This window comes from Taurulus bubalis, assembly GCF_910589615.1.
Source record: "Taurulus bubalis genome assembly, chromosome: 2".
Lineage (NCBI taxonomy): Eukaryota > Metazoa > Chordata > Actinopteri > Perciformes > Cottidae > Taurulus > Taurulus bubalis.
Window position 1 is genome coordinate 38,542,371 of NC_136590.1, and position 144,179 is coordinate 38,686,549.

The 144,179-nt window shown below is 43.2% G+C and overlaps 6 protein-coding genes across 7 annotated transcripts in view; 4 read left to right on the plus strand and 2 right to left on the minus strand.

Moving 5' to 3' along the window:
- Window positions 1-281: 281 nt before the first annotated feature.
- On the minus strand, window positions 282-61,132 carry LOC306733213 (unconventional myosin-XVIIIa-like; the record flags this gene model as incomplete). Its single annotated transcript, XM_079214419.1, has 41 exons — window positions 282-2,357; window positions 4,383-5,834; window positions 6,394-6,516; window positions 11,084-11,128; window positions 11,806-11,945; window positions 12,043-12,228; window positions 13,057-13,194; window positions 15,665-15,748; window positions 16,282-16,398; window positions 17,342-17,455; window positions 17,684-17,830; window positions 18,016-18,120; window positions 18,513-18,623; window positions 18,844-19,044; window positions 19,189-19,312; window positions 20,641-20,795; window positions 20,955-21,082; window positions 22,219-22,333; window positions 22,531-22,650; window positions 22,790-22,879; window positions 23,077-23,220; window positions 28,615-28,743; window positions 30,201-30,266; window positions 31,350-31,459; window positions 31,604-31,829; window positions 33,063-33,249; window positions 33,332-33,491; window positions 34,186-34,324; window positions 36,998-37,084; window positions 39,314-39,506; window positions 39,963-40,056; window positions 40,864-41,034; window positions 44,021-44,165; window positions 44,524-44,587; window positions 44,751-44,851; window positions 45,241-45,383; window positions 45,494-45,704; window positions 45,839-46,015; window positions 46,102-46,208; window positions 46,437-46,524; window positions 60,191-61,132. 40 exons carry the CDS (start codon window positions 61,130-61,132, stop codon window positions 4,397-4,399), a joined length of 7,365 nt encoding a protein of 2,454 aa, XP_079070545.1. The 3' UTR covers window positions 282-2,357; window positions 4,383-4,396.
- A 2,489-nt stretch (window positions 61,133-63,621) lies between these two features.
- LOC306751805 (gap junction delta-2 protein-like) lies at window positions 63,622-64,737 on the minus strand (the record flags this gene model as incomplete). The annotated part of the gene is made up of 1 exon (XM_079235446.1): window positions 63,622-64,737. The coding sequence occupies one exon, from the start codon at window positions 64,735-64,737 to the stop codon at window positions 63,622-63,624; it is 1,116 nt and encodes a 371-aa protein (XP_079091572.1).
- A 2,954-nt stretch (window positions 64,738-67,691) lies between these two features.
- Window positions 67,692-79,011, plus strand: LOC306733214 (vascular endothelial zinc finger 1-like; the record flags this gene model as incomplete). Its single annotated transcript, XM_079214420.1, has 5 exons — window positions 67,692-67,724; window positions 73,587-74,344; window positions 77,341-77,410; window positions 77,508-77,670; window positions 78,315-79,011. 5 exons carry the CDS (start codon window positions 67,692-67,694, stop codon window positions 78,623-78,625), a joined length of 1,335 nt encoding a protein of 444 aa, XP_079070546.1. The 3' UTR covers window positions 78,626-79,011.
- Window positions 79,012-87,477: 8,466 nt separating this feature from the next.
- Window positions 87,478-108,232, plus strand: ksr1a (kinase suppressor of ras 1a; the record flags this gene model as incomplete). 2 transcript variants are annotated; one of them, XM_079214090.1, is made up of 20 exons in its annotated part: window positions 87,478-87,696; window positions 96,985-97,125; window positions 100,534-100,681; window positions 100,772-101,261; window positions 102,711-102,892; window positions 103,486-103,555; window positions 103,658-103,741; window positions 103,945-104,006; window positions 104,093-104,202; window positions 104,483-104,651; window positions 104,920-104,961; window positions 105,248-105,296; window positions 105,387-105,456; window positions 106,000-106,281; window positions 106,367-106,563; window positions 106,671-106,767; window positions 106,971-107,104; window positions 107,495-107,626; window positions 107,769-107,904; window positions 108,095-108,232. In XM_079214090.1, 20 exons carry the CDS (start codon window positions 87,478-87,480, stop codon window positions 108,230-108,232), a joined length of 2,952 nt encoding a protein of 983 aa, XP_079070216.1. The 2 variants fall into 2 exon arrangements, with proteins under 2 accessions (XP_079070216.1, XP_079070217.1); XM_079214091.1 differs by having other exon boundaries at window positions 105,402-105,456.
- Window positions 108,233-119,394: 11,162 nt separating this feature from the next.
- On the plus strand, window positions 119,395-121,682 carry LOC306753996 (oligodendrocyte-myelin glycoprotein-like; the record flags this gene model as incomplete). Its single annotated transcript, XM_079237908.1, has 2 exons — window positions 119,395-119,512; window positions 120,317-121,682. Exons 1-2 carry the CDS (start codon window positions 119,505-119,507, stop codon window positions 121,680-121,682), a joined length of 1,374 nt encoding a protein of 457 aa, XP_079094034.1. The 5' UTR covers window positions 119,395-119,504.
- An 8,999-nt stretch (window positions 121,683-130,681) lies between these two features.
- The window catches only part of LOC306733177 (RNA-binding protein Musashi homolog 2-like), a gene marked incomplete at both ends in the record, with an annotated part of 216,215 nt that continues 202,717 nt past the window's right edge, over window positions 130,682-144,179 (plus strand). The window contains 5 exons of the mRNA XM_079214377.1: window positions 130,682-130,743; window positions 131,105-131,145; window positions 131,556-131,637; window positions 132,204-132,288; window positions 142,144-142,185. Of these exons, the coding sequence (XP_079070503.1) occupies window positions 130,682-130,743; window positions 131,105-131,145; window positions 131,556-131,637; window positions 132,204-132,288; window positions 142,144-142,185 (312 nt within the window). The remainder of the gene's footprint in view (window positions 130,744-131,104; window positions 131,146-131,555; window positions 131,638-132,203; window positions 132,289-142,143; window positions 142,186-144,179) is intronic.

The window sequence follows — 144,179 nt, forward strand, 5'->3', positions numbered from 1 at the left end:
GCAACTCAGCCTTCCAATGGCTCCGAATTAATCATTTCAATGAATTGTTTGTTTCCCTCTGTGGTCTCCTGGGAAAAGTGGATGGGTATGATGAGAAGTTACTCTGGGGCGGATGAGCTAAAATTAATCAAACACATCAATGGCTTGTTTTGATATAAAAAAAATTCAAATAAAACGTCCTGCCTCCTTTCTAACCTCATTTTCTCCCACGACGGTGAATTTGAAACCGAATCGCATCCAAATTATACCTCTATGCAATTACAGTGAGCCAACATTGATTCTGTAAACAAACGGACAAATTTATTTTCTAAAAAAAAACTCCCAAATCACTCCTATCACAAATGATCTGTTGAATAATGAAAGTAGGCAAGCCTTTTGATCGGTTGAATGATGACAATATGCAAGCCTTTTGAAAAGTGTACAAACTTATTCAACTTATGTCAACATTGTGTGTAATGCCAGCAACTCCAACTTGGAGGCAAGTTTCAGTTAACAAGTCTATTTTGAATCACTGACATCAAAGTTTCCTGTGTTCCACATTAATATTCATGTGAACCACAAAAAAAAGAGAAAATAAGACATGAAATGCAGATTAGCCTCCTCTGAGAAGATATGCAAATAGCAAGTCAGACACTTGAAGCTTTTCTTTTGCACACAGGCAGACAGTCTGCATGCACATATTCAGTGTATGCTTTCTTATTAAAATCTACCTACACATGATTTAAATAGTTTTAAAATTCACAAGCTCACAACCATCTGTAAGGCCAAATATAAAAATAACCAGCGCGTTTCATGTCTGTCTGGACAGCTACAATTATTTTTTTTTAAATATAGGAGCAGACTGGCTTTAGATTGAGGGATTTTTTTTGCGATATTCTAATACAGAGTACAGACGGCTAATAGAGTACAAATACATAAAGTCTGTGGATAACTCCATATAAGAATATGAGTGCTGCTTATTAGTAATCATGGACAGATAACTGCTAACGTCCCACATTTTCTCACCTGCACAATATCACCAGTTTAATAAACGTTGGTTTTGGCTCATTGAATTTGGAAGAACCATGTTGTGCTGAAAAGGGTGTCACTATTTTACTGCTTAACCCAATGTGGCCAACAACCAAAAAAATCCCTCAGTTCAAGACAATCTGCACCATACACATGTAACAGAAACATGCAACTGAAACATCGAAATAAACATAATTGTGCTGGCATATCATTCTACACGATTCAACATTCAAAGGAGCTTTTATTTATGATGTTTGTGCATTTAAAGAGAAGACAAAAACAATGCGTCTCTGTAGCTGCAAGGTCTCGAAAGCTCTAAAGAAAGCTCATTTATAATAGCCAACAAACACATTCCCTTTGAACCTTGAGGAAATCTGACACAAGTGGACAAAAGCACGGCAGAGCCTCAAAGGAGCCAAATCATTGCGGCATGAAATAGGACATAAGCCATATTTTAATCAAAATATTTATCTCACTAGCTTTAGAAAAATCTTAATTCCTTTTGAATATCATGGTCATGTAAAGGCGTTGATTCCACATATATTATTGTATATCTATGTATACTATATAAATACACTTTAAAATCCTTTTCAAAACATACGCATCGCATCTAACAGCTTGCTTCAAAATGAAATGTATTTTCCAAAATGATTGCACGTCGATGTCAGCCATCGTGACCTAACATCACTTGATGATGGACATCTCAGCTTGCAGCAAGAGCCACATGTAAACTTACAGCAAGATATTTCATTGAAAATAGGTTAACTCCTGCCAACGCTATAGTCCATATTAATGGGGAGGAGGGGGAGCAGTCTTAATGGCTGGTCAGACCTTCTTGCAGGAGCCAGAGCGGGCTTATCTAAATCCTCTTGGCAGAGCTATCTGAAAACTCAGGATAGTGCAGAGGAGGCCTCATTTTTGCCTGAAAAGCAGCTCTTATAAATTAAGTAGTGCCAGGAAGTTCTTCTGATATAACTTGCCTGTTCTGTATTAACAAACTTATTCAATATGCTGTGTTAAATTAAAACAGAAAAGCACTTCACGATGCGATTAAGTAAAACATGATTATTATTATTTTTTAAAGCCCAGACTAATCTACCTGAAAACAGTGTGCGTATCTCTGTCCATGCATCTGGAAGCAGCTGGATTTGAGGAAATAATTGTTCCCCTCCTGGTGTGTCTGATGCCACTGAAAGCACGAGACGACCAAAAGTCTGGGTTACGACGCGCTCTCTGCCAATGTGCCTTTGCTGCTGCTCTTCCCTGTCGAATGCCTGCCGGACTCTCTGTCCACCTCATCCTCTTCATCAGATCTGCCGAGGCTCAGGTGTCTGCGGCGCACAGGAGGGCTGCAGGGGTCAACACACACACACACACACACACACACACACACACACACACACACACACACACACACACACACACACACACACACGGCATTATATCACTACTTGGCTACTTACAGTAGAAATAAAACTGTAGGTGTACACAATGTGGAAGAGAAAATCATGGCATGAGGAAAACAAAGCAATTTAAGGTGTGAGATCACACTCCGCAGGCAGTAAACAACACATCCCATGAGGTGTGCTTAACATATGTGCATCGTTGTATTGTATATTCTGTTCATATTTTAAATGTATATGTCGGAAAAATGTATCACAAATATCCTTGGCCCATGATCAAACCTGAAACCGTGTAACTGGGATTAAACCAGCAGAGAACCTACAGGAAAGCCATGCACAAGCATTGTGACCGTGACACAACGTTTACATATTAGTAAATAGTGCGTGCGTGCAGTTAATTAGGTAAATGTCAGGCATCTGCATGACTATTTTGCGGTGCTTCTACCTACCGCACTCATTACAGGTCATTTCAAAGCAGGGCTTTACATCCTTAGATAATGTTGTCATGACAACACATGGCATGACAAGCGCTTAGTGCATTACTGTCGAGATTTTCTACATTCACACCGACATGCCTACTGCCCATTAATACGCACCAAAAGCAAAAACTAAAAAATGTCCTTTCAATGCAAAACATATACTATTGTATGTATTTCGAAGTATTGGATATCCTGCCATACCAAATGCTGCATGTCAGCAAGTTGTGTACGTTCGCCAAAACAAGTGCACCGGATCCCACAGTGAGACATTAGAACGCTGACTTACAGGCGTGTTTATCTGCTGTGAAAGTGACACTTAATTTGAAGGAGGTGTTTTCATCTGTTTTTGGGGGGTGTGGTTAGCTGTTGTTTCCTTGTAACTGGGTGCTAGCGAGCGTGGAAGCTCTCTAGTGGTGTTACAGAGTACACTTTTCAACACTGTGATTCCAAAGTGAAACACAGTTTTGAGCCGAAAACTGTCTGTTTAGTACGCTCATACAGACGTGGCCACATGTGTGTCGGCTCCACCTTCAGTCAACTCAAACCATCTTGATTCACTCCATAGTGATTAAAGACGGAGAGAGCCGGTGTTTAGCTAGGGAGGCAAACATGTTCAAGGACACTTGGGGGGGGGGGGGGGTGGAACAAGAAAAGAAAAAAACTCAAGCCCGCTGTCTTGCATTTTTTTTTTTTTAATCACACAGGAGGCTGAGATGCTCACACTATCAGTGAAAATACTCTCAGAACAAAAGCTTTTGAAGCTTAGAGCTAGCGTTTTAAGTGTGATGCAAAGTGTTCACTTCAAGTGATGTCAGCAGCCGTGTCACACCTCTTTGAACTCTGTCTCAGTCTCTCTCAGTTTAACATATTAAAGCAAAAAATTGCTGCCATTTAGTTTTTTCCCCTAATTGCCAACATCGGTTTGTGCCACGGCAACCCTCTCTCCACACTATGTAACAGCATCAAACACAACGTCGGGAGAAACACTGCAATCCATCTTTTCAAAATGGAAGCAGGCGACTAACACGGCTTCACACGTCTGACGACGAGTGTTTCAGTGCGCTGCCTCTGACAAACGTTGAAGCGAAGTAAACCGCCAATGGATTGCGGTATAAAATGCATCCGCAGCTGTTTATAATGACATTTAGAAATAAAACTGAAGTGATCGAAGCGTGTCAGTAGTGCATACGAGGATAACTGCAGTACTTTAAATTGGAGACTGTTTTTTTTTTTGATGAGGACAAATGTTGGCAGGAGCAAAGGGAAAACGATCGGTGGCATGCACTAATTGGCCAATGTGACCTCTAAAAAAAAATGTAGCGAGGGCTTCGCTAGCACTATACAAGACAGCATTAGTGCGTCTGAGTCAGAATTTAAAAAAAAACAAAAAAAAAAAACACACACAGCGAACTCAGTTAGTGCATTCAGTGAGGGATCCCGGCTCAGTCTCGGTTATGCCAGGCTCCTGGGTTATTATCACACCGAGCATCACCTTCCATGGCGGCATCAGTCACTGTCTGGCCTGTAGCGGTACTTCATCACCAGGCTATCCACCTTCTTCTTCTTCTTGGAATCCTTCTTGTTCGACGGCCTCCGACCTGCAGGCTCCTGCTCGTCATCGTCAGATGGTTCTTTCGGGGCCCTTTTGACACTGCTGGAGCTGCGGTAGGAGATGGTCGAGTTGGAGGAGGAGGAAGAGGAGGAGGAGGAAGAGGAGGAGGATGACTTTGAGGAGGAAGAAGAGTCCTCGGACTCACTTTGCTTCTTCTTAGATTTCTTCTTGGACTTCTTTCCCTTCTTCCCCTTTGAGCTCTTTCTGCTGTGACGGTCGTCTGAGGAGGAGGAGGAGGAGGAGTCGGAGTCGGACAGCGAGAGTTTGCTTTTTTTATCTTTCCGGCTGCGGGAGCTGCTGGTGCTCAGGGTGCTGGACGGCCGGTTGGTGTAGTCCAGAGCAGAGCCGGAAGCGGAGCGAGGCAAGCTGGCTGAGCTGCAGCCGAGCCCCTCGTCCTCTCCCCTCTTCCTACCGTCCTGGCTTCCTGGCCCCTTCTTCTCATCCTCTTCCTCTCCACTCGACTCGTCGAGTTTGCTGCGCTTGAACTTAATGGGCTTGAAGCTCAGCACCTCATTGATGGCAGCCTCCAAGTCGGGGTCCAAGTAGTTGCGGTGGGTGACCGTCTTGATGTCCGACGAGTCTGGCAGATTCCCGTCGGAGGAGCGCGGTTGGGCCGGGGTGGAGAAGCTGCGGCTGATGGAGCGGGGACTGAAAGATGAAGTCCTGCCTTCGGTGAACGCCGCACTGCGGCCATCATCGTCGTCATCGTCGTCCACGCGCAGGCCGAACTCACTGAGGCCACAGCTGCGGGCGACGGACAGGCGCGAGCTGCTGCGTTTGTCGTCTTTCCAGGAGCTGCTGCGATGCAGCGATCGCGGGCTGGAGCGGCTCACGCTGCTGATAGTGGACTTATTGTCATCCTCCATGTCCAGCATGGCCCTCCTGGTGGACAGCCGGCTGGGAGCCACCGAGGACACCACAGAGTCCTTATCAAATTCAGGGGTGCTGCGGGAGGTCCAGCGGGACTCCAGGCCCTTCCTGGCTCTGCTGGTGGCTTCAGAATAGGCCTGGGAGATGACGGAGCCTTTGTCGTCGAAGTCTTCCTGCGCCTGGCTCTTCTTCCAATCCTCCTGGAGCCCTCCAGACTTGGACTTAGCTTTGCGCATGGAGGCCTGGTCTGGTGCGTCAGGCTGTTCCTTGAGAGTGCTGAACAGGGAGCTGTCGTCGCCTGTCCCCCCTATGGAGTCTTTTAGGTTGGAGCGCTTCCTGTAGCTTAAGGAACTCATGACAGACACGGATCTGTTCTGCTCTACATCTCTCCCGTCTTTACCTCCATCATTCATCTTCTCCTTACCCTCTTTCAACTCCTTGGTATCGGCATTTGCTGAATATCTAAAAGGTTATGTAATAAATTGACACCAGAGACAACCAATAGAAGACAAAAAGGAGAAAAAAAATAAATAAAAAAATCAGATCTCCGCATACGGTACTTTAGAACATTAAAAATTGTTGCCATCTTTAGTTGCACGCAACACGTGGTCAACGTTTGGTACCTTGACAGAATATTACATTAGTTATTTTCATTTTGTCCTTGGGACCAGTCAAGACTCTATTGATGTTATGTACAGTATACACTGCAGAAAGTGAGGCAATCTCCCAGTGAGGAGATCTATCTAAATGTGGCAGGAGCGTCATTAAGCAGCCGTGCCAACTGGCCACGGGCCACTTCAATAAATTTGACAGCAGCCGCTTCCCCGTTCCGCCTCCTGTCATTAGACAGATTACAAGGAGAGAGAGACGACACCTAATCACATGAAATACCCATCCTTCTGTTACAAACTGCCCGAGGTAATCCTGGGCCTTTTTTTAAGGCTGGGCTACATTTATCACTGCGTCACTACGGGGACGTACATGGTTATTTGTCGTGATGCACAAGGATGTGGGCACTGACCTGGTGCTCTTCAGACTCCCCTCATCTGACAGGGTCTTGGTGGAGCTTTTGTTCTTCGAGAGCCAAGACTTAACACCGTCCACGCGGTCCTCCACCTCGGAATCAGTTTCTGTCTCATCCCCACTGCGGAGAAACAGAATCAGCTATTCATCTTAACAAGTCTTTTTTTATTTTTTTTTATTTTTTTATAAATACCTTCTTGATAATATTAAAATACACTGCCTCAAGTTGCCTTGTGCAACAATTCAGGACCAATTTAGGCAGATTTTCAGACAAGAAATTGTACAAACTTGTTATGCGAATATTCTATGCAGCTTAACATCACAGGAATTACACATGCACAATGTGATGGTTAGTTTTCACACATCACAAGCTTTTTGCTACTAATGTTAGTCGTATTCCTTCTCATATCGTATTAAAAAAGGTCAGTATGATGCAAGACAATCCAGAAAAGCGTGATGATGAGATACGATAACAACACAATTAAGATGGTTGTTTTCGACAGACGCAGATGAGTGATCTAGGCAGAATGTATGGAGCTGTTAGAGGCATAATTAACTTGTTTGGCTGGTTCTGGGCTGCAAGCATCTGTGTGGCATGTCACCTGCTCCTGGTGATTGTTATTGGAGCGAGCTGCGAGACGGCCCCGTGGGCCCTCCACTTGACATAACAATCAATATACAGAGACCTGTGGATCCTGATGAAAAAGCTCGCTAGATCCCACCTGGATAAGGTCAGGCCTCATTCATTTCAAATACAGGGTGAATTTTCTAAATTATGCGCCCTATTGTCCTCGGTGGTTAATGTGACAGGATGTGGCGAGGAAGAGGAGGGCAGAGTGGCGTAACCTCGAAGTCAATACTGCGGTCACGGTCGACATGTGTTTGTTTGAGGACACTCACTCTGCTTTAGACTTCAGTGCTGGATACACCGTCGTCCTTGGCTACATCATTTGTGAAAAATAATTTTCGCGTTCATAGAGACAGTGTAAAATTGCGCGTAGATGATGTTCACAAGGCCTAAACTACGTTCGTCTGGTGGGGAAATTACATTTTCCATTCTTTGGTTTTTGGATTCAGAGCAGGACAACGGAGTGTATATTAAAACATACTGTAGAAGGACAAACAGCAGCGATGGTGAAAGAGGGCTTCAGGAGAGGAGCTGCAATTTTCAATCCCACATCTTCTAACTCGGACAAGCTTATCTACCTGAGCCTCGGGACATGTTGCAGAATGTTTGGAAAAAGAAATGCTTCTAAGGAGCAAACACAATATTCAGAGAGCTGTGAGATGACAGCCAGATGGAAGAGCTCTCTCATTTGTCCACATATCCATCTATGTAGGTCTCTCAGTGAACAGCGTACCATTTCCTTTGTCACCCAGCTTTGTGCGACATATTCAGTCATGTTTCCTCAGAGAACAAAGTGTTCTCTCTGCTCTCTTCTTATTTTTTTTTGGTGGTCTGCCTAAAAGCTATTCTTTTTTTTTCTTACACAAGAAAGGATGTGGCGGTGCCAGTGGTGTTTGCGCACCGTGAGGGAGAGAGCAGAGTCGTAAAGAAGCCTCAGATTCTTGGACCAAATGGTATTCGGGCCTTCAAGTTTTCTAAGAGCATTAAGAAAATGTTCTCATCATCGAACTTAAGACCCGGCTTTCTGCTGGGCAGGATAATGCCGATTCCAGAGAGACTAAATGGACTGATCATACTATTTTCTATAAGAAAACCTGAGTGGGGATGGAGCTTCAAGTGGCAGCAAGAAAAGAGTCCAAGTTTAGCTATTACATCAAATGCAAGTGATAAACGCCCTCCACAACCAGATAATCGGTTAATTAATACTCGAAAGTTGATGACACCTGCTGCCAATTTATCATCTCTGTGACACTGTGACTTCTTTTAACGTGATGTATCACACAACAAAACACTGACTCCAGCCCAAAGCAAAATCATCTCCCTCTCCCCTCACACACACACACACACACACACACACAATAAAAAGGTGGCTTGCAATTGAGTGCTGTGCAAATGGTGTCACAAACGATTTGTCCGTGGCCCCACACTCCTAGCTAACCAGTCCTGAGGCTCGCAGATACAAACAAGCCCCAGGAATTTAGAAGTGAACATTGATAGCTTCTGACAATTGGCCTGCACTGGTTGTAAATCTTTGTCACAAATACTTACACTCAGCATCAAATCTCGTATGGCTTGGTTCTATCGGTTTAGCACGTGTGGTCCAAACACCATGTCTTTAAAGTGTCTGCCCAACATTAGCCAATTATGTCTGGATAGAAAAAGAGCGTAATGCATCAATTCATGTTAATGAAATAGTGTGCACACACTGATGTAATTCATCTCGTATTCAAGGAGAATTTGCACTAAAGGTGAAAAGAAAACGCACTGATGAAAGCCTAGTTCGCACGGCATAGTCCTATTATATGCAACTCCTGTACTTAAACACAGCCTGCTGCAGTCCGTACGGGGAACTGAAATTATCTTCTCCTACAATAATAATAATAATAATAATAATAATCCAGCTATTGTAACTTCTATTTTTTTTTAAGCATTGAGTACAAAAACATATTGAATATTAATGTAAATCATCTGGAAAATCCACTTCAAATTTATAAAGAAAAAAATTATTGTTCACCCATGCTGCTAATGCAATGATGTCGAAGGGGGGAAAAAGGCAATTAAATAACACGGAAAAGAGTCGCTCTTTTCCTCGAGTTGCACAAAATGAAAAGCAGAGCGTTGATACACACGAGTTGTCTGATGAAAAACAGATGACAAAAAAAGGATACAAAAAAAACAGCATATAAAAGAGCGTAATGCCATGTCACTGAAGAAGCAATCAGAGGTTAAAGCGGGAAATTATGGGCAGGTTTATCCACCACAAACTGAAGACTACATTTCTTCACTCCGCTCCGATGAAGGTTTAAATGATGTAACATGGCACAAAGATTTCTTTCACTGCATAAAAACTGAAAGAAAATGACATTCAGTCAGTCAAAAGAATTTAATTAGCGTTCACAATCAATGACTACACATGTTACAAGGAAGACAAGGTGAACATTTGTCTTTAAAGTTAAATGTTTCACAGCACTATGACATGAGATTGAATTAGTGGAGTATTTGAACGCCTGCATGGAAATCTACAGCCGTTTGGGCGTAATCTTTTCAGTGGCGCACTGTGCCATCACTGTCTTGCAACACTTGCTGACTGTGCAGCCGCGGACAGACAGCCGGGCTGCAATCATTTTACCGTCACGAGCGTCGCTCACACGGTCACGCTTCAGTTCTTCCTAGAGCACATGTAAGGTTCTCCCGCCACGTTAAGTTTGTGTCCAGGGCACAATACAGATAATCTCTTCGTGGCAGACTTTGAAAATGTACATAATGTGTTTTGTGAAAAAGGTTCCCTCTGTATATTTCCACATGCCCATATTCCCTACATGTCTTCCAGCAAACACTGTTGTCAGGCTGAGTCAGCCCACCTGTGCATCGTTGGCCATCTGCGTGCATGCGGTGGTTCAGTCCAATTAGAGTGGGGCCAGGAGGGGCAGATGAGTGAGCCGTTCTTCAATTAGACTATTCTTTTTTCTACTCTCATCCAGGGCCAGGCAGCCACAAACAAACAAACAAAAAAAACATGTATGTAGAACTGCTACCAGTCATCTATTTATTTCAATCTTTCTGCAGAAGCACAGAGTATGTCTAAGCTTATCCAAATGCATAATTCTTCTTTGATCTTGATTTCAAGCTGTACAGTAATGATTTCTACAGACAAATATCAGTCCACATTCATTTATTATCTGTAAACTGAAAGAAACAGCATGAAATCACTGTAGAGAAGTAGAAATGATTACAATACAGAGGCAATACTAAGGCCCCAAAAAAAGAAGAAAACACTTAAATGAAATCAATTCATCCTAATTTTAGAGACTTCTTGTCAAGCAACTGATATTGGAAATTTGTTCACATGTTCCATTTTTGATTTTTACATGGACGTACCATGAAATGAAGATAATGTGCAGTGCATTCCCCGCACAAACTCAGTGAGATGTGGGCTTGTCACATATACGCTTTGGAAAACGCACCTTGGAGCAGAAGACGGGTAAAAATCGAAACAAATGCATGATGAAGGCGTATGATGCGGCTGCAAACGTCTGATAGAAAACTATTCATGGAGACAATGATGCAGTATTACCACAGGTCTGTAACACTTTGTTGTTTTAAATATGTTCTACAGCCTTAGCAGGAGAGGAGAAGGATGTGTCGTTTATTTGCCATTCTTGCTCACGCTTCCTCTGACACTCAGCAAAGTGTTGTGTGTGCCGTCAAATGTTTTAAACATCTTTTGAAGGTAGAAAAACAAACCCTGAATTCTCCAACGAGGCCGTCTGTGTACAGACACCTCCGGACTCTAGGCACAAAATAAAATGAAACTAACTGAAACGCCAGGGCCATCCTTTAAGCGTAGCTTTTATCTGAGATGTATACCACAGACACAGCTTTCCATTCTATTTAAAGTGACTTCTCCTCGCAGTGTTGTTGTGAACAACACAAACTGAGATGCTACGGAATACTGCATTATTCTCTCTTGTGGTTGAACACGGGTGAGAAAAAAAAAAAAACACCACAACTTGCAAAAAACCATTATGACGGAAACAAAGGATGCATTTTCCATTCTCACGTTTTGTTTTTTCTTTTCTGATATTTTGTCACCATGTCTTGCAAACTGCCAGAAGTGTGGAAAACACCAAAGGGGGAAGAAGGGGGAAAAAAAGAGAAGGTGATTTACACAAACAACAGTGCAAAAAGACAACCAGCTGAGATAACAGCAAATAAATAGTTGTACACTTACACACGCACATGAAATAACTATCCATTGTAAAGCAGTGGATCGATAAACCTTGCCCTGTTGCCGGCCTCCTTCTCAAACAGAGCTAGCGTGTGTAATGTCTTCCTTTTCTTTAGAGGTCTGTATTACTGCAGTCAGTGTTTACCTTAGTGGGGTCAGAGCTAGCGTAACCCTCAACCTCTCTGCAAAGAGGGAAGGAGTAACCAAACAGGGAAAACCGCCGCCGAGACAAAAGATCAGAAGCAGGGAGCCGAATGAAACCGAGTGAGAGGTATTTGGAGAACAGACAGAGTGTAGTATGACTCACAGAGTACTAAAGAGGTGAGACAGGAACTGGTGTAGGAAGGTGTGGGAGATAGAGAAGGAACAGATACAAGTTGTGATTGACAGGCTATTCCAACAATAAAAAAATAAATAGCAGTTCACATTTTATAAGTTTCTTGCAGCAAGATAACTTGTGCTTATTATCTACTGTAGCTACAGCACCCTGATGTACCAAACATACATTACAGATCTACTGAAGCAACGGCAACTGTGTCTCTTTAGACACGTACCTGTTGATTACGTCGTCATTGTCATCACTCTCCATCTCGTCCTCGATGGCCGCCTGCAGGTCACCTATCCTCTTGAAGGCCAGCTTAAGGTCCACCTGTAAGCTCTGATTTGCCGCCTCTAGGCTCTCAATGTCCATTTCCTGGTGAATGGATCACAGCATAGAAGAAGCACGGTTACTTCCTCTAGTTTGAGCGCCGCTGTATGGGATCAGGTGTCCCAGCACCCGGGAGCCTTACCAGCTCGTGCTTCTTCCGGCTCGCTTCACCCTCCCTCTTGGACAGCTCTCCCATTTCTTCTTTCATGTCCCTTATCTGCCTCTGCATTCGCTTATTCTGGTCCTTCTCCCTGTTTTCCGCAGCAAGGCGTTGGTTTCTCTCCTCTGTCGACTTTTCCAGATTCTCCTTCAGACGACCCACCAGAATCTGGGGAGAATTCCAGGTGAACTGAGTGAACTTGTTCTTTACAAGCGAACAAAAAGGATCTCCTTTGTTCTGTATTTACCCTTAAATGTTATGTCCTAGCTCAGCATAGTTGGTCTCAACCCCCATTCTATCCACATATTTAACATACAACCACTATCAAATAAAGGATAGCAACAATGTTAACTTATTTCTTCTTCATCTATTATTTTAGTAAAGGTAGTTAATCTGTTTAGAAGTTGCAGGTTTTATCAATCCACATTAGTACTCAAAAGCTTGTGTACCATCCTTTTAATTTAGTCATTTCAAGAACTAAACATTATTTGTGTTATATTTATGGTGAATCTAACCAGGGTCATTTTGCCACCAACATAAAATAATTGAAAACCCACAATCATCCAAAAACCATTTAGGTTTATTTGTCTTTCGTAACAAAACCATGTCCTCGGTATGGCCACCTGTCAATATACAGGTTGAAAAAATGTGATTCAAATTTTGATTTGAAATTAGGACTCATGGCAAAAACAAACTGAAACAATAAATAGTTATCCCTATAAAGCTGCATTATACAAGATTGGGTGCTTGTGACCCCAATATATTGGTATTTCCAAAAAGCACTAATTCAATTAGAAACAGAAAATTAGAAACAGAAAACAATTATATGAAGTAGTTAAGATAATTAGGAGTTCAATTTTTTTTAACCAGCGACCCCAAGATATAGAGCTGTGAAAGGGATCATACCTCAATGTTCTATCATCTCTAGCTCTTGATTACTACAACAAAGATGTCAAACTTACGTTTCTAGGTTCACAAAGGGCGTCTTTGTCTCACCTCCAAGCGCTTGATCTGTGTCCTCTCGTACTCCAGCTTGGTCTCCAGCTCACGGATCTTGGCCTCCTGACGGCACACAAGAGACTTTTCCACCATGGACTGTTCTTGGAACTCTAGCTGGCTCTGCAGCGAAAGAAGCTGGAGGAGACACACACACACACACACGTAAACACACACAATTACTCCCTAGGGACTAGCGCTGACACACCTCCCTCTTGATCTCAGCATTTCCACTTCCTCTTAAGTAAGGTCTTGGGAATAATTTGCATACTGGAGCCATGTGTATGTATTAAAACTAAATGAATGTTCACTTTTTTGACCTTTTTTTTGTTGCACACATTTAATCCATCCTGGTACATGTAAATAAGGTGCATTCAGCCTGAATAATGAGCTTGAGATAAGCCCCCCCCAATCTTAGCACAAATGGTCAATAGAAGAGCTCGGGGTTCAGGGCTGAGTAGCACCGAGTCACAGTAATTTCACAGGCTTTGGGATAGAGCACAGCTTCATGCAAAGCACGTTTGTTCCATCTAAATCGTTTTCTCATGACTGATAAAAGGAGGAAAGATACGTCACAACAAAACCAGCTCAAAAGGCTGTACCTAATGGGGGACTTTGCATCTGAGACACGGAGGATTTGAAGTTTCCCTTTTGATATTACTAAAGACGCTAGATCCCCCTCCTACTGGGGATGAGATAACCTCTTCAAGGTCAAATGCTTTAGATGGCTATTGCCGCCTTTTCTGGCAGGTTTTTAACAATGCCTTACAGCCTGCTGTGTGTCTCTAATTTGGCCAAAAGTATTCTGATGGGTGGGCTTTGCATAGAACTAAGTGGACCAAAGCTTTGGCATGCGAATAGCTTAATCTAATAGAAGCGTGGTCTGCTGTTAGTCGGTGGCAAGAGCTCAATTGTGTCCTTTAGTGGAATTATATTTAAACACATTCTCTTCCAAGGCAGGTGGTTTAAATTGTTTAGAAACTGCATGTCAACACTTAAAAAGAAGACGCCTTCTGAGAGTGTTGTCAATCCGAGCCTGAGCGTGTGTAATGTGCAGGCAAACAAAGAGCTAGATTGCCATATTCTAGGTAAATTCAGCTATTCTAGGTAAATTCAGCAATGACGAAATTCATTTTGGAAACAAAAGCGTCAACATAGGAATTGAGCATTCATTAATGCGTGACACATATAACATGTTAGAGGTCATCCTCTGAAAAAACACTGTTATTATACAAGCACTATTATTATGAAAGCACTATTATCAACGTAGGCCGAATCAGGTGCATTAACCTTTTTACCACATGAGTACATATTTATGCTGAGCCTCAAATCATTTAGCTGACGACTCGAGCACAGAATACAACGACTAAACCAATCGGCCCAGAAACGTGCTGGCGAGGAGTATGACCGCCATGTTATTCAAATACTAAGCTTTTAAAGAGTGAGCTGTAAGCCAGTTGTGCAGTATGCTAACACGCTCACAAAGAACATGTCGTTTAGCAGGTTAAATGTTTACCAAAGGGCCGTGTTAGCATGCTAACAGTTGCATGTCAGCGCTAAACACAAAGTGAGGCAAATGGGAATGTTGCAGGATCACTATTTGACCTGATGATGTTGCTGAATGAGGAATTAATGGAGCTCTTGTAACCGTTATATGAAAGAATATGTCATGGCAATCCAACTATTAGATTCTTAAGACACATTTCACTCTGAACCACAAATGTCAACCTCAAATCTCGGGGTCGTGCGGGGACTGGTTAGCCTGCAGGTGGGATCACGCATGCTGATATCAGTTCTTTGTACGCAGGAGAACACTCTGCGCTCACCTCGATTCTGATAATATATATAAAAAGCACATAACTACAGCCTTTACTCATGCGAGAGCTTAAGTGATTTAGAGGCCAGTGCAGAAAACGTTGTACTGTGAGTACGTCATTGTACTAGGAATGACACACAAATGAATGTCTCAGGGCCACTCGTCTCTTCACGGTGGTGTTTGAGCGTGCAAGGCAGCGAGCAAATACAAAAGTCATAGGGCAGCAGCTTGACATTTCCGTGTATGACTCAGCTGTGTGCATCTGTTGTGAGGGACTGTTCTTGTGTTTTTCCATTCTATTGTATACAATAGAACAGTACAGTCGTAAGGTTTTGCTGGTTTTTCTGTCCAATTCCTTTATCATCAATAATAAAGACATCCGACGATGTTCCCTACTGCCACCGTGGCAGACCAAAAACACCAGCGATGAGAGATATCGCTGAGATAGAAGCTGCTGACCGAGTTGATAGAGAATCGTAGAAAGGAACCGGAATGAGTGCTTTCATTGTATCAATTGGTTAAACCATGGTGACAATCTGCCGACTTTATGTACATGACTCTTTCTTTAAGTATGAGGACCTAGAGGCAAAAAAGAACAATTTCTTTCCTTGACTTTAAATCGTTGCTGATTCCGACTATTTAAAGGCAAATTGCAATGCAATTTTTTTAGAAGAAAGCTGCCACAGAAACGTATCGTTTTTAGTTTTTTTTCACAATAATCAGAGACAGGTGTTGAGGCAGCGGGTGGGTTCCTGGCAGGCGGCTGTAGTGCTTTTGAATACTTCCTTGTACCTTTTCTTGGATCTCTTGCTTCTGCTTTGTGGCCTCTTCCAGCTGGGCATGCAGGTCACTGATCTGGTTCAAGTCCCTGGCAGACTAGTGCAAACACACACACACACACAAAGTTAATAGTCACAGAATTAGGATATTTGTGTGTGAGAGAGGGAGGTTTGTGTCAATGTACGTTTCAATTATAAAATAATAAAAGATTGCTTTTAACGTAAATGGTAAAGGAATAGTTCTTCTAAGGTTATACTTCTGTGCCAAATCATTTGTCATGTGATCTGCTGCAGAACAGCTTGCATCGCACTGACTGCAGAGTGCCCACTGTGTTTAGAGGGGAACATGTCCTCCAAACCGCAAAGCCACTCTACTTAAACAGGCAGAAAAGAACAGAATGTTAATGTCGAAGTCAAAGACGGTACACCACAACTTCTCAATTAAAATTGAGAAGTTTTACGCCGTTTGTGTAATTGTACTGAATAACTGCCTGTTATCTGTGCATATGACAATACAAATATATTGAATCTTGTTTTGGTCTGATTTTGGTTGGAGCATTGATAACAAAAGGAATTCATATTTTCATGGCTCTCAAACTGCTCACCGAGGTGTTAGGCATGTCGGGTTACCTGGGCAACTGCAGCTTTGTGTTTCTTCATCAGCTCATTCATGTCCTCCTGATCCTCCTCCATACGAGACTGCAGGTCATTCTTCTCTCTCTGCAGACGGCTGACCTGCTCCTCCAACTGCAAGACAAAATGAGGAGGAGGTAACGCGCACATTTTAGTCTAGAATGACAGGGCTTATTCATGAGCTATTGAATATGATAAATGGTCATTAGCTGGCCAGGCCGCGGCAGTCCTGAAATCTCAGCTGATGGGAGTGAAACGCAATCTGGACGGGCGTTCTTGGCTGAGGGATGAGACCAATTGGAGATAATCAATTGGCTCATTTAGGCAGGGAAAAGTGCAGCCAGTGCAGCATATTGGCGATGTCCTGTTTAGAGTTCATCCTCTGTGTTCGGGGGTGGTGGAGGGGGCGGACTCAGACCCTCAATATGCATTCTCTAATCTGAGACATTTACAAGACCTTGCCTTGCCATAAATGCAGCAATTAACAAGCAAAGCACCGGCACACAGCACTCCGTGTGTGCCATCCCCAGAGACACAAACATCCTGAGTCTACGAGTCTGACATGCAGCCAGTACTCTCATGAGACAGCCATTAATGAGCAGATGGAGCGAGGGAAAAAAGAAAAAAAAAATTCAACAAAGCTTATTTATCCATTAGAGCAAAAACGTTGAAATCAGATATAAGCCAAAGGGCATTTACTATTTGAATATCCCACCAAGGATTTATGATGCACGCATATTAATGTTCAGTGCATTTGGAAAGCTTGGGAGGCAAAGGCCCTCCATTAATTAAACATCATTGGTTGTTTTGCTCACCAAAAGAAGGGTATAGAAACATTAACATAAACTATTTTTTCTTTTTTTAAGTCAGGAAAAAAATCTGTTTCCGCATTGCGAGATGAAAAAGGGTGGGTCTATTACATTAAATATGTTAAAATATACACACTATTGATTATTCACACACACAAAAAAAAGCACATGCATAACTAATTAGCCTACTGGAGTGAATAATTGGACCTTAATGTGTGCAGTTCCACTCTACAGATGTGAAAACTCACCGACATCTTAGCTTTGACCACATCCTCCATTTGGATATGCAAGTCCTCCATTTCCAGCTCCATGCTCTTTCGAGCCTTCACTGCTGCCGCTGAAGTGAACTCTGACTCCTCCAGCTGTGAGAAACAGGAGGAAGGAAAAGGTACCCGCGAGGAGGTGAGGGACAAACATTAGAGGGCCAAGATCAAGGAGCTATCTCGGATATTGCAGAGGAATGAGGATTTATCAACCTGGGCGTAATTATACCCTGAGACCAGACCAATTTCAAAAAGTGTACGTGTGTGGTTTTTTTTGTTTTTTTTATCAATATGAGACACAATAAAGTGTTCAACAGGAAGACCTACTTGATTTTTAAGCTGGGCGATCTCCCTCTTGCTCGGGGCGTTACTCTTCAAGTGGTCCAGCATTATCTGCGCATCAGCCAGAAGGACTTTGGTTCTCTTCAGGTCTTTCTTCAGCCTCTTCTCTGTCTCCACATCTCTCTGGCTCACCTGAATCACAAAACACACCTTTCTAGCCAGTATTGTTAGGAACTCTCTGTTTTTCTATCCGCCCTCTAAGTCCCACAGCACCTCTCCAGACTCCAAAGCAGTTTTCTTTCCCATCAAAAAACTGAAGTGGCGCACACTAAATCGCGCACACTTATCAGAGACTAGAGGCGGAGTGATGGAGGTACCTGGTCCTGGGCGCTCAGCAGTTTGGACTCCAGCTCTCGTCTCTCACGCAAGACTTTCTGCTTGTCTTCATACTCCTCTTCCAGCTGCACCTCCATCTGTTTCAGCTGCAGGACACGGGAACAGAGTGTCAGGATGCACAAACAGATGATCAGAGATAAACAAAGTCAGACAGAACACACCATCGACCATCCTGTTCGACATGGCTGCTCTCGCACATCAAAGACAAATGGACCCCCAAATGTTGTCCTTCAAAATTATTATGTGTATACATTCTACTAATGAATACAGCATATTTGTAAGTAGGACAACCAACATAAACTTAAAATAACTTAAGTTGCATGGCTCTGTAAGTACAATGAATTTCAACACACGTTTGTGATTACAAATGTGTTCCTCAGTGCCGCTTCAGTGCCTTGGCCAGGCCTGATCAATTGTCAGTTCGAGGTAGAGAGGCTATGTATACTCATGTGTGTGAGTGAGAATGAGCAGCACCCACCTTCTTACTGCATGAATGTCTGATCTCCTCCACCTCTTCATCCTTACTCTCAATATCTTTAGAGTGGGTCTGCCGCTGCCGCTCCATCTCCATCTCAAGCCGCAGCTTAGCCTGAGTGCATGACGAGGAAAAGAAAGAAACAAAAAACAAAAGAAATGAAAAAGAACAAAATTGGATTTTTACCATCCGTCACAAATGAGAGGCTCTAACTAAATGATTTCTGAAATAAACATGTTGGTACTGTTGAAGCCAGTTTTTGGAGAATAGCATGATATAAGCAGCTTTTAACAATACAAACTCAAGTATTTCACCATACTGCATCCCCCTCTACCTGCTCCAGCATCTGGATGCTTCCAGCCTGTTCGTCCAGCTCCTCCTCCTGGTCTTTCACCTTGGCCTCAAGGTCACGAAGTTGCTTCTTGACCTTGGCCAGCGAGGCTTCATCCTTCAACTCCTGCGAGGAGAGATCCTGTAGCTCTGCCTCCAGCTGCTGCACCTTCATATTCGCTGCGCACAATTCAATGTCCTTGTCCTACAGGTGGAAGACATAGATTAAAATGCACATCTGGACCAGCCCAGTTATATCAAATAGAGAGCGGAGAGATCAGACATGTAGTCCCTGAGAGAGAACATCCGAACATGTTTGAAGTGTGTAGTGTAGTGTAAAGGGGCTTACCTGCAGCTGCTGGCGGAGGTTAAACATCTCACCAGTCATTAAGTCTTTCTCTCGAGCCAGCTTCTCCCTCTGGCTCCTTTCTCTTTGTACCTCAGCCTGAGCCTGGTTCTGCTCCAGGTCAAATCTGGAACACACACGCACGCACGAATATACCTCTGAGACTAGAAATCCAAAGGGCTATAAAGTTGAGCATAATAGTAAACTGTATATCTGTAATTACACAAAGTGCCAATTGGGCGGTAACCTCTGGTTCTAAAAAGTGACGGCAATACTTAAGTAGCTTAAACTTGCATTATTTCTAATAGCCAATAGGGGGCGTCTCTTTAGGTTGTAAAAGTAAGTCTGATCGTGTAAAAGTCCATGAGAAAATGACCCAACTTCTCACTTGTTTTGTAATCTCGGTAGACGTTGTAAACAGGCGTTTATGGTCTCCATTGCTAGTTCAAAAACATCTTTAATACAGCATGATGTTCATCTAGTAAATAATGGTCCCATTTAGAGTCAAATAGACGATAAAGTAGGGTATGCTTTAGGGCGTGGCTACCATGTGAATGACGATCTGGGAGTTGAACGTTTTTTCATCTTAAAACTTTACTCCCTTTCTCACTGGGTTTTCAGTTCATGAAAGTTAGTTGTAACAATTTGGTTGCCTCGAAATGTCTTGTTCAAAGCCCGATTGTCGTGTCACTTCTGGTTGCAAAAAGATGGCAACAGCCAAAATGCCAAAATCAAGGCTTCAAAACGGCAGTCCACAAACCAATCGGTGAAGTCACCTAATTCTAATATACATACAATATACGTTCGAACATACAGTCTATGTAACCAATTCGCAGATGGCTACAGGAGAGTAAAACTGGGACATCAAGTCATTTGTCATCATAAATTGTCGCTCAATATCAAACCCCTTTTGAGCCCATGAGGCTATCCTGAACAAAGAGCCCAACAACAGTTCAGCTCTACCTCTATTTCAGGCTCAACTGTTGTCCTCTTCCGTTAGCAATCAATTTACAATTGGCTTGTAATAATGTGCAAAATGTTTTCTTCAGTTGTCTGGGATAGAAACACTTATGGTTAGTGAACTTAACAGCTAAGTGTTTCATGCTGTCAGCTCGTTGTAATTCCCTGTTTTTCCTCTCTGAAGCGTAGCTGAAAATAATTTCACCCACAGAGCATCTTCAATTAGCCACAGGGGAGAGATCACATTCTGCCACAGCGGTAGCTTCTCAAGTGCTTAAAGTCTGAGTCATTTTCTCAGCTAATGCAATTCCACAGATTACAGAACATCTCAGTCAAATTAAAGAAAACGTTAGTGTTCTGCCGGGTGGGTCAGCGTGTCTGCGCCTGGCCTTTCAAGGAGAAAAGAGCAATATGTTCTCTGTAATTTATGTTTATGAAAGAAAAAGAAAGAAGGACAGACAGACAGACTAGCCAGACAGAGAAACTGTTACTGACTTCCTCTGTTTCTTCTCCAGATCATGGTTGCGACTATGCAGGCCCTCCAGGTGAAGTTTGGTGTCCTGCAGCTCTGCCGTCAGTTTCTGGCACTTCTTCTTCAGCTGCTGCACAGAGCGCTGCACATCCTCATTATCTGTCTGCAAATCAGCCAGCTGCAACACACACACACACACACACACACACTTATTATTTTGAGATAGTTAAATGCATATCACATTTATATAACTGGCAAGAAGTGTGTGGGAACCAAACATTCAAACTTCAATTGTTTAAGGATTTAGGATTATAAACTTATTATAAAAGTTTCTTGCCCTTCTCTCGAGATGTCTTTTGCTCTGCTGCTCTGTGTCCAACATCTCATCAAACTCCTGATGGAGTTTCTTTTTGGTGAAGTCCATTTCACGAATGGCTCGGTTGTATTTTATCCGCCACTCGCCTCCTGAGGGGAAGACATGCAATTCATAAAATGTCTGTGTGACATTTGGGTGTCTCCAGCCTTTGATGCAGGTCTAGCAGGGTATACAGACGGAAAAGGCTCAAAAGCTCAGTGATGATGGATGCTGTGGATTACGGAGTACACTGCACTGGCTGTGATGGTTATCAGATTCTAGAAAAGAAATAATATAATATTTCAGAAAAATAAAACGCCTTTCATCAAATCCCGACCTTTTAAGGTCAAAGAATTCGACAGGAAACTACAAAACAGCCTCTTTGTTTCAGCTCTAATCTTGGATAAACCTAGGGTAAGAATTCAGAGCACACCACACTAGTAGTTAGAGTAGGACATGTCTAAGTGGCACTTTCCACAGTTCTTAGCCGACCCTAATTCTGAAGCTGTCAGAGGCTATCAGAACCATAACAGCGGCCAGTCAGATATTCAGGTTCAGGTTCATTTCCAAGCCTTATCATTTTAGAGGCTGTCCATTTCTCCTTCACGTACCAACACCGGCTCCTCCATCAGTGCTGCTCATTAGCATATATATAGCATAATGACAACTTGCAGGGCCACCGGCTCTGATCCCAACGATTATTTTCTCATTCATCTAAGAATTCTGATGTGCTCTGTAATGGCTTGTCTGCCGAGGTGGGTTGAAGGGGGGTGGAAACGCAGAGCGAGGGGAAAAAAGTCTCATGGACAATATGCTCTCAGTGGGGACTCTCTTTCACAGCAGGTGCAGACCAATCAGCAACAGGCATTGGTTGTATGCCTGGGAGCGAACATCTTAATCCCCTAGCGGTAAATCCCAAATTTGGGAAATATACTTAATAGCATTATGCGAGATGTGACCAAGTCTCGCTGCCATGTCTCCCGCTGAAACAGACGAACAAAGCCGCTAATTCCCGCAGCTACAATTAGTATAAGGGAGATTTTTTTTAAGTGTGCACGTAACGCCTGTATGAGCGCACAGTAAATTATGCTTCTGCCCTGAGCGGACATGGCCATTAGGCAGGTCTTGGCAAGCTGCTGCCAATGTCACAAGGACCAATTAATTATGGAATTGAAAACGAATGTTTAAAAACGCTGATGACCAAGATTGTGATTCCAAAGAGAGAGAAAACGTGTTTCTTCCTCACCAGCATCGTCGTCGTCATCCATCTCGCCGTTGAGGTCTGACGTTTTCATGAGCCGAGCTTCCATCACCTCCATCTCTTGTGATTCTAATTGTTTCTTCATGCCGTCAAACTTGGCCTGGAATGCACACATTCGTACACCAATCAAAATAAATCACACTGACATTGGAATTTATTTGAAATATTACAATGTGTGTGTGTGTGTGTGTGTGTGTGTGTGTGTGTGTGTGTGTGTGTGTGTGTGTGTGTGTGTGTGTGTGTGTGTGTGTGTGTGTGTGTGTGTGTGTGTGTGTGTGTGTGTGTGTGTGTGTGTGCCTGCAGATCCTTCATGTCCTTCTCGAGGCGGAGTCTCTCTGAAGTCTCTGTCTCCAGCAACTGGGATGCTGACTCACTGGTGCTTCTCTCATCAGCCAGTTCTACCACCAAGTCTGAGATCTGGACAAAAAAAAACACACACACACAAAATGACAAAATACTCGCCACCATTCTTTGAGTAAGAAATGAAAAGAGTATAACACCGCCGATCTGAAACAAAGTCTTCCCAGCATGCATTGCCATAGGTAAAGAGACCCACCCTGCTCTCTAATCGATCTGTGTTCAGTCTCAGCTCATTCCGCTCTTTCTCCACTTTCTCCAGCTTCGATTTCTGCTGCTGTATCTCCTCCTGGGGAACAGAATGTATCCTGGTTACATGTAATGTTACGGGTAGAACTGTGAAATATTAAGTGTTACAAGAGACATCGAATAACAGAAAGTTCCATGCTGCAGTGGCAGGCAGTGAAACATTAAAGGGGACCATCGCCTGTCTGACTGGAAGGGATCTATCGGGTTGGGGTGCATCATACAGAAAGGCCTCCTCACGTCTTTGCCTCGCATCTGCTCCTCGGTGAGCTGGACCTTAATGAGGGGCTGGACTGTGGTGAAGAGCTTCCACCATGGCCAGTCCTTCACGCCGCGGTTCTTCTTGATGTTTTTCTGGAGGCAATGGATCGCTAGATCCTGAATCTAAAAACACACATACGGAGAAGCAGTCATCAAACAGGAGCACGGCTGGGGAAAACACGGCTGGGTTTTTGTAGTGCAGTGGTTCTAAACTAAAAAACATCTATTTTTCTTTTAAAAAACAATATGTTGTGTTACTTCATCCGAGGGAGCGTTAGCTAGCGGTGGAATGGTTGTCTCTACCTGATGTGTTGGGATTGGCGGCCCAGTGGTTGAGCATAGCTGGTGTAGTGTATATACACACACATAGAGATACACAGATTGAGTCGATGGTCGTGTAATATTAATGTAATTACTTGTAGGTCATCTGTAAATTGATCTTTCGATACAAACAAGTGCTTCGTAATTAAGACAAAAGAGATAGTACAAGCTTTACTGCTGCAATTTGTGCAGTACATGGTGTTAAATGCAGTGTATGGGAAGAGATAATGTAATGGACAGATATCACAGGGTGGCAGTGTCCAGGGGGCAATGAAACAGTGCCAGAAAATAAGGAAAATCTTAATTACCCAGTGGAATAAATGTCTTCCCGAGCTCATCTATTGTTGCCATATCATCCTTGCCACCGATGAACAATATTTTAAAAACATTTCACTCCTCATTCTTATGCTATATTGCCTGTGTATGGGCTCCCGCAGCTAACCCGGGACTTGCCAGCCTCCTCTGGAGAGTTTCTGCAGAGTGTGTTCCAAGGCTGGAAGCAAATTTTTTGATTAATTAAATCAAACATTTTGGCAGCTAATTCCAAGTATTACACGATTTCCATGCTGCTTATGCATGAGGCTCTCCAGCAGCAGCAGATTATGGGCAAACCCAATTAGAGCAACGCAATACTCAGCATCAGGTACATTTCGCCCTGAAGGTACTCGCTATGACCAATTAGGATTTGTCACACAGTGAAAGCCTTAACATGGAGCAAAATGCAGCTCATCTCTGACAGAAGATTTAAACAGGTCTCACTTGTCATATTTAGTCTAAACTGAATAGAAAACAAACAAACGGTTATACTACATGAACGCCGTGGATAAACGTGTTGCTATTCACATACCATTAAGAGGGTGTGACAGCTGTGAGACGTGAGGGATGTGAATTAGGCTCCTCAGCCAAGATTATGACTAAAGTGTGTTTCTGTTCTCCTCCTCAAAAAAAAAAAAAATCTGTTCCAGTGTGTGTGCATGCATGCACATATGTCAGACATCTGACTACTGCTATATATATATATATATATATATATATATATATATATATATATATATATATATATATATATATATATATATATATATATATATATATATATATATATATATATATATATATATATATATATATATATATATATATATATATATATATATATATATATATATATACACACACACACACACATATATATATACATATATATACACACACATACACATATATACACACACACACACATACTGCAGCACCATTTCTGAAGCAAACACTTATAGGCTGAGTTTGAGGATTTCTTCAACGTGAAACAATGCCTTGCTAACCCTTCCGAAACCCGACCCAATCCCGGCCGACATCCCTGTCTTTAAGAGACTGTAGCGGGCTCAGTTTTAAAGCTAGAGGGAGGATAATGGTATCATGTGAAACTAGACAACCTACATTTAATGAATCTATTGGTGCCAACCATGCCATGCCAGCTTGTCAGGAAAGGGGCTGAACAACGCTGCAAAATTTGGCTACATTTGTGACAACTGGCATGGCAATTTATGAAGGGGTCCCTTGACCTTTAACCTCAAGATATCTGATTGAAAATAGGTGCTGTGGGTTGCCACAAGTTTTCATACAGTATTCATGAGCATTTTTTGCATGCAGTCGTATTCTGGTGTATTTGAATAGTTTTGCATACTAGGGTCCCTGAACATTGGGTATGATTGGAGAAACTTCTTCTATAAAATGACCTGTTGTGCCCCAGCCTCATGAAACTGTACAACCACAAACTAGATACCTTGGCCGTTCAGAGGATGTATGGGCTTCCTAGGTATATTGACAATGAGGGGACTTACTAAAACATGTAATGGGCACACACACTATATATAGAAACGCACCTTACATCAATGCAGAGCCAATCCATGCCTTTACAGGGGGAGGTATTCATGTTTGTGATGGATCTATGGGTTTGCCTGTTTCAAAGAAATGAGATATTCTCTATCCCTGTCTGATGAAGGTTTATATAATTCAGTGTGCAATGTTGCAAGGAGTAGGTGTATGAGTGTAGCTTATGATTGCTGCTTTACACAGATTTCAAAGCAAAACAAATTATAATAAAAATTGTTTGTAGGGTCCCTGAAGGACAAAACCCCTAATGCGACAAGTGCCTGCTGAGGCAAAATAACAGACTTTTAAAATGTCAGGTTGTCCCCTTGAGGAACAGTTGATGGTTGAAAGGGGAGGGGGGAGTAAAAACACAAGAAAAATTATGGTTTTGTCATTTAAATGTCACATGGGCTTGGCACAGCTTCACAAGGTTAACATGCCAGGGACTATCAATCAAGGGAACTGGTGACCGTCTGTCACATCCATATACATCAGCCAGCAAGTGTCGAAGAGGCTTCACTAGAACACATCCGCACTGCTCCAGAGGCACTGTATCATCTACTGTACCTGCTACAACTGAACACTTCAATCAGTGCAAGAGGTAATGGAGCCCTATCAATATTCACAAAGGGATGAAAGGGTAACAGCAAAGGCGCAAATGGGCGTTATTATGTGATGATTATTTCAAGATTGAACAGCAACACACTCTAAAGCACGGAGAGAAGAAAATCCCTCCACAGTCCTGCTTCTGTTCCATTAATCTGGTGTTGACTAATTTAATCAGGAATAATAGAAGCAGAATGAGATTCAGCGGGAAATCTTAGCCTTTCGGGTAATCATTGCAAGAAGAGAGGGTCTACCACACATGTAATAAATCCAGCATACTGTGGTTGCTTGAGCAGTAGGTGGAAAAAAAGGGGAAATCAAAGGGAAAGCAAACTAGACTTGGCACTGTTCCTCCCTTCTGGTTTTTCGACAGCACACATTTGCACATCTCCGCCTGACTGCAGAAACCGACCTAATAATGTTATGTATACCTTTAGAAGGCTTCATATGATAGAGCATTCCATTATTGAAAAGACTGGAGTTCGATAATGTGCATAATTGGACTATTCCAATGCAGTGAATACTTGCACCAAGCTGTGCCTGACACTGAATCAGATTGGGTTGCATGTTTAGAATATAGACTATATATAAGAAGTGAACGTGGTCTCATCCTCTTATTTGTGAGTTGCCACTATGAAACCTCGACTTGATCATTTTGGCCGTCTCCATCTTGTTTTTTTTGCAACCAGAAGAAACAAATGCTGAATGAGACATTTTTAGGTGACCAAAATGTTTCAATTAAGTGAAAACACACTGCGAAAGGGGAAATGGTTGCAAGACAATGATGCATACGACTTTAAGACCCGACAACGCCGTGGTAACGACCTGTCAATCACAAGGTGGCCACAGCCTAAAGCGTACACTCTATTTTACTCTAGAGGAGATCATAATGTACGAAATAATTTACTCTAAATTAGACCATAATTTACTAAATGAACATTGTGCTGTATAGAAGAAGACCTGAAACCAGCGATCAACGCATGTTTACAATGTTCCCGAGGTAATAAATCAACTTAGAAGAAGGGCCCTTTTCTCATCGACTTTTAAACAACCAGACTTCTTTTTACAACCGAGGAGTCAGCCCCTGCTGGCCATTGAAGAAAATGCACTTAACAACAAAAAGGCACTTAAGAATTGCCTTTATTTTTCCAAACAGGAGGATGCCCCTTTGTTTAGAAGCAAGACACAGCTCAGCCTGAATAGTTTTACCCAAATGTCCTATAAGTGATCTGTCATATTCTGATGTCATTATTATTTTTTTAACACTGTGGAAATGACTTAAAGGCCTGAATAACAAATTCATACGAATCCAACAACTGTGAAAAGGTTTTTTCTTGCAAATTTGATTTTTTTTTTTTTTTAAAGCCATACAAAAAACTAAGTGTTACGATAAGGTTATGTGCTGGACTATGTCTGGGCCCGGTGCAGCCACGAGGCGGACTTTGCTACTTTTGGACAGGACCAGACCCTATAGCCCGGACTTGGTAGAATCTGCTGCCACATCCAATCACATAATTGTATGTGACATTGAGTTTAAGCGCAATGAAATTACAATATATTATGAACTTATTTCTCTATTAAGGGTGTATTTGTGAGCGATAAGGGGCACATGGGGGCAGAGGGAAAAAAACTGCCTCTTTGCTAATGACTTTTGTAATTGCACAGTTGCCTAGCAATTTTTGAATGTTTCCTCGCTGTTGATTTACTTCTCCTTCTCGCAGATTATGAAGCACCAGGCTCTTAGCCTGCTTCACTGTGTGAATAATGACCTATGAACCTATTAAAGAAAATACATTCGCCTCTCTCGGTTCCCCATTTTCAACCAACATCCATTACTCAGTCTCGACTTATGGTAGAAACGGTAACAACAGAAGGGAGCTGGAAGTCCAGTAATACAAAAGGTCATATTGATTTAGCTCAATGCAAAGATGACAGTTTCATAGTTTTACTGGCATTATATATACACGATTTCTACTCACTAACAGCACGTCATACTGATGGAGAGCAGCGATGTTGATTTTGTTTCTGCTGGTTCATCACTAGCCAGCTGAAGCGGCACATTCACTTAAATAGTAATCCCAGAGAGGGAGAAGCTCTGTGGGAGTCCATACATCACAGGGGACATGTATGAGGTCCAGAGAGATGAACCCATCCCATGCTGGGAGAGAGATGGAAGATGGGTGGAGCAGATGGGTGTGTGAGTCAGCACTATGTTTGATGAGGCTGCACTCAAGGGGAGCAGTTTGTTAAAACGCAACAGAAATGGACGTGTCTCTTTCAAATATCCCCCTGGGAGAGCTGATTGGATGGATTACGGAACAGGAGGGAAGGGGTGAGGGCAACAGATTTAGATAACGCATTTATAATTGGCTGAAGATTTACAGCAGAGCCGGTTGGATCCAAAGAGCAGAGCAAACATGCACCAAAATGAGCTGTGAACAATGAACTCTCAACTCCTGGTGGAGTCCTATGGAACAAGGCCTCTGGGGCTCACATTCTCCACCTACTTAATAAAATAGTATAGCTATATTGACCTTGATTGATGGACCTTACTTTGTTCCCTTTTGCAAGTATCAAATGTATTTTTGCATTTGAAACTTGTCTCGCCAGATAAACGTGTGCTAGTTCAGTTTAAATGTCTACATCCTTGGTGTTTTTGGCTTTGCACTCATTTTAATAGAAGACTAAGCCGTTCTTCCCATGTGACGTCTTTCCTACCTTCCTCTTCTTGAAGGCTTGCCGTGCCAGGTAGCCCCTACAGGTAGCTTGGAACAGGGTGAGATTACACTTGGTCTGCTCATCCCTCTGCTCCTCCAGCTTGGCCAAGGTGCCGGCTCTGAAGAACAACTGGAACAAAACACATAACGCCAAATGAATATATTAGCGATGGATACAATTGGTAGGAGATTATGGAACGCTAATTTTAGCCAAGGGAAAATTGGATTTAGAGGGAGGACTTAAAAGCAAAATATAAACAGGACTGAGTTTAAAAAAAAGTAAATAAGTGCACTGAAGCAGTTAATCAATAGGAGGCAGTGTAATCCACGGACAAGTGAGTCTTATCCAAGTGGGAAAGCTGTGATTAAGTTATTATCTCGGACAATCAGCCTTGTCTGTTTCTAATCTAGGCCAAAGGTAAAACTCAGGTAAACAGCCGATATAAAGCAGATCACCCTGCGGCCTGTCTATACCTCAGAGGGATTACGCACTGTGAATGCATTCCAGATATGATGGCAGCGAGCTATTAAAATAGATGGATGAAGGACTGCTTCCACCCAAGGTCTCTCTGCACAGATCCCAATGCTTTATAAATGACCAAATCCATATGTGATTTGTTAACAAAGTCGAAGCTGGAAATGATCAAGCAACTTCAGGAGGAGAATTTGCGAACCAGAAGGAGGGAGCGATGCATTCCTTGACATCAGTGAATATGACTTTTAAAATTTCTTAGTGGGGGCTAGAGCAGGAGCTATTTGTCATCATCAGGCACCTGTAGTACTTTGTAAAAATGTCTTTGGCTGTGCCGTTTTTAGACACGTGGCCTTCTCTAATGGCTGTCAAAAGCTGTGATTCCGCTGCCGTCAGGTTACATGGGGGCTGGTGTAATTGGCATGCAAGTGAGCCAGGTTGCTAGGATGCCACAGCAATGCTTTGCGAATGGCCAACTGTGCTTGTCTACTTCTGAGTCCATTTCACACTCCAAAGTGTGGCTCCATGCGATGCCGCCTCTGAACCATTCTCCACTTGTGTGTTTTAAAAAGGAGCTCGGTGCAGCGCACATATCTGGGAGCACAAGTTCCACTGTTTTCTACATGATTATTCTCTTTGATTTCCTTCTTGGCTGATGGCCACTTTCCGGCTGATAGGATTAAACCTCAGTGTGCCAGGCAGTGTTTACTGTGATTTCTTTACAACGGTCATGGGGAAAAACAAAGAGGGCCATCAGTTGTGAGAATTTGCTCTAATGACCTGAAAAGAAAGAGAGAATTGCGGTCGGGCGGGGTGGAGAAATGTCTTTCGGGTTGCCACTGGCTACACGACTGAAAGAAGGGGAACGGATTGGCAACTTTCCAAAAAAGGATGACAAACAAACCTCAAGGAGGGACAGGTGTAATGAAAGACACACTCCCCCCCAGACAGTGAATGTCGTTTTAAGTAAAAAAATAAAAAGATGAAGAGAGCCTTGTACTCAAACTATGCGCTTAGAGCTTTCAGAGCAGCGAAATTGGCAGCGATTTACAGAAAAGGTTTACTCAATCATTTAAAAGCTGTTCAGTTGTTTGACTTGTGGTGGCATGACTTACCCTACTGAGACCCATGTGGTAGCTGCTCTTCTCCAAATCCAAGGACTCCAGTAGCTCCTCCACAGCCTGGGCGAAGGCACACATGTACACAAACACACACACACACACACACACACACTTAGTCTTTCAACTGCTGCATCCAGTGGGAACTTCTACTGACACCGCAACACTTCAGTAGACCACAGCTCCCCTAAATTGCCATGCTGAACAAATGGTAGAGTGCAGCCCCCCCGCTCCCCTCCCCCTCTTCTCTCACATCCATTCCCGACTGGATTTCTGTTTTGAAAGTCAGTAAGCACAGGAAAAGTTTGACTCCTCAGAACCTCACAACCACAAAGCAATTACAACTTGTCACCCTCATAATCCACCTGCTCCTGGCATAATCCTCACAACCCCCCCACACCTATGGTCTGGGCCCTCTTGCAGCTTTGAACCCACAAAGCCGATGCAGAGGTACAGCATCAGCCAGCCTGGAGCCTGTCGTTGTCCATCTACATGCCTGTATACTTTAGGTGCATTGTTGTCTCAGCCGCCTCTCTACTCCAGCCTCCAGGCTGAAAGACCACATCTAGATTACACCACGAGAGGTTTGCCATGAGCACTGAGGAGCTTTTGTTTGCCAGCGTTTCCACAGAAACTCAGCCACAAAACAGGGACACAGGGGGAAAAGAGCTTTTCTCTCCCTTAACCCAATTCTTTCACTCTCTCTTATTTTTCACGAAAAACAAACTTGTATATTTATTTCCACTGCACTTCAACCAGGGTTTCTCTTGCAGATGTCCACTGCACAATCAGTATTCATACATTTAAACAAAAGCATTAATGATGGAAAGCACCTGCACTGTCAAAACAGGCAAAAAACCTTGGCAGCTACAAAAGAAGATAAGTACATCTTCTTGAATGGTGTTTTGTTGCTTTGAGCAGACTTTCTAAATATTAAGCCACTCTACACATCTGCTTCTTTAACAGGAGTGATCCTGCTAAGGTTAAGTTGATTAGATAATTCCAATGGCTCTGATGAATGAGGGTTTATTTATCTGTCAGTTGGACTGCTGACAAATCAGGGGCAGATGTAATGAAGCTGCCTCTTCACAACATTAATCTTCACTGGCGAAGCTGCACATTTTCCTCCCCAGTCGATTGACTCACTCTCTTCTCGTCCTTCACAATGTAATTCCTCCCATGCTTCTTGGTGAGGTGCGGTGCCAGCACGTCAAAGCGCCGCCGAAACTCCGAAAACACCATGTGATCGGGGTAACCTGTAAAGGTCGGCATGGAATAACAATGTTAGATTCTGGAATTGTTTAGAAATTTTGGGAGAGACAATATGAAAAAAGAAAGAAAGGAGAGGTCTGTATATCTGTGCCCGTCCCTGTAATATGTGAGTTAGGCAGCAATCTCACCTTGCCTGTAGATCCGGAGAGCATCCAGCAGCTTGGAGCCGCGCAGCTGTGCACGGAGCAAGGCTACATCTAGCTGCATTAAGCCGGGATCTCCAGTCTCCCCTTGAGCCTCACATTCCCCTGCTTTGAACAGGGATCCACACAGAGCCTTGAGGGCATCTGCCTTAGGCAATATGCAGTGAACAAAGTGAATCCTGGACCTCCGCACCATGTCAAGGAGAGCATCCTGAAAAACAAAGAGCAGTGGCAATACTTTCCACAGACGTATCTACATGGAATCAGTAGCTTAGCTGCTTCACCTTAAGCAACCAAATGGTACGCATATTGGTTTGGATATGTACACCTTACACTATCACATTAAGTAAGAACTTTGTGTTTCAAAAGGTCACATGGAGGTTACATCTACTGTCTTAATTCTGCAGAATGCTGTTTGCATTTAAGAACTCTGTAACTCTGACACTGAAAGAGAGAGATAATAAAACAATTATTATTTTAACATCTCAATTTGTAAAGCCTGACTTTAAGTGTATGTGTGTCTTTTTTTCTTTCAGTTTTTACCGATCTTTGTGGAGAAATACATATATATATATATATATATATATATATATATATATAAATAAATAAATAAATAAATAATAGTATAGTATTCATAGAAGCATTATAATGCGCCTTTGAGATTTTATTTATTTATATATATATATATATATATATATATATATATATATATATATATATATATATATATATATATATATATATATATATATATATATATATATATATATATATTATAAATAAAATCTCAAAGGCGCATTATAATGCTTCTATGAATACTATACAATGAGTGATTCTGGTATTGACTGATTTAAATTGTTTTTGCCACAAAATGTGTGACCTTTTCCTCTCATCTGGATTTTGCTGCTACAACGTAGTACAAGGTTGTATTGGTCCACACCTCACAACTTTCCTATCCTAACCATCTCTCAACCATCATTTATTTGTCATAATGACATGTTCAGATAATGTAGAGAGAAAAAAAACTCATAGTATTGGATTTATAAAATGCTATCTGTGAAAATAATCCAGGGTGCTGCAGACAGAGCTGTTCTCATCGCACACTAACACAAGGCCTAAAATCATTTTAAAATCCGTCTCCGGGTGCAGCCCAAATATTGGCCTTCATCCCATCCATTTCATTTAAAGCTGCGTAAGGCAATTTGTGTCGGCTATAGTGTCCAAAGGACACTACTATACAAATTCACAACGATGAGCCTTGATTTACTCATCACATCAACCCGTCAAGTTCCCACCACAAACAGGATTAATGAAAAAGGATGCAGACTGGGATGCTGACTGTCAGTGTCCTTGGCAGGACAAGGCACATGATGTTTTGAAACGCGACAGTGGACAAACCCGTAGATACAAAGTCTGACGGATTGGATCCATCCTCTCCTCTCACCACTTGAAGCTTTATCTGGATGCACAAGGACTTCTTTTTGATGGCAGCCATCCCTGTGGTGAAGGTCTTCCTCATGCTGGTGGCTCGTCGCAAGGACAGCTGGGAAACGCCTTCGAGGCCTGCAATGGACCCGGACAGCACAGTTGCTCCAGCCGCACGGCCCGTGAACAACGAGCTGATGAGCTTCCTGCAAGAGATGCACTACTTCAGCCTGAAGTATGGTCTCAAACTCCCCAGCGCCCACCTCCTCACACATGTGGGATGCTTACTTCTGGGAGTCCTGCAGCAGGCTTGCAGCGTTGGTAGACGCAGGGTTCTGCTTGGCGTAGTTCAGCCACCCGCAGGCATCGTACTCCACCCAGTCGGTCCCGTGACTGTGGCCTAGCAGGAAGTGATGATCCTTTTCACTCTTCAAGAGGAAAGTGTGACCTGTTGTAAATGCAGGAGGCAGTGTGAGGTTCCTCGACTCATTGTACGTAAGGCAGAGGGGCGAGCAGTATCCTTTAGGAGTTTAGGAAAGTGGTCATGCAGGGCTGATCAAAAAATGTGTCTTGTCTTGATTACTCTGGTATATGCAAGGGCTGTCACAAACCTACAGAAACATTGCTGATACAGTGATATTACAATACAATCTGTTCTCAACCTAATTGTTCATGTTTTAGACCTTTACAAAGATATAAGTGATAAACTAGAGAGAGAATCTCAAATCTGCTTTGGAAGTCTGAAACAAAACTTTTCTCGAACTCTATGGAGTTCTTTGAGGATATTTTCTATATATGATACAATACGGTTTACTATGACACAAAACAGTCTTCACTGGAGGACTGTAGTCTCAGATAGTGACAAAATGCATGGTGAAGTGTCTAAAATGACACCTTTTCCAAGAGTTGGCAAATAATGTGAAAGAGAGAGCAAAGAAAGATTCCGCGTCACATACGATCACAAATTGCACATAATATTTCATGCCAAAACAAACAGAGATGAGATTTGGATTAAATATTCACTTTTCATTTTGTATTTAAAAGATAAACTGGAATTCTTCAAATAAGAATTACCATTACTGTACACTAAAGGCTGTTGTATTCGCTTCAAGTGCGTCTGTGTGCGTATGTCCTCTCCTTGCCTTTGCTCTCGCCCTCAGCAGGTCCGTAGTAGCTAAAGAGACGTCCCAACAGGGTTTCCTCTGACCCTCCGGGCTGCAGCGCCTCCTCCTCCATCAGCCACAGCAGGCCCCGTGCCTCATCGGTTCGCACCGTCCGTACCTGTCGAATAAACACGTGTACGTTCAAAGATGCACACGCGCATAGGTCATAGCTCCTCGGCGCAATCATAGCAGGGACACAAAATGTGTCTGTCTGTGTCTGTTTTACCTTGGCACATGAGTAGAACAACCCTCGCACCAAAATTAGCTGAAGACTGGCATGATCACTGTAGCTTTTAGCTAACGTTCTATTTGACCTCTTTGACTAAAAAAAGATTGTTTTACCAACAGTCACTCACAAACCGCCTGAGTCACAAACCGCCTTGCCACAAGGACGTTTAGCTTGCTTTAGCTATTTACTGGGAATGAACCAGGAGTGTATTAGTGATTTCTTAGTTTATCCACTTTCTGGGTACATAAAAAAATGGAGGCGAAGACCGTTTGCCCGCCGTTGTTAAGCCGGTCTTCAGACCGCTTGCACCGGGGCTCGGTCTTCAGACGCTTGGCGCCGCCGTCTGACCACATCCAAACATCTTTACTGTAACAGTACGTTGTGTTTGACATATTACAACATTTCTCTATGACCAGTACAGTAAAGATGTTTGGATGTGGTCAGAAATGTTCTGAACACATTCATATCAGTTAGTATTTTGAAAACCAGATGTTGGGTCCCGTGACTCCTTCCGCTCCTTTGAATATTTTTTACATCAGATTCTGCACTTGATGTGACCACAGAGATCCGAGTGTCTGCTGATGATCGCAGTGGTTTGCTGCACTACATGGAGTTTATCGCACACTTTGGGCTGCATTCACGAACAACCCGACTCAGAGAAGACCGGAGCCGGCGCAAAGGAGGCTGTTACCGACGGCCTGACGGCGGCACCAAGCGTCTGAAGACCGAGCCCCGGTGCAAGCGGTCTGAAGACTGGCCTAACGGCGGGCAAACGGTCTTCGCCTCCCGGTGCGGCCGACTCTCTGGCTCCCGGTGCGGCCGGCTGTCACTGGCCGGCTGTCACTGGCCTCACCCCGCCCCTCTTTTCGTTTTTCTCCGCAGTTTAAAAATTAAAATATGCTTAAATAAAGCAAGAAAACAATAACACAAACACACGATTATAAACGTATTTGTAATACGTCAAACACAAACATAAAAACAATAAAACTAAAATATGTGTATAATCAACGTATACGTGTATAATCAACGTATGTGTAATACGTCAAACACAAACATAATCAGGGAGGAGATACGTTTCTGATCAAACGTAATTGGAAATGCGTATTAGTTCTGGGGGAACGTAATTTTTAGGAGACAGGGTTGGACCTCCTATAGCCAGTGTTTCCTTGAATACTCTTTTCTACTAAATGCCAGTGAAAGTGTTGAGCTGAATTTTTTTACGAGTGTGAGCCGGTTGTGACAGGCCTGATAGCACAGCTAGCATCCAAAATGAAGGTTTCAAAATAATTTGTGGTCTCTGCACCCTGCAGCAGTTGCTGCGATAATGGCATAATCAATTTAGCTTTTCCTTATAATCGAAACTGGAAACAAAAAAGAGCTCATGAATACAGAGAGTGGCGCAGGGGGGAGGGGGGGGGATTAAAAAGTAATACAATTAGTATTACAATTAGTGTGAGCACAGAGAAGGAAACAAACCCACTCCGGCACTGATGATCATGGAATAAGTGCATGGGAAAGGTGTTTTCATGCGCCCATGTACGATAAACAACAAGTACACGTGACCATATTGGACAGTGCAGCTTTACTTTAACATTTAAAAGCACACTGTGTTTGTTTCTATTTTTGTTCTTAAACTTTTGCTAGAATCCTGTGAGTGTAGATGATGAAATAAGCCACTGTAGTTTTGTAGATGACAATGAGCTCCAGGGAGATTGATCTCCACACTGTGGCAGCCAGCTCGGTTGGCATGGCTGACGCCTGAATCCAGCCTGGGAGCTTGGGAACCAAACTCACAAAATCAAATATGTTTTTTAGCAGCTATCAGGAAGTTACACTGGAGACATCCTTATCAGCAGTACACACTGCGCTGACTTCAAATACAACACAGAGTATCAGTTTGGAGGAGACATATGACAACTTTGAGGCAATGAATTGAGCGTTGGGGCCGTTTGCGATACTGGACATCTGAGCTCCAACAGGAGAAAAAAAAGAATATATGTGAGTTGAGAAAAAAGAGAAATCAAACTGTCTTTTTTTTATTCAAAAGCAGCAGATCTTTAAAGTTGACTTTAGAAATGACTTTGAAGGATCTGTGTTTCTTCCCCTTTGCGTTTCAGTTTGGTATACTACAGTTCAATGCTTTTGATGACATTCCCATTAGATTGTGGACCCTATAAAAAGCAAAGCACTCAATGCGAACATATTGGAATTATACCAAAGTGATCTATGACTCTCTAAACTCTGCCATTTCTGTTTCCATGGTGCAGATCACAAGCTGTAGAGGCCAAACATTGATTTTCTTTCTTAATGTCAAGTCTATAACCCTTCTGTTCCCGCTCCTACCCTCCCGTTTGAGCCTCTGCCAAACACCTTTCAATATTTCAAAACTCACAGGAGGAAAACTTCCAATGCTAAAAGATTGCATTTATTGTTGAATGAAAAAGGAAGATTCAGATAACCATGTGAAAATAGATCATCAAAGACTCCGGACTTATGCCGGAAAATATCCAGAAATTCGAGCCCGAGATGCAGACAATCGACACATGAAGACATAAAACTTACCAGCGCTTGGCTTGAGGCCTGGTCTACCACTGCTACCGACAGGGAGGTGCTGGGCTCCATGTCATCTAAAGCAAGCTCGATGTTCTCCTGAAGGAGGACAGGCAGAATGACAGACTCCTTAAAGACTTGTGAGGATGCAAAATCAAAGAAACAAGAGATTTAAATAGTGTTGGGTCTTCAGAAACTGAAAAAAAATTTATCTCCTAAGATTTTGGAATCAAATTTCATGACAGATGTCATCATTGCGGTTAGTTTAGAGGGCTGGCTTAATGTGTTTCTACGGACATAAACAAGCATGTATATTCAAGCAGGGCGCAACATTCATGAAATGGTAATATACTGTAGATGATGAGGAATGAGACCGTCCTTGGATGGGATGTTTTTCTGACCATTTTAATGCCAGGACTTTTTCCAGAAACGCATGACCTATGGAATCACAGTTTGACCGCCATTTGGTGGTCGTTCCAGCCCCGAAAAGCATCTATGGTGTTGCGGTCGTAGTTTCCGATTACCCAGAAATTGAGGAGTTTGCAGGATGTAACATTTCTGATGGTCCAACACAACCCTGATGTCCCCTAGAGCACTTAGAGACCTAGCCTCCATATGACGCCGACTCACATGAATGTGAATGTCGTTGGTAAACCGCTACAAGAGTTCAAAGATTAATCAATAAGTTGATCAACAGAATCAGCAATAATGTGTATCATTTGTAAACAGCAAATGTTTTGGCAAAAATGTCAAACATTTTCTGTTTCCAGCTTTCATTTATTCTATTTTTATGATATATGATAGCAAACTGAACATCTGTGTTTTGGAGCATTGGTGTAACAAAAGAACACCTCACCTTGAACTGTGGGAAATTATAATTGCCATTTATTCTAATTTTGTTCTGATATTTATTCATCCAACAATTAAACAAAAACATTATTGTCAGATCATTTGGTCATAAAAGAAAATAATCGCTAGCCTGGCCCCAGATCCTGGACGTTCTCCACATGAGACAATCGAGGCCAGCGCTGCTCCTACGACAGTATGCACACAGGTGCCAGTCATGCAACTAATTTAAAAATCCTAATTCCCTGTCATCATGTTGGGGTGGCTGAGCCCATGCACCCCATGAATGTGCAGGCATCCATAATAATTCACAAGATTTTCATGGATATTGAAATGTAAAAAACAATGGCATTTTAGATGTAAAAAAAAAAAAAAAAGCCACAACAAATCTATTATAATAACAAGAACATTTGGTATTTACTAAGGCTGCTTCTCCTATGGGTAAATGGAAACTCTAAAAGATTTCATTACTATTGCAGATAATAACATTTCGGGGACAAAAGTGGAAATAAATACAGTAAATTACCTTCACCGGAGCAAAACGGGCATAAGGCAGCTCGCAGTGACAAAGTGCAGGCGGCTCTCGGAATGTGGGGAAACGTTGGCAGCGCTAATAGTATGGCTGTGACAGATGCCAGTGTCCCAGTTGACACTGAAATTATTTTTGTTCTCTTCCATGCAAAGTCAGTATACAGAGAATATTTTGTTCTTTTTAGTTTTTTAAATGCAGTGTTTAAAATACGCAAAGAAATGCGCCGCACAGTTTAACCTTCATGTTCCTGTTATTGATAAATTAATTTGACCCAGTTTTCAATGACGTTTCACAGCTTCTTGTAATTTCAAGTTGCACTGACAAGAGAGAATTACACTACACACAGATTTATGCAATACTTAATTTCGCTCCAATTCCCTTTCTCCCAGGCGGAGGGCGTGGGTGGGAAATCCCAGGATCCTTGCTCGCAGTACTAAAAGTATAATGATCAAGATTTGACTGTGCTATCAGCTGAGTTTTGAATAAGAAAGAAGGATATTAGAAGTCAGGATAGCCGTAATGGATGATATATATTGATGTCAGCGATGAAAGGAAAATAAATCTTTCATATTTTATCTTAAATTCTTCAGAGTAACAGTGAGTTGTGGTCCACCACAACTCAAAGGAGGACAGAAGAAGAATTGTAACACCGCCGCTGTGCGGCTGGGCGTGTCTCCCAAAGGCAGTTATGAGTGACTTTCCTTTGATCTCGGCAGAAGAGGTGAAGACTGGCATCGCTAATGAGAAGGCCTACCACATGAACTACACTGGCTTGTCATAGCTTGTGGCAGGTGGGAGGGATCTGATGTGTGAGCTCAGTTACACTATTGGAGTTGACTTATCGGAGAGAAAGCAGCAGACAAAAGGAGAGAGAGACAGAGAGGTAGAAGGAAGAAAAAGACAGAATGAGGCTGGGTTTTGTTGTGTGTGCGCACTTCACATGTCCTTACCTCTTTGTATCTCTCCAACTCCTGAACGAAGGTGCGCTGGTAGAAGAGGGAATGCAGGCGTTCTTGAGTATAGTTGTGGCATAGGTCCTCAAAGGTTGCGCCGCACTCGCGCTTCGCCAGCCTGGGGTTTTGAAAGCCCGGTGTGTCCACAATGAGCAGAGAGCACAGGGAGTGCTGGCTGGATTTCAAGGCCCTGAAGCACACAGGGTAAACACACACACACACACACACACTGAGATGCTTGAGACCACATTGTATTGATTGCATTTGCTGCATATAACCCCTGGCTTTAACCTTAGCTCTCTCCACCACATCCCTAACTTCAACCCTCACTAAACATAATCCTAGTTCTATTCGAAAAGCTAAATCCAAGGCCTAAAATTAAAATGGCATCTTATACTCCCAAACTACCGGTAAAAGCGGTTAAAAACCAACCTTGTCTGGACAGGCAACGCTTAAGCCCCCACACCTCCTTTAAAAAAAACTAAACTGCAGTTGTGTAAGATTTAGTTCAAGATGCCAAGATTTAGAAACACATCAAAGATGTCACAGGGCGTCTGCACGATTCCATTATATAACGTTGCAGCCCAAAACATGCCATCTTCAATTTGACACAGCTTCAGGAAAGTACAGGATCAGAAATACTAACCGGTTTATTAAAGAGATGAGGGTCGTGAAGAGTTCCGAGTAAAGCCCCGTCGCCATGGCCTCTAAACAATCCATGGCCGTGGCTTTGGATCCAGCTATGAGACGCAGCCAGACCAAGAGCAGATCAGAAAAGCTCATAACACATCTCCATTGACAAAAAACATGAATTGCAGTTGAATTTAAGGAAAAAAGAAAGTGTATTTGTTTCTAAAATTATGTACAAAATAGTCATATTGGTGCATATTATGACCAGAGGCAGGCATAAAGTATTCAAATTGGGTCTGTAATAGTCTCTGTAAAGCGGAGTCTTTTAAGTCGCAGGTGTTTCCAAAATGGTCCAATCAACGGGGGCATTCTCATGTCTGTGCCTCGTGGCAATGGCCACCTGTTAAACTCCTACTTCATTCCATTCTCACAGAAAATAGTGCGTTCTTGGTGCCTGTCGCTAACTGTATGGCCATGTGTGAGGGCATGTGCAGGGAAGGTGAAGCGGAGGTCAATTCTGTCCATCCCATCTGTGACAGACTTTTAACTGTATCCTAGTGCCCTTCAAAGTGCGTTGCAGTCCTGACGCAAAGCATGCGAAAAATCAATGTGAGGCAATTATGATTTCAAGGACAATGAACGAGGAGCAGATCCAAAATTGCTTGTCCCGACACAGTGTGTGTACTTATCTTTCAATAGCCATTGTAAAGCTGTGGTATTCATTACTAAGATAAGCTTTACTTTCTCCAGAACATGCAATTTCCCTCCAGTGATGAGCAGAGGCGTATGTGTGTGCATGTGTGTGTGGAAACAGAGTGACAAAGAGAAAGAGTGGAGGGAGGTGGTGGTGGGGGATGGGGAGGGGTGTGAGGAATGAAGAGGAACTAGTCTGTTGGTAAATGCGGTCTGTGGAGTACCTGCATCTGCTGTGCCATTTTCGTCCGCAGCCTGGCGGATGGAGCTGGCTCTGGGCAGGGTGCCCTTGGCCTGGTGCTTGAAGATGGAGGAGGAGAGCTCCTCCAGGGTGCAGCCCAGCAGGTAGGCTGCCTTCTGGGCCCACTCATGACGTGCAAATTGTTTCCTGCCAGCTGAGACACGTGCATGAAAACCTCCATTAGCCCTTCTGCCAACGACCCCAGGTACACGGCTAGCCGGGTAGCTTTGTGACAAGCCTGTCTCCGGTCAAGCTAACACTGATGCAGTGGGTGAGAACATGCACTAAAAGCATGTTCAAATGTTAGCGGCTTAAATGGAAAGAAGAAAAAAAAGAAGGCAAATCCACTTGCTTCAACGACTACTGTTTCATGTTCAAAAATATGTCTGAAATGATAATATCCCTTTTTAATATCTTGAGAATGAAAGCAAAACTTATAATTAGGGGACACAATTAATGTATTTACATAAAGTCCTCTGTTGGGAAACACAAGTGTTCTCTTTTTAATCTTGTGGCTGAGTGATGGAAACATGCAGATATGAGTGCAAGCTTCAGTTTTAATCCACCATGAAGTGGTATCTTCTAAGACTTGAGAGAGGAACTGGGAGATTTCACGCAGAGAGCAGCGGGCTCTATCCATTTCATCAGCACCGCAGCAGCCCTGCATACTTTTCATGATAAGCAGGCCGGTTGTCAAGACAAGTACAGCCATTTGAATATTTGCTTTGATAGACATGCGCATGTCTACCGCGGTAATTGAAATTCCGGTAAATCATAAAAAAGAGGAAATTGGGTTTGCCAATATTTTGGGATATTACTGAATCAAAATATATAACGGAGTTTATAACTTTTAGAGATTAGAAAATAAATACATATTTATTATACTTGCCCTTAGAAGCATCCAGACTCACAGTGTGATAAGCCTTTTTTTATCTACACTTATTAAATAGAAGTGTTGATACAGGGAAAGATGAGTTCATTTCAGGTGGTCCCTTTAATTAGTTTTGGCGGATAAGAGACCAGTGCTGCCCTCTTGTGTTACACTTTGAAGCTGCACTAAATATTTATAATATTTTATAACGTTTGAGGCAATCAATCACAATGAAAGAACCCGCAGCGAAAACCTTTTTTTTTTGGACCAGATTATGATTAGAGTGCCTTAATGAATAAATTCAATATTCCCTTAGACATGGAGAAGGAATGTTATTCTCACCAACGTGTTGACTATTGGGCATACATTTTATCTCATCATGCCTTGTTTCTTCATGAGAACCACTGCGTGTTTAACAGAGAGACAGCAGTCTGAAGACATAAATCTCCCAGTCATTTGCAGATTAGATGTTGTTAAGTGTCTGTATTATGAGCCGATAATAATTGCTGAGCCTTTTAAAAGTGTTCCTAGATGGTGTCGCGCTGCCATCAAAAAGATTGGCAGCCAGCTGGAGGGGAGCACTGAAAATGATTTGGCAATTACAATGCAGGCAGAGAGTGAAGAGCGAACAAACATGTCAAAAGCAAAAAATACACAGTCACCATTACAATATATTCCTCGTGAATTGTAAATCATTCTGATATACTGCTTCCGAAACCCTGAAAGTCATCAAGTTAATAGATGTGCATTACAATTGCATTTGCAATGCAAAATACAGTCAAATTTCATCCTTTCAACAGCTCACTATAACTGATCTTAAGCAAGGGCATATCATACTGAGAAAATGCTATATATATATATATATATATATATATATATATATATATATATATATATATATATATATATATATATATATATATATATATATATATATATATATATATATATATATATATACACATATATACATATACATATACATATATATATATATATGCTAATCTCATCATAATACAAATCTTTTTGACAGCATCAACCTTTTAAAATAGCAGGTATCTCATTGTAAACTGAAAGTCAAATGCTGTGAGAGGCAGATCTACTACGTTATAGCAACAACAAAAAAAGAATCCTCTCTTACATTAGGTTTCATCATAGACGTAGCTTCAAAGACAGGAACAAATCCTCATGTTTAAGAGGGCCGCTGTTCCTATTAGTCCTCTGATGCTTTTTTATGATAATAAAAAAAGATTTGTCAAGACTTGAAGCCAAAATCTGATTGAATCTTTCTGTCCAATGTTTCACTGTTTCCTGCTTATTAGACTCGGACAGTGGTTTCGGCTGTGCTTTGATTATATAAAATAATCGATCAGTAAGGATTAATAAGGTCAAACTGAGTTATTGAAGATGAAAAGAATACAATGCATCTCATATAATTTCACATGGGTGCTGTCAGTTCAAAGCAGAACCGGCTCGGTAGTGACCAGAGGACTCTTTTATAAAACAGTGCATGGATTAACACAAAATGTTTGCGGACGTAAGAGGAAATATTCTGATTAATGAAACTTTGCGTATAGTTGCTAGTGCATCAATGCAAATTAATAAATAAAAGTTGCGCTCACTGCAGCGAGTTTACACACAAAAACTATATAAAAACTAGAAGCATACATGGTGAGGATGCATTCACAGTATTATAAGATATTATTGAAAACGATTTACGATCTATTCTGAAATTCTTTAGTGCTATTAAAGAATGCATTTGCCAAATGTCTTGGATTTCTACAACTGCTGATGATAATGTCAACAGGTGGCGTACGCCTCCTTCACGCCCTGTTTTGTTCATACGCAACAGTTATAAATGAGACCCCTGGAAAAATATCCTTTACACTGATACACATTTTTCCTGCCTCACTTGTGGGTTTTTGAGCCATAGATCAGCGCAGTAGAGCACTTGTGCACTGCAAAAAAAATTTTTAAATTGCAAATGCACAATTCAGTTCTCTGGATTACAGCTGTCTTGCATCACCCTGGAGTTACCTCCAGTGAGAAAAAGCAGGCTTGGCGTTTTTGCGATTACACAGTGTTGTGAAAACAATTCTGGCGAACAAGGTTCATTTTGTGATATTTTGTCTTTTACATTGTGTACTGTCGTGTTTGCAAATCAACAATGGTCTCTGTTACTGTTTCGCATTATATCATTATTAACATTATACTTAAGAATAAGTGGTGCAGCTATAGAATGGAAAAAGTATTTGGTGAGCAATCTTACCCTTAGTAGCACCTGCAGACCCAAGATGGTAGATGGCCCCGAGGACGAGCCAGAAGGCCCTCTGCTCATCACCACTGATCCCCAGAACCTTCATGGCTGCTTGCAGCTTGGAAAACAGCTGGGAGGCCCGCTGCTTATCCTCAGTCTGGCAAATAGCACATGACGTCAAATAAAATTCCTTTTAGAACGATTAACGATTAAAAAAATCCTCTATAAGATGTCTTAAAGTAATGCCAGGAGATTGACCAATTTGTCATAGTATAAATTAAAATAAGATTAACAGAACTGATTCCATCCGCAAAAGTTCAGCATAGTCGTTGATAGATATTCGTGATTATTCGGCCAGCTGCTGTACAATTTTTTATGCTGCCATATTTCAAAAACACACTTTGTGACCTGTTCTCATTTCTATTCTGAAATTGCAATTTAAGTATTAGTTGTCTGTTCTGGGTCACCACATACTATGGCAAACGGGCCAACCTCCCATTAACAATAGTATTTACCTTTGTCTGAGGCATGATTCCAAATGCATTGTTTTCAGCAAAGTGGTTAAGGTGCAGCTCCGTTCTGATAAAGAAATGAGAACAACACGCGTCAACATCTCCCATGTCTACTATTGTCTTCAAAACAAAGAAGCAGTAACACATCCTTGCAATGTATCAACTTGTTAATCCAGTATAGAATTGTGGTGCGGTGTGCATTGATTTGGTTTAATAGTATTGATCCTGACCTAAGAGAGCTGTCGAGTCCAGCCATCAGGTAGTAAAATACATTAAAAGTGGACTCTCCCCCTGGTCTTCTTGTCACCCGCATCTTCTCCAGAAGCATGGTCTGCAAGACCGAAGCAGAACCGGATGTTAGCGTGATCGAAAATAACGTTATTACATGCAGTGCAAGTATAATAACAAAGCCTGCTGAAGGGGAAAATTTGAATTAGTTTATGACACATTGTCTGAGAGCAGATTTGCATGAGTAGGAAATGCAGTTGGTTGAGCACCAGTGATTTGAATGAATGAATGAATTAGAGCTGTCCTCGACCAAAGAAATTCTTAGTCGATGAACACTCAAACAATTTAGTCTATGAATCTATCGATTAGTGGATTTAAAGGACAGATCTGTAAATCTGAGTTTCTCGACATAGAATCACACAAAAAACACCACTTTACACTGTGTTTACTAGACGAACTTACAGACAGACAGACACATGTGTTTATTGTTACCTGTATAGAGGCTGAGGTCACCAGGCCTGCCTGGTCAAAGTCCAAGGAAACAATATGGGAGAAGCGACTAGCATTCCCATTCATACAGGTAGAGGCATTCCCAAAAGCTTCCAAAACTGTATAGACCGCCTGCCATTTCTCTGCTACAGACAACAAAGAGTCCAATTAGGGGGATGGGTTGTATTCTTGTAATACATCAGCACAACATGCACTACACTTAGTACTTTTTACTTCGAGTTCCTTTCCAACCTACTGGAGAATGTTTTGTTGGTGCTGCCAGCAATGGCGATCAGGTATTGGATGATGTGTTGACAGTTGGTGGTCTTGCCACTTCCACTCTTGCCCAGCAAGACAATGGACTGATCCTGTCGAGTTGTCAGCAGGTTCCTATAGGCAGCCTGGGCCATGCTGTAAATGTGAGGGGCAGTGTCCTCCCGTCTGCAGCCCTTGAACATTTGCATCACCTGGAAAGAAGATAAATAGATCCCAGAGAAGAGGATACACATATCAACTATTTCTGCAAGTTTATTTCATTCTGCTCATGTTCTGCTACTCCGTAATAAGAGATGTGTCAGCGTATCCACAGGCTGCAGCCTACCTTCTCAGAGTACATCGAAGGGGCGCTAATGGGGTTGACGACCACCATGTTGGGCCCAGCATGGGTGTGCACCAGGTTACCGCCATACCGCTGCCTCAGGGAGTGCATCACGCTCGACTCGTTCAAATACTGAAGAGAGGCCAGGTCCTCCACCCGGTCAAACATCGACGGGTTTGCCTGGAGTTCAAAGTCAAAGTGGTCACGTACTCACCCGGTGTCATCCGTAATTGATGCGGTTCAGAGTTGATTTGATGATTAAATACCTTCTCCACATCGTCTTCATCCACATCCAATAAAGATCCGTCACTCTCCAGGCGGATTTTCACCTTCCCTTCTGGCAGACTGCCCGCCTCCGTCTTCAGGAGAGTTGCTGCAGCACCACAAAGTCTGGAGTTAATTCATCCTGACATATGATCTCGAGCCGAGTGCAGCGGCTTCACCTGATTTTACATGTCTGATAATGCGTGGCAGTTGTATTGCTTTCAATAATGTATGAGCTTCATTAAAAGTGAACAAGCAACATGCTTAGTCTTATTACATACAGCCGGCGGTCTAGTCTAGTCTGGATACTGGTACATAAATGCTGAAGATTACTTACCCATGGAAAATCCATCCTTGTGGACGAGCCATACTTTCTCTGTGTTATACCAGGCTCTCTCTGCCGTTATCTGCTCCTCAGTCTTTCCCTGTTAGAGACAAGTAAACACTCAGGATGAGAAAAGCCATGTACAATCAATAATTGTAACATCATCAAATGAAGGACTAAAACAAAAAACAAAAATGCATAATGGACCATCACGAGGATCCTACAAATGACACTTTCACGAGCACGGACTAACATGCAGTTCACATGAGACACATCAGGGGAAGTGCATTCATAACACCCCCCACACACACACACACACACACACACACACACACACACACACACACACACACACACACACACACACACACACACACACACACACACACACACACACACACACACACACACACACTTCATTTAAAGCACCCTTCAGAGCTCCCAGAGTGTGCGTTGAACTCATGGAGAGTGCATTTAATGTGTTCTCATCACAGACAGAGTGTTGGGTAGGGATGTTTCATCACAACTAAGTACACCACAAAGACAGAGGTTTAAAGGGTTTGCACAGAAGAAGAAAAACAAAAAAAAAACATCTAAATAATTTCAAACACAACAAACAGAAACAGCCCAAAAGTGTTTTGGAGTGAGTCATGCATGGAAACAGGCGTAAACAGAAAGCGAACATAACAAGCATCGGATAGCTGCACCGAGACAACATATCGTTTGTATTTCCTCCCTTTGGTTAGGATGTAGGGACAACAGGAAATGAGGTGCAACAGCGAGGGCTATGGGGAAAATGAAACCAAGGCCTTCATGGAGGTGGGATTGCCTCACTTACTACTGAGCCGTCCTCCCACCCACACCCTCTTACTCGACCGTTACACAAGAAAAACACAAAACACACACACACACACACACACACACACACACACACACACACATCAATCTGACACACGGAAGAACTACAATCAGTTGTAGCCATGGTCAGACCTGAGCTGCAGCCGAGTGTGCTGCCTGAAGGATGGCCACAGGGTCCTCAACAAGCTTGGACTGGAGAAGGGAAGGAGAACTGAGAAGTCAGTATTTTCATTGGGTTTTCGAAAAGATGCAGAATAAGACACGGTGGAGAAAAAGAAACGTGTATTAGGTCAAAAATTATGTGTAGAAAGCATAATACAAAAACACTGCGGCAAGGCCATCGGCAGTTCAACGGCGCAATAGTAAGTCAAACAACGGCAGCAAAATAAGTGAGTCATTAGAGTAATTCACCATATGAAATTACAACATGAAAGTATTAATGAGCAGGGATTACAAGGTGCATTGAAGTACATCGAGTGCTCTGTGGGGCACAAAATAAATTATCCGTCATATTAACAGTCACAGTTAACAAGATCAGTTGTGCACAGAGAGGTCTAAATGCAGGGCGCCATGCAGCCAGAAATAGTGGTAGTCAATGCTAAAGAACTCAGCAAAAGAGGTGGTTTGGTCATGCATAAACACAAGGATAATATATAATGGGATTTATACTGTATCACTGCAAGCAATTTCACGGAGTTTGATAAGAACTTTTTCAGTGCTAGGTATTTGAGAAACTGTTTACAGTCACATCAGTAACTATATGTGGGTGTCAACGGCAAAAACAGCAAGACCAATACACAGCTGCATGTTGAGTGAAATGGAAACTGAACGCATTCAAATTAAGCTATTCGTAATCTCGTTGCAGCATCTAAAAATGTAAGGATCCCCGACCCAAACATTAGCAACCACTATTTTGTGTCACACTACTACATTGCGGGGCCCTCGCATGAATCCTGAATGAACCTAAGAGAGCAGCTCGGGGACAAAGACGAGCAGGCAGGCGCAGACAAAGTAGGGCAGAGAGGGGTCAGTAGAGGAGAACAAGCTCAGACTCCAGCACTCGGCGAGCCGGCCGTACCTGAGAGGGTTTGCGGCCTCTGGCACGCTAGCCATGCAAACAGCATAGAGGACAGCAGCGAGTTGGGATCCGATGACCCGCAAAGAGGCCAAAGTAGAGACATGAGACACAATTTGAAACAACAAAGGAGGGGATACAAATAATTGCATTTTAGTGCTCTGGACTTTGAGAGAATAGATAACCAGACAATGCAATATAATCAAGCACAGACAACGTAATAACAATGGGCATGGTACGAAGTCATGCACTACGCAGGTGCTCCTCTGGACCTGATAACAAAACAGTTAATACTAAGGAATGAATGAGAGGAGGAACACAGAGCTACAGCTGTTAAATCCCGGTGTGCTCAAAGAATACAAGAAGTCAAATCTATCAAGCACACAGCATACCATTTACGATGGCATGTATGGACACAAAATTGGATATCATAATCAGTTTTATCAAAGTGTCCACAGAACATTTTTCATTTTGATTAGGCCTGGGCGATAACTCAACAACACTTGAGATAGATATATATATATATATATATATATATATATATATATATATATATATATATATATAGCCTGAGTATTTAAATCACACAGGAGTATTTAACAAGAGGCTTTAGAATCTAGTTATTTCATAAAGACTATTTATTGTATTACAAGAACACATGCTAAATGACATGGAAGACATGCTAAGACATGGAATTACCTAGATAGTAATGGAAGGTTTTGTTAATATCGCCCAGTCCTATCTCCAGTATATTAACAACAAGTTCAGCTCAGACTGCCAGGAAGGCTTTTGTTTTCCTTTCAGTCATCTCCATAACTTGCAAAGTAAATATCCCACCCGTTGGTCTCAAAGTATCAGATTTCACACCATGTGGCCAACAACGCAGAGAACCCCCTGTAATAAGAACCCTTTTGGCAGACAGCTTGGGACAGCCGTGGACTCGGGCCATTTGAGACACATGTCCCTCTATCTGGGGAAGCAAGCACGTTGACTCAGGCTGGTAACAGGCTCATGGCAGGTGCAAACAAAACAAAGTTAGAAAGAGAGTTACATCGTTGCTATTGACGCCGAAGATCCTCCTCACACGCTTGTAATCCTCCTCAGAGGGAACCAGCTCCGGGACCTACAGTTGGATAGCAGGACCAGCAATTGCAGTTGAGCAGCCAGGAAGTAAAAGCAATGTTGCAGAGGAAATTGCTCTTATGGTCCATTTTACACAAACAAAACAAACAACCTGAGTAGTCACATAGAAGCATGCCACGAACAAAAGAAGTGAGAAACACACACTGTGGCTTGTACCTTTGCAGCAGGATGAACCCACACCTGTGCATTGGGTGCAGACTGAGCCTGAGGCAGCGCAACAGGAGACGGCTTACAATCGGGGGCCTCAGGTGGACAAGATGTCTCCTTTCCCTTCACACGCAAAACACACAGGTGGACGGACATACGGGCACACACACACACACACAGATGGAAATGACATGGGAAGGTGACGATGAGGATGACATTGATGTCTGAGCATGGTGTACTTTCTTTAAACTCTGTATTCCTTTCAACACGTCCAGAACTACAACCCACTTTGAGGGATGTTTGCTCCTGCTAATTCAATTTTCCAGTTAATTCAATCAGGAAATGAGTATCGAAGAGAATCGGATCATTAAGCGCCACATCAGAAAGATAATGGTTCAAGGCTTTTGTTTGTCAATGGTTACTTGAGTAACACGCTGTTGTTCCTTAAAGTAATTAAAATGGTTTAGCATTGTCTCAGCTGAATAATCGCGACAACATGCAAGAAATGTGGGGGTAGCACCTGAAATTAAATCATCAAGTTTCATCATTTGCTCTCTAATTGTACGCAGCTGTGGATCTATAATTCAAATTATAGTTATTTTCCCCCCGTATCTGCTGCCGTTTAAATAAGTTATATTTCAAGTTGAGGTTGTGCAGCTAAAAAGCTATTTTAATCATGACAAAACCATTACTTCTGATTAATGTTTATCTTGAGATGACAATCGGGCTAAGTAGGGCCATTACAATGCTCGTTTTAAAATTTTACTTTTTCTCTAATCTCATGTGCTAAAAGTGAGAATTCAACTAACTTCCACCCAAGGCCCAGAGGTGACAACAAGCATGTCATCCCGATTTATTATTTGTGTTTATCTAAATGGTAATGGCTGATGTCAACAGCATGCTACATACATGATACATACCAGCGAGAGCAGAAAACTAAAATCACTAGACAGCACAAACCCTTAAGGATGCTCAGTGACACACAAAAAGCACATTCCTGAGTTCACATCTTGATCCTTCTCTTAATATTAGAAAGCTAAATCTCTCCCTAGAGAAGTCGTAAACACAACACCCATCGGCAAAAACACCAGGTGCATATCTCCAAAATCAAATCCCTAGCTCCACAGCCAACTAACCAACTGTTAGCCAGATTTTATGGGCATCTGTTGATCAAATTTTCAGATGGCCTGCTGGCAGACAAAATGCAAAGGATAGAAATATAACCTTGTCGGAGATACAAACTGGAAAAAGAGACTACGTCTTTAAATACTGAGAGGACAGCTACACAATAAAAGTCTGGATGTAAAAAAAAAAAAAAAAAGTAGCTGAAGGTGAATTTAATAATCCAGGTACCAGCTCCAAGCTGCACCTAATGATGCATGATTAACTGGGATCTTGGTTTTCTGGTCAGCTTGTGAGCTGTTTAATTGGCAGCAGCTAGCAAATAGTGTACTCCGTAAGGATAAGCATTTGTATTCTCATCGGGATTCACGTTTCTTTAAAATGCTCTCCAAAAGAACCGCCGAAGACCTCTTTGCCTCAGTGGTCAGCGCAACGTCAGTGCTTTGCCTGCAGAAAGTGACAGTAATGAGTCACGACTCAGCGCTCGCAGATAACTCTGACTGACCAGACCAGCCGAGTGCAGGCCATGAGTACACCCTCATACCCACTGATGAAGTCTATTCATGAGCTGCCACATGCACCCTTCTTGCCTTCACGTATTCAGGGAGGATTCATTATGTCGAGGCTCCTTTTTGTCCCCCAAAGAAAAATCTAATTGTACTTTTGTGAAAAGAGCAATTGGTTTAATCATGACGATAACATGATAAAGTAATAAAACGCCCATCGTGTGAAATGATAACCAAAACCTGAAGATGTCTTTCAGGGTAAAACACCGTGAGGAGGTCGCATGAACGGAAATGTCTGTGTTATAATCAAACGGCATGCTCCACCCAGAGGTTAAGTAGCAAGCGTGCACTTATTTCACTCAGTACCTCCGGTTTCTTTACAGCAACCAGACGGGGCTTTGGGATGAACCCTGCAGGAGGAGCCAGGGAGTCCGTTTTTTGGACAGGGATGAATCCCGGAGGTCTTGCGAGGGGATTCTGTTTTAGATTTTCAGATCTTCTGGCAGGAATGAAACCCGGTGGAGGTGTCAACAGGTTCTGTTTGGGGAGCGGGATGAAACCAGCCGGCGGGGTCAAAGGGTTGGGTTTGGGAGAGGGGATGAATCCGACTGGAGGGGTGAGGGGGTTGAATTTTGGCGGTGTGGGGTTTGGTGCTGTAGTAGTGGGCACAGATGTGACCTTCTCTGTTTTTTCCATGGTAGCTTTTTCCTCCTCTTCCTCCGCCTCTCCTTTCTCCTCCTCGTCCTGCTTCGCCTCGTCTTTCATGTCCTCTTTGCGGTCCTGGGTGCGGGTGCGAGGCCGGTGTTCCTTGGTTCTACTTCTGCCCATTAAGCTGGCCAGGCCCACGGAGATGTCATCCTTGTCCTGCCGAACAGCTCTGGAGATTCTGAGGGTCTGGGAGTCTGCAGCGGAGGCAGAGGCGGCCCCGACCGACTCAGGTTGCTGGTTCTGCTCTACCGTCCCAGCAGGAACCACGCGCCTGACAACTCTCCTCACGACCCTCAGCACTTTATTCCCACTGGCGCTCTGCTCACTGTCTGAGCCGCCCATGGCAACGGTACTGTTTATCTCTTCAGCTGACAACGCTGTCGACTGTGGACCACTTCCTGTGTCTAGTCCAGGTATAGTGGCTGCCTGAGGCTGACTACTATCTCCATCGGACTGTATACAAACAGAGCAAGGCAGACAATAGTGCAAATCATTCACACGGCCGCGCGCAGATAAACTGTCAAAGAGTTCATTCTCTGGGCTCAGGAACTCTGTAGAAAGGCTTATTCAACAATTCAATTGTAACTTTGGACCTTATTGGCAAACTGTTGCAAATGTACTGAAAACATTTGTCTTACTTCAAGGATGCACACACTGAATATAAATATAACTATTGTTCGTGGACTCTGCAGATACTGTGTTGCAGACACATGATGCTCAGTGTTGACAATAAAGAGCCTATATTTAGAAAATGTCCTTTGTCAAACCCACAATTTAGTCATATTCTATAACCACGAGTAATGAACATCACCTGAAGTCTTATCAGTATACAGGTCATTATTGATGAAGAAACTGTATTTGTCATCACTGTATACCAAAATTCAACGTATTGCTAGTTAACCTGATATTAGGTAGCAGAAGGTTGTGATCATGATTAGTGACTGAAATTATTTTTCTGATATCTTGTAGCACCGCACACAAAACTGTTCATTCATCATGTGAATTAGTGTCCAAAAGCATGCTGGTGGGGGGGGAAAGCACTTACATCTGGCTTGTTCTCAACTTTAACCTACACAAGAGGAAGCAACAAGAAAAAGATGAAACCACACAGTCACATCCAAAGTGTTTCTCCATAAACAGACAGGTTCACCCATTCAACAAGCAACAACATGCACTCATGATCTGAAAGGCACAAAAAAACAAACACAAACACAGAAAAAACGAGACTTCCCTTTTGCTCCCAGAATGAAAAGCGGGATTTGTACGCCATGGAGATGGGCCAGAAGTCATGGAACAAGCTGGGCGACGTGTAGAATAAATGTACGGAATGATGCGATGAGAGAGAAAAATAAGCCGAGGCGAGGAAGATGTACCGCGCGTAGTGATGAGGAATGGCAACTTAGGGGTGAGAGGTGGGGAACTGTGAACTTGTTTTCTGCACACAACAAGGTGGTGGGACCATGCAGCCCTGAGGACAGAACACATGAAATGGAGAGTTTAACTACAGCGCTCTTCACACTTTAAGAGACAAGCGGGAGACATGGCGATCTCACAAGATCTATGTAAACAGGACTGAAAGTCTGCACTAGTGGTGTTTAATAAATGTGGGCTTTGCTCGCAATTAAGTCCTGGAACTCTGCATGAAGAACTGCCCTTCACCTCAGTCAGCACACCAACTTAATATGTTGGTCATTTGTCTTCAAATCAATCAACTTTCACCTGGCAAAGTACATTAAAGCCAGCAAAACGAATGGTTGATTGACAAAGGAATCAAACAACACCTCAGATTTTCACCTATACTTAATAACCAGGCAAACGTATCACACCTTTTCATTCACAGGTTAGAGAACAACAACAAAAAAGCCCTTTTACTCACTGGGGAGACAGAGCACAGCAAAAATGTTTCACCATGTCTGGCCCTGCTTTCATCAAGAGTCCACTCCTATAAATAGTTTCAGCAGCGAAAGGAGGCCATTTCTGAGAGGCCATCAGAGCCCAAATGGAACTGCTAAGCAGAGCATGTAGACCCTGAGCGGATCACACCGCTCACCACACACACAGTCCGCCAGAGGCCCGCGCCCATTACCTTCTCTTTAGGCCTGGTTAACCTTCCAATCTTCGCTTCGCCACCGGAGCGGTGTGGTCGTGGGCCGAGGCAGGGTAGGGACCTGGGTCTGCAAAAGAGCTCACGCTCACTAAGTCCTGAGGGAGTGGGAGTGGGAGGGCAACTTCGACGGCGGGGGTCGCAGTCAGCACAGCACAGTACCGCTGTGGTCTGGGGAGTGGAGGGGGCGTAATGTGAGAGGAGAGAGAAGAGGGACAGCTGCTGAAATACATAGGGGCTATAAATAGCATTTGCGGATCCACATCAATTAACACTTTTCACTGGCACTCCCATTTGCTGGTGACAAGGGGTCTCCCTAATCAGGTGATACACCAACTTGTATTTGCCCTTTCTATTTGAGGGGAACACAAAAGCTGCGATAACTCAATTAAGAGATCTAGGGCTCAGTAATAAATTCAACAATGTCCTTCTCCAAACAGACTCCAAATTGAATTACATCGTATTTAACCCCCCCCCCCCCCTCCACAATAAGCATTCACGCCATTATCTGCACGTCCAACATCAAAAAGAGAATCCTCTCCATTCGCTGTAAGGTGAGACTCACGGATAAACACGCAAAAAAAACAAAGGCCTGTCATTTGAGGACACAGTGTGTGTGTAATATTTGTGGAAGGTATGTTCCTCAACATGCTTTTTATACCACAAGAGGGAGCTATAAACTAATGTAATAATTCCTCTGTTTCACAGAGGGGTCTGCTTGGGCACACTACTGACCTACATTTGAGATGTTGTATGGTTTAGTGACAAACATTGAAAAAGGATCGTGCACAAAACAGTGGTTGCAGGAGCCGAGCTCAGGTATATGACAAAGAGTATGATGGAGTAAATTGAGATTCAAATCTTTCAAGACATGGCTTAACGTGAAAGCTCTGTCAATACTGCATTACAGTAAAAACCAGTTGAGTAAAATGCAACGGTGAGTCGCCTGGAGGTAGGTTTTCAGATTGTTGGTGCCATGGAGATAAAGCAACAGGCTTGGCTGGGCGAGTATAGGCTAATCCCTCCTTGGCTTGCTCTTTTCCTCAGTTCATGAACTGTTAAATTGACGAAATACCCAGCGCTCATGTACAGAGTACAAAGTAGAAAGTTGTTGAAGTAATACATTCAGAATCAAGAGAAAACTTTTCATTTAAATTATAATGGATCGTTCCTGCAAAAAACAGAAAATAAAGCGTTCCTTCCTCATGGTAAAAGCAGGAGCTCCTATTAGCACTCAGCATGATCCAGCCAAACACACAGCCTAACCCGCCTATCTAGCACAGTTTGCTAATCCCCAGAGTCAGTTCCTGCGAGACAGCATAGTGTCGGCTGTTTGTCTACACAGACCAAAGATTAGGGACCCTATACACCATAAACACTGTTGATTCTGACCCAGTTAAATCCTTAAATAATATGAAATCTGTTGGAATTGTGTTGGATACAAATTCAACAATGTGCTATTTATTTTTACCATACCCTTATTCATTTGAGTTTTAGTTCTAAGGAAGAGCTAACCAAACAAGGCACTGAAATAAAAGTATTATATTTATTGATCATTTCAGATTTAAAATCTCCATGCAAGCATGATCCCCAAAAGCAGGCACCAATCACAGGGACGTTTGACCAGTGGCCATGCTTTGGGAGCCAAGAGCAGAAATTAATCATGGGACATCATAATCTGCAGTCCTCTGACCCAAATTTTACTCAGTAATAGAGAAAAAGGCCTGAGAATCAGAACTTCTCTCTGAAAGTAGGCCACCGGGGCATGATTTAGGGAGCAGCAAGTTTATACTCAGGTGTGAGCTCACCTGTGTCTGCCGGGTGTAGTGGGCAGCAGAAAGTAAACATGGCCTCATGTAACAGTAATAGACGATTTGAAATGACGCTGGATTTTTGGATGATAAATCCAACAACCAATCGTTGTAACAGCACACATTCATAATCTCAATAAAACAGGAATTATTTCCACTTTCAGTGACACTAATGAAAGTGCCATAAAACAAGTAATGAGGCTCAGTTAAAATAGCTCGTGCTTATGGCTGACAGGTTGAAGGTGTGTCTGACGAGTGTTTATGTCCCACTGACTGACAGCCATGTTTTCAGTCGCACACAAAAATGTCAAGTATGTCTAAGTGCAAGTTTTCTTACATTACACTGCAGAAAGAAATAGCCACAGTGAAGCATTTCATCTCGACAAAATTACATGAGGTGAAGGTCTGAAACCAGCCTAAAATTATGAAATATTAAATGCATGTAAAGAATGGAGGGCATCTTAAGTACAGCCTCTCTGTCATGAACCAAACCGCTTTATTCTTGGAAGCCCCACCTCTTTCTAATCCACGCCTGTGCTAATGCTCTCTGCTGCTGTAGGGTCGCCCCACTGGAGAGGGGGGGATGATGTGATTTAAATGGGCAGCTCGGGGAGGAGATTACACTGTTTGCTAATTTCCTAATGATGAAACTGTGTCTGGGCTGCAGAAAGACAGGAAATGTTAGGGTATGGCAGATAAATGGTGCAGGGGATACTAGTCGGCCACACGGGAACATCAGGACAGCCATGGACCGTCCTGGCTATCAGACCCTCAATATCATTAAGTGAAAAATTAGCTGCTGAAAGGTATGATTTGGGATGTTATTGTAATATTACATGGATCAGCTTTTTCCTGATTGTTTTAGCCATATTTAAAGACAGTTTTTTATTATTATTTTATTAAATTTTATTCTAGTTTAGTTTATTCTAGTTTCTTTTTTTTTGGTTTAGTTTAGATTAGTTTCTCAGTTTATTTTAGTTTTCTTTCTTTTTTTATTAAATAAAACCATCATAATAATAATGATTACATTTTAAAAACTTTACAGGAGCTGCCAGCTTTAAAATGATGAAGTAGTTGTAGATATAATTATCAAATAGGGATGTAACAAGTATTAAATAAATGTCAAGTCAACTCCCCCAAATAGACCCCGGTGTACAACAATAACAAAGTGGCATGTGGTGCTCATGAAGACACTAACCAGTTAAAGGAAGCCCTTTGTTTCTTAATGCCTCTGACCAATTGATTGACCTCAACCAGCTGGAACATTGTCTAACAGTGCCCCTCCCTTCAGAATGTGTGTGAGACAACAAATAGCAGACACAGGTATCACAGCAACACTTACACACTGTACACCTCCTCACATGCTGTACAGCCGGGTTCCACATCTAAAACTGAACAGGCATGATCACCTCGTTGAGACACACTGGATTAGGGGTTTAAATCCTGTTTTGACTTTTCAAACAATAGCTCAAACCTATTTTACATCCCATTTCAGTTTTATCAACTGTGAATGGAACTTCAGATAACAGTGATCTGAGTCCAGTAGTGTGGTCTAAAACTCGGTGTCTATGATAGGGGAGTTTACAGTGAATTGCTGTTCTGGCCTCATGTATTGTGGACAATGGCTGCCACCCAATGGACAAAAGGTTCATGTGCTCAGCTGTGCATATACTCGGCCTCGCCAGAATAATGTCCGGGCACGTCTAAAGTTCCTTTCTCCTGAGAAGTGATCTGCTGCTGACCCTTTGAACAGCAAATAAGCAGATGTTTGAGATTATATTAATTTAGTGCCAGAAACAATAATATGGATGAGGAGATTTTTTTGTGTGTGTAAATGTGAGAGTTGTATTATGCAGCCTAAAGCAAACCACCTGATGTTACTGACTGATCAGAGACCATATAATGATAAAAAAAGAAATAGAGAGACAGTCACTGCACCGAGCCAAGAAGTAGTCCAACACTTAAACAAAGCCCTGTGTAGTTATAGAGACAACAACAAAGCTAGAGATATAACATTAACATGTTAATTCCTGAGTTTTAAAAGTCCTGGTGTATAGGCCTTCCTTTTTTTTTTACTTCTGAACAAAGCTAGGCTAGCTGTTTCCTCCGACCGCCAGTGTTTACAGTCTCCTGGCTGTAGCTTCATTGCTGGCGGGCAGATATTAATTTCCTCGCTCTTCTCCCAGATATTAGCCTATTTCCCAAAATGTCAAAGCATTTCACAAATCTTCAAATAAATTCAGCCAACGTGCAATAAGTGTGCATGCGTTCACATATGGTTCTACCTGCGTAGCAGAGCTCTAGATCCAGAATCCAGACCTTATTATAACCACCTATAAATAGTGCGGCTGGTTCTAGGTCACGCTCACTCGCTCATTTTCTGCTTTTTTTACAATGGCCTGTCTTGTGACGATCGTCAAGATCAGTTGAATGAAGGTCGAAGCAAAGCAAATTAATTGTGTTTCTCTGCGCAAAAACATTCCCACAGAGGTACGGTCCCATGTAATTCAGAATGATGGTAGCGTGGGTAAAAGCATGCGTTGGAAGGAGAGACAATGCAGGTACACACAAGCAGAAAAGCACGTATCAAGTTCCCACCTGCTACCTACACCACACTAATTGTGATGCACCACTTCTGTATAATTTAACACTCCGGCCTTGTACAGTGCACCTTTGACATCAGAACAACAAACAGTGTATGGCTCCACAACATGAGTTATAAGCAGTGAACTTTCCCACCAAACCGAGCAAATCTGTCTCAACCCTGATGTGCTCTGAAAAGAATGGAGATAAGCTCCTTCATTACACAAAAGCGCTGTGAACCATTCTCGTACAGTGGGATTCTGAATCCGCCTGTATCTGACAACTGGCCCGATGTGGTGCTGTCAAAAGGGATTGATTTTACTGACTGAAATATCTGTCACAATAGACATAGATACATATTATTTTATTGCATGAATCAGAATGAATATGACACTATAATGTACCTGAGGTATGGCTGTTCAATAGGAAAAAAAATACATATTCTTAAGTAAATAATCAAAGAAACGTCCGTTAAGTCCCTATCTATCAGTGAATTAGGTAACGGAATTAGGTAACGGTTAGTAGTTAGGTTAGTTAACATTAGGTAATGGTGATTGAGCCTATATCCCCCACCTTGCATTTGCAGTATTACAATCTTGGTGTCTGTGGCGACATTTCCTGAGAGAAATCACAAACGGCGTCACTATGTGGACCGCTGGGAAGTGAGATCCAAAAATACACCTGCATTTACTGCTTTCCGCAATGGACGCCTCCAAAGAGATCTTGGAGTTTGGAAGTGTAATTTCCAAGGTTCAACAATATCTAACAGTATTCTGCCAATTCTGTTTTAAACTGAAATGACATGTGTGATGTTCTATTTACATCCATTCTCGTTCTGTCACTAATACGCTGGGGCTTTTATTCAAGACTGTCCATTGTATTTTGTTCAACTTTTATGATAAAACATTTACAAAATAAAATTGCAAAAGCACTGCGAGAGCATTGCTGATGCACCTCAAATACCCCTATCCTGGGCCACAGTTAATCTCACCCACTGTCTTAAAATACTTAAAAATGCTCAAATGCAGGTGTTTGTCGTGCCAGCTAATAAAGAGTTTAACTTGACGCTCTTCTACTTGTTGCAGATGATTATCCAAGCGAAAAAGAACTGAAAGGGCCGCAGGCCAAGTCTTACAAGACCATATGGCCGTGGTCTGTGGCGGCGTTTGGGCCGTTGTTTCCTTCAGCGTCCTATTGTTTGGTCTCAAAGGACTGGGGGAGGGTGGGGAGGCGGGGGATTATACACAGAACACATTCTCTTTCTCAAAACACACACACACACACTCCCCCAAACATATATAATCACAAAAGCACATTGCCTGTGTCATTACAGTTCCACGAGAGATCTTCAAGATCATCTTCAGGGTGCAACACCACATGAATGAGAAAATAAATAAAAGGCTGGTTATATATGGTCATTTTAGTAAATTTTACACCAGGTACATATTTAGAACATGTATTAAAATCACACAGCTCCAGGAGAACCAGAACAATGCAAGTATGGAGAGTCATTTTTCAAAAGACTGTTATTGTCACGACATCCAAAGTGAAATTCTTGCCAACAGGAGCCGCATTTTTCAGATAAAAGCACTCATATAACATTCTGCGATGGCATTGAATGCCCTGAATCAGTCAGTGTGGAATTTGTGTTTGCAAGTTTGAATATATTCACTCGGATGGACTGAACATGACATAGCCACACTACTTACATCAGGCATGTCTTTATGGGGGCCCTCAGTGGTCCTCAGCCAGCTGCGGTTCAACTCACTCAGCTCCAAAATCGGCTGCACCTTCAGCCGGACCGTCTCTCCAGACTGGCGGATCATCTCCACGATGTCATCCCTGCTCTTGTTCTCCACGTTGATCCCGTTGATTTCCACGAGCCTGTCCCCCGGCACCAGGCCCAGAGCCCGGTCCTTGGTCCCGGCACCCGGTTCGGCAAAGTGCACCACGCGCCGACACACTCCTCCGTCGGGCAGCCTGTCTAGCATGGTGGTCCTGCGCAAAGAGAAGCCAAAATCCCCGGTGTTGCGCCGCTGCAGCACTAGCTCTCTTGGATCTGGTATTGGTGGAGCAACCAGCACGGGCAACTGTAGGTCTGCGCCCGGGAAGGTCTTTTCCACCAGCTCAGGAATGTCAACAATGGAATGGGACTTCAAATATGTCATCCAGTTCTCCCCAGCAAGATCTGAAGCCTCCGAAGCGCCGTCCTCGTTGCACATCTGAGAAAAGGACACGTGCCTCTGGCCTACCACAGAATTCACCCTGGCCAACTCCCCAAACTTAGCTGCTCTCTCTTTCACAGAGCTGAGACGATGGTCCAGTTCTTTTCCCGTCACGTCTTCGCCAGAGGTACTTGCACTTATTCTCCCAACATCCTGCCCCGGGGTGTGAAGGCGCTCGGCCTCCAGGTCCGTCAGGCTGAGCTCCATGTTGATCGCTACCTTAATAGGGATAGGATTGGAGATCTCCAACTTGCTCCTCGAGTCCCTCTTGGAGCTCCCTCGATTAAGGTTGAAGAAGCCTCTACGTATGCTCATCTCTTCCAGGCTCTTCAACTCTGCCTGGGACATGCGCTCTTTCTTCTCCTTCTTCTCCTTCTTGCCCAAGTCCTTCTCCTTCTCCTTGTCTTTCTTAATGAGGTGAAACATGCTCCAACTTTTCTGTAGTCTTATACCAGTTTGACTTTCTTCACAGCAACAAAAAGGGCAGTGTCATGTCAAAGATGAGCGGGAGAGAGAGCATATGTGGTAGCTACAGACCTGCAATGTCCTCTGTAAGGAAAAAGAGGGGGAAATTAAGAAAATGTTTGCTGAACAGCCTCGTTTAGGTTTGCCAGAATATGGTACTGGCAAACCGATTGTTGGCCAATATTGTTTAATCACGCACATCTGTAATACACATACAGTATTGTGTCAGATGTGCAAAACTAAATTGCAGATAATGTAAATTATTTACAAGATGGTTGTTTTGTTATCCTTCCTTTAACTTCAAGTTTAATACTGTTATATTAGTTATGTTTTTATGTATATAAGTAATAACATTCGTCCTGTATCTTATTGTTGTGACACGTGAAAACATTTGAACAAATACCATAAACCTTCTTCTCATCTTGCAGCTTTTGCATCATGGTAATCAGCCTTTTTTTTCTCTCCATGCAAATAATGAATCAACACAATAAAAATTACTCAAAATCTGAAGAAAATTATACTGTGACAGTTGTGTGAAAGGGAACTGACAACACATATTGCTGTATTACAGTGTCAACAAAAATATATGACCTACAAACACTAATATAGTCTAGATTTGGTATTTCGAAGTTGCCCTACATACAGACACAGTTTTGAAGAGCTTGGACCACATCTGTCCAATGTTCAGCATCGCTGTTAAAAGTGACGCTGTCCACCTGAACATTTGTGCACGAGGCTCTCCATGGAACCTGAATGCCTCGCGCGCATTTATACAGTAGCTCGGGTCAACCCACAAACAACAAATTCGCACTTAATCCACACTTAATCATGTCCTAAAGGTCAGACAGGCTGTGAAACTGCAACAGCCTCACTTTACAGCACTTTCAACTTCTGTGAATCTCGTCATGGTGACTTTTCACGTGAAATGATAGAACATATTTGGGGTGTTTGGCTTTAACTGAACTTACTGTACACGCGCTGTCGCTGCGACTGGTCCAGCTCGGCCGTAATGCTCTCCCTTTAAGCTGCTTTGCCCTCATTCTCTAGCACCGGTGGCCTTAGGGAGCACTTTCAGTAGACAGTGTGGCAATGTCATTTATATGAAATAACACAGTTTTGAGTTCACGCTATTGACACATATGACACTGACCTACCTGCAATTGTCAGCGTTGTTTTCTTGCTTGAAGTTTTCGGCATTTTTATCCTTGGTATTGACAGCAGGTGCGAGAAATGTAGCTTGTGGTGCCTTCACGTACTTACCATAAGCTCCGTCTTAACAATACCCTCGACTGTAGACACACCCCCTCTCGTGTTTGTTTTTATAATTTAGGGAAAAACTAGCAATTAGTAGTCATGTATAGAATAGTCTATATATATGTATAAATATATGCATGAAAACGTTACATGTAACTTAAATGATGTGCATAGAACACCATCAAATTACATAAATTAATGATTATATAAGACATACCTTCACCACGTTTTATGCTGCTTTCACGCTGTCCATTTCTGTGTGGAAAAAGTGTGTCAAATCCTGGTCAAATCTATCCCTCTATAATTGTGTTTGGGTCGTCATTGTTTCAACAGCTCTAAAAGATAAGTAATTCCAACAGCACTTAAAGGCAGCACCAGTGTAAACCGGTCAGCAGTGACCCCTCCTGGTCGTTTTATTTAATGAAACAGTGAAGGTGGAGGTACACAGTGGAACAGGTCGATATTATATTATATTTGCTAATGTTTTTAAATATTTCCTTCCTTTTTTATTTATATTTGTGTTAAAGTGTCGTTGAGGTAGTTGTTTTTAACCGCTTATTAAATTAAATGAATTATTATTTCTAAGTCAGGGAAAATCAAGCCTTTTTTGTCACACTCTATGGAACAGACTGTAAAGGTTACAGTCCATTAACTTAGCTGACTTTTTCGATTAATATAGACTTCTAACCCAGATCAGAGCCCTTGTGCATTGCTGCTTAATGGGCCAATTTATTATGTAGTTTCTGTTCTGATGTGTAACCTGGTCATCTGTTCCTTTGTGGTGCCCATGTTTCTTCAACAAGAGTAGTGTATGTGTGGGAGTAGGTGAAGGTGGATGTATGAATAAATGACAGCAAATACCTTGATTTGACTCTATTTACAGAAACGTTTTCATAAAAATCTGCACTACATTAATATCAGTGCTTCCCTCTACAGTACCCCTAAATCCATAATCGTAATCACATTGCAACATCTCCAAATCATTCCAAAACTCCAGATTATTCATGTTAAATTCTCTTGCGCTGGAGAGATTTTCTGTGGCTATAGAAACAAAGAAACAACTGACTCAGTCACAGTTTCGCTCTGAAATTGTCTGAATCCTTTGGATAACCACTAACTTCATACTTAAACTGATCCATCCTGAAGAGATTTCAATCACACAAACACAAGAAGAAAAAAATATGGTTTGAAACCATTTACAGCCAAGACTTTTTCCCTCTTCCTGTTTTGGCCACATTGTGCAGTCGAGTCTTGCCGCGTTCCTTTTCATCTGGATTTCTCTTCGAGGTGCACTCGAGTGTGGAGTCCGTCTCAAAGGAGATGGAGGGGCCTTGGTTTGGGACGCCGCTGCTCTTGTCCCGTGTCACGGAAGAGGTGGTCTGCAGGACGACCCTGCCACGAAGCGAGTGTTTGAGCTCAAGCAACAGTGGGTTGTTGTCGGAGTACAAATCCACCTGCTGCCCGGGGTTTCCTGGCTCGCAGCACGTACAGCAGGCAGAGAACAAGACTCTGAAAACATAAATCCAGCCGAGGTAATGCAGCTCCACAATGTTCAAGATGAAGCAGCCGAGACTGACACTGAACATGAAGTTGAGAAAGATGGTCTTCTCTGTTGCTCGAGACACAAAGCAGTCGGTCCTGTTTGGACAGGGGTAGGTCTCACAGCGGAAAAGGTGTGGGACTTCAAATCCAAAAAGGTAGTACTGTCCAATGAGGAAGATTATCTCCATGATGGAGCGCAGCAAAACGTGTATGATGTAGATAAGTAGCACTTGGCTGGACAGCTGGGTTGGGTCCTTTCCTACCTCTCTCGCATCCTCCTCCAACTGGATATTCTCCTCGCACTCCCCTTCCCGTGAGGTCCAGTCCTCGTTGTTATAGCTCGTGTTATAAGGACTGCCGGCCTCCAGTGTCGTCTCTGGATCTCCTCCCATGTGTTTGTCCCTTTCAAGCGAAGGCGAGGCCCCGGGCACCACTTCAACCTTCTTGTCCTCTGACTTTTCATTCTTGGTGAGTTTTTGCAGGACGTAGACAATGTAGAAGATGGAGGGTGTGGAGACCAGAACGATCTGAAAGACCCAAAAGCGCAAGTGTGAGACAGGAGCAAAGGTGTCGTAGCAGACGTTGTTGCATCCGGGCTGCAGGGTGTTGCAGGTGAATTTGGACTGCTCGTCGCTGTAGACAGCGTCGCCCACCAGGGCCACGAGCAAGATGCGGAAGATGAGCAGCATTGTCAGCCATATCTTGCCGATGACTGTGGAATGGTTCTGGACTTCTGTTAGGAAGCGGCCAAGAATGGACCAGTCTCCCATTTCTGTGGAGAACACAATAGTTTTAATGGCGAATGCAATTTATAGCAGAATGTATAAATAGCAGAATCATAATGAAACTGAAGTGGTTGATCTTCACTCCTAAGGAGAGAAAAAAAAATGCTTATTAAGGAAGCAGGTGCTTGAAAACTGAAGACATGTGTGGCTTTTTTTTATATTATCTAGATTTAAATATTAACCTAGAATTGCACTATAAATATACAGTAGATATCCTCAAATAGTTTTCTTAGTGCGTTATAGCCTCATGTTAGTACGCAAGTGTTACAATCTGGCATCATTTTTCCACTATGAATTTCTTCAAAAGGATAAACTATTTGAGTTGTAATCAAGAATTCTTTCATATCACATCAAATCACATGCATTTTATAAGACTTTACATAAGAGCAGATAAATTACCATCAGCTTAGTTAAATTCAATGAGACACCATTTCCTGTAAGAGAAATGTGTGTTTTTACAATTGTATTCTCTAAATAAGAGAATTTGCTCCTGAAAAGAAAAGAAAAAAAAGCTAAACAATAATAAACCTCCATGATGTTCATTCTGTTCTTCTGTCCTGGAGGAGCTTACCTTTGGAGAATCTGACTTGTCCTTATCCAAAGCTGGAAAAATATCAGAGGAAGCAATCTGCATAACTATATTTTCAAGTGGAGCTCGTTGCTGGACGTTGTCGTGTCTTTTGAGCTGGATGAGGGGAGAATGGGCTGACCACACATATTCGCTAACTCTAACTGAAACATTCGTTGCACTGTATGTGAATAAAGGCTTTCAATGTTACGTGGGACAAAGATTGAAATGTACAATGGGGGCACCTTTACTGAACAGCCATTCACGGACGAGCCGAGAGTTCAAAGAACGTACTGGAAAGAGTGTGCACAATACTGTTTCAAGCGCGGACCATGTGTCCCCTTTCATTTTGGAGCTGAAATACAGTCTTGTTTCTTAGTGGAAGGGTGAAGAATCATGTGTATCAACTATCATGTCTGCTTTATGATACAAGTTTTAAGAAATGTCAGGAACTTTTTCATTTTGATCAACTTTTGGTTGTCGTGGAGCAAACGAATATAACTCAAATTGTACTCATAAATAGAAGCACATGGGTAACTTCAAACCATTTCTTTTCCAATTCTCAGATTTTATTTTCATTCATAGTTCACGGTTTGTGTTTTCTTTAGGAGAAGAATTCTCTGGTTGAGGTGCTCCTCCTGTCATAATGCAAATTTAACATTGTTTGGCATTCTTGCCCAAGTATGTATTGTGTACATCGTGTGGTGCCGCCAAGTAATCTGAGCCCTGTTGCTTCGGTGACACCCAGATACTTAGTTTTAAACTGCACCCTTTACTGCGTAGAATCTACTTACTGTATCCATATGGGGTATTATTATGAGCTGAATAGGCGGGTTATTTCTTTGTTGATTAAGATATTTTACAAATATGGAATAAGAAAATGACAAGAAGAGTTGTATCTTACGTAGGCCTACAGCATGTGGTTAGCCGGACATACTATCACATGTGCCTTAGTTATCTATATTTTATATAAGATATATATATATATATATATATATATATATATATATATATATATATATATATATATATATATATCTTCTATGAAGGTCTTTGCATACTTTTCTTGGAACCCCAGAAAATATGTACTTTTCTTTTGTCTGTCTATAAGGTTGAAGGTGTCCTTTGAGTACAGACAGACATCCTGTATACCTCATATGTCGTCTACCTGCATCTCGTAACTCCAACAGCGAGTTAATTATTGTTATTTCGCAGACATATATCACATGTTCCCTTCTATCAAATTACTAAACTAAAGTCCAAGGTGTGAAACATCTTTGAGATGGTCACAAAAACATCCGGATGATACAATGCAGCTATGATTCATCTCCAGTGTGGTCACATCAGTTTTCACTCTTTCTGAGGGTTGAGTAATCACTGGTTATACAGTTTGATGATGCATTATATAACAAAGTGAAGGACACATTTGCATTTGGTTGAAAGAAGACTGACAAATAAAGGCACTTGTCTACTCCCTTTGTAGAAAGAATGCAGATAAGATATGGTTTGAGACACACAAAATGTTATTTCCAATTTTCTACACACTCAACTTTCACTTTTAACAAATCAGCCGCCTTAGCATGTAAGACAAATATATTGTGTGGCAATAACCTTTATACAAATAGTATAAAATAATCAGAAACAACTTATTGATCCATCACACAATTATACTATTCTGCAAAAAATACTCATATTTAACATAAAAGTAGTTCATTCAATATAGGTGGCGTATTTGCAGTCAATGAATGACGACAATATTGTTTTATTTTGGTCCACTGGGAGGCAATTCAACCGATTTATGGGTACTGTCTTTTTCATTCACCCATCCCATGAATGAAAATAACTGCTGCGCACGAGGAGTATGTCTTGCTCCGTTTAAACTGGAAAACCTCTCATTATGGGGAAGAAGTCGGGCCAAAAGCTTGTAATGCAGAACAAATCCCTTTCCAAATGATGTTCTTGTAAAAAAGACTGTGGTTTTTACTGAAACACATTCATACCCAAACCACATGCGACAGTGGTCGACAAATCACGGTAACAAATGCCCCTCGCAGCATCAGCGAAAACCCATCCAGAGGGGTGTTTAGAAATCTAACGACATCAAATTAGTTATGTGATGAAGGAACGACTCAGAGACTGTCTCGCGTGTATATTCACAAACATGTTTCAAGTTGAAATTTATAATCTATTTATTATGAACCGCATACACGCTTACACGAACTATTGTAACGTACTCAATTTAGCACACACCCCTACATAGTATACAAAATGGTTCAGCCCGCGAGGTTACCGGAAGTTGTTTCAGCTGCCATGTTTGGTTGCTTTGTTGTAGGCTTCTACAAGGTTTCCTACAGAATTAGTAAGTGTGGAAATGGAGCCGAGCTGGAGTACGTTTCTTTTTCAAGTAAGTTGACTCTTTAGGAGGGGGACTGGGATAGCTCGTGAAACAACCTTTAAAAAAACGGAAGCACCGGATACCTCGCCGGTAAAACCAGTTTTTTAAACGAGTAACGTTAAAGCCAAGATCAAATAACCAAGCAAAACAATGGTATATGAATCCAGGCGTCCAGCTGTGAGGCTCGGGAATGACGCTAGAACAAAAAAATCTGTTCTCCTCAACGTGCGTTTGACAAATCTGGCTTGTTTTTGCTCTTGTACGAATACTTAGGATATTGATGTTGAATAACTCGACAGCGTTTGGGTTTTTTTAAGTTTGTTTGCCAAGTCGAAGCTAGCAAACACATGCGGGGTGATTTGAAGTAAGGCAGCAGACGCCACTGCACCGTTACAATCGAGACGGACCTGTTTTTTCTTCTTCTTCTTCTTCTCCTTCTCCCCCTGTGACTAAGGGGGCTTTGATCGGACGCCGTCGGATAATGAGATTTATTGCCGGCCAGAAGATTTTCGTTTTAACGCAGATAATACCACGGGCAACTTAAAAGTGGCGGCCGATTTATAAACGCTGAAGAAGTGCAAGTTGTTTCTCAGGCTTATCAGTTGCTGAGATTTACCAACGACGTGTTCGCGAGCCCGCGTTGAACTTTCCGCTCCCGGTTCGGCACTAACTAGCCAAGTTAGCTAACGAGGTTCCGTGCTGCCCACATCAAACTCTCTGGCTAATTTAACGTTAGCTTAATTTGGGCGAGGCTGACGCAACGAGATTACAAACATCTAATGTTATCGCGACTTGGTGAGCGTCTGTGCGCGACGCTCTCTTGTTTATTTACCGGCTATTTATTACGCAAAGACCGCGGCGAAGAAGGGAAAAAAAGGAATTCAAACTATGCGCACAACGTCGGCTAACACTAGCGGAGAAGCGAGCACCTTTTTTGGGGGAAATTAGCAGCGGCATTACGCAATGTGTGGACCCGTTTTTAGCCCCAAAGTGAGACGCCGTCGTTTGGCGCTTTTCAAGACGTGAGGCTATTGTTCAATAGAAAAAAATGAATGAAAGGTTGTATCCCCATGACGTTACATAGCTCGACAACAATTAAGCCCAGTGGGGACTTAGGGGGGCGGAAGACCTGGAGTTTTATGGCGAGGATAACGTCATATTTCAAACCACGATGTTTTGCCGCGCATCTGAACGCTGTCATTGTGTCCGTTGTTAATTAACACATGGACCCCATGTTGGACATGGCCGGTCTTCTGTCTCGTCTGGTTCCAAGTCTTGAGATAGTCTTGAGGGATATTGTTTTTTTTCTGTGTTTTTATTTTTTCTGTGTGTGTATTGTCCCATAACGTATGCCATAGTGTGTGTTTAGTGGGTGTGACACACTCCTCATGGGAGAAGCCTCCCCAATGAGCTTCGCAGCAGTTCAGTATCATTCACAAAAAAATACTTTGAAGTGTTTTTCATTAGAAAGCTAACACAAATCCACATCCTAAAATGAAATGTTCAAGATAGATTTGCTGCCTGCAAAACATTTTCTTATTTTTTAACACAGCTTTATGAGGAGGGGGGCCAAGTAAAGATTTATAGCTTTTGTTGGTAACGTTAGTCTTTTTTTATGTTTGAGGACCTTGCCAATGCCAGCTAATGTTTATTTTCACTATTTTGTGACAAACTTGAAGAGAAACTTGTTTACTTTGTGTTGCTTACTGTCTACTGTAGTTTAGTTCGTCAAGTAAGTCTGCTATTACACATGTGTCACACTGGTGCTAAGAGGGAGCACTGGTGGACTATATTAATCGATGCATTGATAAAAACTCGATCGAAACTTGAAGCTCACCATTACCAGGCTCAGTCACAGGAGACGCTACAGTTGGTGCAAGTGAATATCATATCATCAATATGTCGGAGGAATTTCAGTTTGTTTTGCTCCGTTGGGCCTCACTGTTGAGCTTTCTGTTGTTTTCTTGCCTTGCTTTCGCTGCTTTGTCTGTCAAAGCACTTTGTAAACTATTTTTTAAAAGTGCTCTGTAAATAAAGTTATTATTACTTATCCGCTGTTATCTTAAAGTCTCACTCTGAATTCCGTTAAAGCAACAGTATGACTAGTGCTCTGTTGACTGCTTTTATCATATTTGTGATTAAGTTAGGGTTGCACATCACGCCTTTTGGGATCCGTCACATTGTTTTGTGCTATTGGTAGGAACGCTCTGCTCAGCTGTCAGAGACTGATCACTTACTTACAGTTTCTTCCTGTTGAAAAGGGCAGATGGACGGTGTGGCTTGTTGTGCCGTGTCTGGCATCTAGCCAGAGGCCCTGCATGTATTATGTCCCGCACACTGTTACTCTGTCAATCTCATGTAAATCTGCGTGAAGTTATCAATCGGGCGTTTGACGCTAGGAGGTAGATGTTTTGTTTCTTACAACTACCGTCAATCGATACATGCTTTGCAGTATTTTTTGTTTGAAAGTACTCCACTATGTTACTGTTTACAGAAAAGCATTTTATCAAAGTGTAAATTAATAGATGATTAACATATTCCTGTTTTTATACTTTGTCGGGCGTTTTAAATGATCCACATTGTTGTGTAAATGAGCTTGAATAATACTTTAAGTACAGCTGCCTCTCCTCCTGTTTTTGATTAATGCGCAGTGCAATATATGGAAACTCCAATACTAAGAACAAAAACGTTGTACGAACTATTATAATAACAGAAAGAATCATTTGTTTTTCAAGAAGTGCTTCTCATCAATTCATTCTGCCCGACAACTTCCCAAAATGTCTAAAAGAAACTTCCCCTCAACAGGTGCGACACATTATACAAAAAAAATTTGAAATGATAGACTCATCCTAAACTAATAATATTCCCCTTACAGGACACTGCAAAACATGTAAACATAGTTTAAAAATAGCTGCAGCGATGCACCGTCCAGTTTGGAGCCATTTTGTTGATTTGATGGTGTAGATCTGTTTCTTAATAAAGTAAACCTCAGCATGCATATATAACCACTAAGCTGCTATGGCTAACGTGATGGCAAACAATTGCAGTCTCAAAAATCCAGCCAACATGAAGCAACATTATCATTCATTAGTAGTATTGTCTATGGCCAATAGTCCAATGTTTTAGCCCTGTGTGTTCTCTAATCCCTGAGTCTTTAGGTTGCTCGATGTTTAACGTTGTCCAAGTAGATGGCTTTCAGTGAGTTTTTATTAGTTTGCTTGCTTGAAATGGGTCCATTACAACAAACAGCCCATTTGAAGTTGCACAAAGTACTTTTATTCACAGTTTATATCAAATATATTAATGAATGGAGCTTTAGCATCAGTTGTGGCAGAGGAAAGGCTTTTTTTTGTAGACTTAATAAAGAAGACTCTGCAATCTTTTTATTATTATTGTGGCTTACCAGTGCAAGTTGGACAAATGTATTTTGTTTCATCCATCGTACTGCTAATTTGTGTTCCAAACATGTTTTGAACAATAGGTCTTTTTTTTAAAAATGTTTTTGAGATGGCTTAAGAACAATACCAGGGCCCTGAAAAGATCTCACCTAAATGGAATGTGGTCGTTTCTATAATCAGTTTGCAGAAACACCTGTGCTTTTACGGCTTGGAAAAAGGGCATGTTAGCTTTCAGAATTGTCGTAATAATGCCTTTTGGCCATCTAAAGCTGATAGCAGTGTTAGTGACTATTACTGCGTTGCACAGATGGAAATAATGAGTGACTCTGGGATCTGAACCTCACTGTTTCAAAGGCTACTCGCCAAGGGTTCTCAGCACCATGTGTTTTTGTTACTGCGGTACCAAACGATAACCGATAAATCTATTTCGTGCAATACATAAGCTACATCAGAGAGACCTACATCCCTGTTTGGGTTCCCAGATTTTAAGTATTTTTGGTAGAGGGATGACTTGGTGAGTTACTTAGAAATGGCCTCTATCATCCTCTTCCATGATACAGTCAAAACTCAGGTGAAAGAATTGAATCAAAAACCTCCTCCAGAACTGAAAATACCTCTACTTGCAACCTACAACATCCGCAGGCAAGGCCCTGAATCCCTGCAGTATCAGTTTAGCTTGACAAGCTATGAAATAAAATCCAGAAGGATTACAAAAGTGATGTTTCATAGGAACTTGTGTCAACTCGGCCGTTTGGGTAGCAGCCAAAGAAATTGGTAGGTAAGCAAGGAACATCCAAGAACAAACTGATAAACTGGAAGAGAAGGCTCTACACGTGTGCTAGGAAAAGAAAAAATAGATTTTGTTTCCTAAAATATGCGATCACTTTAGCCTTATCACTTTTTATTCATCAATTATAGTTTTGTAAAAAAAAAAAAAAGAGGATTTCGGGAGACAGCTGTAGCGTGTGACACAAAAGCTTGAAGAAAGACGTAATCTGACTCAGACCATGAGCTCGATTCAAGTCTACAGTGGCCCGTGGAGCCATCAGGGCACTCCCTCCATTTTGATGTTATTTATGAGGGAGCAGCCCCAGTTGTCAGAGCGCATTTGTGTCAAAATGGTCAGAGCTGCATGAAGGCACAGCAGCTTACAGGCCCTGCACCTCTGTATAGAGGCAGGCTGTCTGCAGTGGCCGTGTCTGCCGTTCACAAGCTTCACAAAGAGGGTTCCCGTCTGGTATCCCCCCTCCACCCCACCCAAACATAAAAGCCCCCCCTCCCCCTTTCCGCCCCTGCCCACCTGGTGTGCCAGCGGACGGGTTCGCATTGGCATGATGATGACTAATCCTGGAAGGTGGCAAGCGTGAGCAGGTGCTCGGACAAATGGATTGGTGGGCTTAGCGGCATTCTCCACAAGTTCCCAGGTCCCATTGCGTACGGAGGGAATGGCGGCTAGTTTCGCCGAGTAGTGTGTGGAAAAACAATGACCCCGTCTCATGAATAGATGAGCTAAATCAATGAAGATGAGCATACAAAGATCCCCTGCTGAGGCATCACTGCTCAGATTTGTGTCTCTCACAATAGGCTGGATGACATAAGGAGGACACTGTGTGGTTCATTTTTCTTTTCTGTCCCCTTGCCGCCTCTGTTGCACCTCCTTTTCTTGGCTGGCCTTCTGCGATGGATGATTGAACCTCAAAGGGAAAGGTCAAGCATTTCACCTTGCCCTTTCTTGCTGGTGTTTCACGACACAGTCGACTTGACTGTCCGTTTCCCAAAACGGCAGCGTTAACTGTGGTTTTTATATTTATGTTTGAGGTGTACATTAGAAGTTTAGCAGGAACCCTCACGGAATATGATTTATCATTAACATAGCTTCTTGCTGACTATGTGTTTACAACTCTGTGCCTGTCAACATGTGGCTTTAGACTAACTTCTAAACTTGATTAGAGCATAACTAACCTAAGCTGACAAACTCGGCGAAAAGCGTTTGTGCCACTGATCCACGCTGTTGTTTGTCTAGTTTAGTGGCCTGTATTTTCCTATTGTGTTTGTGCGAGAGCCCTTCACTCCTTTTCTTCACCATGCTCTCTAACCGACCTCCTTAGCTCAGCTAATGGCCTGCTCTTCCGAGCTCTGGACTCTAATTTGGTACGCTTGCTTTGCAGTCACATGCTCAGCACCGTCATGAATGATGGGATCATTTTTCATCCAGTATATTTGGATTCTTTTGCACCGGTGGCATGCTGCGTCAAGCTCATTAGTGACAGACCCCAGTACTCATTTTGTGTTCTGTAGCATCTTACTAACTTTTTGTTGTTTTCGTAAACACGTCCAAGCTTACGCACCTCCACTTATTATGATTTATTATGTGAATTCTTCTTCTTCTTGGAAAGGCGGAGGGGTATTCCATCTGTTTTTCACACCACAATCCCTAATATTGATATCGCTGCATATGTGATTGTTTCATCAGCAGGCCAATGAAGCCCTCCACCACCAGCACCATGTGGCCCAGAACAGCCTGCTGCCACTTCTTAATGCAGGATCCGAACAAATCGACCAGAAGCCTATCCTGCCCATCCACATAGACCACAAGCCCCCTACCAGCGCCGCCGATCTCCTCAAAGACAATGTGGCCAGCGGAGGGGGTGTGCGAATGCCAGTGCCTGTGATAAAGAAGGAACACAAGGGCAAAACGCCGTTCGTCTGCGGCTACTGCAACAAGGCCTTCCGTGACAGCTACCACCTGCGGCGCCACGAGTCCAGCCACACCGGCATCAAGATGGTGTCGCGGCCAAAGAAGACCGCCCAGGCAGCCCCAACCATGGTGCCCATGATCTCGACCATGTCCCGCGAGATCAACGGCCACCCTTCCTACATCTCCACGGTGGCGGGCATCCTCTCCACGGCGACCACCTCGGTTTCCTCGGGCGCAAGCATCATGACGTCGTCCGCGATGGGCAACTTGCCGCACCAAACGTCCCACATCCCGAAGAAGCCCGCCAAGCCCGTCAAGAAAAACCACGGGTGCGAGATGTGTGGCAAGGCCTTTCGGGACGTCTACCACCTGAACCGCCACAAGCTGTCCCATTCGGATGAGAAGCCTTTCGAGTGCCCCATCTGCCAGCAACGCTTTAAAAGGAAGGACCGAATGACCTACCATGTCCGCTCTCACGACGGGGGAGTCCACAAGCCCTATGTTTGTTCGGTGTGTGGGAAAGGCTTTTCCAGGTAAGGACCACATTGTTTTTGTTTAGAATGTTTTATAATAATGATAGAAAAGCATTTTTCCCACACAGATTAGTTATTCAACAGCTCTCCAAAGCTATTAAAAAACGTACCTTTTGACTATTTGAACCATCAGTAGAAAATGTGGAGAAAAAGATGAAATTAATTAATATGAAATGTGGAGATATTGCTACTTCATGCTGCCAGACGGACTTGTCATAGGGAGTCAGAACGGCGAACCCTGAGCAGTGCTGGCAACAGATTTCCCGAGGAGATAGCATTACCCGTTTCAAATGTCTTTGTACATTCCTCGTATAGCTCCTGAGGTGGTGGAATAAGTTGTTATGTTCCCTCTTGGACTAGAAACATAATTTAAAAAGAAAAAAACTAATGACGCAGTTCAGAAACGGGCATTTGAAGTGGACTTAGTGTCCTAAACTTTCACTTAATGTTGCTGAATAACTAAGAAAATATCTTGACTTTTACTTCTTTCCAAATGTAGACAAATCTGAAGCAATTTAGTTTAATTCAATGCAGTTATCCAACTATTTTGGTAAACCTGCTTCTTGAGGCCGGCCCAGTGCAGCCTCGGACTCCCATAAACGTAACAGGAAGTGGTCTCCAGCGGGAGTGCAAGTGTCTGCACGCTCTGCTCTGCCAGTGAAACTCTTCTAAAAGATGTGTCCGTACAACTAGTTTATTCATATGCTTTCAATCAAAAAGTAAGAAGGCTATTGTAAACAGGAAGTAGGCCTCTGACATCTAATTTATTCTTATGTTAGTGGAGACGGAGAGTAATTTCACCCTCTGATGGTTGCATTCCAGGGTCAAAGAGAAAAGTCTAGACTTGTCCGCAATAAAGTTAAAAATAACAGAATGATAAAAAAATTCTAACAAACGTACCTTGTTTGGCTGTTTTACTCGTCGGCCCAAAAATGAGCTTTTGTTGTGTTTTCATGTTTCAATTTTTTCTTTTCTTTTTTGCTTCACCAAAAATTCTCTGAATAGCAACCCCATTGCTTGGATTATTCAGTCCCACCATGATTTCACATAGCGGGACGGTTGTATGGCCACGTAATGTCCATTTCGACTGGCTGTGTTTTTATATTCATGCACGTGCAACGCGGTTTAGATTTGTACTTTTATTGACCCCCTCCACGCCATTTCAGCCACATGTTTAAACAGTCGCACATGGGAGAGCACCAGTGGTAGATTACCAGGGGGAGGGGGGAGGCGTCACTTGTCACTTTGCGGTTCCCGCCAGCATGTCACAGGCTCTCTCTCCTCTGGGAATTCAGTGAACTATGCGGTAATGTCCAGGTCAACATATTTACTGTGTCTGGGGATAAATATTTAGTTTAAGAAGTTTTCTTGTCTGCTTAATATAAGACACACAAGAAAACTATATTGTACCGTCTTTTAAGAGAATACATCGGCAGAAGAGTTCTGTGCTGTAACCGCAGCACAACTTCAACATAAAAAATAAAAAAAACATCAGCAGTGTGCCCTAGCCAAGCTGTAATATTAGCACGACGCTGTGTAGGGCAGTTTCAGGCATGCCTCCAATACAGTGACGTGGGGCAGGGATTCATCAGCATGCTGGAAAGTGAGAATGGGGACTGAATAACAGGGCACTGAGTCACTGCAACTCAGCCAGATTTGCAGGCACGCACTGTCTGGAGACTGCTCTCCTTGTCAACTGGACAAAAAAATAAAGGGAAAAGGAAAGCAAACTGATTCCGGTTCATAGCACCACTAAGAAGATCCCCCTTGACTCCTCATTTGTATTTAAAAAAAATATTAGAATAAAAAAAAAACTCCAGCAGTGTGAAACTTTCCGGTTCTGGCTGCCAATGCTGTAGCCCTTACTCCCTCCATTATGGCACTTCCAACATGATTCAGCTCAGGGCTTCAATATAACTAACAAGCTGACAGAGGAGGATCGGTGCCAAGGCGAGTTTGTGAATGCTGGAGTTTCACTGTAAGGTCAAGAGGCATAGAGCGGTTTTCTAGCAGCTGCTGATATGCAGTGAACATTAAATTATGCGGCGAGGCTTTTTAAAATGTAATTTGAATTTCTTTAAATTAAAATATACTTCAATGAATGTCCTCTGTAGGAAGTTAGGTTTTATAAGCTACATAATACATGTTGATGACAAATTTGTGAAGAGTTATCCAACTCGTTTCATGATGCAAAGTTCATCGCAAAAGCAAGTAATATGCAAAAGACATTTTATTTGTTTATTGACGTGGTGCGTTTGTGAAACTGGGTCAAACTGATTCACGCACGATTGATCATGGAGAATTAAACGCCTGTTGACTGAAGTTTGAAGGATTTTCTTTTGGTGCCCATCCCCTCATTACCAGAGCAGACAGAGCACATCCAAACACTTCCGCACTTCTGCACAATGTATGGCAAAGTTGTAACGTTCACTTTGCTTTAAGAGTCGTGGCTGTTCCTTATATCAGCTAGTGATATCCAGCTGTAGGCTTTGAACAACCTATATTTGTGTATCTCTGCTCAAACCGCGAGTAAAGTAAATGCTAAATTACCAAAATGACCCCCCCCCAAAAAACAATATATAGTCACTTTACTGGTCTACTGCTTATGTCATTAGAAAGGACAGCGTTGTTATCACACTAATGAGGCATCTGCTCCAGACGACATAGAATAGTCTTTAAATTGGGGGTTACTCTGTGTTTAAAAAAAATACATGCAGCGAATGGGTTTATAGTTCAAGAAAATCACTACCAACATTCACATTTCCACATTAATCAATACAATCCAAGAATCTGAATTGGCACCTTTAGCAGAAAATGTATCTGGAAGTGGAAACGGTGTCAGCGAGACGTTCTGTGCTTTAAAGCGCGTATGAAATCAAAACGCCACGCTGCGTTACTCTCCTACAACTCGTGGAGCTTGTTGAATCACTTCCAAAGATTAAATGTGTTGTGTTTTCTTTTTCTCTCTTTTTTTTAAATTTGTTTATTGAATCTAGGCCAGACCACTTGAGCTGCCATGTCAAGCATGTGCATTCCTCAGAAAGACCATTTAAGTGTCAAGTAACGGTAAGAATCTCCTTTGTCCTCTACGAGACTATTATGTACTTTGTTGTTGTTGCTGGACGCCGCTGACCTTTGACCCCCGTCTGCTTTGCGGCCGCAGGCCTGTACCTCTGCTTTCGCCACCAAAGACCGACTCCGCTCCCACATGATCAGGCATGAAGGCAAGGTCACCTGCAGCATCTGTGGGAAGATGCTCAGCGCAGCCTACATCACCAGCCACTTGAAGACTCACGGACAGACCAACTTTAACTCCTGTAACAAATGTACGTCAACGAGGTGTTCAACTCTTGAGCAATCTTTCATCACAAATAGCTTGTATCATAAACGTTCAGATGTTAGTAGTCATGAAAACAGGAAGGCAGTCATGCCGTACAACTCTCCTCTAAGCCTGCTGGTTATATTGTTTTACCACTGTTAAAATCCTACGCTACATTACATTTCTGTAGTGAGGCTGATGCCCATTTAGCTATGCTTTTATCTCCTAGCAATCAATTAGGAGAATTTTTTTTTTTTTTTTTTTATTGTGCCGATATTGTCGGGTTGACCATTGGTGCTTTGATTTTACACAATGAGATTTTTGATACATAATCATCATTGATGTGGATATAATGTTATAAGTGGTTAAGGGGAGATACAAGAACAGTCTGGTAAGTTCAGCAAATGACATCTCTTTGCTTTAAAGCAGATGTCCAAAATCTAAAACGGTCTCTAGTCTCATGTCATAACATAATATATCGGTGTATATATATTATATGTGCGTACTGTAGGGCAACAATAATATATCGATGTATGGGTCAGCCCGACAACGAATAACTATTTTGAGTAGCCGCAGAACAAAAGTTTCAGTGTGTGTGTTTGTATACATGTGTGTTCCCAGAGGGTAACGGTCTCTGTCATTCCTCCTCAGCTACACCTGTCACCATTTCTGCCCCCATCACCTCGGGGATGAACCGGTGCCACTCCAACAACCCTGTCACCATAGCCTCGCAAATGAACATTGGCACCAACACAGTCAACATCACATCTCCAATCAGCCTCCAGCACCCGGTCACCATCGCGTCTATCAACATCCCCTCCTCGTCGTCCATGAATCTCGCCCACCCGGTCGCCATCACCACCATGCCCATGAACATGGCCGGTCCACTCAACATCGCCATGAGGTCAATGGATAGCATGCCTTTTCTGTCCCAAGTCTTGCCTTCTTCCCCACCTTGGTAAAAAGAAAAAGAAGAATGGGAAGAAAAAAAAAAGAGGTGAGAGAGCATTGGACTGACCAGCAAGAAAGGGAAAATGAAGTGAAACAAGAGACTCCTGTCCTCATTATTTGCACCTCGAGCCCGTCTCTTTCTCCCCCAGAACCGTGTTTACTTACCCCGAGGTGAACATTTACATGAGCTGCGCCGCCAGCAGGAGCTTCCCCAAGTCACAGCTGCGTCCCAAGTAATGTTAAGTAGCTGACGTGAGAGGCAGAACACTTGAGTAGGAATCGAGTAGGATTTATCGTGAAATCAGGACAACCGCCGTAAGACTTAGTGTAGTCAGTTAGTGATGAAACTGTGATTTGTATGACGACGCGTGAGAGGAGGGGACTCCTCGAGCGCCCCCGAGGACGCCGTAGGAAAACACACCTGTGCTTCTTTTTATTTGTTAAAAGGGAGACGAGAAACAGGACTGAAGCAATAACGATATATTGCTGTTCTGAGACGTTTTACAAGTTCTCTCCCAAAGCCTCTGGGTGTTACTTTGTATGTATGTTGTTTTTTTTAATTATTATTATAGCCTGCTAATCACTATTTAATGTTATAGGAAATGAGTCTAGAAAAAGGGACAGCAGCTTCCATGTGCATGGAAGAATATTTTTTCACAGTGCTTTAGCTTTTTCTTCTCGGATCGTAGGTATGCTCTCACGGTACAGTGACTAACTTGTACAGTTGACATAGTAATGTATTTTCATGTCGGCATTTTAATTTTTTTTAGCTTTCGTCATTTCAAGTGGATGTCTTGACGCTGTCCCATCGACGGCGACACATTTGTGCTTTTGTTTTCTATTGGTATGGAAACGCGGAGTTTTTTTATTTTTTTTTTATTTGCCTATTTGTAGTGTTAATTTTTCCATGAAGTCAGAGTGGAACGAGTCTTGCACTGAAAGCATATCCTACACACAGGTGAGCAGCAGTATTATCAAAGATCAAATTGGAGTCTTAAGTGTTCTGGTGAGCCGGCCTGCACCTCAAGGGCTATCTAGTGGCCGAACATGGAAAAAAGGCCTGGCCTTGTAGTGAAGCTTTTTTTAGGCTGTTGCTGTCATCACAATGGTGACTAATTAGTTTTATCTGACTCTTCCGTACACTGTTTTTTATTTTTATTTTTTTTAATCATTTATCTGTGAACGCCCCACGATGATGCTAAGAACCCTTCACTCAGGAAACACAAAAGCCCATCACACATGAACGTGGTTACTTTTAAGTATATCAACCATGTATCTTGATTCTTGTCCACTTTTTTAGATTTCTTTTGTAATTTGGTATATCATGTTGAAAGACTTGCATCACGGGCTAGAAGTCCAACAACTGTTGATTTTAAACATAGCCGTCCATTTAAATAATAATTTACTGTGCAATGGCATACATGCTGTCCCGTTTTTATTTTTTTATTTTGCATTTCCTTTTGAAGTTCAGCCTCAGGCTGCAAAGGTATGTGGCAGAGAGTTTGATGAAATGCAAGTTTGTGTCCAGAAAAAAAACAAATGGGACAAGATTGATGTTGCATGACCCCAAACACTGTAGCTGTTGAACATGAACTATTTTTAATGAATGCCATGTTATCTCAACAGTGTTGCAGCGATGAGTTGATTCAGTTCATACTGAGAAATGCAATATGCATGTTTGTCATTTTCCCCAAGTTTTGTTTGAAACAAAATGTTAGTGTAGCTTTTTCTTTGTTCTTATGCATTTACGTAGATACACTATGATAGCCTGTTTGCCAAATTTGATACAATAATAATGTGATAAACTGAACATTTCTGGAGGAATTGAACATCTCTTTATTTTTTAGGAAAAGAAAATTGGAAATTCCAGGACCCTTGTGAAAGCAGTTGAATGTATATCTTTGTACAAACCTATTTTAGTTCCAAGGATATGGTAGTTACAATAGATGTAAAAGATAAGATAACCTTTTTTTTTATAAAATTTTTGTATTAGAACATTAACAATGGTAACTTTGTATATACGAGAGGCTAGGCTTTCCGATTAGCAGAAAGGTCAAACATTCCTACATTTCTTTTAAATGTATGTTTGTCAAATTATTACATAAACATGCGCAATGTTATGTGCCTTTTATTTGGGTTGTCTAAATAAAAGAAAACTATCAAATGTGTTTATATGTATTATGAAGAAAGAACCACCGGTTTAAAGTAGGAGTTCGTCACGATCTCTTTAGCCGAGAATATCCAGAAACTATAAGCTTTAGGAGCTCATCCCATTGGCCCCGCCCCTTGGCAATTGTGCACATGCTACCACACCAACACATAGCTGGGAACAGGAAGCACTGTTGTACCCATTTAGATTGTGTAGCCTGTATATTTGTATCTACTAAATGGGTGTTTTTTGCCTGTTATTTGTACATTGTGCTTACTATACGTACTCCCAACCATTATTCAAAGCACATTGCTAGTTTTCAGTTAAAGTTACGTTCTACGCGGCAACTTGTTTTTATTAATTTCCCTGCCAATTGAAAATCAACCCCCAACCCAGGCCGTTCTAGACGCTACGCTCTTGGTCCTGGCCAAGTTGCACCCCTCGTCTCCATTGACTTAGTCAGTAGGGGTGGGCGAACAGAATGCAGAGATCCCCCGCCCTCTAGTTGCAGAAAGGGGGCTAAGAGATCTGTGTAGGTGAACGAAACGCCAAGAGGAAGGCCAGAGAGACACCTGGGAGAAAAATAATGCAGCTTCTGCTGATGAACTGGTAAGAGATTGTTGGGAGACCAGGACACGGTTCAGTCCAACTGTCCTTGCGACAACCCATTGACGCACACAAAGCGTCCCCAATGCCCTGGAAGCGAACGGGGGTGCAGGCGGTACAGTAGAGCGTTTGCAGGTGGGAGGCCTGAGCACCTCAGCGTCTCTCCCTCTCAGCCGCACAAACTACGAGGGGGTGTTCCAGGACGAGAGGATGGAGAGGGAGCGCGGGAGAACCAGGACTGCGCGATGCAAACTGTGACCCTTCTGCAGTTAAAATGAGAGCTTTTTTAAAGGGAATCTGGCACTTGGAAACATTTTCGCTTGTGTCCACAGGGACCGCCATAATCAACAAAAAATGATTGGTCCTCATAATAGCTTTAAGTTAAGGATCTGAATACTTCCACCGCCTTGTGGTTGTGAGTGCAGCATTAAACTTATTTGTGCCTTATAGGGAGGGGTAGGGTGCCAGAGAATCAAAGTCTTAAAAAATATGGTATAAATGATTTTTGGGAAAATAAATCTGAAAAAAATCATATAGAACTAATTTTGGGTTCATATGACTACTTGAACACAGGGAAAAAGAGGCACAGAAGGCTGTTGGCGCCCATTTTGGGGGGGGCTCTAGGGCTCAGAAGGTTCTGGGGGGGTTAATGCGACACAAAGATCTTCCATTTTACACACTATGTTTTAATAATAGATTGCACTTTTTTCTATATTTCTAATCTGTCCAGGATTTCAGAAAAACAAATGGAAACTGCACTCAAGACCATCTTTCAAGCTAAATGAGACTTGATGTTTTTTTTTGCAGTACAAAGTTGCCCAGCAGATGGTGGTGTCTATGCATATTTCACCATAAGGTGCCATTGGAGTCCTCTCCAGTCTTATCTTCCCCTTGTTCCTCCAACTGGTCCCCACTGTGGGCCTATTGATTTACATATCCCTCTATGATAGCAGCCACTTTACTTACTAAATGGCAACGTTTGATTATTATCCATCCTGGACTGGATATTCTATTTGAATATGTTGGAAACCACGGAGACGTACAAAGACACTCCAGAGAACAGCATTAGCCTGTGCCTAACCAAAAAAGTTAAACGTGCGAATTGTGTACCATTCATTTAAAGATCTTCAGCAATGTAAACCTTTGTTTTTTTACTTTAAAGTACACTATGATCGAGCCAAACATTTAAGGCTGCAGCACTCGCCAGTGCGTTCCCCTCAGTGTCGTCCTCCCTCCCGCTCCTTGCATGTACGCAGTAAAAATAGTAAAGGTTAGAAAAGGGCCTGTCCCGTAATAGAAAAAAAAAGATAAAAAACTAAACTGATTTGACTACTCTCTCTGGAAGCTAGTCTGCTGAAGTACGCAGGAGGCCTGCTCTGATTAATTTCCTGTTTTCAGATTGTTTATAATAATATAAAAGAGGCAATGGATATGCTTCTAGATTCTAGTCAAAATTGCTTAATATAGAATAAAAGAAGATATAATAGAGACATTTCCAAATGAGAGTTCCAGGGCATCTTGGAATTAAAAACAAAAACGTTCCTGTCATGGGTTTATGTATAGCGCTCACACAGAAGGGAGCGGAATTCATTCTTTAAGAATTGCATCGATTACACATGATGATGCCAGTTTACTGTGAGACCAGTAGGACGGGGCTCTCTTTTACCCTGTGATTAAATAACAACACAAATGGCACTGGACACCAAAGCGCCACTTGACATTTCTGCTGCGGTCATGATGACCAAAGCTAAAAGCAAACATGTCGTGTCAGAGCAAAGTTGCAGACAGCTGCAGGCTCGTATGATCAGAAAAGCAAAGTTGCCCTTGAATGGCTCCAGGTCAAAGACTGGGTCAGGATCCACTGGTGGGGGGATTCAGTAGGGTTTCCAGAGGTTTTACATCTGCAGTACACCGTTGAGACACATGAGGGAGCCTGAATATGTGTATTGATAATTCTAGCCTACTTGTAACATTGAACCTGGTGTGAAAGGTGTGGTGTATATTCTGTTTGTTTTACTGATGAGAGGGGAAAAACAAGAGACACGTTTACTTGTCTGGCCTCGTTAATTGAGTATTTAACGCGTGCACATGATTTCAATAACACATGCTTAAAACAAATATTTATCAAACGTATGTATCTTCAAAATGATTGGTTTACCTAGTCAAGATAATCAAAGGTAATGCGTAAATGGCTGTTAGAAGAAATGGTTGGGAGCGTTCCTTTATGCACAAAATTTGCTCTTCTCGCAATTTTTACACAAGGCCTATTGTGGGTTGTCATTTTTAAGAAGTGGGTCCACAGATTAAAAACAAAGTCTGGGAAACACTGCTCCAGACTGAGTGACTGCATGACATATTGAAATGGGTCCTTACTCAACAAGTGACGGTTAACTTCCCCTTAAGACATGTGGGAGGCGGGAACGTTGACACAGAGTTTACTACAAAGTACATTTAGGTGTTGGGTGTGGCTCTTAACAATGTTCCTAAAATCGGAAATCTAGTCAAAATGACAGAGTTACCTTCAGCATTAAGAAGCTAAAAGATGTGCAAGTGTAATTATGGTCGGCTGCAGTGACTCTTAAATGTTGGAATAAGGACTACAATCATGTCTGCTCAAAAATGTCCTCCCTCAAGCAATGTATGTAATTCAGATAAATTGCTTTTGGTTTCTCACAGATAATGAAGGCCAATGAGAGCATACGTACTATTAATCGAATGGATGCATCTATGGAAAAAAAAAGATGAAAGACCCTACATATTTGGCCCTGACTTGTCTCCACTTATCCACAATATTGCATTCAACTGAGTGTGACTTTTCATTATTTTTAAATCAACGTAAAAGTAGTTTACATAGAGACATATAAATATTTGCCCTGCCAAATAATTCAGAATAATGCATTCATAATTTATAATTACCAACTGTGGATATGTCACATGCACATACAGACCAAGGTACACACATTTTCTAAACCTCGTATTTATTTGAATTATGCAATGACAACAGCTGCCTCAAAATCATGTCTCCAAACAGTGCAGACTGTAGGGCAAAGGCTCTGGGTTGGCCCGTGGAAATCCTGTCCAGCAAAGTAGATGAAATCAGACTGTCCACAATCTAATTTAATCTGAGCTCCATGCTACGTGTGGTGTCATGGCTGTCCAATGGTACGCCAGTTTAAACGGCTTAAGGGACCGTCAGGCTGGGAAAGGATCATGTTATCCTCAGCCGGGTGAGTCGCGTCAGCAAGCTGTCAAGTACCTATCTGAACAATGCCCATGCAAATCTTTTTTTGATTTTATTTTCCCCCAAAATATTGCAGGTACTTTTACTTGCCTGCATGGTGTGCATTATTTATTGCTGAACAAAGGTCAGTGATCCTCAAGTAGCATGCAAAAAAGAAAAATGAACTCTAAGCTAAAAGAGAGAACAGAGGCTTCTGTTGTGCTCACATTTCACCTTTTTGTGACCTGTCAACTGCACGTTTAAGTATCCATTGCGGGTGTTATCGCAGTTACGCAATAGAAGATAAGACAGACGTACAATATAAAAGAAGTTTGAATGAATAGTTCCTCTAAATTGCAAGGTTTTACTGACAGCACAGCTCTGTGCCTGTATACTACCAAATAAGAACAAGAACCAAATGAAACAGCACTGATCTGCGTCCCCTTTTTGTTGTCTGAGGTCTATTAGTTTGACTGCGCTCTAAAAGGTCAACACAAGCAGCCAGTATTAAGCATCCTTTACTCTCATCTCACTTTTTAGTAACTTCATTTTGAAGGCGAAGAAGAGCAGACATTGGCAGGGTGTCCTGCTGGCACGTCCCCATCAAATCTGTGCTGTTAATGCCGCAAGACTGACTTTAAAAAGTACTGGACCAACAGCAACAAATAGTTCAGCGGTTTATTGAACAAAATTGGCGTTTGTGTCTGTTTCATTGCAACAGTGGCGTTGAGACAAATTTACAATTTCATGTCGAATCAGTGTCCAATTTATTTCCGAGGTATTTACACGGTTTCAGCTGGTTGGAGGTTAACTCTTGTGGTACGCCAAAGAGCGAGGTTTCTACTTCCTCTGTTTTGTTTCCACACTGATCTCCACACATTACAGGGCAAGGCTGCAATATGGATGTAAGGCCAGTAAGAGATGTAATTCCCCCCATGCATGCGATAAGAAGACGGCAGAGAGAGAGACGGATGGACAGATGGAGAGCAGGAACACAGGGCTCCTTGAGAAGTGACTCACATTCCATTGTATAATCAGGGTATATTAAAGGAAGGAACATCACACCCTCATTGCAGCAATGAGCCATGTGTACCGTTGCTTCATGGTTGTGGAAACCTGCGTGCGCCAACCGCCCCCACACGACGGGCACCGTGCTCATATGAGGACAAACTATAGGCACCTTGCTCTTGCAGTTGCAGCAAGTTCCATTGCCGACGACACACCGTTATTTCTTCATTTTGTTATCTTACTCGAGCTGCATCTCTTCTGGGGTGGAAATAACACGAGCTGAGAGTGGGAGGATGAAGCGACGGGATTCAAATTTGACCCTCTCATTTGGAGTAACTCTTGAGACTTCTGCGGAGTGAGAGTATTATGCACTCGGCAGCAAACTGAAATATGTACTATTAAAGGCCGAGGGCTCTGCTGCACCCTTCTACACACCAAACGTCACGCAGCATTGTGGAAAGTGCACAGTTGGCATTTGGATGCAGTCCGTGCACACTCAACTACATGCAAGTGGAATGTCAACTATGCAGACTTGGATTGGCGGGATGGGGGAAAAAGGGGTGTGTGAGCGGGAGGGGGGGGCTGACCATCGATCCCAGACTGAACCCTCAATAAAACACCACCAACCTGCACGCGGCTTGTTAGTTGAAACATCTCTTTCGCTTTCTCATAGGCCTTGTGGTGTGTTTATTTGGCTCGACGGAGGGAATGTAGCAGTGGCCCATGAGCGAGGTGAAAGGTGGTCATTATTATTGGGGCCCAAAGCTATGCCCCCCCCCACACACTCCTGTTTAATTGTTCTGTACCAGTGTGTGTGTGAGAGAAAGAGAGAGAGAGAGAGAGAGAGAGAGAGAGAGCTGGCAGCAGCAAGCACATTACATAGTAAACATAAAAATATTTTAAAAAATAATATAAGTGTATAATATTAAGTGTATAATATTGCTATATATAAAACAATTACAATATAAATAAATAATAATGAGGGCTTTGTTCTCCTCATGTGTCACATAGTGCACATACGTATTTGTTTTCAATCATTTTGTGCCTGTGCTTTTCCTGTTGAAGTGAGCCCAAATAATTCCTAATAATAATAATAATAATTCAATGAAAAAGGTTTACTATCAAGGAACTAACCAGGGCTCCAAAATGGAATAATAATCTTATTATCACAATTCATAATCAATGTTATGACACACCTGTGCTTGTAATGCTGCTTTTTATGCAGCTGCTAAACACGTTCCTGTGTAATAACACAAATCAACGTCCTTTTTTTCAAATAATTATTAAAGTGAGCCGTACGCCACACTGTCTCCCTCATTTGCATGCCAGTGAGCACGCGCCACGAGAGGGTGGGGGTGTCGAGATGGTGTAGCGTGGAGTGCAGTTTCTTTTTTCTTTTCTTTTTTGTAAGCCTGGGCGACTTCATTTCCCAGATTGCACCGCGCCCCATGATGTTCCCAACAGCTGACAGACGGTGAAAGCCTCTGCCACAGAGCTGTCGGTGAAAGAGAGTAGCCTGTCGTCGGTAGCCTGTGCGGACCGAGAACACAAGTCGAGCCCTGCTGGACTTCGGACCGCTTCACCCCCTGCTCCCGCCGTCGAGCATCTTGTTTTGAGCAAAACTGAATATCTCCTCTTGCATCCTGACTTTTTTTTGTTGGTGTTTTTTTTTTATTTTTCCTGACTGGGAGCTAGAGAGAGAGAGAGAGAGAGAGAGAGAGAGAGAGAGAGGGGGGGGAGAGACATTTGCTGTCAGCTAACTTCCACAATAGGTCGCTGCGTCGCTGGACTGCTGCTGCATGTGCTTTTATTTATTTATTATTTATTTTTAGCTTAACAGTTTGACTCCAGCCCTTCCAGCCGTGCCCCAATGCTGAGGAATGGATAGCGTGTCTGCTAAAGGTGGGAAGATGGTCGAGAGTGATGAGCAGCCGGAGAGGGACAGTGGCGGCGGCGGCGGTGGCGCAGCGATGGCCGCACTACATCAATGCGAACTCATCCAGAATATGATTGAAATCTCCATCCCCAGTTTACAGGGGCTACGGACCAAATGCGCCGCGTCCAACGACCTCACGCAGCAAGAAATACGCACTTTGGAGGTAACGAGCTATTGTGTGTGTATGTGTGTGTGTGTGTGTGTGTGTGTGTGTGTGTGTGTGTGTGTGTTGCAGATACGTGTCAAAGCCCCCGTCCTGCGATAGCGGAGCAGTGTAGTCAAATTGCGGAGTCATAAAGCCGCGGCTCACCATGTCCGCCTCATACGCGCTGAGTGCTGTCTGCGAGCGAGGCGCCCTATATCGCCGAGTGTCGCTTACAGAGGATCCCGCTGCTGCTGGGTCGAGCCATTGAGGGGTGCAGGTGACACACATGAAAATAAAAAATACAATGACATCCATTGTTTGCATTCATTGCGTCTGCAGAAGATGCTTAAATGGTCGGAACGAGGACGACTGATCCGGTTATTTGTGCGACCCCTCTCCTCTAGGTGGAAACATTCGCCAGGAGCCCACACCTCCTCCCCTCCCCCTCCGCGCAGTTCAAAGCGCCGAGAACGTGCGGCCGAATCCCCGCCTGGCCTAATGGCACACATTCAATAATCTGATACGCACCGCTACAGCTCTAATTTATGTTATCGTGTTCCGTCCCCTCTGCGTATGGATATTTCTCTCTCTCTGTCTTTCTCGCGCGTGCGCGTATGTGTGTGTGTGTGTGTGTGTGTGTGTGTGCGCGCGCGCGAAACAAAAGACGCTCGCGAGACGAACACAAAGCAAAAAATGTACGACGTGTTCCGCGTTGTTCATCCGCGTGCCAGCCGTGGTTAAGGTTTGATGCACGCGCCGCTCCCCCAACCCCTCCCCCTCCCTGCATCTGGATGCAGATCCAGTTCGGTCGTGTTGGCATGACTTGACATCGCTTTGCGCAAGAGCCACGGCTTTTGTAGAGGAGGGGGGGCTCCGCACTGTTGCAGGCGGCGTGATAGAGAAGTCATGCCTGGTCGCGTGCAATGTCTGTCTCTAGCCTTTCAACCATCACCTTGGGTTAAACATTTTTGTGTGTGAATAAAACAAAGCCATAAACACCATACTCATCATTGCTTTTTTATGCACGTTCATCTTTTTTAAAAGTAGCTCGTCCCTAATTTGTGCAGTAACGTTGATGGAGCCCTTTTTTTTTAGCGAAGGGGTCAGTTCTGTCTCTGGCCTGCATGCTTTTTTTTCCACTCATGGGATGTTTACAGTCACATATTGTTGTCGTAAATATTCTCAGCTGCGAGATGACTGAAGGGATCATGTCATGGAAAGTGCAGCTTGGTGTTGTTAGTAACAATGCCATGAAGGGGACAACAGGCCCCACTTCCTGCAGAGGAGGGTGATGGGAAAGAGGGGGTTTGTGTTTGTGTGTGTGTGTGTGTGTGTGTGTGTGTGTAGCTATAAAAGACTGACACCGTACATTTGGATGAGACGTGGAGTTGTGAAAAATAGTGTAATAGCACAAGGCTAATGCCCATACTTGTAGATGGGTAGACCAGTGTGTCTTTGGGTGCAGGCTCCAGACGTACCGACATCCTGGAGACATGATAGATGGTAAATGGGTTTTCTGGCTCATGGTTTATTTAAGCGTTATACCTTGGATAAAAGGAATATTCACTCCTGATTGGCTGGAGGCTATCAATTATCCATGTCTGTTTTATTTCTGTATAACTGAACACCCCGTCAACAATTGCGCCGTCGCCCCGAAAAGCTAATGTACCAGAAAGCTCCGAGCATTTAGTTTCAGCCGCACAGAGACGCAGTGGCCTGGCTGAACTTGTTTTTCCAGTGACCTTCAGAATGGTCAAGAGGCGACACCATTTAGTCGCAGAGTTGCAATGGACCTGCTGCTGCTGCTGCTGCTGCTTTACGGCGCCGGTTTGCTTTCAGCAGGGCCAGGATTCGCCTCAAAAGAGCTAGTGGATTGTCATAATGTCCACGAGTTCATTCGGTAGCCCGGCAGGCACAAGCCGCGAGTTGGCACGCTGTGTGGGAACACATTTTCACAGACTCGAGTAAAGAAACACTGTATTAAATGAAAAATAGAAACATTCTATTAGCTGAAGTGGCGACTAGACTAGATTGTCTGTTTCGGCCCCCTCCTGCTTTCGTACAGCGAGTGTGAAACTCGTAGTCTGCTTGAAAAGTTTGCACAAAGAAAGCCAAGTCGGCTGCCCGTCCCACTCTGTACAGGCTTCAACTCTTCTTCATCCGCCGTGACGCGCCCTTCGTCACTGCGTGGAACAGGACGTGATCTGGCAGAGTGCTTCCTGAGGTTGTCTTTTCACGTGCATCTTGCGCCGGCATTGTTCTCCACGACAATGGGCAGGCCGTGTATGTTTCTTGAAGCCTATGAAGGAACTGCTCTGAGGTCTCTTTCCTGTAGTCGGAGGCCGTTGTGAGGAGGAGGAGGGGGGTATCCCTGAATAGACATAAATGCAAATAGGGGGTCTGGTTACTTCGAGTTAGCTCTCCCGGGTTGTGGTTTAGCGAGGTTTAGTATCCTTGCATTTTGAGGGTTGAAATCGACCACTTCCTGCGGTGGAGCTGATGAGAAGCTCAGACTGCTCGCAGGCTTTTAGCTGCTGCACTGGAAACAGGTATGGAAGATGCTCTCTGGGTCACTGGTATGTTTTTATTTCATCTCGTTTTTTAGCGGTTATAACTGTTCTTATGGTGGTCTCAACTGTTTCTGCTATGACAGAGCATGTACCTGTATTGAAAGCTGTTTTGACTGTTCCGAAGACTAAATCGTGGCATTGAATGTCATCAGCTTGTCTGAGAACATACAACATACAAGTGGTGATATCTATGGTCACAGCTCGCGTCAAAACTTGAACAAACTTCCCTCAACCTTATCATTTGCTGTCGCTTGCATCAATTGTTCATTCATTTGAAAAGTCTTATGGGGATTTTTTTTGTACGACTTTTATCGGTTCCAGTTGTGATGTGTAAATGGCTTGTTATGCTTGTCGTATCATTACTCAGTCTCATGGGCCTAAATTCTAAGTTTTATAAAATGTTGTTCCCTTTCAACAGTTTGAATTAATTTAGACTGCCAACATATTTTACTGTCTCACTGTTTGTCCTCCTATTTTCCTCCTCCCTTCTGCCATAGATACAGGGTGAGCGCATGAATGCTCTTCATTGATTCAGAAACACTTAATCATCAAACCAGTAACTTCTTGGAATCTACTTTCCAGTCATATAAACAAGGGGAGAAGTCACAACTGTTTAAACAAGTCATTTTTGATTTAAAAAGCCAGGAGCGGAGAAGACAGTCGTGAAAATATCATGAAATCTATTCAGCTTCTACGATTTAAGTGACAATACAGGCGCTGTCTGTTGTCGTGTGCATTCTCCCGCCTTTCTTTTCTTTTCTTAAACCCTCGTGACATTTTGAAGCAAAGTTCTAGAAATGTGTCTGCCAACCAGCTTCCTAGCTGCTGTTCTTTAGCAGTCTCTGACCTTTGAAGCACCGTGTGAGGGGGGCACAAGACGGGAGGATTTCTCATGCAGCTCCGTAAGCGTTTATTCATAAGGCAACGCACAGGTTTATTTGTCAAACAAGCCTACATTCAAGCAACACACAAAAGCTTAGACCTGGATTATATTGTTTAAATTAGCACGGAGGTGTTTGAACTGACAAAAAAAGCTGCTGATTGGTGATCCGGCTCTACGTGGCAAGTGTCCTTCATCATCACTAAGCTGCCTGGTCTGAACGTCTCTCTGCAAGCTTTTTTTAAGTGGAGCTTGCAGGGGCACGGGGCGCTGTCTTCATCAGCAGTCTCACTTCCTATGTCTTTACTGGCACACCATTTTGAAACCAGGTCCTGACACAGTTGTGAACTTTCACTTCTTGCTTCAGCCCCCCCATGAGATTTCGTTTGCTGCATGCATCGAATGGCCTTGAAGATTCTGGAGTTATCCGTAGGTTTAGGACGACTTCATTCCTGAATACCAACATGGTTCCAAATCCCAGCCAAACGTGCCCACGTGCGCAAAAGACGCCCCGTGCGTCCACCCCGGCGCCCGTGACAGGTGTCCCAATGGGCCCCTGCCGCCATCTTGAAATTCTTGCAAGCGCGCTGGCTCGCAACTCAGTGTCCAGGTGATCACGTGTGTATATGGTTCAGTGGCGGCCAGAACTCGATCGATGTCATTCCTGCCAATGCTTCAAGCACTGCAGGGGTCAAAGTAGTTGTCGCACCCGAGGTGCAAACGGGCGGCGCTCCCGTATTGCACTGGAGGGCCATCGAGAGAGGCTTGAACTCACTTTATACTCTCATTGAGAGAGCTTTATTATTCCACTTGAAGTGTGTGTGTGCGTGTGCGTGTGGTGTGAGAGGATAATGATGCCGGCTTCTCAAATGGAGTGCTAACTGGTACTTCACTTTCCACATGTTAATCCCACTCGGCCTCCCGTGCTGCCCCTGCGTTACTTTTACTGTAGCTCTTCATGTATTCCTGACTTTTGCTTTGTCATGCCAGCGTGCATTGCCCTCGCAGCTCGTTTGCTTTCAAAGCCAAATCAGTCTCCATGATCCAGACGCTGCACTCAAGGTATCCTGTAAAACAGTAGAATGTGCCGGTTGTTTTACCCCCACCCTTAAACTTAAAACAAGTGTGCAAGATATTTATTCCTTGCTGTCACTCTGAACATAAAAGCAACACATGGTCTTTATCTCATGTAATCACTGCTCTGAGTAATGATCAGCAAACAGCAAAAGCGTCACTCTGTTTTGTCTCCTCACTGTGTTGGATAGAGTTTGCTGTGCGCTCGTGGTGCGAGCTGTTGTGGCTGCATCTATATTTAGACATCTTTCTTCCTACGCATTTTCAGGGTTGGTTGTTAAATAAGAAAATCAAATGACGCGCAAAGAGGGGAGAGCAGGGAGGAAAGGGGAGGGGAGAATCAAAGCCAATCCGATGGGCTGCTTCTTGTGACATGACAACTGTGCTCTCTCTCTCTGTGTGTGTATGCGTGCGCGTGCGTGCGTGTGCGTGTGTGTGTGTGCATTTGTGTGTGTGTGTGTGTGTGTGTGTGTGTGTCGGAGGCCTAGGAGAGGACAATGGAGAATGTCGCTCACACGAGGGTACAGAGGAAACACAACTCCAGCGACTGTGGCAACGGCGATCCTGTCTCTGTTTCCTTTTTCGTGGTGCAGCCAGTAAGAATGGGCTGCATGATGTGGAAATCAGCATGGTTTAAGAGTGTAGGCTGGCCTTAGTCTATTCTTAAACTGACTCAGGATGAGTTGCATTACATCCTGTAATTTTGAGGTCCGCTGCACTTCTTTTGTGGAAAAAGGGGCAATTTGCTCATAGTCGTGAGGAAGTTAGCACGGTGGTTGGTTGTGAATGGTTAAATTATGTGGGCCTACTTGAAATGTGTCCTTTTTAAAGAGAAAAAAAACTTGTATTCATATACACATTTTCTGTTTTCACAAAACATGTTTATTGTGCACTAATATCTGCAGTGTGTGGGTACTTTTGTATATGTTATGAAGTGTACGAAATGGCCCCACTGACCACATGTTGTTCCGTCAGATATGTCACAGTGTTAGCCGACACAAGGCCAACAGTCCGCCCCCTCCGAGCCCAGCGTAGGGGTCAACCTCCACTGGCAGTAACAATGATGGAGGAGGGGCAGCATGCCGTTGTCCGGGGTCTGTACAACCATGTACGTTCACCCCACCTCCATATCTGACCTGCCCTCTGTATAACTCGGTCTGCCTGCCTTCGCTATGCTTTCGTGCTCTTTGACATTTTCATCCTTTACATTTTTTTGTAATTTATGAGGATAGAAATTGTGCATCAGCCATAAAACATCGGCGCACGATCCAGTAAGAAAGCGTGCCTTTTAGACCAACGTTAAAAGTAGCCTTGCATTCGCATCATCTTGCAGCTCCAGTGCTATCCTGTCGCTGCTGTCACATTCCATGTTGACTTTGACTCTGACTGGAGCCGCCACATGGAAAGACAGAGGAGCCTTCAGGCTGCAACCCAAAAAAGTATCCCTGCTCTTGTGTCCCTTTGTTGCTAATTGTGATAGTACTGTGTGCACAGATGTGGTTTTCTCCAACTGCATTTACTGCTTGTACTGAATATGTTGGTCAAAGACATCCAAGAATCCCTGGATTTTGCCCGGGCCTTTTAATGATCGATAGCTAATACGACACCGGGCGTAGAAAGGCCTCACGGAGCCTGTTCAGACAACAAGAAACGTGAGCGTTTCCAGTCTGAGAGAAAAGAACTGACCTTCCTGTGCAAATATCAATTCCTGGGACAGAGCGTTCTGGCTCACTTCTCAGATGCTCTCCTCGGCAGGTGCACAAAAAGTGGCCGCGTCAGCAAGAGCCTCGAGCAAACAATCGGAGCCGTGGGATCGGCTCCTTCCAGCCTGCTGCGTCAGGCAGGGTCTGCCGCTGGGACTCCTCTCCCCTCTCTGGGTGGCGGACACACTGGCTGTCACTCATCTCCTCCCCGCATTAGGCCGTTGCCATGGCATTGTTTAGCTCGGCTGCTGACAGGTGGGCTCTGACGCCATTTCCCCTCCTCCCACCTCCAGGCCACGCGTCAAACGCTGCGTTCTCCACTCTGCACCAAAAATATATTCGAGGGGGTCTGTCATTAACTGTCGAGATGCCTGTGTGTGTGTGTGTGTGTGTGTGTGTGTGTGTGTGTGTGTGTGTGTGTGTGTGTGTGTGTGTGTGTGTGCCCTCGTGTAACTCTATCCATCTTATTTATTCAGGGTGGTAATAGGTAAAGAGAATGCTCGGAGATTAAACGCGTCAGTCGTGTTTTGCCGCTGCTGCAGTTGTCGCGTCGTGGTGACATTTGTATGTTGAGATGTATTGTGGCTGATCTCTGTGTTTCGCATGTGTGGGAAAATCCCACTGAAATGTTGCTGACGACCCAGAAGAGGGGTTGCTAGGTAACCTGACGTCACGGGGCTGCACTGGTGTGTAGTGGGGGCAAAGCAGGAAGACGTAGCTCATTAGCCACATCGAGCACAGGCCTCTTACCGCCGGGCCATGCCAGCAGTCCACATCTCCAGGAACGGTGCATTCGGAGAGGCTCTGTAAATTCAGAATGTTTGCCTGTAACGGATAGGATAGAATATTTGTCACAGATATGTGTGCTTGTGACTATAAGTCTTTTTCAGCCACAGATGTGCATACATGAGAATGTAAGAAGATGCAACTTCATCATCATCCCTAGGGAATATTGCTGTGCAGCTGTTACAATTCAGACTAAGACAACAGTAATGTTCAAATTCTAAATATATACGGTACACAAATGCCAAAATCCGGTTTATGTCGAAGGTGAGAGCAAGCTCTTACTGGTTGGACTCGTAGGTAAAATGTTTGCACCTCAAAGCAGTCAAACTCTGAAGACTTTTTATGTATTTCATTTTTTGCATTACACATCCTTGCTTGTGAGTTTTGAAAACATCTTTTCAGCTTATCAGCTGACATTCAATAATGCATTCCGTTTTATTATTTTATAATGCTCTCGATGATAATAGCTGAGTAATTGCGGCGCTGGAAAGGAGCAGTCAGAGTCGACACGGAGAGCATTTTACTTCCTTCCCATCCTCTTTCATCTCTGTGGCCCTCAGTGGAGAGGCTTTTGTTAGCTGCCACGCAGCAGCAGCCTTTTTACATCCCAAGGCCGCACTTTCTGGCAGCAGCGTGGCTGTATGAGTGACTGGCTGGTTGGCGATGTGGATGTGTCACCGAGAAAGTTGAATGAGCAGAGAAAAGACGTGCGCGCCCGTGTGCTCGCTCCTCATTGTTGCTCATTCGCTCTGAAGAGATGCGCGGCGGGTCGAGAGCTAGCTGGTGTTTCCGAAGGTGCTGCCTGCTGTAATGGACTCTCACAGATAAGGCCGTGAGATAAGGAGACACACTATACGGCTGCACGGAGCTGCACAACGCGGGCCGCTGCAAACCAACACCACGCCGCTACTGTGATACTTACTCACAGGACCACTGCACTCGACATTGGCTTCCAAAGCGTCGGCGTCTCGTCTCGCGGCTTCATGTGTCGTTGAATAGGAGTGCTCTCGAGACTGTGACGGCTTTTGGAAGCACAGCTGGGTTTGGGCTGTTCTGGTAAATGTTAAAAGAGGTGCGTCATGAGACAGTACAGTAAAGGTCTTCACCAGGACTCATAGTCATTAATGTGCTGATTAGCAGATGCAAGGCCTCGAGAGGAGGATGGTTATGATGGTGGTGGTGATAGGGGTAGTAGTGTGCGTCAGTAAGCCACTACCCTAAGCGACAGGCACGCTTATTGTTCTCTCTTCTCCTCTTTATTCACTCCCTTGCTTCATCAGCAACGCCACACGAATGTGTGGAGACCCTTGGGAGGCTGGCGGGTGGGGGAGGAGGGCGGATGCTTTATGGGATTTCTGATGGCATAGACCAGTGGTTCTCAAATGGGGGTACGTGAAGGCACTCCAGGGGGTACGTTAGATTTAAGAAATATATATAAAAAAACTTTTATAATAGTTATTTAATAAATATTTGATCAAATATAAGTACGTTCATGAAGAGAATTGTATATATTCTATATTAAATCGGACACTGATGACACAGCGCTGCGTATTGCATATTTTTTTCAACCAAAAATGATTTTGCACTGGTGGGGTACTTGGCTGAAACAATATTTCACTGAAAAAAGGTTGAGAACCACTGGCATAGACTCATGACAAAGGTACAATCGCGAGCCATGTTTTCTCAGAGCCACTTTCTTCCGCCATTATTTCACTGAGCGGCCTCCTGGTTTCCGAATGCACTTGTTTGCTGTGCCAGCACCACAGATGCTCCCATTAGATGACCAGCTCGCTGTTCCTCTGTATGATAATAGCTGTTTATATCTAATTAACTGTCTTGTGCACCGGGGGCACTGGAAAAGCGGGTTAAACAAACACTGAAGTCGTTGCTGCAGGTGCACTGAGTTCAGATTGGGAAACCAGTGCGAGTACGGAGTGATTAATGCATCAGGTTCACCTTTTATTCTGTTTAGGATGAAGATATATAGTCGTCAGATGACGTGAGGAATTTAATTTGGATTCAACCCCATGTAATGCCTCTTTTGTAGCATCTACAGCAGTCTGTAGTATCTGTGTCACTGCTCCAAACAATGACTTATTATGTGTGGTATTACAGTCAAAACAAAGCACACATACTGCATCATTTCTGTGTCATCTCACACGCAAACCCCGACTGCCAACACAGAGGTGTGACAGCGAAGGCCTGCTCCTTAGCCGTAGCGCCGAGCACGCCGTGAGTCTCCCTTCTAACCTGCCCCTCCCTTCTGCGCTGTGTTCTCTATCTCTCCCTGCAGGTGAAGCTGATGAAATATATCTGTAAACAGCTGCAGTGCAAGCAGAAAGTGCCGGAGACGGAGAGGCCCGAGGCCCTGGACAGCTACCCACACCTACGAGACTGGCTCCGCACCATCAACCTGCGACCGGAGCTCATTGAGGTATCTCTCACTCTCTCTCTCTCTCTCTCTCTCTCTCGCTCTATCTATATCTCTCGCTCTCTCCCTCTCTCTGGCCTGGGTCACATTTATGTGGATTTCAGTTTGTGTACTCAGTCCCCGCTCACATGTGCATGAGGAATACTTGACCAGTGACCACCAAAATGTCTTTCTAAAAGAGGAGCTCTGTCATTTCTATCCCCGTCATATTTAAGCTGCAAGTGACAAGACATCTGAATTTAAACTAAATAGGAAATATATAAAAATATATATATCACTATTATTTTTTTAAATACCATGGCGAGGACGGGACTGCTCCCCATCAATCAGGCAAGATAAACATGTCCTCTTGAGCCTAACAATCTAGTTCCCAACATACTGCCATTAATATCTCTGTGTCATGTTAGTGAGACAGATGAGGGCCATTTATTCAAGTGTGTGAGGAATTTCTCCATAAAGTCAAAGTCTTTGTTGACAATACTATGTGCAGTGACGTTATAGAAGGTGTGTTTAATTCTTAAACCCCGGCTGCAGATTCCAAATGTTCGGCTCGGTCTAATGAAATTAATCTTGTCTTGTAATTGAGGACGATGATGAGAGGTATGATGATCTCTTTCTACAGATGATGAGATAAGCACAGCTGGACAGTAACGTTAAGCAGATGAAAAAAGTAGGAATACAACATCTATTGTCAAAGTGGCCACTCAGATTCAGAGTCAAACTATAATTTCGTGAAGAATGACACCAAAAAAAGCAGCATTGAAGTACGTCATGGCCAAGGTTAAGGTGCTATGTAAGAGTCGACTTTTCAGAATAAGAGCCCAAGTTCAGTTATATGTTCGACATATAACTGAGCAGGATACACACTCTTCATAACAGAAATATATTTCCTAGTGGAAAAAAAACCCTTCATCAATAGATCTGATTATAATTGTGCTGCAAAGGTTGCATTTGATTATACGGAAACTACCCCCGTTTGGCAGCTCTTATTTATCTTGTTCTCACTGATGAGATAACCGCTGGCTCGAGATCCACTTTTTAAGTTATTACTGCATTGCACTAAATATGCTCATGCCCGTGCAACATCCCACAACTCATGCACGCCTGACAAAAATACATCAAATGCATGCGTTTCCCCATTTCGCAAGACTATTGCGATTTATCATTCCACCATATGATTTGTTTGATTTTGTTGTAATTTCCTCTCCGTCCCCTCGGCTCCCCTTCCTGCACGGCTGTGAACTCTTTGAATCCCTCTCATCTACTGTAATGTTTGCATTGTTATTGTCTGTTTGTCTTTGTCTAGTGACCTCACTGTAACCCGCTTATCTTAAATCCCCTTTTGCACTTGTTATTCTTTAATATGTCCCAAGCTTGTGCACACTTTCTGTTTAGTTTCGCTGCCTCGTTCCGCATCTGATTATTGGTTTGACGGTTTAGTCATATCTCTCGTGCTCTGTGCTCATTTGCTTTCCTGTTTATACCCCCTTACCACCTTCAAATCCTTTTTTGGTAGCATAATACAAGTGTTCTTTTGTATGTGTTGTGTACCAAGTGGGATTTCCCAAAAGATGTAGCGGCGTCGTGGCGTGTTGATGACCCATATAGATCAAACGTTACTCGATTTGCCATTTCTACCGAACGTCCATACTATGAGGGCCGGATTATGTAATTGCTGGTCCAAAAACATGACAATGATCATATATATTGTTTAAACTCGGCGTCCGACCTCTCTGCTCGCATGCTGTAACTGACAGTGAGGTATTGCATAATGTGAGTGAGTTGTATACTAAAGACCTCCAAAGCGTGTCCGTATTAACTAAAAACCACTCGCCTTAAAGTGCGAACTCAATAAACATGTGATGTTAATTGCGCAATTGTGCACACGCATGGCAATTCTGAGAAGCAATACTGTATCAAGGAGGCCCCCGGTACAGCAAGCTGTGCTGAACTTGTTGTGTTATTGCGAGGGAGGAGGTGGGAGGGGAGCGGCGGGTTCCACTTCTGAAGATCACACCACTCACCCTGGTGTGTTTGTGCTTTTTGCTTACAGTGTACACACGAGTGTGGGAGGTTGCCCTAGTTTTCTGATCAGTGTTTGCCCTCTCAGAGCAAGGGTTTAACCTGACTGATAAGCGGTTGCGTCCTTGCCATGTCAGAAAAACATCCTCAATTCACTTTCTCATGTCTGTGCTGCCTCGGTAACTAAACATGAAATACACAGTGAATACCTCAGGCGTTTTCTCACCTATTATTATCTATTCTGTTCAACTGATCTGATGGTGATTTATACGATAACCACTGGAAATGAGAAGAGATGGAGACGGTGCTAGCTTCATAATTGTGTATGGCATATTAGCGCGGGATCTTCCTTTTTAATACAGGTGTGATGTTCAAGCCACTATTGAACTAAATGATCCTGAAGCAATGTAAGTTGGAAGCTACACTTCACAAATACAAGTAGAAAAATAGTGTCTTAATCCAAATATGCTATTGGAAACTAAGTGCAGTTACATAATCACACTGTTCAGTGTTTTTTAGGTTGTTATAAATGTAAATGTCCACCATGGATTTGTTGCTTTGTTTGTATCCGTAGCTGAAAGGGGTCACGGTCTGCTATTCAATTCTCTCTCTCTCTCTCTCTCTCTCTCTCTCTCTCTCTCTCTGTCTCTCTCTCTCTGCATCTTGTTTGTCTCTTCATTGTGTGATAAAATAGTTGGTTAACATTATAACGTCTAGTTTGACAAGCTGTCGGTTACAAGTAGGTGTTTGCATGACATATGATAACGGTGGTTGCGTTGTGTATTGTCCCGGCAGCCATGCAATCCGCGTCGTGTCTGAATGTTATTTTCTTAATTTGTAGCCTCGCAGTGACACTCGGTCCGCCTCCCACTCTGATCTTGCCTCGTGAATGTAATCCTCTACTCGCACAATGTCGGGTAGAGCGATGTCCTGCTTGCTGGTGCCACAGTTTCCTTCACCGCTGTACAGTGATCACTGTATCTAAGACTGTGCTTAACTGCACCCATCGCATACACATATGAGTTAGGATGCACGGAGGGAACGCAACAGTAGAGACTTATTGCACGGCCTTGATCCCTTCATTACTTTAGTATTTTTATTTCTACTATCTACTGATACATGGCATAAAACCACGTCTGTATTACTGAATAATCTGCTCGATAAGTGGAAGAAGCTGCATGATAAATGCCCCAAACATGCAGGATTACCACCGATTTCCAGGAACAGAGCAAGTCAGGGGTTGTATGACCTATTTAATTCTGTAACATGCACACACACACAGCTCAATCCTCCCGTGACACGAATGCCGTCAGTGTCCTACAGTCCACACCAGTGGTGTTAGGTTTTGGATGCAGGAGGGGGGCTAACGTGCACCTTGTTCCTCTGCAGACAGTGGAAGCCAAGCTGTCTCTGGATGCCTTACTGCAGATGTCAGGTGCTCAGGTGAGGGATGCCATGCGAAGACTGGGGTCCAGTTCAGAAGAATGTGCCAGGCTCAGTGCTGCCCTCTCCTGTCTGAAGAGTGTCACTGAATCAGGTGTGTGCTCACTCTGCGGGACACGCATCCCATTCTATCTGCTTGTCTGTTTTATTCTTCCTACTGATGGTGTGTTTCTGCGCTGTCCAGGAGGTGAACTGAGGGAAGACGGCATTCCCTGGCTGTCTGAGCCCACAAGGAGGGACAGTGGCTCTCTGCTGACTGCAGACCAGCTCACCAGCTTTGGGACTCCACTCCGCCCTCACAGCCCCTCGCCTCTCGCCCGTCCGTCCGCCATCCACTCCACCCCGTCTACGCCTTGCGCTATCTTCCCTCATCCCCGCTCGGGCTCGGTGTCGGCGGCGCCCACGCCCGAGGCACTGGCGTCGTACGGCCATAGCGAAAGCCCCCTCACGGATCCGTTCCCGATGTCCTTTGCCCGTACGGCTCGGCTCCACGGACACACCTCCACGCCGCCCATAACGCCGCCCTCCAAGAGGCGCCACCAACTAAAGCCCCCCTGCACTCCACCGCCTCCGTCGCGCAAAGTGCTCCACCTCCTTCCCAACATCACCCTGACGCGCAGCAAAAGCCACGAGTCCCAGCTGGGCAACCGCATCGAGGACCCGCCCACCAACAAGTAGGTGCTCATTGAGCTGTGTGTGGTCCAACATGAGAGGAGAATTTATTTTAGTTGGCTTGCATCGTCTTCACAATTCTCTAACTATACTACACAGGTTTTATCACGTCTCCTTTCCCACCTTAATTCCTTTGTTCTTTTCCTAATGACGGGCCTGATAAATCAAATTTCTTTATATTTCTAATATAGTAAAACAATGACGCTTTTTTCACTACTTCTATCTGTCCAGCTTTGTTGTCCTTGTCCCGAGCTTATTCTATTCCTGTGCAAGTACATTGAGAGAGGGATGCAAAATACGGCAGTCAACTTCCTTGTATGTGCACGCATTCGTGGCCAATAAAGCTGATTCTGACATACAATGCCAAACTTTCCTTGACCGCTGGACAAATAGACAACTAACCTGTAACAAAACCTGTAAGTCCACTGACAGTGGAGAAGTGAAAGGAAAAGGCAGCAGTAGTGGATGCCGTAGCCTACTTACTTAAACAAGCATTATCATGGTGGCATTACCGTAATTGGGTTACTGTTGCTGAAGCATGCTTCTTGTCGCCCACTGATGAGCTGGTGCAGTTCTCCTGAAAGCGTCTTTCAAGTGTCTCGTTCTCACCTCAGTCTTTGCGCCGCGTCCGGCCCACAGAAGCAGAGCTTTCCTCAGATACGCTCGCATTCCCTCACTCGGCCTCTCCCACATCCTTTCACATCCTGCCTGTTGCTCCTTTGCTCTGGCTAGATGAGTGGAGCTAATCCCCACACAGATTCCCAGAGATTATGACTCATGTCAAAACAGGAAATATGTCCGAGGACTAATGCTCCGAGGTGGCGAGACACGTACACAATCCCCCCTCCCACTCCTCTCTCTTTCTCCCTCATTTCTTCTCCCTATTGTGATTGGATGCACATACACAAACAAGCCACATGTTTATCCATAATATCCTGTCTGTTTATAGAACGCTTTAGTGAGAAAGAACCCCCCCCCAAAAAAAAACAATTGGCAAAAGCTGAAGTAAATACAGCTGACACAGATCCAATACATTTAACGCACGCACAGACAATCCGGCTAGTTTATCCTGGCTTTGAACGCTGTAGGTATATTACAACGGCAATCTGAAAATGGGTCAACAGGTCTTGATAGTTGACTGAACACAAATCTAGATGAAATTAGACAAATAGTTTTTCCATCTATGATTACTCGCATGCGTGTGTATAAACCGCAGAGCTGGCGCTGCTCCCTGCCTCGGTCTTTGTGCCTTCTGGGTGTTAGAGATGTCACCCTGTCTGTCCCGGGCCAATGCTATTTAGGTACTCCAACGTGCCTCTCTAGCCCTTACATAACCTGCACAATACAGTCTGGGGCGGAAGCGCACCTGCTCCTGCGTCCAGTCTAGTTTTTCGCCAGTAAACCCGGACCTACGGACACTCCAATTTGCTTTGCTTCCCCTCTCTGTCCAGGTGTGCTAAAAAGAACAAGTTGTTACTGAATATGCAAGTTAACGGGAATGGATGTGAGGACTCGCCTTCTCGTTACACCGTCATGTCTGCGCGCACCCCTGGAGTCCCTCCAGTGTCCACCACAGCGTCTTACACCCTGCCCGGCACGCCCACTCTCATGGAGGATTACAGCGGCATTAAGAGTGAGTCATACGAGTGTATACATTTTTTTTGATGTATCATTATTTTGCTGATTTGGTTGAATGTGCTAGTTTGACATGTCAGAAAATAGTCTGTTGATTAGGGCTGTGTATTGGGGAGAATCTGGCGATACGATGCGTAAATGATACAGGATTCAATATACTGTTCAGATTTTGAAAAAAAAAGTTACCTAAACAAATAAATAATACAGCACCATATGATTAACGTCTTATTTTGAATAAAATAATTTCACTTTTTTCTGTTTGGTTTCTATACTCGCTTTATTTGCATGAAACTTGGTCAAAGGGTGTATGTAGCATGGGCCAAGAAAACATTACATTTTTGGTGTTTGGTGTGTGTGTGTGTGTGGGTGGGGGGGGGGGGGGGGGGGGGCTTGAATGTGGATGAACATTCCCTCAATCATTTCTATGTGAGGTAATCATAGCCCAAATTGGGTTTGACCCTGTTCCAATAACAAAATCGAAATGCTAAATGCCCCGTTTTTTAAAATATGATTAACCACTGGGGTAACGTCATTAGATGCCAGTCTTTCTCGACAAAACCTAATCATCTCGCTCACTCTCTCTCTCCCTAGATAACGTAGCAGTGCATCGCGGCTCCCCACAAGCAGTGAGGAGGGACATCGGCCTGTCAGTCACACACAGGTAGATCGGTCTCGTCCTCACCATATGTTCTATTCGAAGCTTATGTCATGGTGAAGCCAACGAGCTAGATTTGTTATTAATAAAAATGCTTCCGTTGTGTAGGTTTTCAACCAAGTCCTGGCTGTCCCAGACATGCCAGGTGTGCCAGAAGAACATGATGTTTGGGGTTAAGTGCAAACACTGTCGGTGAGTTTCTATTTAAAGGGTATGTCACTCAACTTTAAGTGTTTTTGTTATTGACTAAGGCAGTGGAGCAGTGGCGTGTTAGAGCGCAGAATGAGGCAACACGGGAGCTCTGACAGGATTCAATCCTTGGCCGTGTGAGTGCGTGATGGAGCTGGAGGGTGTTTAGGTGCCATATATTGATATTCTGCCGACTCTCTGTGCAGGTTAAAGTGCCACAACAAATGCACAAAGGAAGCCCCATCCTGCAGAATCTCCTTTCTACCAAGTAAGCTTCGCTCTACCCTCAAGTGCAGCTGCTTGGCTCAATGTATTGGGCTTTCCATGTTGTGACATTTCCAATTCCTCCTCCAGTCGCCAAAATTCGGAGGACCGAGTCCGTTCCGTCTGATATAAACAACCCCGTGGACCGGCCGTCAGAATCACCGCAATTTGGCACCCTACCGAAGGCCATTACAAAAAAGGTGAAACATGGTTACATGTTTATTACAGCCCACACATCACATTATGTAGATCTATTAAAGCACGACGGAATCATTGCGTAATTACAAACTATGACGCCTCCTATTTAAACTATTTAAATCATTGAAGCCGTCATGTAGAATGCCACATGAGACCACTTTGGTCTCCATTGAATCCCCATTGGTTCGGTGTCGACTGCTGCAATGTAAAAATTAAATTAGAAGTCATCTGAAATATCATTTCTGACTGGTGTCGTTTGCATCCCCCGCCCCGCCCTGCCAGGATCATCCTCCGGTGCTGAACCAGCTGGACTCCAGCAGCAATCCATCCTCCACCACCTCGTCCACGCCTTCCTCCCCCGCGCCCTTTCAGCAGAGCAACCCCCCGAGCGCCACCCCGCCACCCAACCCGTCGCCCAAAGGCCATCGGGACAGCCGCTTCAATTTCCCTGGTGAGCCTCGCCAAATGCCTGGAAACAGATCTAGAAACGCTGTACTCACTGAAATGTGCATGCTAGGATTGTACGCTTGATCTTTACCTAAGTATACAGATTATTGTCCTAAAACCACGTCGCTCTCCACATGTGACTTAACACCGAATAACAGCTGTGCTTTTTTTGTTTTTTACAAGATCTGTTAATTCAAAGCTTCTCTAACCGAGAGTCTCTCTCCCTGCCATGCTTGTCGGTCTCTCCCTCTCTGTTTGTCTCTTTGCAAAAGCTGCCTGTTACTTTCAGCATAGACAGCAGTTTATCTTCCCCGGTGAGTTGACGGTCCCAGTGTCACCCTGCATTGCTATTCTCCCGTCGTTCCATTCTCCGAACTGTAGATTCCACGTAGCGCTCTTCCTCCTCTGCATGTTTGCTTTTGGGGTTGGAGCAGTCAATCCAGCTAACTACAACTAAGACTGCATGTTGACACTTAACGGCCCTTTAACACCATCTGCTGGCGGTAGTGGGGAATTGCATGAGCGGTCCTGTTCTGCATGTGGTGGGAGGAGGTTTCTCTCATTTCTTCCCTAAACCATCCATCTTATTTTCCTCTGCAGATGTCTCCAGTCCTGCTCATTTGCACCCCGATGTCCTCCAAGACACAGTGTAAGACATTTGTATTAAAAGTTCACGTGCTCATGACTCAATAGTATGATTATTACATTTTTCTTGGATTTTGCCCCCCCCTGATATCACTCCTCTGTGTCTCAGCAGTGAGATAGAGCAGTCGGCAGACACTGAGCTGGTAGAAGATGAAGATGAAGAGGTAATGTTGTAGTGTGCGCGGTTTATAGATGATCGTTTAGCTGTCCGTGTAACGAGGTTTTTCGGAGACATATTTCTGTGATGTACCTTTGCATCACATTGACAGATAGTGTCATCCATCAATGAGTTGATAGACAGAAAGACTCAGGTGACTCACACTGTCTGTTAATCTTAGACCGAACATTTCTTCATTGGAACCTGTTTGGCTGTGACGATGACGAAGCTGTTGTGTTATTCATTTAAACAGGAGAGTCTTGCTGATGTGTAAACATCCACATTTTACGTCTGTGACAGCGACACAAAGCTGGAGACAGAAAAATAATAGTTCAAAGCTGGCTCACAGTTACCGAATGTATCGATTCATCCTCCATAAGATTAAATGTATAACCACTCAATAGGGAGATGCAGATGAGGTATATAGAATAATATTTTTTTTCTAATATTGGTAGAAACGCCGTATTTTCTTAATCTGTAAGAATAGGCGGAAAAAACTGCCAGTAAGAAAGCACAATAGATCAACAACGGCATCACCACACTCTTGCAGGAAGGGGAGGAGGAAATAGAGGACGAAGACGAAGACCCCGAGGCGGAGGACGATAATGAGGACGACGAGGAGGAGGATGAAGGGGAAGAAGAGGACGACGACGAGGACATGAGGATGAACGTGGGCTCGGACGGCGAGTGCGACGAGCTGGATGACCTGCCCGGCTCTCGGGGGAACCACTGGAAGGGTCCCATCTCCCGCAAGGCGAGTCAGACCAGCGTCTACCTGCAGGAGTGGGACATCCCCTTTGAGCAGCTGGACCTCGGGGAACTCATAGGAAAGGTGAGGACCGAGGCGTTAACAGCACACGCGGCGTATTCCCGGCGAGGCTAAACACTGCTGAGGGTTTTGGTCTGTGTTCGCACAGGGCCGCTGGGGCAGAGTGCATAAGGGGCGGTGGCACGGCGAGGTCGCCATCCGGCTCCTGGAGATCGACGGGAACAACCAGGACCATCTGAAGCTCTTCAAAAAGGAGGTGATGAACTACAGACAGACCAGGCACGAGAACGTGGTCCTCTTCATGGGGGCCTGCATGGCTCCGCCCCACCTCGCCATCATCACCAGGTGAGAGGCCGGAATATCAAACGCACCTCTGAAGTGATTTTAACCCGAAGACATCTCTTCATCTTGAATTGATTTTTTTTTTGTTTTCTTCTTCTCTCCGCCCACAGTTTCTGTAAAGGGAGGACCCTGTATTCGGTTGTGAGAGACACCAAAAACACGCTGGATATTAATAAGACGAGACAAATTGCGCAGGAGATTGTAAAGGTATTTTTTTTTTCTTTCACATGTAGTCAAACCTCTCATTGATGCATTTGTAAGTGGTGTCATGAAATATTATCATTATAAGAAACAGTAAATCTGTATTACAAAAAAAGGCATTTTTTTCTGTTTTGGAATTTGTTTTATTTGCTCTTTTGTGTATAATTGAACAACCCATAGCCACTGACCCGTCTTGTCTTCCGATGCAGGGAATGGGCTATCTGCACGCTAAAGGCATCGTTCACAAAGACTTGAAGTCAAAGAACGTTTTTCATGATACCAATAAAGTCATAATCACAGACTTCGGGCTGTTTGGGATCTCTGGAGTTGTTCAGGAGGGGAGGTAAGAAACGCCACTCAGCCAAAGCGCTCTTCACACCACACTGCTATTTCCTGGGGAGGGCCAGTGATTTGTAGTAATTGCTGAGGTCCTGCAGGCATTTCCCTTGTCAGCCAGTATTTTTTTTTGACATCTCCTGATTGTAAAATCCGAATGCTTCCCAGCCTTTATTTTTTATTTTTTTAACTACATTCTGAGCACACGGCTCTCTAAATTCTAACTCCCTTTTGTGTCAGGCTTCATGAATAGATGTTGTACAAAGGAGTTGGAGATGGACTACATTTAGTTAATGCATTTTCCACTTTATTTAATGCATCTTCCCACTCAGATTTTCCACTCCATTTGATTTGTTACTGACAAATGTGTACCACTTTTTTTTCCGTTTTTATCCAGGCGTGAGAACAAACTAAAACTTCCACATGGCTGGATTTGTTATCTCGCACCAGAGATTGTGCGCCGGATGAGCCCAGGTAACAACGAGGACCGCCTCCCTTTTTCCACCGCAGCAGACGTGTACGCCTTCGGGTGAGTCACACTCATCTCCGTTAACTTTAGCGGGGCCGACTGCTCCGTCACACCTGTTTCTGATTGAAAAGAGCTTTCTCTACTGAGAGACTCTCCCATTTGACAGAATAATTATACGTATGATTCGTTCCCCCTCTTCAAGCACCATTTGGTATGAGCTTCAAGCTCGGGACTGGCCAATCACCAACCAGCATGTGGAAGCAACCATCTGGCAGGTGGGGAGCGGCGAGGGCATAAAGAAGGTCTTGGCGGAGATCAGTCTGGGCAAGGAGGTTTCTGTGAGTTGAAAAAGAAGCACCAACGTGTCACACAAGCAGATTACACTCGTGTGTGTATGTGTGTGTACGGATGTTTTCTGAATGGCTGAGAGGGATGCAGAGATCGCGAAGATGCTGTGAAACATTTTAGATTGATCCTCGTTTGATTGGTGGCTAAGGGCGTCGACTCAAAATGGTTTTGTCGTCTCAGGAGATCCTCTCTGCCTGCTGGGCGTACGACCTGAGGGAGAGGCCGACCTTCACCCAGCTGGCCGACATGCTGGAGAAGCTGCCCAAACTCAACCGCAGGCTCTCCCACCCTGGACACTTCTGGAAGTCTGCAGAGTAGGTATCCAGAAGTGAAGGAGGTTGTGGACACACAAAACCAGAATGAAAGGTTCTGATTGTGTATCGTAGTTCTGGTTCCTCGCGGTACAGTTGCTTGACCGTAGCCTTCGAGGGTTGGGGTCGAGGTTACATCATCGTATTAATAAAGAGAATTTTTTTGACATATTTTGACAATACCATAAGTTCTATATGGTTTAAGTGTTTCATCATTTCTGTTCAGCGCCTCACACGTGACGCCCCTCAGCTCTCTAATCCAATGTGAACTTTTGTGGTTTGTATATGTAAATGTGAATTGTGAAAGTTTAATTTATTCATGGTCACAAAGTTCTCCCTGACAACTGTCTCCCGGTGCGTTTTTGACAGCAAAATGTATCGCGGGCCGTGACTTTTTGGAATGTCACGAGAACCATCACAGGCTGCCTGATTGGATCATTTGTTGTCATGGCAATTTCCAGTTTCCTAAACGAGGCTGGCAGGGCAGGCAAAGACTCATGAGACAGATCCACAAGGATGTAAAATGTGTGTTTGTGTTCATTTCTGTCCTGGTTCTCACTGTAGTCGAGCTACAAATATCAGCCTTTTTGTGATTTACTGTGTGTGTGTGTGTGTGTGTGTGTGTGTGTGTCGTGATGTTGTACGTCTCTGCACCAGAATGGATTTCGTTCTCCGTTATTACCCAGACCAGCTCGTTCCGCTTCCCGCCGCCTCATGCAATCTATGCATTTATTGACACGACTTCATTACAGCTTTCCACACTTGTTTTCTGCTTCTTATTTATGATTTGCTTCTGACGTGTTTGCCTCAAGACTACAAGCTACCAGTAGTCAAGGGCTTCACTTCATCTCTCCCACACAGTTGAATGCCGGTGTTGTTTGGCCGGACGATGGGAGAGATGCGAGCTTGTTTTCTTTAGAGGGTATTAAAAGGACTTAAAGAGGCCTGCATGGTCCTAAAACGATGAATTGAATCTTCTCAACAGTTTGTTGATTGAACTAACGCAGCCTGACCAGTTTTTGGGGTGTGGTCATCCTCGAACTAATCCATATGTGTGTGTCTTGCTGCTTTTTAAATGACGCTTTCTTCACTGTAAAGCTGTTCCACTTTCACTAACCGTCTAACGTTTGTGTTCTCCCTTTTTCTCTTTTCTTCTCTTTTCTTTTTTCTCTCTCTTCTAATCTAGGTTGTAGCAGTCACTCTGAAACCTAAGCAATGCAAAACAAAAGCCCGGGACTGCCTTGCATGCTCTTGTATCCTTAACTCTTACAGGATTGATCAAAGCATTGCCTCTGCCTGAAACAGACACTGCTTCCACTAATCCACAGTCTGATCTTCCGTGTCTAACCGTTGCGTTTTGTTGTCGGGAAGAGAGGATCGGTGGAGCGAGGTGTGACGGCTGGGGATGGGATGGGATCGGGGGGGGGGGGGGGGGGAGGGGGGGATGCACAGCTGTCGTCCTTCACGCTTTCCCTCCTTTTTGTCTGACGTCTCTTTGCCTTTCCTTTTTGGTTTTCTGTTCTGTAACGTCGTTTTGGGACTCCCGAGGCTTTGTGAATAACTGGCTCGTGGCGTCTGTGCTGAGACTGGCTGGCGTGCTGTGGCCCGCGCACCCTGCTGATGGCGTGGCCCGTCCTCGGCTCGCTCACCTTCTCTGTGCTGCTGTGATGTGGCTGTTGCTCGCCGGGGGCGCCCTGACCATTGGGGCTCTTTTTCTCCTCGAAACACACGTGCACAAAAAAAGAAATATATAAAAAAAAAATTTAAAACGTAACACTGCTGGACATAAAATGGACCCCCACCACCCCAAACGGGCTGCTTCATTTATCTGTGTTTTTCCCCCTAAAGGGAAGGGTTCACACACGTTTGCAGGCTGAGTGATGTGTACCCATGTCTAGACACCTTATGCACTTTGTCAACAGGAGGAAAAAAAATAATCATGAACTCTTTTTGTTGTTGTTTAGTTTGGTTTTGAATAGTCATATTTGCAGTGTTTTCTTTCTTTTTTGTTGTCTTCAGGAGGGTCTCAGAGGCTTGGACAGTGTGATATGCTCACTTGTTTGTGGTCTTTTTGGAGTATAACCTGGTAGATCCACTGTTTATTGGATGCATTTTTTTTAAAAACGGGGCACTGATGGAGACTTCTGTTTGCTAAACGACAGCTGAAAAGACACAGGCGAAATATTCCCCTCATAATTCACAATCCACTTGGGAATAGAATAAAGCTGGCTAAATGTCCAGCCTTTGATGTGTAAAGTGCACCTTATAAGAATATGAGTTATTTAGAGAGAAACTTCTGTCAAGAAGTTGAGTGATTTTCATTCGCTGTGCAAAAATAAGTATAAATCAGGAACCTGGTGCAAAAAGTGTCCTATATCTTCCTAAAACATTACCTCTTGTGCGCGCTTGTGTTTACTGTTTGTGATTGCTGGCTTCAGTTGGCGTGCTTGTATTTATGTGTTGTGTGTGTGTGTGTGTGTGTGTGGGCGCACGTGCGACTGAGGTGAGTGTCCTGTGCTGGAATACGTCGTTTGTTTTTTTTTCCGTGAAAGACTGCGGTAAATGTTGTGTTGCGAATCCAATGGTATGTAATGTACATACATTATTTTATGTATAGCAATTGAACATGGTTCTTCTAATATTTGTACAAACTTTTTCTATGTAAAATACATCCTGACATTTTTTTAATAGGTACTGCTATGGCTATTACAGATGTGTATATATATTTATATTTTTTTCAGGTATAAAATACTGTATAAAAGCTGTACAATTTTTTTTTTTTTTTAGAATGGGCCAATACTTTTTTTTATGTTATTGTAAAAATTCATATTTTTGTATTGCATGTGACTACCATTCTGTACACGCTGTTTCTGTTTTCATCCATGAAAGACAATAAAATGAAGCTTGTCATGTAACAACAGAGCGGTTATTGTCTTCCTGACAGAGTGAGCCTACAGGATAACTGATCAAATAAGCTACGTTTTCTAGTCTCATATCCAAACGAAGGATTTATAACTGCTAGATATTATATTCCAGTTCCAGTTGTAGGTTATAACAATGCTCACAGTGGAGCGGCTGGGTGTCCTCGTGGCTACAGTGCATGCAATGTACCTGCAACAACCAGGGTTCGACTGTCATCTGTCAAATATAGGTGAAAAAAATGCCAAGTATGATTTACAAACTAATCAATTTAGAAAGATGGGAAAACAGGCTGGTGGTTGTTCAGAATCCCAGTTTGCCTCTAGGTGGCATGACGACCCAACATATAGTAACAGTCAGCTTCAGTCTCTGTATTCTGAACTGGCCTGTTTTTTATTACAACTGGGCTTTGGTCAAATGTTTGTATGGCGTTATATGCAATATACTGGTGTGAAAGAGGATTTTTTTTTTACATAGAACAGCTGACTCAGCTTAGGTGAAAATTAGTGACTATCTCCTAAATCTGGAAACCAACCCGTGGGTTTGTCAGCTAAAATGTCTGAAGCTGCTCCAGAATGAATGCAATGATGTTTTATTGATGCACATTCATCCATAGTTCCAATCTATAGCAAAACAGTATGGACTGTTAGCGTAGGAAAAGCTTTTATATGCGCTTCATAAATAAAATGTAGGCCTTTTTTTTCTACATTTGTGCTTTTGCAGCATTTATGTGATGACTATCAAAAATGTATAATATAAGACCTTGAGAGCTGTCAGCAAAATGATGCATATAGTGCATTCAGTCCTTGAAACCTGTTATCGGTAAGGATGCATCTGAAGTGTGGCTGTGACGAGTAAGAAAGATGGATTGATTTCTTCATACTGGTATCAATCCAACAGAAAATAAAGGACCTTGTATCCTGGCCTTGATGCACTGCAACCAAAAGCTCTTTGACTCCAACTGGTACTGGGTCACATGACCAGCATTCGGTTTCCTTCACTGGGAGGCCGGACAAAGAATGTCCTTTCCTCCCTGCATAGCATCAAAGCAAACAACAATTAGCCATTTGTTTTTGTGCTGTTACTGAATTCCTGGGCCTGATGGTTTGCCAGCGTGGAATATTTATATGCAGAATCAATGTTCTTTTCCTATAGCAAATAAATCATTGGGAAGATAATTTATGACATCTAAACCAGGTTGAGATGATCTCCTTTGAACTGCCCCTGCAGCCCACAGTGAGCCAAACAGTAACTTAGTGGCTGACAGAATCGTGCCCTGGACTGCACTGTGCCTCTCTGCTCATCAGAATCGATGAAGGGCATAGACTGCCATAAATTGTTCCAGAAGAATTGCAGCGATCGAGACGAGGATATTCGATGCCGGAGTAGTCTTCTGAACGCCACGACTATCTGTCAATGTCTTTCGCCGGCGAGTTAGTTCATCAGAACTCGAATCGGCAAGATTTTAAATGCGGCTATCTACAAACGACACCATCAATTTCAGTCAAATGAAATCAGTCATGTGCTGTAAATTGTGATTTCTACCTGCTGGGAAAATGTGGAGGCTATACCTAAGGATAGGACTCTGACAGAGTGCAAGATTTAGGGATTCAGTTCAGCCAACTTCGGAAAGAAAAAAAGGAGAAAATTCCTCAACTGGTGAATAATCATTTTAAAATTAATCAAATTAACCTACATGTGAGGGCCAGTGATGTCTGTAGAAGGCAATCAGAAGTTGAGCTGTTTAATTGTCTGGACAGACTGGAGGCCCAGAGAGATCAACAAGTTCAGCAGCCTCTTAGGACACATACAAGACTCAGCAAAACTTTTGTTTCCGAAAGGGATCAATTATATTGCAATCTGTTCTGGAGATGGAAGCATCTTCTCAGGGCAGATGGCGTCCACCCGTCGGCCAGGCCCAAGATGCTGCGAAGACAAAACGACGCAGCCTCAAATATCAGCGGGTTGAGAAGCAGCTCATGGATCATCCTTCTGATCATCCTTCACTCTCACTCCCCTCCTTTTGGGACTCATTGATAAAAATATATGCTAATTTTTGTATTTTGTGGTTTTGTTTTACTGCTCATAATTTACTATTTAAATGTGTTTTATTTCCTTGCATTTACATAATTTCTTTATCTTTTCTTAATCATTTTCCATCTCATTTAAAGAAGTTTGAATTGTCTTCTCTCTGAAAGGTGCTCCGGCCTGGCCTATACTGTGATTGTTGTTATTGACAAGTGGGACTTTCCATCACTCGGGGGAAGATGTGAGGGGCTTTTGAGATGAAGTCATCTGCGTGCCTTCAATTCTCACTTCCTCTCAAACATATTTAGCCCTATTTTAGCTTCAACAAATGACAAGTGTAGAAGTTTAATTAAAGCTGGGGTATGGCAGTTGACTTTTTTAGAGTCTCTCTGAAAAAAGTCCATGTTAACCTCTCAGTATGTTGTAATTCAAGTGGTCTGAGTGGAAACTAGACTTCTGCCCCTCCTCTTGGCTCTGTTTTCAGGCTTTACAAAATCTAGTGTGTGAAACAATTTGGCCAATAATTGGTCACTTTAGAGAGAAGGCGTTCCTATTTGCTGTTACAAGTGCAGACGCACATGTAGCTACCCTTCCCATGGGAAAGGCTGAGTCAACGGCCAAATATCATTCAGGAAAAGTAGATATTCCTGCATTGGCAACAACTGCCGACACTGCAAAGGGCCATAAAAAAAGTAATATGGAGAGAAAATGTTGCTAATAGTTTAGCTTTCTGCTAAACGTAGCCAAAGGCTCACTGCTGCAGGTTACTGTATGAAGAACAATGTTTAAAATGAAGGACTAGTACTAGTATAGGTTTCTGTGTGAAGAACAATGTGTGGATGAAGGACTAGTACTAGTACAGGTTACTGTGTGAAGAACAATGTGTGGATGAAGGACTAGTACTAGTACAGGTTACTGTGTGAAGAACAATGTGTGGATGAAGGACTAGTACAGGTTACTGTGTGAAGAACAATGTGTGGATGAAGGACTAGTGCAGGTTACTGTGTGAAGAACAATGTGTGGATGAAGGACTAGTACTAGTACAGGTTACTGTGTGAAGAACAATGTGTAGATGAAGGACTAGTACAGGTTACTGTATGAAGAACAATGTGTGGATGAAGGACTAGTACTAGTACAGGTTACTGTGTGAAGAACCAGGTTTGGAATAAACAACTAATACAATAATTTACAGTGCAACTTATTCCATCATACATTTGTATGATCAAATTCCTCTCAGTTCCATTTGATGTTCATGTTGATGAGATCGGCTCAAGTGATATATGATGTCGTTGCCTTGATGACGAAAGCGCAGCAGGTTGAGCAGCAGGGTTATTATACACTTACCGTAAGGGTCTGAAGCTTAATAAAACAGATGCTTATTGGAGCATGTAGTGTGTTGATTGTTGAAATCAGTTCGGTCGCTCTTCTCTTCTCTGGTGTCGTCTGCAGGGATGAGGCAACTTGCCAAATCAAGCATGTCCATCTAAATGTGTAAGTGCAGGTGCACACATTGCAACAAATACACAGAGGAAACAAAAAGAGGAACTTTATAAAACATTTGCAATAAATGTGAATTAGTTTAATATATATAAATATACATGTTCTTTTCTCAGTGAACAGATGTTTAACATGGCTCCTCTTACATAACTGCTTCAATGTGCGTGAGTTGTGCTTCAACATTTTCCACCACATGTGGCATTAAATGACTGAAGTGTATTATTGGTACGAGACATGAAATGATGTACGAACATGGACGATAATTAAAGTCATCTGTGAACAATTGCAGTTGGGACGAAAATAAGTAGATGACAGTGCAAGAGATGACATGGCCCGTCAGCACGCCAGCGTCCAAAAAGAGAAGCCGATCACAGGCCTTGAAGACATTTCCATAAATAAAGAGCTTACCACTTGTGTTTGTGTCAAGCAGATTGTGGGGCGTATTTGTAGTTTTGAATTTAGTAGATGTTGGTTTTACGGACGGAACTGAAGCCTGAAATAATCATTTTTAAATGAAATAAAATAGCTCATGATCAATGAGTGAGAACTTTTTTTTTTTTCACTGTTGGTGAGCTGATCAGCGAGCATTCAGCATGCCTGCAACTTTTAATAGTCAGCTACCTTTCAGATGCCTGCGTGTCCAGCTACAGCACTGAACAGAACAAACCACTTCCTTTTCTTATTATAGTGCAGATAGAGAAGTGAGAAGTATGAGTCTGCCACGGATTTAGATTACTGTCATTCGACATTGCCAGTCGTTCGCTCATCTCACTTTACTCGCAGCATATTGGGCCCATATTTATTTCTACAAAACCTTTTTCTTCTTGCAACTATATCAAGATCACCAATAATGTAAGTGATATAAATGAATACATGCTTTTACCTGTAAATATTATCAGCTTCGTTTTTAAACCAGTAAGAACTCTAAGAAGAAGGAATGTGTGTTAACATCTGTATTTATAGTTACTGTTGCATGGTTCTGTCCTAAATCCTGATGATACAGAAAAGTGATATTTTTGCCTACTTTAAAGACAGCCTTGCATGTGTATTATGCAATATAAGGTATATAAATTATATTTTTCAAATGAATCAAAAACAATTCATGGCATCTAAATGCTCACTGTGATGGATTAAATGATAAATTCTAATAAAAAAAATGTAAGAAATATTTTCATGATTATGTAGAAGGAAATAATCCATTAAAATACATAAGATTATAATACAAAAACTATAAAATATTATAGTCCTGCCTTCAAAATTAAAATGAAAAGTATCAGCATATAGTACTTAAAGTACCACAAGTTAAATGATTCATTCTGCAGAATGACCCATGTCAGAATCAAACGTATTATATATCAATTAATTATAACGATCAATGCATTATTGTGTAAGAAATACTTAAATGTTACAGTTTGTAAGGTGTGGCTAAGTGTAACTGATTAACTCCTGGGAGGCTTAATCTACAATATTGTACCGTCATTTATTATTTATTAGCTGGTCAATATTTACAATCTAGTTGCTATAGCTGCAAGATATTTGTGTTGGAGTGGAAAGGACAATGTTTGCCTCCAAAAGGTAGTATCAACAGTCAGTAGCAGCAGCACAATACAAACCTACCTTTGGTTGATTATGGCTACAGAGCCCCCATAGATTAATGGATATCCTAATTATTCTTACTGTGTTAAATTTGTATTCCAAATCTCATTTTAAACTGAACTGCCATCCTGTGTCTTCTCAGATACCAACATGAACGCCCCCCTCTACCTGTTGTACTGCTTAGAAATGGGTGCACTGTTGTGTGGAGCTCAGGATGTCACAATTGGATCACAAAACGATATACATTCTAACGCAGACTCCAGTTCATCAACTGATCTCACTCATGTTGCCAGCAGCATGTATGCCTCCCAGGACTCCAATAATCCCAGCCGTTTCCGTTCACCTGGCCCACAGCCCACCATCACCTCCACCTCCACCATCACCTCCGCCTCCACCATCACCTCCGCCTCCACCATCACCTCCACCTCCACCGTCACCTCCACCTCCACCACCGCCAACTCACCTATCCATAATATGTTTTACAAGAAGGAATGTCTTCCAGTGTTCATGACGGCCGGTGGACTGATCATCGCCTGCACTATCCTGCTGATTTCTACTCTGCTGCTGATCTGTAAGGTGTGCTGGTTGAGCAGACACATCAAGATGCTGAGCAACAACGCCGACCTGATCAGCACCTCTGAATACTGCATGGGAACTGCCAAGAAGAGCAAAAGCACGCAAGAGACGGACGCCAAAGAGACCACCGTGTTAATGGCCGACATCGGTCAAACACAGGGGGACGTGGGTAACGGTGCCGCCAAGGAAGAGGCAGCGAAGGCAAACGAGGACGAACCAATGGGAGAGGAGGACCAGAAGGAGGTGGGAGACACCGCGAAGAGCGGTGAAACTTCCTCTACACCCGTTGTGGGAAATGCATCCTCTTCCGAGCCGCAAGAGGAGGCCACTGATTCCCAGGCCACTGATTCTTAGGCTGTCAAACCCGGAGCAGCACCCTCCTCTAAGGGCACAGAGGAACCAAAAGAGGAGGTGCAGAGCTGTGTGTAGAGGTGTGTGCCAAAGAGTTTCCTGAGCACCTGGCTTCACTTCCCTCTTGCTTTTTACCCCTTTTTGGTAAAATAAAGGACACTTTCTTTCATTAGCTTTTGCATTACATGAAGTTGAACAGCTGCGTGTTGCAGCCAAATCTGTCAAACTGGGCACTGAGCATTTCTACTTAGAAACAATGGGTTGATCCTGTATTTCTCTGTTGTTTGTGTTTTTTGGAATATTGAAACATATTCATATTATAATACAATTTGGTTTAAGTCAATTTGTGTCTCACATATTTTACTTTTTGAGATGTACATGTTTGACATATGATATATGCAACAACCAGAGAAATAAAACACCTGTAACATAAGTCCTGACTTTATTACTGTGCAGCTATGTGTGTGTGTGTGTGTGTGTGTGTGTGTGTGTGTGTGTGTGTGTGTGTGTGTGTGTGTGTGTGTGTGTTCTTATACTTGCTACATAGTGAAGACCGTTAACCAACAGAATGGACATTTTGAGTGGTCCTCACTTCTTTAAAGGCCTGTTTGAGGTTTCAGACTTAAGTTTTAGTTTTATAGTGTGCGTGTGTGCGTGTGTGTATGCGTGTGTGTGTGTGTGTGTGTGTGTGTGTGTGTGTGTGTGAGAGAGAGAAAAAGAGAGGTCTGCTTGATTAGCAGGCAGAGAATGTACCTCCTCCGAGCAGTGCAACTCAACTCAGAGAGAACGCTTTCTTTCACCTCAGCCAGAGCTGACAAAGCCAAACAAAAAACCTTTTCAAAACCCCAATATGCGGTTGTTTCCGCCGGCTGGTGCAGATATTTGTTCATCTGCTTACTTGTGACGTCATGATGGATGTGCACCCTTCATTAAAACTCTCAATAGTTTGTCCCATCTCCAAGCACCCCTGCTGCAACTGCAAGGAGGTGGCAACGCTCCGAGTTGCGGTAGCTCTGGGTGATGTGTAAGCTCAGAGATGAGATCCAGTCAAATGTATCCTCAGGGAAAGTAAATGTCAAAATACTTCCTGATTGTGCATCAGCAGTCAGAGTGATTAAGGTAAAACTTAGATTTTAGAGATTTGGATGGTTTCTCCCCGTCTGCTGCTATGTGCTAACACAGCTCACAATGGCAGCACATAGCATGTTGTATATATTTCACAATGGAAGAGAGGGTTTGACGTTGAGGACTTGCTGTAAGGGTGCAATGACACTACTCAATCTCGGTGCAGGCAGCTTCAGGAAGTATAGGCAGACAAGAGAGGAAAGTACAGAGAGAGATGTGTGAGGAAGTAACAAACGCACTGCTAAAAGATGCACATGCAGGTATTTATAGTTTACATGACGACTGAATAAAGACTGCAGTTGCCTAAATCAGGAATCTGCAGTGTTTGCAAAATCATTTGTTGAATTTGCCACATTTTAAACCCTGATCGCCGTCTGTATCGCTGTTGAACTGTCCTTTAGAACCCTCTGACGATGTGTGGCAAAAGTACAGCAATGCAGTGCAGCGTGGAGAATTGCCTGTATTGCTGATGACAGGTGGGAAGCTGCAGTGGACTGGAGTCCTCTGCAATAAATCTTGAAGGTCTTTTAAATGTACACGGGGAAAATAACAACCAATTACGGCACTGTGTTACTTTGTAAAGGGATGCTTTAGATGGCGGGTAATATTGATTTGGGTGATAACCGATAACAGTCTAATTCATTTTGAGTGCAAACAGGACTGAGATCAGCCAATTAATCTCACCACAACAATAGCTGTCGCTTTAAATGCAGAAGTAAATCCTGAAAGCTGCCAGATGAGGGATTGAGGAGTTTTCTTTGCAGCAGCCTTGTGTGCAGGGACCCCTCTGTTATGCGCTCCATTTCTCCTTAGTTACCCCCCTCCTAATACTCCCCCCACACCCCTCCCCGCTCACTTCCACTGCACAGAGTAAATCCAAAGCCTGCAGTGCCTGATCGCGCTAACTCAAAGATCCATAAAGGCAATATCAAACTCTCGACTCTTCGGGGAGGACAAACTGGAAGGCAGTGAGGGCAACATCAAAAACACCCGCACTGGACAAGTGAGCAGGGGTCAAATCCTATGAGGGGAATGCAGGCATAGAAGAAGAAGAAAGAAGAAAAGAAGAAGAAGAAAAATACCGCTTCAGCAGAGCAGCAGCTGGTCCCGAGCTTGAAAGCAGGAGAGGGAAGAGCGGCTGCTGGACGCCGGAAAAAGAAGCAGAGAAAAGTGACTGGAATGATAAGATGAAAAGGTGAGTTATGGAAAAAATTCTAGACTCTTTTCACACACCATCACAATCACAATCACACACACACACACACACGTTCTGCCACACCCTGGCTCACATACAGTACACTGCTGTTTCAGCACTGTAGGCTCCTGGCTGTGTCTTTGCCTGCCTTTGCACCAGCTGATGCATGAGTTCTCTGTGGAGTCATTAATACAGCCCATCTATTGAGCTAGTTCTCCTCCTCTGGGAGCATAGGACTGACTGCTCTGACAACCACTGATGACTGAACACGCAAACTGATGCCAGGGAAAATGACTACAGGGATTTCTCATCCTTTCCTGATGAATGATATTCCCGAACGGACTAGAAATATCCTCTTTCAGATCCGCTCAAATGTTTATCGGTTATAGAAAAAGGATGCATTTCCAGCTGCTACTGATATATGTGAGAATTTTGCTGAAAGAAAAATAAATATCCCTGCATGCTTAGGGTGAGTGAGAATAGCATGCAATGTAAGCATCTGCAAGCAATGCTGTGATGTGCAGCAAACATTGAGCAGCTTGTGCGTGTACGTACAGTATGCACGTGCCTAAGAGGTGTGTGTGTGTGTGTCTATGGGAATGAAAGATATTATGGCAGAGGGTGGAGCTTCAGAGCAGAGCATTGTGCAGTCACTGTGCTTCTCCTCTAGATACATTCCCAGTATTCACCATCCAAACACCGTGCAGGAATCATTTCACAGCGCGCCCCCTGGAGGCAAAGAGGATGCTGTGTGAGACGAACCCTAACATTCTCCTCGTCCTGTCCCCCTATCTTTTCTTTCAGCAGGCATGTGCTGCTGAAGCTCCCCCCAAATGAGGCCCTTCTGGAACTCCTGCTCGTGTTGCTACTGGGGCCGCATGTCTTAGCCGTGTGCCCCTCCATGTGCTCCTGCGGCCGCAGCCACAGGGAGGTCGACTGCTCGTGGAGGGGCCTGAGACAGCTTCCCGACGGCCTGCAGCACAACGTGCGCTCCCTCAACTTGTCCCACAACCGACTTCACAACCTGGACGGCCGGCTCACCGCGTACACCCACCTCCGCTCCCTGGATTTGTCTCACAACCGGCTGAGCCACCTGCCCGCCGGTTTGCCTCGCTCCCTCTGGCAGCTGCACGCCGCCTCCAACCGCCTCCAGCTGCTGGACAAGAACGACACGGTCCACCAGTGGAACCTGCGGCTGCTTGACGTCTCTGACAACAAGCTGGAGCGGGCCATCTTCATCAACAACACGCTGACCAACCTGTGCACGCTCAACCTGAGCCACAATCACTTCTGGACTTTGCCCACCAACATGCCCGTGCAGCTGGAGAACATCGATCTGTCCCACAACTTGCTCGTGAAGGTGCTGCCGGGATCTCTGGACCGGCTCCTCCGACTAACTCACTTCTATATGCATGCCAACCGCTTATCCACGCTGCCATCTGGAGTGTTTGACAAGATGTCATCTCTTAGGGTCATCACTCTGGGCGACAACCCATGGGCCTGTCACCTTTATGCCGACATCACCTACTTACTGTCCTGGACGCAGCATACGCCTGCCCGTGTCCTGGGCTGCCCCTGTCACACCCAGCCTGTCTGTGGAGGGGTGCGCCCGGGCAGGAACGGAGGGTGGCACTTTGCCTCCTACAACCCGCCCCCCCTGGCAGCGAGTGCCCAGGACCTGAGCTCCTTGCCTCCTGAGGCCAGCGTCACCAGGTGGTGGTACTCGTCTGGTTCTGGCCTGCAAAGCACCCCTTACCCCCCCGAAGAGGCCTTGACCACACAGCACCGACCCCTCACAGCTACACCCATCGGCGCGGGCACGCGGCTAACTATTAATCCCCTTTCTGCATCTGCTGGCCCTGCTGCCGCAGACCACATGCTCCACACTGATTCCGCTGACTCACTTCACCCCAGCAGCGCATCCTCTTCTCCTGCCACGAGCTTCGTTGCTGAAACGCCCATCATGGATGACATGACGCTGGACACAGACCAGTTCTTTACAACGGAGAGCCCCTCCATCCAGACAAGGAAGACAACCACTCTTCGCACCAGGAGCGTGAGGAGGAAGAATCAGTCCGTTCACAGCAGCATCAGCGACGACGGCCGCTCCCCGCACCCTTTCCTACGCAACCTGGGGCTTCTCTCCCTCGTACTGCAACGAGTCCTCTGAAAGACAAAAACACCTGTGAATTTTCAGCACAAACAAATACAGCAAGCAGTGTTTGTATGTTACCCACTTTCCAAGCACAAAGGCCATTTAAAATACAAAGTTTAACAATCCCTGCTATTGTCAGTGTGGTATGATGCTACTTTTATAATAATGGGCCTAAAAAAAACAACAACAAGGAAGTATCTTTTCTAATAACACTTTTTGTAAGCCTCCACTCAAATGAAAAAAATAGCATTGTAATGCATATAGCTAAGCACATGATGGCACTATACATCCAGGTACCAGTTTCTTATGTAACTGAATGTAGCTTGGTGCTCATCTGCAACCACAGTATACCAATGTTAATGCCAGTCCAGTGCACATTATGACCTACAAATATATTGTTTAATTGTTTATTTCATTTTTCCATTTTTTAAAAAGGTTGGCTGAATTTGACTGATGTTGCTTTAGTCATATTCTGGTCATATCTTTTTATTTATTGCACTCCATGAATTGACTGATTTAGACTATTTTAAGAGATGTCCTTGATGCCTGCTCACTTGTTTCCTGTAACAAACCACATCTCCAACCAGAGGAGCGGTCTCTTCTGGGCACAGGGTGCATGTCAGAAACTGGTCATGCCACGTGCATCACAGGACCAACTGTGGAGCGAGGGGGTGGCATAGGGCGCACAAAGGGACAATGTTGCATCGCTATCTTTAATGAACTCTGAGATCCAAGTATCGCTTCTGCATTTCGATCACATCTTAAACTTAAGTGTCCTTCATGATTCAGTGACGCTCATGAAAATGATCTGCATGGTGATTGAACGCTCCAGGAATGCTAACCTACGCTGCGATATTGCCGCAGAGCATTAAATCACAGAATACAACGAAATCCACTTCTACTGGGTGGTTTCTTTCAATAAAACTGATGGGATATCTACTGTCTTTTGACAATTGTGTGAATTGTTTTCACCACCTTTTTCTTCACGCTAAACTGCAAGACAGATGTTTTGGATTTCAGGCTGTTTTTTTCCTGATAGTCTTATGGGACAAACTGCTTGTTTTCTTCTTTTTCTTTTGTATTCAACAGTTACATCCCCCATGGGACTTAGACACAGGTGTCAATCCTCACGGGGGCTGGAGTGGTTCAATGCTATAAAATAGATCAAACGGTTACTTATTCAGATTTGAATAGGCATAGATTTGTTTTTAAGTGCATTTTAGGGAATGTTCACTAAGTACAGAGTCACTTATTCCAAATAGACCTTCCTTTGCAGCTCAGAACAAACACAGTCTTATCTGTGGGTCATTGGGCAATCACTCAGTGTCTAAGTTAGTTTTCTAAAAGAGCAGTGAAAAAAGATCAGCCTACTTTATGTGAGACTAGCATAACATCTGATGTATAGCCAGTCGTGACATACATCTGGAAAACACGTTTAATGATAATTAATTCCCTTCTTTCTGACTCAGATAAATACCCAAAAACTGGACACATTGACATCATATTTAAGCTTTACTGAATAAACACGTTGAAATAGAGGTCAGACAGAGTGAAGTAAAACGACTGATCATTTTATCTGCACCCCCCCCCCCCCCCCCCCTTCCTTCTGAAAACTCAAACACCTGCTGAATAAATTGAGTGTATTTATAGCTGACACACAGAAGCCAAAACAGAAAGGAACTGGTGGTTGGTGTGCTGCATTTCTATAAGCATGAGTCAAGGGCTCAAACAAAGCTACACTTTTTTCTCTCCCTCAAGTCTCAGTTTCACCTTTACCCACTTATAACTTATTAAATGGTTATCTTATTCATAATCCTATTCATAATACTACTATAATACTATCAAACAGACCTTTTTCCTCTCCAAGCCTGGTTTATGTGATATGAAAATAGAAAGTGAAGCTTCAACCAAAATATACTTGACTGAGATCTTTTTCCCCCCCAAATAATATGTGTTTTTTGGGCGAAGAAAGGGTTGAGAATCACTAGAAAAGTCATTTTGGTTTAAATTGTTTTTAATTGTCAAGCTGAGAGCCAACAACGCAACCACTGACTCATCGCTTGCCGTTACGTTTAGTCTCCACATTGCAGCTTTCCTGCTCTCCTAATCCTTTCACAAACACATGATGTTTTTCTTAACTTTAGCTGCCAAACTTTCAAACATCTCTTCAAAGTACTGTAGGTGCCAGCGAGCTGGCCTGCTCGCCAATTATTTTCTCAGTAGACAACACGAAGTAATGTCAGATTTCTCTTCTGGCTCCTCCTAATAACTGACAAGGTGTAGAAGGCTAGCATCATTTACTGCTGCCATGCCTCCCCTCTTCATCTCTCCACCCCGGCTTGTTTTGAGTGAGCTGCCTTCTTTCTTTCAGCCACACTCAATAAGACTCACCCCCAGTGGGCTTCTGTGTACCCGGCAACCCAACTGCCCTCTTGTGTTCTCGTACATTAAAGTCCCCATCAGCTTTATATATATCACAGTGTTCAGACGGTGGCATACAGACAGGCTTAAAGAACATATAGTGTATTACAGTCTCTATGCAGGCAGATTGCCTGTGAGTGCACAGAAGGAGTTTCTTTTGTTTATTTCATCCGTCTTTGTGTGTCCCCTTTCTTGTGATGTTTGAGTGCACTGCTTTACAGAGCTGCGTTGCTCACAACCAAGCTATTTGAGTTTGGAATTGAACCTCTTTCTGACACAGTGTGCAGAAATAACAGGCAGCCCAGAAAAACAGCCCAGTATTGTAGCTGTCCCTTTTACAGCAGCCTGTGGAGGTCACTCAGTCTTTCCCTTCAGCGTGAAAGGCCATACGGCCACTGTAGGTGGTGGAGCTGGGTGTGACTGCAGACTCACCACTTCTGAAAGAAACACAGGAGACACGTCACTTCAAAACCACCTCCTTGAACACACACACACACACACACACACACACACAGATACACACACTCACCAGACACACTAATGACATCAGCTCCTGTTCTGATTACATGTGCTCTAGGTGCCCTCTTGTGGTGGCGGGACAGAGATGAATGTTTATCCCAAAACATTCGAGCGGGAGACAATTCTTGGAGAGATTGTGTTTCTCGCCAGGACACAACTTTCCCCTGATAAAGACTATTCTCAAGGACATTATGAAAAATAATGATAATCTGTTTAGAATGCACACAAAGAGTGGGCTTTTCTGCTCTGCAACACATGCGAGTTCACTGCAATGACAATGATAATTTGACGCATCAAACATGCAACGAGGGTTTAGACTTTTAATAAAAATACGTCTAACGACCGTAGACAGACCAAAGCTCACACACATGCGGATGTGCGATGACATGCCCTGAAAGGGCCACTGCAGCTTGCTTGTGCCTCAAACAATGGTAGCCAATCTCGACCTCCTTAGAGCCTGCGTCACAATATCAATTGGGCACCAGAAATAGGCTGGTACCCCGACCAAAGGACGCTCAGATGTTGCAGATAAAGTTTATCCGATAAACCTAATCTGTATCGACAGCTAGGGTCCATATGCCGAGGCTCGCCGCCTCTTTGAGCCAAGAGCGATGTTTTCCAGCCTGGGCACTGATCAGCTGAAAGGAGAAACGAGTAGGAATCTGGAAGAAATAACAAGGCATACTCCAGCAGCCGGAGGACTGATGAGACAGGCAAAAAATTCAAACCCTGCAGCAGAGCTGGAGTGGGGTGGAGGGGAGAGGGGAGGGGGGTGGGATATGGTATCTCTCGCTCTCGTCTCACTGGCACAGACAAGGCAAGGTCAGTGTTAAGGTCGGTGGTTGCAGAATAGGAAGTGGTTGGCAACTGGGAGAATAAATGGTGGCAGTCAGTTAGGGGGGAAGTAAATAAGGTAAAAAGGAAAGGAGAGAGAAAAGGCTGATAGAAAAAGAAAAGAAAAAAAACATAGAATGAGCCGGAGGACAGAAAGCACCACTTAGCTGGTGTGTCCGGCGAGGCCTGCTTATTGTGCCATTCTAAGCCTCCGGAAGATTTAAAAGAAACGTCTGCGGCGTAGCATATGCACTCATATAAACAAACTCAGAGAGAGGGAATGAAACTGGGTACAAGGTAGTTCTTCAGGCTACAAATCTGCAGGCTTCCTGTGTGTCAGTTTGTCCGTCGAGCAACAACAAATGCAGCTGTGCTGTGCACGAGTGTGCCTCAAACCTCAACACTGTTGAGCATGCACTGTAGCATTGCATGTTAAACCAGAGAGCATTTTTGCACAGCTGTCCTGAGGAGGATTTCAACCAAATGTACTTTGACAGAAAATGAGGGACGGGAGGGGATTTGAGTAGCTCAAAATCAAGCTCAATTTAAAATCCCCCCCAAAAAAGATTGATATAACTTACATGACTGGGTCTGTGCACGGGGAGGGTTCCGCCACTCCCTCTGTCTTGACAGAGCTCTCCGAAAGGCCAACATGCACGTCTTCCTCCGCACTGCTGCCTGTACAGGTGATAGGATGGCTCCTCGCGGTGCTTTAATGCCACCCGTCATCATCTGTAACACACGGCTCTCCGGAGTCGTTCAAAACGGCAGCCAGAACATTCCAGGGAGCAGCAGGGGCATGAGCTTATCTCCCAGCCCAGTGGAGCAGGTAAATGATGTCGTCATCACCCACTTGTGCTGGAGCCCGATTGGTCTAAAGAGCCCCACATGCAAATGGATTTTTAATACTCAGGTCAAAAAGAAATGGAGACTCGCTCGGCCTTTGTTGTTGCTACAGAAATGTGTGTGTGGTTGCAGTGATTCTGCAGAACTCTTCCGATCTGTGACTATCATGTGGTATACCTTGAAGCTGCTTCTGAGTACAGCATTTCTCAGAGCTTACAAGGGTAGTTTGCAGGCTTTAATATTACAGTTTAGTTCTTTTTAATAATGTGGACGTCTGAATATCATGGTGGCCCATCTACCTGGAATATTAGTGTGTAGCCTCTGGCAGAGCTTAATTAACTCATCTGCGTAGTTATAGAGGGCATAATGGGGGAGAGAAATCACTCATCACCAGAACATCCGTCCCCACTGATCTGACTTCAAACAGTTCCTGTGTGCGGTAACAATCGCACACGGTCCCAGTGATCCTCACATATCACGATCAGTCGACGACGCTCTCACACGACCGCCATGACATCATTAAAGTCATCAGTGTACTATCAAATCTGGCCGAAATGTACTCTCACAAACTGCAAAGCTATCCTGGGCGAGATGAAAGAGCAGGTCGGCTGCAGTTTGGTGGGTGGCTAATTCCTGAAATAGGACTGTCAATTATGCATGTCTCGGTCTGGCTCCCTCCCTGCAGTCTGAGAGGTGCTTTAGCTCATGCAGCAACAGAGAAGCAGGCAGGAGAGGACACTAGAGGGAGACAATTTGTTCACATCTGCAGCCTTTTCAACAGCTTCTCCTCTGGATTCAGAATTCCACTGTAATAGGCCCTCCAGAGGTCCACAGAGATCAATAACAAATCATTCACAAAATCCAAAGGATCAAATTAACAACGTCTCAAGAGCGTTTTAATAATATCCCCAACAAATTCATGGAAGCGATAGAAGGTATTTAGTCTGAGCTGTCTTTTAGTTTTGGATTAATGCATATTGGATTCCACTGCGTGCCAGTGCATGCTCAAAACACATGGCGAGCCTCGGCGAGAGTCATGCAAATAGTGCATAAAATAGACAAAAATTTGAAGACACTTCAGGTTTCACTATCATCACCACCCGTTATCATGTCTCCAGGCATTCAAAGGTTAATATATTTCGGTGATTCACGAACAGATTACATGTAGGAATCCGTGCGGAGCAAAGGGGTTATACATGATCCGGGAACAATTTCTCCAAGGTCAAGTGAGGATTCTGAGGGTGTAAAATGATTACTGCAACAGGAAACAGGATGCCTCTTCTCAAAACAGCATCTCATAACACTGTCAGCGAGTCTATTGCTTCTCTCACTTTCTTTTCCCCCCACAGCTCTTTCACACACTATCAATTTTACTTCTTTCTCCATCCCCAAATCCTCCAGTTTTCATGCAAAGGCTCGGTTAGTTACAAGCTTTTTCTTCTTTTCAATGTTTTTTTTTTTTTTTGCATGCTGAGTTTCCTCTCTATTGAGAAGGGGGTTCATCTTTCAGCACTGAATGCAAGCCACAATTGCACTGATGCAACTGTGTGATTCCAGAAATCGTTGCATTGTCGCGAAGGGTGAATTATGATTCAACACACAGATGAGTTCAAAGCATGCAGGATATAAAAAAGAGAGAAAAAACGTGTCTATTTCTTCTTATTCTTCATCCCCTTATTAATCAGAATGTCTTCAACAGCTGCCACCTTTACAAATACTTCCAAGCCGCGTTGACGTTCGGTTTCGGGCAAATCTGTTTGTTCATACTTTGTAGAAAAATACACATACGCCTTCTCTTTCCTCCTCACTCGATACTAAACGCTCAGCTGCTCTGAAAGCATAGCTGTCAGGGTGCCTATGCTTAAAGAAGGATAAACATTTTGGGCACTTTCATCAGGCAGTGGTGGCTGCTCAGATTAAAGGAGAACACTGCTTTATTTAGAAATCTATACATTTTTCTCCTTCAATCAGTGTAGAAACAAACAAAAAAAGATCTAACGACCGGAATGTTGAACTATAGTGTTATCCACAACATATGCATTGGTTTGTTGATGAAATATGATGGATTTGAAAGAGAGTAGGGCGTCTGCTTTGGCGTCCTGCTGTTTGGGGTTCACAAAGCACGCTTAAATGCTATAAAAACGTCACACCTGATGTAACTTTTCCGTCACGTCTGACTTTGCACTCTTCATGGTGCAACAACAGTGAACAGAAAGGCCCCGATAACAAGGTTCAAACGGCAGAATAATTCACAACCACAGTGTGAAACCTGGAGACCCCAGTGTTTTTATTTGAGCACAAAACAAGTTGCTCTTCATGTGTTAAATCCACTGTGATTTTTGCACACCTTGTGATCGCTTTAAAGCATGTTGTTCCTCAGACCTCATATTCCGCATCAATTCATAACCTCCCTCTCTATCTCTCTCCCCCTCTGTCTTTCTCTTTTTGCAGCTGCATGAGTGGATGCAATTTTTTTCTTTTTCTTCCACGGTCACATTTCAGGCATATGCTGTAGGGTACTGTCACACATTTGACAATTTATAGAACATGCAACAGTAATATAATCTTGAATGTATCGTCAAATGGCATGGGACAGAAAAAAATGTGCTTAGAAGTTAAGAGAGGTGTCATATTTCCATTTTCCTTGACACTCCAGTACTACCACGAGTTTCCACCATTTGCCTCCATAGTTTTTGTTTCGGAGATACAGACAGTTGCAATGTGGGGTGTCCCCAAACTAATGACAGAGCTTTAGCTGTTAAACTGTCAAAAGTCTTGTTATTTGGGTTTTATCTAAGTCATTGTTTCAAAAACATGCTGCCTGGCTAGATAAGAATTTCCCTCTGGTAGTGCCCTGAACAGTCACAGGCACAGACGGGCCTATTCAAAAAAAATAAAAAACTTCATTGAATGTGAATAATGAAATAGGATCACTAGTCACGTTTCATGCCTAGCTTGGGATGTTTTGTTGTAATTATTCTCGCGCTACGATGAATGAAAACTGCATTGGTAGAGAATGTATTGTCTTATTGTCTGTTGGGTTCTATGAGCAGCAATGTGGGACAGATGCAAACAAATGTATAATACATAATTTAAAGCATAATTTGTACATGAGATTCCCTTTCCCTGTGTTCTATTGATACCACACTGTGCAAAAAATGTGTATTGAAAATATATTCTTCCCCTCCACCGCAAACGTTGTGCACGTTCTTCATACATTCATTTCTTAGTCTTCTTCGAGGTCATGAGGAGGCAGTTTATCGGCACATGCCAGCATGACCCCCCCCCCCCCCCCCCCCCTTCTCCTCCCACCCCCCCACAGCTCATTACAGGTCATCTATTTGAAAAAAAATCATAATCACTCCACTGCATGTTTGGATACCTGTATTGATCCCTGTTGGGTATTCTTTGTTGGCTTTCATAATGGCTCAGGAGCCTTTTTCCCTCATAATCAGCCCACCTCAGCGCCTAAAGTTGGGAATCTTTTTTACTCATTTCAAAATCTAATAGTTTGCATAATCTGAGCTGTAAATATATTCATGTTGTTATTACACTGTAACATATTGCATTTTTGGTGTGATATCATTAAGATATTGGTCATTGTACACCAAGAGTAGCACGAATTTAAATGCACTTACAAAAAATCATGTACTGAAAAAAATGTCACATAAAATGTCACATAAGCTTGTCACTACAATAATATTGTTAGCCACCATTTAAAAAATCAAACTCAAAAGTATATATGCATATATAGTACAGTATTTCATTTCAAATATTCAATAATTGCAAAACCCTTGTGAGCCACAACAATCAGGATAATGTCAATTTGAACATGCATGAGGAATTGCCCCATTTTTTTCTCTTCATTCTGAGGGACTATATTGTACGGCGGAGGAATAACAAGTTATTGTCATTCGTAAAAAGTAATCACGTTGCTGCTTTGCAAAGGTTTACCTGTCAACTGGATAATAATAATAATAATAATAATAAGTCAACATTGCTAATTAAGAGGACAATTTCTTGGACAAAGACTTTTTTTTTCTTCCTTTTTTTTTAATGCTATGTGTCCACTGATTTAGAAGAGCAATAAGCCACTTTCACCTCTAGTGGCTTAGCGCTTAATTAAATGACAAATCGGAGGATTGGTTTGCAGATTGCCTGAATTGACGTCAATTGGATTGGTTAGGTGACAGAGGCAGGCTCCGCCCCCTGTGGGCCAAGGTAGAGCGTGCCGAGGAGAGGGAGGAGGGAGCAGGGGGCTGAGCTGATCCCACGTGTGACGCTTTCATTCCCGGCTCGGTAATATTCTCATAGCGGGGCTTTGCATATCTCCTGCCGTATCTGTGTGTGTCTGTCACTGTTACTGTAGTCCCAGCCTATAGTTTGAAATAGATATGGAAGGAGACGGGAGTCAAGCCACATCCGGAAGCCTAAATGATTCACAACATGACCCGGGGTAAGAATCTTTCTAAATGTAATCCTAAGGTACGGCTTTTTTTTCCTCCCATCTTTTTCTTCTTCTTTCCCCTTCTTTCATGTTACAAAATCTTAGAGAGGACTTCGACTGCCGTGCTGGATTCGTCCCCACAGTGCGCACTTCAACCGTGCCCGGGTCCGTTTCCACATTCAGTTGAAAGCCCCTCAGCTTCGTAGCGAGAGTGGCCTCCCCCTTTTATGTAGATAGACTATAAATACGAAGCGCGAATGTGTCTCCATAGTCTTCCTTTTATCCTTTAAGGTCGCTTTTAGAAGTAGTTAGTCGTCAAAATGGCCGAACTGACATCTGGACTCACTTCTGTTGTGTTTTCCCCTTTCAGTAAAATGTTTATCGGTGGCCTCAGCTGGCAAACCTCACCAGGTGAGAGACTGTTATTCTCTTTTACACCGTGTCCAGTATTTTCTTGTTGTTTTGTGTGTGCGCGCGCGTATGTTTGTGTGTGTGTGCGTGTGTGTGTGTGTGTGTGTGTGTGTGTGTGTTGTCGCCGCTGTGACTGAGTGCTCGTTGTGTGGCTGCTGGCGGTGTATGTGCGAATGTGCACCGTGCGGTAGCGTTACTGTATGGGATATCTCACCAGTGTGTGTGTGCGCACGGTGTTATTCTTTGATCTCCGTCCATCTGAAGTCCTCTATTCGACCCCTATGCGCATCGCGGGGTGTTTTTTTTTTTTTTTTCCTTGGTGTTGAAAATGCAGTGACAACAGTATGCCCATATGTTTCTGTCCAATGACCCGACATATTTCTTCTTCTTCTTTCTTTCTCTGTTCACAGACAGCCTTAGAGACTATTTTAGTAAATTCGGAGAAATAAGAGAATGTATGGTGATGAGAGACCCCACGACAAAACGCTCAAGGTAAACACCGGGCTTCTCCTACTTTTCCCCCTCTACAGTGCATGTGACGATATCGCTCACTTTTTGTCCGTGTTTCGTATTTAATCCAGTGTGTGTGTTTTCTGTGTCCGCGCGCGAGCGCGCATAGTGTTCGCGTGTGTCCCCTGTGTGCGCGCGCCTGCGTGTGGTTTCACAGCGAGCCAGATAAGCTTAAATGCTCACTGCTGTAAAGCTGCAGCCGAATGCAATTTGACATTGACTTTGTGACTGCAGCGCAATGTTGCTGTGGTGTCGCCTCCCATTGTAACCGGGCAAATAATGATCAGCAGCGGGCTCCGTTTCTGTTTAAAATCTACCACAGGACGTCCATCGTTTCTATTTTTTAATTTTAATATTATTAAGACATTTTGCACAGAAATATTGTTAGAATAATAAGGTCACAGGAATAGCATGCCCCGTTGTTGTGCAGTCGTATTTATGCCGAGCCACAATACATTTCAGTATTTGCATGAGACCACATGTGATATTGCAATTATTGCGCTGCATGCATTTCTAACATTGTTGTTCTGTCTTTTTTTGTTTTGCAGAGGATTTGGGTTTGTTACGTTTACAGATGCTGCCAGTGTAGATAAAGTCTTAGCTCAACAACACCACGAATTAGACTCAAAGACGGTGAGTTCATTTTATCTACATGTTTAATGCAAGTGTTTATCCCCCCCCCCCCTCCCTACTGTCATAACTGTGTGACTTCCCACCGCCTGCAAGGTCCCGTTGGTTGAACACCTCAAGTTAACAGGCTGTGTGGATCAAGGTCATGCATACGGGCTAAACGCATGACAGCCCCTTCAACACTGAGCTTAGCAATAAAAACACAACTCCAGGGGTGAATAGTGTGCGTGTTCACTTTCACTTCTCCGGGGTTGACTGGGGCTGACCCCCCCCCACCCCTCTCCTGTTAGCCTCAGACGCATGTGCAGCGTGCACATATCTCATGTCCCACTGAAGGGCGTGCTGTCTCAGGCCCTGCTGCCCCCACTTCTGTTTGACCCGGCAGATATCGCGTTGTATCACGCCTGATGCACTGATACTGGAAGTGTGAGAAGAAACCTGTTTGAACCCCCTTCCCCCCCAGGAAATATTGCCACGAAGTCAAAAAGATAAACTAAAGCAGAACCAAACAACTTTGTAAGCAACAAACATGTTATTCAAACTAATTGGCGACTGCATTGTAAAATATTATAATATTTTTATATATATATATATATATATATATATATATATATATATATATGTATATATATATATATATATATATATATATATATATATATATATATATATATATATATATATATATTAGTTTAGCTTAGAAAGGATTGTCTGTATTAATTTGCATAGATAAGCCAATTGATCCGCAGACAGACGCATACACCCACCCATGAAGAACTCTGAACTGTTGTGGATTCTGCTTGCCCTTTTTGAAATTTGTCATTTTTTTTTTTTTTTTTTTTAGATGTCTGTAGTGATGGATTAGACAGGGTTCAGCTGAGATTGCATTTGTCAGAAATTTCTGCTCGTATGATGGTAATATCTAGATATGGCAGCATAGTTTTTTGGAAATGGAATCCTTGGCTGAAGGCAACGCTATATGGAGGAAATGGAGCTTTTTGGCCAGCTTTCACAACAGCGCAGTGATGGTGGCTTTACTTAACCAAATGGACTCATGTGTTTTTGTTATTTACCATTACAAAAAACACACATGTCAAAATACATTAGGGGACACAGAGATGGGCGTACAGTGGATAGTTAGTTTCCTCTTCCCCCATCCGATCGGATCCTTCCTGCTATGCTATTTTAAGTCTCAGGGTTGGAGGGGGTTTGGTGTTCAGTGTCTCACTCAGACTTTTTTTTGTGCTTTAGTCTTTTGTATATGTCACGGCTATAAGGGTGACAAGGACTCTTGTGAAATGGGTGAATAGAGAAGACAAGCATGACGGCGAAAGGACCAGCATGTAGGACTGGCGACATCGCACACGAGTCCGTAAAAAGCAGGTTTCGTACGGAGCAGTTTGGTTCACTTCAAGGTTGACATTTGAAATGAACTTGAATTTAGGGAAATGTGTTGCACACAAAAAAATGTACTTGCACCTGGGAGTTGTCCCGCACAGCTGGTCCAGTGCCTTACCCAACGGCACTTTGAGAGCAGTGGCAGCAGGAAACGGTTAAATTCCTTGAGCATTTAAAACGATTCGATTAAGATCTTCCTTGGACTTATCTTGATGACCTCACGCTCATAGCGCCGTCTCAATCCACTGCTACTTCTATGTTGCAACTGACTTATTGATTGCAAAATATATATTTTTTTCCAGCCATATGATGGACGTTATTTTATTAAAGTTACCAAACTTTTGCCAGCAGCTTCTAGATATTATCATTATCAAAATGTAGAATAGTCTTGGTCTATAACCTTATGTATTTATGCCGGAGTTAAAACATAGGTTTTTCCTTGCTCCTCTGAAGCATATTGAGCGAAGTGCAACATTTGTAATGTAAAATGACCATTTTGAGACATCCACAGAAAGATACAGAACGTTTTGCAGCTACAGATACGCATCCAGACAATCATATCGTAGGCTGTAGGTCATATTTGGCAGACTTATGTCACACTCTTCACATCTGACAGTGCTTCACCCTGAGAAGTGAGCGGTGACATTTTAAAGTCTGACATCTAATCATCATTTTTCTCCGTATTGTGGCCTTAGTGCACAGACAACGGCAAAGTTCTCTACACTTGTTGCACATCTGTCCTCATCTAATTGGCAAGTCACTCGAGGCTTTCTGCAAAACCTTTCCCATTTCATAATATTTATCATTACCTCTGTCGGGTAGTAGCTTTCTGAAAAAATCCTTTATGTTGTGAAAGTGGATTTTCATTCCAAACTAGTTGAGGTATTTTTTTTTTTGTTGGCTTCTTTATTTTTTGTGCTTTTTATTTTTTATTAGATGGCATACAGTATAGAGCTGACAGGAAATGAAGGGCGAGAGAGGCCCGGCCAGACTCGATCAGGGGGCGTCGTGTTTACAGTGTCCACGTCAAAGGATGCCCCAAATACATAGGTTTTATTGACTATTAACATTTTGGATGTTGACTTGGGACACAGTCTATATTTAAACAAATGTGGACTCAAATAAGATTTGCAATCCTGTCTGATGTTAATGAAACATGATTTATTTGCTTTGTTGACATGGCCATGTGTTTTGTCTCCATACCCCCCCCCCACCTGAAATATATTGACAATACTAATAGTCCTGTAATAATAACCAATGACTTCGTCATAATAAACAAGTGAAGCTTTGAAGCTGTTTTGTTTTGTTTGCTTGACATTTTTATAATCGGATGAGTGTTTGACAGTCTAATTGAAATACCAAAGATCCTGACTCAAATGCATGCAGAAATTGATATTTCCTAGCTGCTAATGTGCTGTTGTTTATCTGTCGGGTGCAATAGAAGATTACAGACCTAAGGCAGCTGTCTGTGTTGTTCTCCTCACTATTAGTCATCGGGCTGTATCTGCTGCGTGGCTGTATATATCTTAACGCTCGCGCTATCAAGATGGCATTGCATTAGGGTCCGTCATATCTCTTTTGCAAAGTTGCTCTGCACGAATGAAAAGGAACGGGACCGGTCCAGCGCGTGTGGCTGGCTCTTGATGCGCTTGCAGATGTCGGTTCGATACCAGACCTCCCCGCTTTCACGGTGCTCGAGTGAATCCGCACCAGAGTTTTTTTTGTTGTTGTCCTCAGTAACCTTGAAAGGGCGCGAGTGGCTGGTGGTGCTGTGACTGTGAACAAGTTGAGTCACATTATTCGCACAGGGAAAGTAGAACTCGTACCTAATTTACATTTTAGTTTCCTTGTTTGTTTCTCATTTATTATTATTTTTTTCAAATCTAGTCGGATGCTGGAGGTTGAACTAACGTGGCTTCCTGACAAACGCACACATGGCGCACTCATCATTATGAAGTAATATTAGTAAAAAAAAAGAACCAAATACAAGAGAGGCATTTGATTACATTCATATCTCACAAAGAATTACAGTGTATATAACTTCATTTCAGCCCAACATTTCCTCCGTGGTTGAGAAAGAAAGAGCTGCCGAACTATAGAATCAACGTAGCATCCACAAAAATGCTAGGATGTGAGATTACATGCACACAGTCAAAGCCTTCCTCTTATTCTTTATTAGTATTTTCTTATTTTTTTCCCAAGCGTGCGCTCAGGCTTTTGTCCGGTTATGAAAACACCCAGACTAAGATGAATGTGAATGAGACATATGGGGAAGCGCAGCCTGGGGCTTCAAAACACACATGCTGGTAATTCAGAACATATTTACCATTTTTCATGATGCTTTTTGTTCAGTTTAGAAATATGCAACTCGCAGCATCTGTTCCTAAAGATGTTTTTTTTTTTCAAGGCAGGTTGGTATGAACAAGGGCAGATCAAGTAGAACACGACTTTGCATTTGAGAAGTTTGAGAGCTCATCAAGGCAGTAGATTGATGCTAGGTCGGCTTCTAGTCTGGTTTTAATGTAAAGTGGAATATATGAAAAAAAAAAAATGTATAACATTTCTTCAGGGACCTGCTAAGGGTTATATTTAAATGCAAAATGTGAATGGATCATGGCTGTGTGATATCGTTTAACTTTAGTTTGAACTGCAAAGATCTAACTCACTTCTCACTGCAAAACCCACAAACATCAATGTTTTCATACATTCATTGCCTTTACTGCCCAGGTCAGTGTATGCTATACAAGAGGAAAGTTGGAGAAAAAGCGTGGATAAACAGCTGTTTTGGGTGGATCTTTAATCTTTTCGGGAAGTAAAGTCAGATCAGCGAGCTAAACTCTGATGTGCCCTTGTTTAAGTACATCAAGTACACAGGGATGTTTGTCAAGGCGGGAGTGTAATATCTTGTGTAATACCACTGAATCTGGATCATGCTCATCATGGTGTTGCATATTTTGGAAACTATCTCATTATTGGAGAGACGAGCATAACAAACTGCCTTTTTTCGTGGCGTTATCCTCGCCCCCCCCCCCCCCCCCCAAAAAAATAAAAAAAATCGGTAAAGATTGACAGCACAGATATGAAATATTTATGTTTTAATTTCTTGTCTATTTGGTATCGCGCAGGCACACCTGTGGACCCGCTCTCGCTCTTAAGTTGGAGGAAAAAGCTGCAATCTTTGATAAGCCTTTTTTTTTTCTTCCCCTTTTTTAGCTTAAACACCACACCATCATGCCACTGTAGATATGTCTTAAGAGAGAGGAAGAGAGTTTACCCAGGAGCCACATTAATATGAGAAATCCTTTTTTTTTTTTTTTAGAAGATATGAACTTAAGATATAGGCTGTTTCTTAGCCCTGATCTCCCACAGTTGCATGCAGAAGCAGCCCACAGAGACCCTGTAGTAAAAGGTTGTGGAAGATAAAAGATGGAGAGGGGATTCTTCTCAGTCTGTTCTCATTTATTATGTTGACATATCGGCTCCTGTATGATGTTGTGAGGAACTCTGTGTGAGATCATGGCATAAGAACGGTGCACCGACACTATTAATTAGAAAAAAGTCCCGTTAGGGTGGTGTGCAGCCACTTCACCAGTAGGGCGTCTTTAGCGTGTCTCTTAGTCACGCTCCCACAACTGTGTAAACTCAACTGTGTAAACTCCAGATGTGAGATACCCGCATTGTAAAAAGGCAAACATACCGTAATTGCGCCGGCCCTTGAAAATTCCATCGCTTTAGAGGCTGTCAGTCTATTGTACATAAGAGGTACTGCTGCCATTAGATGGTAACAGTAATTTAATCAAAGGAGGGAAAAAATTAAAGAATCCCAGTGCAGACAGTCGTGAATAACCGATGCCTAAAATAACTATACCCTTATTGCCCGTAAGAATATTTTGTTCCTCAAAAAGAACACGTGGCTTGGTGAGTTAACATTCACAGTAGTATCCAGGTTTCTCAAGCTGCATATAAACATCCAATCCCAAATAAGGACAAAACCAGGACCTGGGAACGGGATTCAAACGATATCCACCACCTGCATGCGGGTTGTCTTAATTTCCCGCTATCTTCAGAAACCTGAAAAATAATAAAAAGAAGGTGTCCTGTTTTTCTGTCGGAATTCTCCGGGTAGCATATCCTTATCCGGAGTTTCCCGAAAGCTGGAAAATATTTGCAAAAACATCCCGATGGGGGTGTGAGTGCGCGCGGAATGCTTCAATCAATATTTGTGAACACAACTTTTTTTTCTCTCTCTGTCTCTCAGCCGGAAACCAGGAAAGTAACTCTCAAACTCAACTTAAAGCGTTAAATGTAGCCATATATACTCAGAACACCCCCCTGGCTCTCATCTAGAACATCTCATCTAGAACATCTCTCCCAATACATTTGTCTATGTAGCAGTTTCACACTAACTCGATGACATCCTCCATCTGAGTTTTAGCCTTCTATTTTTTGGTTGTGGGATAGCTTTGCTCAAGTTTGCAACTATTTTTGGGAATCTGCAAATGGCCGTGGTTCCATTTTACAGTCCCATTGCGTCCACGTTTGCAACATGTAAAAAAAAAAAAAAAAACATTATAACACAGAAAAAGACAATGGAGTTGTTCTTGTATACGAGTCCAGTCAGTCCCAAGTAAAGTTTATTGCTATGCTCCTTAATGGATTTAACAATCCCAAACGACCTTCATACTTCCGCAGTAACGAACAATACACAGAAGGTAAATTCCAGGTGTTTACCTGCTTGATAGCGTCGGTTTCCCTCGTTTGAGCAGCTAATCTGGCAACCAATAAAACGTAATGTTCAAAGGTGGAGCGTGTCCATATTCACAGCAGATTGTTCATTCAGCTTCGAGTCAGGTTTCTAAATATCTATGTGCTGTTTAGTTTGCATGCGCTGCTTGTGATGTTTCCATGATAGACATTTCCTAGAGGGGGATTAATAAAGTACCTTAACTGCTACTCGATGATAACCATAAAGCTACAGCTGGCTGGGGGAGGTCTATCTTTCTACGCCGGAGTTATGTGTCTTCAATTTATGTTTTTTTAATGTGCCTTTTTGGTGCACGTGTTCCCTACGAATTGCCTCCTCTACTTTTACACGAGCTCGTGATTTGTTTCCCAGAATCCATCTCGACAAACCACAGAGTGTGCCTGAACTTGTTGCGTTCAGCAGATGTAGGTGGAGAAAATTGGAAAGGAAAAAGCAAAGTACGGGCAAGAGAGTGTTTCAAACCCCCCAAAACCCATTAAGAAAAGTACTTTCATGGAAACAAAATGGACCAAAACATGCAAGCTAAATCACTAATAGGTAATTTATTGTGTGTGTTCCCATTATTTTTGAATATGTATTGCTGGATGAAAACATGATACAGGTACCCTTATGTGGAATTACTGAAACAAGTGCACTACCCAGGTCAGACTGACTCTGTGTGTGTGTGTGTGTGTGTGTGTGTGTGTGTGTGTGCGTGTGCGTGCGTGCGTGTGTTGCATAATGAAAAAGCTTCGGGAAGGAAGTAACATGTGAAACCGAGACGGGGAGGTCTCCGGTCCAAAGGTGTGCTCCTCCAGTGCAAGGGGCAGCGCACACTTTAGCTGTTGGCCTTTGGTGGGGAGGGACTTTCCTCTTTAAAACCCCGCGCACGTGAATATGTAAACCGAGGGGAAACAATTCCTACACCTCCCCTCCTCATGTTCAGATTTCTCAAAGGAGTCATTCATCATAAGTTGTGACCTAAAAAGGTGCTGCCACAGGATTTCTCAGAAGGATTGGTTAGTAAGTCCTCTTCGCCTAATTTGGTTCCATTGCTCTGAGTGCGATTTAAACAATCTGCAGTAGCCTCGTTTTGAACACAACTCTGTGCATATAATTGGCTCCTTTTGATAGTTGTAATGTTTCCAACTGACAGGAAACTATATGACCCCCATCTCTGCTGTGTTTAAGAGCCCTCTTGTGCGCGGGCAAACGGGAAGCTTCGTCGTGAATAGACATTCTCAGCAGGACTGAAAAACAATTAGTTTGCGCATTATGTTGAAATGAGGTCTGATGTGTTTTGTGTATAGGCTTAAAAAGTGAGATACATTACCAAGCATACAGGACTTTGGTATTCGAAGCAGAATGTGTTGTCTTTGCTCGAATAGGGCACACAAAATAATTGAGTTTGAATTGGTTATGCCTGGGGCTAAGTGCTAAAACAAATCTTTAAATGAAATTCATTACAAGCAGGGTTGCCGTACCCAGGTGTTATTGAATTCATTTCTCATTTTGACTTGATTTAGAAAGATAACCGTAATAACGGAGACTGGCGGGAAAAGATGACAATGACATTGCACATCATGGTTTCCCTTCAAACGCATTAAAACATAGTCGGTCTCATTGGCTTAATTGATCTGTGCAGATGGTGTCTTTTTGTTCTTGTGTTCCTTAATTCACTCTCTCTCTCCGTTGTCTTCCACAGCAGGAAGCAATGTCTTTTTCTTAAATATATCCATCTGTACTGAAGTAGTGACTCATGAAAGCATAGAATTGGTACACTAATTGTAGATATTTCCACAGAACAAGTGGGGAAAATATGGAACAATATGAAAAGGTTTCTCAGGAACATAAATGAGTAATATTACAACAAAAAAAGGATTTTTTTTTTTACAATTTCATTGGTAACCAGGCGAGGACAATTTAGGATGCCATGGCTGTTTGAGATAGTTCCTCCTCATTGTGCAAGGTTGATGAGAACCCTCTCCCCACCCCCCCCCCCCACGCGCGCACCTTCCTACCACTGAAATTAACGAGGAAAATGTAGCTAATGAGATAACAAGCACAAGATGGAGAATCAGGCTGATCTGACGCATCCTCCTGGTTATTTGGCAATATCTGGAGGCGACGGTGGCTTCAGACTCTCATTTTCTCCCTGTCATATTCAATCAGCGATTCCTGCCTAGAATAAAAGCTACTCTGTGCTGCGACCACGACCAGACAAATAGGGATGCGCCGTTCAGACCTTTTCAGTCCCGAAACCGATGGCGAAACCCGGGCTTTGGTTATCGGCCGATACCGAATACCGATCCGATACCAGTGTTAAGTGAGTGGAAGTTACTGGTATCGTTCTTTTATGTTAGGCAACGTCAGGCCTGGTTCAAACATTGCTTTCCTTACTTTTTTTTTTAAACAAAGTGTAACAAATAAATACATAGATGCATTTACTGAATTGTTTTGTGACAAGAAATCGCACACCAGCAACTTGGTAAACAAATCTTCTTTGTGCATGGTCATAACTTTAAACAGGAAGTAAAATCACATTATATAATGTATAGTAGACTTGAATGGAAAGGATCGGCCCCATTGTGTCCAATACCCAAGCTATTTGATCCAGTGCATGCTCCATGTCAATATCCAGCAGAAAGATGGTGTAATCTATACACACACACACACACACACACACACACACACACACACACACACACACACACGCACCATACCAGTTTTGGAGCACACATATGATGTTCAGTACATTGTGAGCATTGTGCTTAGAATGTGTCATTGAGGTCCTTTTTAAAAGGCCAGGCCGGTTTATCTTTATCGCACATTTCAGCAACACGGCTCTAGTCGGATCCTCATAATAACACGTTTTGTACGGCCATTAGTCGGCGCTCGGGATATGGAATCGTGAAGTGAAGTGTATATTGCTTTTAACTTAAAGGTCTGCTGCCCCAACGGACTCGCGTAACTGGAAATCAAAGCAGTTATTGGGCTAAACCTCCGCGCCAGTCGAATTATTGGCCGCTGTGGAGTAAACGCTTGGTGTGATGACTCGTAAAGTTCTGTCACTGCATGGTGCATTAAGATATCATTTACAGGCAGTGGTCAGTGGGGACAAATTGGTGTCATAATTAATCACTAATAGGACAGTTGGTACTATTGCTACCCATAACCATGACACAGCAAATTTAAACCAGACTGGGGGGGTCAGATTTGACAAAAGTCAGGTCTGCTGTAGCAAAGCCATTGTGCTACCAGAAATCCCCCTTCCTATGTTCTTATTACCACTTTGTTGGGCCGTTCGTGTGCACTTAATTTATAATTGCAATAATTTTGACAGCTCTTGAATGCTGCTTGAGTGTCATAGAGAGAGAGAGGGGAAAAAAGCTTCTCAAATTCAAAAGCAGACTGTTTTTATCGCCACAGGCTGATTATGTTTCCCCTGTAAATCTTAATGCCTCGGATATTAACACTGTCCGTAGAAAATATCACATTTTAATACATTAAGCTTTGAATATGTATTAAGATCCTAGTATGTATTCCTCACCACAGAGGATTTTAAAAATGTGACCGTGTGAATGCTCACTCTTTCGGGGGGTGCCTTTTTTGTAAGCGTGCAGTTTTGGAAATACTTCCATCACCCGTTTGAATATCGCTGCTTTTTTTTTTTTACTCGTTTAACAACAATTTTGCTACTCTCTTCTCATTCTCAGATTGATCCTAAGGTTGCCTTTCCACGTCGCGCCCAGCCTAAGGTAAGAATAAATTGGTCACTAACCTCTGCTCGGAGAAAATGATTATGGCTCATGTCACTAGCTTACCTAATTTTGTGTGCAGACACAAAGAGGCGGTGGTTGTCTGTTTGTTGTTGTAGAGAAACGCAGAGTCTGCCTCCATTGTTCTCACCTTGTCGATGCTGTTTCACCAAGGCAATTAAAGTTGGACGTATAAGACTTGTGGGAAATGTTCAGCATGATTGAGGTTATGGAGTTCTTTTACATAACCTGATTGTTTATTGTATTGTCATATTTCCTTTTGTGCCTTTACGCTAGTATTTGCATCTCATCCCTCATTATGGTTGTTTTTAATGCCAATGTTTGGAAATGAACTCTGTGTTGTTGTTATTATTATTATTATTATTATTATTATTATTATTATTACAAAAGGCCAATTATAGTCGGCAATAGTCTTTGTTGCGTGTTAATGCGACGAGCGTACGAGTGTGAAACCAGCTTCTGTTGGCTCGATAGGGGTTGTGAGACTGACAGGAAGTGGGCTCAAGATGTTCCCGTCCCGTGTTGGCTGTTGGATGCCTTTTTTCAAGGTGCATATTAATGTCATTTCCAAATGAAAGGAAGGATTGGGGACTCCTCATGGACGGTGACGAATCGCATTGACTGGCTGAACTACGCGTCTGTCGAGTTGTTTCGTCGCCCGCAGTTGAATGGCTTCGAAACGACACAAGTGATTTGAAGAAATGCCTTTTTTAATTGTGGCGCCCGCATGTAAAGATGGCCACAATTAGCATCGAAAACAATGGGCGATTTTGAAAAAGATAAGCCAAACTCCAATCACGCAGGAAGTCGCCCCCCGCCGAGGGCCCGCCTCGCGGTGCACATTATCGTTTCCTCTTTCTTGATTACTGGTCTTTGAGCCGTTCTATTGACGATTACATATTCAGCGTGTGCAGATGGTGCTGTGGCACAGTCGAGGGCTTTGTTGACATGCCCCCCTCGCACCATCCCCCAGCTTCAGTGGCAAAGCGACAGTACAGCGTCGACGCTATTCAGCGGCCGCTATCAAGGCTTTTTTCCACCTCAACCAGGTGGAGATCGATAATAGATTTTCTCCTTCCCGCTGGATCAGAGGGAGGCATTGTTGAAGAGTTGGTCAGGTTTCAAATGAGGAATTGGCAGGACAGGCTTTCAAAGCCAGAGCACATGGTGACTTAAGGATATCGGCATATGGTTGAGAAACTACCAGTGTTTCTCCACATTTTCTCACACGCCAAGTGTTTCGCTGCAACTTCCTCTGTTAGGAGCCTCGCTCGCGAAAGTCCAAGGTGCAATAAAACGGCTCAGATGGTTGATGATGCTTCTGTTTTTTTTTTTTTTTCAGTGAGCAAGAAACTCCTTGCTGTCGTGGTTATTGTTAATCTTTTTTTAAACAGTGTTGTACTCTTTTTAGCAATGACTCAGACCAGGAAATGCAATATGTCGAGCTGACCTACCCGGTCTTAAACATATTTGTCATTCTTCCCTGTGTGGTGAAATAATGACACTATAACATAATGCACTGCATCGTACCGATGATTTATACAATGACTATAGGGCAAGCTTGTTAGGGAAGAAAAATGGATGTATTGAATGTGGATTATAAAGGGTCTTAAAGCAATGGGATTAAGCCAGATAGATTAACATTGCATGGGTTTGTACTTTATGTTCAATTGATTTAAGACCTTTTTAAAAAAAGGTCCAATTCTGTGCTTCCCATTTAGCAAGTCCTCACTTTTTTTGCATTTGCTTTCTTTTGTCTCCCCTCCACTGTCCGCCTGCCCGGCTGCTTATGCAGCTGTTGAATAGGCTTCGGTCTTGTTTAAAGAAGCCCGTCTTGGCAGGTGCCTCTGTGGCACGGGCTTCGGGGGGAGCACATCGCGACGCCACCAATCAGCGCTCATTTTCTCACGGCTAACAATGACCTCGCAAAGTAACCCCGCCGATGACCCATCCCCCACGCCCCTGCTGCCCCG